The sequence below is a fragment of the Ctenopharyngodon idella genome, chromosome 19 (assembly GCF_019924925.1).
Source record: "Ctenopharyngodon idella isolate HZGC_01 chromosome 19, HZGC01, whole genome shotgun sequence".
Lineage (NCBI taxonomy): Eukaryota > Metazoa > Chordata > Actinopteri > Cypriniformes > Xenocyprididae > Ctenopharyngodon > Ctenopharyngodon idella.
The window spans coordinates 10,529,396-10,673,574 of NC_067238.1; the positions used below are offsets into that span (position 1 = coordinate 10,529,396).

At 37.7% G+C, this 144,179-nt stretch overlaps 5 protein-coding genes, 2 long non-coding RNA genes, 6 other non-coding genes and 1 gene segment (V, D, J or C); 11 read left to right on the forward strand and 3 right to left on the reverse strand.

The window, feature by feature from the left end:
- The first annotated feature begins 1,182 nt into the window (after positions 1-1,182).
- Positions 1,183-3,242, forward strand: LOC127500492 (Ig kappa-b4 chain C region-like). The segment is given in 3 exon segments: positions 1,183-1,198; positions 1,624-1,719; positions 2,725-3,242. Coding segments are annotated over 3 exon segments (420 nt in total).
- Positions 3,243-5,524: 2,282 nt separating this feature from the next.
- trnap-agg (transfer RNA proline (anticodon AGG)) lies at positions 5,525-5,596 on the forward strand. The gene has a single exon. It is a non-coding gene; the product is annotated as a tRNA-Pro (tRNA).
- Positions 5,597-6,408: 812 nt separating this feature from the next.
- trnap-ugg (transfer RNA proline (anticodon UGG)) lies at positions 6,409-6,480 on the forward strand. The gene has a single exon. It is a non-coding gene; the product is annotated as a tRNA-Pro (tRNA).
- Positions 6,481-9,267: 2,787 nt separating this feature from the next.
- trnap-agg (transfer RNA proline (anticodon AGG)) lies at positions 9,268-9,339 on the reverse strand. The gene has a single exon. It is a non-coding gene; the product is annotated as a tRNA-Pro (tRNA).
- Positions 9,340-13,207: 3,868 nt separating this feature from the next.
- trnap-agg (transfer RNA proline (anticodon AGG)) lies at positions 13,208-13,279 on the forward strand. The gene has a single exon. It is a non-coding gene; the product is annotated as a tRNA-Pro (tRNA).
- Positions 13,280-13,851: 572 nt separating this feature from the next.
- Positions 13,852-13,923, forward strand: trnap-ugg (transfer RNA proline (anticodon UGG)). The gene has a single exon. It is a non-coding gene; the product is annotated as a tRNA-Pro (tRNA).
- A 2,261-nt stretch (positions 13,924-16,184) lies between these two features.
- On the forward strand, positions 16,185-16,256 carry trnap-agg (transfer RNA proline (anticodon AGG)). The gene has a single exon. It is a non-coding gene; the product is annotated as a tRNA-Pro (tRNA).
- A 262-nt stretch (positions 16,257-16,518) lies between these two features.
- On the reverse strand, positions 16,519-79,751 carry grb10a (growth factor receptor-bound protein 10a). Of its 3 annotated transcripts, XM_051872746.1 has the most exons (17): positions 79,507-79,750; positions 72,169-72,279; positions 67,127-67,220; positions 57,665-57,911; positions 54,744-54,879; positions 31,150-31,306; positions 28,821-28,936; positions 27,898-27,972; positions 27,490-27,627; positions 24,729-24,839; positions 24,424-24,522; positions 23,284-23,361; positions 22,695-22,811; positions 22,365-22,431; positions 21,378-21,465; positions 21,198-21,291; positions 16,519-19,811 (listed from the first exon to the last, which is right to left on the reverse strand). In XM_051872746.1, the coding sequence occupies exons 2-17, from the start codon at positions 72,217-72,219 to the stop codon at positions 19,665-19,667; spliced, it is 1,815 nt and encodes a 604-aa protein (XP_051728706.1). In that variant the 5' UTR covers positions 72,220-72,279; positions 79,507-79,750; the 3' UTR covers positions 16,519-19,664. The 3 variants fall into 3 exon arrangements, with proteins under 3 accessions (XP_051728706.1, XP_051728707.1, XP_051728708.1); XM_051872747.1 differs by lacking the exon at positions 67,127-67,220 and having other exon boundaries at positions 79,507-79,751; XM_051872748.1 differs by lacking the exons at positions 54,744-54,879; positions 57,665-57,911; positions 67,127-67,220; positions 72,169-72,279; positions 79,507-79,750 and adding an exon at positions 32,086-32,262.
- A 20,364-nt stretch (positions 79,752-100,115) lies between these two features.
- Positions 100,116-102,406, forward strand: LOC127500621 (interferon-inducible GTPase 5-like). 2 transcript variants are annotated; one of them, XM_051871917.1, is made up of 3 exons: positions 100,116-100,468; positions 100,899-101,467; positions 101,694-102,406. In XM_051871917.1, exons 2-3 carry the CDS (start codon positions 100,900-100,902, stop codon positions 102,320-102,322), a joined length of 1,197 nt encoding a protein of 398 aa, XP_051727877.1. In that variant the 5' UTR covers positions 100,116-100,468; position 100,899; the 3' UTR covers positions 102,323-102,406. The 2 variants fall into 2 exon arrangements, with proteins under 2 accessions (XP_051727877.1, XP_051727876.1); XM_051871916.1 differs by having other exon boundaries at positions 100,119-100,318.
- LOC127500625 (uncharacterized) lies at positions 101,002-135,072 on the reverse strand. The gene is made up of 3 exons (XR_007926372.1): positions 134,945-135,072; positions 121,116-121,175; positions 101,002-101,169 (listed from the first exon to the last, which is right to left on the reverse strand). It is a non-coding gene; the product is annotated as an uncharacterized LOC127500625 (long non-coding RNA).
- On the forward strand, positions 102,896-110,701 carry LOC127500624 (uncharacterized). Of its 4 annotated transcripts, none has more exons than XR_007926370.1 (4): positions 102,896-103,274; positions 103,459-103,544; positions 108,457-109,993; positions 110,094-110,701. It is a non-coding gene; the product is annotated as an uncharacterized LOC127500624 (long non-coding RNA). The 4 variants fall into 4 exon arrangements; XR_007926369.1 differs by having other exon boundaries at positions 102,898-103,544; positions 108,457-109,180; positions 109,864-109,993; XR_007926371.1 differs by having other exon boundaries at positions 103,024-103,038.
- si:dkey-79i2.4 (uncharacterized) lies at positions 118,923-126,452 on the forward strand. Its single transcript, XM_051871911.1, is given in 5 exon segments — positions 118,923-120,154; positions 120,338-120,364; positions 120,846-121,223; positions 121,225-121,414; positions 122,098-126,452. Coding segments are annotated over 5 exon segments (2,421 nt in total). The 5' UTR covers positions 118,923-118,948; the 3' UTR covers positions 122,718-126,452.
- LOC127500620 (interferon-inducible GTPase 5-like) lies at positions 127,940-136,485 on the forward strand. Its single transcript, XM_051871914.1, has 4 exons — positions 127,940-128,064; positions 128,352-128,441; positions 134,615-135,182; positions 135,406-136,485. Exons 3-4 carry the CDS (start codon positions 134,615-134,617, stop codon positions 136,032-136,034), a joined length of 1,197 nt encoding a protein of 398 aa, XP_051727874.1. The 5' UTR covers positions 127,940-128,064; positions 128,352-128,441; the 3' UTR covers positions 136,035-136,485.
- Positions 136,486-138,914: 2,429 nt separating this feature from the next.
- On the forward strand, positions 138,915-141,951 carry LOC127500622 (interferon-inducible GTPase 5-like). 2 transcript variants are annotated; one of them, XM_051871918.1, is made up of 4 exons: positions 138,915-139,071; positions 139,380-139,463; positions 140,361-140,928; positions 141,140-141,951. In XM_051871918.1, exons 3-4 carry the CDS (start codon positions 140,361-140,363, stop codon positions 141,766-141,768), a joined length of 1,197 nt encoding a protein of 398 aa, XP_051727878.1. In that variant the 5' UTR covers positions 138,915-139,071; positions 139,380-139,463; the 3' UTR covers positions 141,769-141,951. The 2 variants fall into 2 exon arrangements, with proteins under 2 accessions (XP_051727878.1, XP_051727879.1); XM_051871919.1 differs by lacking the exon at positions 139,380-139,463 and having other exon boundaries at positions 138,922-139,071.
- Positions 141,952-144,179: the final 2,228 nt, after the last annotated feature.

The following is a 144,179-nucleotide window of genomic DNA, read 5'->3' on the forward strand; positions in this document are numbered from 1 at the left end:
GTGAGAATCTCTGAATGTAATTGTAGAGTTAGACAACTACATTAAAAGACTTTTTTTCATAACTAATGAATAAGTATTTCTGCTTCTCTACTTTGTGTAAAACAATTTTATCTTTGCATACTGAACAACTCACACATTACATATTAACCTAGATGTATCGATTATATGCTTTTTCTATATGAATGTGAAGCACTGTACTGTATGAAAAATATCATAGAACAACTGATTTGGTTGACAAAAATTAGATATGTAACAGGAACAGCAAGAAATTAAATTATTATTTCTACTGATAGGGAACACTGAAATAAATAAGAATACAAATAAAGTAACCCCTGTTTTTGTTCTTATTTCAGACCTGTAGGTCTCGGATGCATCAGAGGATTCTCTGAGGTTTAACCAAGGGAGGTTTTTGTGCAGCATTTTTTCACTGTGTGAACACCCAATTGTCACTTATCTTATGTCGACTCTGACAATAAAAATCTCCTGCATCTTCAAGCTGGGCATCACTGATGGTCAGAGTGAAATCAAGACCATTTCCTCCAGAGTGAAAACTGCCTCCACCGCTCATTCTAGATGGAGCACTCGAGGGCTTCATTGTTGTGTAATATATAAGGAGTTTAGGGGGTTCCTCTGGCCTCTGAATGTACCAGAAGATGTAGTAATCTTTGGATGTTGAGCCAGTTGGAAGTCCTATAAACTACAGTGTTGACCTTACAATCAATAGAGACTGTTTGACCAAGCTGAACTGATTTAACCTCAGGTTGAGTCACAACGACCTGTCCCAAAGAGCCTGTGAGAGAAAGAGAACAATTATTAGAGCATGAGGAAAAAAAGAAAAAAGAAAAAATAGATTTCAGTTTGATTACCTTGGATGCAGATAAATGCCCAGATGAAGAGAATCATATTGGCTTCTGTTTTCGAGTGGACAGATCTTGTGTGTTAAAATCATTCACAGGACTATAAACACTCCCAGAGCACTGAGGCATGAGCTGCCAATGCAAAATATCATTACACTGGAAAAACCCTTGAACTGAAATATCTTTGCTCTCAATGATGGCATTGTAATATATGAATATTTTGATTATCATCTTGGTTTAATTCAAACTTGTCTGTCACTCAGAATATTCTGAAGGTTTTTGCAGTAAATGAGAATGAATTATTGTGGAGGATTTTTGATGAAGAAATCAGACTATTGAAAGTAAGTGCAGAATAAAATAAAAAAATGTATAAACACTAATGAAATGTGTCTGAATAGTCAGCATATTTAGAGATTACTATGTTGTTTTTATTACTGCATTGATACTGCTTTAAGTAAAACAGAACTGTAAATTAGACTATAAACAACATACAGAATATAAATATAAAAAGCTGTGTAAAAATGTAAAATATTATATAAGTGAACTAAATGCTTAAGAGAATCAAAATATGAATTAACTTGAAAGCGAATGATGTACATATTTAGTTCTTAATTAGCAGTTCAGGAGTGTTTGTATTAGTAATAATGCTTATTTTTCTTAGTAGACTTGGGAAATTATAAATTAATCTGGTTTAAATATGCAGCTTTACCTGGTTTATTTATTTATTTTGCTATTAGTTCCAAAAGAGCAAACTGGTTATTGTCAGTGTCAGTTTTAGTGCAGGAGGTTTTTGTACAGCCGCTGATTGGGTTTGTATCACTGTGGTTGACTTTCGGTGGAGGAACTCGACTCTCAGTTGGAAGTAAGTACATCTCTTTTTATTTAAAAAATGAAACACTAAATGAAAAGGACAACAGAGTATTAAAAAAAAAAATTATACTAAATACTAATATAAGAATAAATAATTAGAAAGTTTTATTCTGGTGTGACATTACCAAATACACACTTTCCTTAGTTCTCCTCCAGACCACAGTGTAAAAAAGAATTGTTGGTTTAACTTAAAAAAGTAAGTTACGGTTGCCTTAAAATTTTGAGTTCATTAAAATTAAAAATTTGTGTTAATACAATGAAGGCGACTGGTTTAATCAACAGAAACTCAAAATATTATGTTATCTGAACCACGTTAATTATCTAAGTTGATTTGACAAAAGAAAAAATGTTGTGATAACAAATCATGACAATAATAATTTTTTACAGTGCAGTTTAAAATACTTTACTTTATTACTGGGCATTTTATCCAGAATGGTAAATTGAATTTGACAAAGAATAAATCTTTGTGTGTTTTATTAATGTGGCATGAAATAGAAAGCTAATGTTGGTATATGTATGCAGTCAAATAAAAGCTTTTTGAATTATTAATTGTGTATTTCTTGTTATATATGCTTGAAATGTGTCAGTATAGAAAGTAGGACAGCTTAGGAATTATGGAAAGCTCAAAATATCTTATTATTATTACCAGTTTTTAATAATTATTAAACATATTTTAATAATTCTTGATTAATGACAACTATTTTTAGTAAAGTTTTATAATGAATGTCACATGAGACAGAAATGTGTCTTAATCTGCTGTTGCTTTCAATGTACAAACAGCTAGAACAGTTTAGCAAGAAATAATTTAATAATTATAAGAAATAAAAAATAGAAACCTAAAAAGTTAATAATTATATGAATAATTAATGTGTCTTTACAGGCTGTTGCATTTCAGATCTGCTTGATTAACTCTGAAGCTCTTAAAGGGAAGTGAAAGACTGATAGAGCTGTTTTTAAGAAGAACGAAACTCTCATCTCTCTCTCTCTCTCTCTTTAGCTGCCACCCGTCCCACTCTCACGGTCCTGCCGCCCTCCAGAGACGAGCTGCAGCAGGGTAAGGCTACAGTGGTGTGTGTGGGCAGTAAGGGATTCCCCTCTGACTGGAAGCTGAGCTGGAAGGTGGATGGCAGCAGCAGGAGCTCTGCTGTGAATCTGAGTCCCAGTGTGCTGCAGAAGGATGGACTGTACAGCTGGAGCAGCAGCCTGAGCCTCACTGAGAGTGAGTGGAGGAGAGCAACAACCATCAGCTGTGACGCCACGCACCCATCCCAGAATGCAGTGACCGAGAGCCTGAACACACAGCAGTGTGATGACCAGTGAAACACACACAGATCACACAAAAACGTAGATAGCATGCAAAATGTTTCATTCACACTCACACATACAATTAAAACAAGTCTTAATTAAAGACAAACACCACTGTATACCAATTTGCTCTGTATGTTAATGTTTCTTTAAGCCTATTTTGTATTAAACAATACTTTTCTGCCAAATAAAAGCTTTTTGAATCATTAATTGTGTATTTCTTGTTTATAAGCATTAATATACCTTCAGTAAATTTTGCTGCCTTTTATCCACTTTATTTGTCCAACTAACAGAGTAAATGAGTTCGTTTTGATTTTATTAATTTACTTGTGAATGGACTTAAACATTAATGTTACAGGTAAATGAACTGCTAAAGAATTTGATGTTTAATAATAGGAGAAAATTCAGATTTTTTTTCCGGAGGCATAGAAACAACAACAACAGGCTTAGACTGAACTAAATTTCTAAGTTGAACTAAGTTGAAGCATGTATATGCATTAATCCACCCCCCCCCCCCCCCCCCAACACCCCCCCATCCAACAAAGTCAAACTGCAGAGAGCTTATTAATTAGTCTTCCAAACAAGTCTGTAAAATGATTCTGAATTGTACAATAATGAGGTAAAATATACATAAGATATTCTGATGTTTATTATTCATAAAATTTGTAGAATGCGTTTATGAGTGTGTGTCAACATCAACAGTTCACTATAAAGAATCTCTGTGTATCTGTGTGTTTGTGTGTAAAGTCAGTGAGGTGAATAATGATCTTCAACATCAACATCTGCAGAAGCTCAAAGCTGCAGCGCTCAACCAAAGGGGTTTTTGTATGATGATTTTACACTGTGTGAACACCCAGTCCACTGTGACAAAGACTCGCTTGTCATGTTTACTCTGACAGTAATAAACTCCTGAATCTTCAGGCTGGACTCCACTGATGGTCAGAGTGAAATCCATGTGGTTTCCACTTTCACTGCCACTAAATCTAGAAGAAACACCTGAAGCTCTTTCTGATGTGAAATAGATCAGGAGTTTAGGAACTTCTCCAGGAATCTGATGGTACCAGGCTATACAATCCTGAGAGGTTTTTGGTTTAACACAGTATACTGCTGGTTTATGATTACAGTGAATAGTGACAGTCTGATCAGGCTGAACTGTTTGAGCTTCAGATTGAGTCAGAATCTGCCCCACAGAACCTGAAAAGAGAGACAGAAAACACTGGAGGAGAATAATATAAAACTGATGAGCATATTGAAAATCTAACAGTTATAAGGCATCTGTCAGATTGAGCACACAATATTTCTTACTGTTGCACTACAAAGACTAAGTTATCTTTTTTGTACGCAATATGCTACCTAGCTATACTTACTCCAGAAGCAGGTTGTGAGTGTCCAAATAATGATGGCTATTAAAGTCATGTTTGCTTTTGGATCTGTTATCATGAAGGAGAGCTGTCTGTCATAAAACAATAAATTCACAGGTCTATAAAGACCTCCAGAGCACTGAAGCATGCAGCTCCAATGCAAAGCGTCTTCAGGGGTGGAGCTAGGGGGTGGCCAAATGGGTGTCTGTGGCCACCATTGACCAAAGCTTGGCCACCCCGCTCAAAATGGCCAATTCTGTCTTTTTATCGCTGAACAGTTGGGTAAATGCAACATGATTAAATGTGGAGACTATCAAAACTTTAATAAAAAAAAAAAAGTATGTATTTTTTTATAGGCCAACTGTATATGCGTCACATTTATGAACACTGCCTTCAGTGTATATATAGCCTACTGCTACTGTATGTGAGCTCACAATATAAGGCACAAATTAAATTAAATTTTTATCTGTAATGTAATGCACAAATAAATGTGAGTCATGTTCATTTGTACTCAAAAACATTACTTGGTCTATTCCAGCACTACCTGAATTACAATTGCACATTAATTGTTTTAGTGCCTACAACCAGTCCAGTACTTTATAGTTGAACCCATTTTTTTATGTTTGCCATAGCTGGCTCCTGCCTGGCCACCGCTATGAAAATATCCTGCTTCGTCACTGGTCTTCACAATGTAAAAACAAGAACCTCTCTTACTGTCAAGGAATATTTCAGGTGGTAATGTGGATCAGCCAGATCTTTTTCTTTTTCTTTTCTTTTCTTTCTTGAACATCTTAAAAATTCTAATGATCTCAGATGCTGATCAATAAAAGTTATTAATCAATAAATTGTTCTGACTCATTATATCTAACTTTCACAACATTTGTCCAGAGACTTCTGTCACCAGGGATATTTTAGAAAGATGTATTTTTAAAGTCAGGCCTACCGCATCCATTTTGAATAAAAGATATGTTCGCTGCAGAGCTCCACATCTGCTTGTCAACCACTAGATGTCGCCATTAGACACGTGATTTCACCAGAAATCGAAGAGAACAAGCATCCCACATCCACGTTGACAGTGGGCCTGGATCTCTTGTGTGAAATGTGGCACATCATACCTCCAAACATGTGCAAGGCTCGTTGGTCTAGGGGTATGATTCTCGCTTAGGGTGCGAGAGGTCCCGGGTTCAAATCCCGGACGAGCCCAACTTTTTTAAAAAGACTTTAGAATCTTGGAACTGACAAAACTTTACATTAACTTTTTACATGCAAATGTTAGTCTACTCAGTTCTACATGCTGTAGCTTACGAGTCTACAGTAGGTCTAGTGTTTTCCAACAGAAAAAATTATCTGACAGTTATCTTACAATAATGATATTGTTTTTTGTTTTGTTTTTCTGAGAACATGAACCTCTCTTTAAAGTCAACATGAAATCAAAATCGACAATTCTTAGTAACATACTTTCTGCCTGATAGAAAAATAGTAAGTTTTACCACTTTTTAAGGTACAGTAGGTATTCACAATTGATTCATGCTGAGAAAAGTTTTATTGAGAGATTTTCAAATCACACCTATTAGCCAATCAAGCACAAAGGCCTCTACCACGCTGGTAGGCCTACTGTGAAAATCATATTTTATTAAGCAACACTGTTTAGTCTGTGTCTTAATTTCTTTGTAAATGGTAAGTGTATTGCAGACCGGTTGGAAATCAGCTGACCAAAGCTGGGGTTTTTAAGCACATTCATATTCTTATTTTGAGATCTTTCTGTTTTCAGAACACATGGACATTAATCTTTTTCATTATTTGCAGGCTTTCAAACGTTGCTATAATCCAGCCTCAGAGTCGCAAACTTTATTCTAATTTGTTCTAAAGGCCACTGAACGACCGCTGTAACTGCAGGTTGATGCCACCAGATGGCGCCATTCATCAAACACCAAAATAAACATCCTCGAACGTCCTATGGTCCTGTACTCCCTATGCAACGTGGCAAATAATAGGCTACTACCAGAATTTCACAAGGCTCGTTGGTCTAGGGGTATGATTCTCGCTTTGGGTGCGAGAGGTCCCGGGTTCAAATCCCGGACGAGCCCAAGTATTTTAAAAGCTTTAGAATTTTGGAACCGACAAAACTTTACAGTGACTATTTATAGGCTATTTATATTCTACATGCTGTAGCTTATAGGGTAATTATCTGACAATTCTCTTTCCATAATGATAATGTTTTTTTTCTGAGAACATGAACCTCTCTTAAAGTCAATATGAAATCAAAATTCAGTATTTATTAGAAATTATTTGATAATTTTATTATTTATTCATTTTAAATAGTGTTCATTTTTTGTGTTTAAGTTTAATCAAATAGTGTTAATAGTGACATTTAGTCACTATTAAATAGTGTTAATTGTGATAAAATAAGTAGCCCATGTCCGAATTTACAGACACAGGCCTCTACCACGCTGGTCATGTGAATACAGGGCTCTACGCTTACATTTCTTTTTAGGAGCACTTTTGCTTCTAATTTTAAAAATTTAGGAGCACAGTCAAAAATTTAGGAGCACCTTCTGATCAATGACAGAAATTAACCTTCCCATTGTAACCGGTCTGTTTTCTGCATTGCTTTTTGAAAAACTGGACAGCAAGCTGCATCTTTTATTCCTGATATAAAACAAATAAAAGCAGCCTCTATAAGTGACTCACCATTATCATGCTCTCTTCCATGCATTTCCAAATGCAAAAGCAAAAAAATCACATTAAACAAGAAAATAACATAACGGAAAACATACCTGATGTATAAAACAAACAAATAAACAGCCTTTATGAGTGACTCGCCCTTATCGTGCTCTGTAAAACATATGTTGTCACCATGAGATCACCATGTGCTCATTTCCATGTATTAGACAAAAATATAAATCAAAAAGTGTAAAAAAACAAAAATAATCACTAGGCATGTGACGGTATCAAATTTTCATGTTGCGATTAATTGCTGAAGCTTTTATCACGGTATACGGTATTTTCACGATATTGAAAGAAGTTGCAAAAAAAGAGTTGTCATGGTACAACAGGTTTAAAAACTCTTTTTGTAATAACAAAAAGAACTCTGAATGTTTAAATACAATAATACAATACACAAAAAATATATAAAGTAAAATTTTCAAACAGATTAAAGTGCAAAAGAATTAGGCTATAAAGAATAACACTTTACAATAAGGTCTCATTATTTAATACATTAACTAAGATTGAGCAATAGCTACATTTGTTACAGAAAGTATTATTTTTTGTTAATGTTAGTTAAGAAATGATCATTGTTAGTTTTATCTCAGGTCCATTAAATAAGTTATTTTGATTTTAGTAATGTTATTAAACAGTAACTAAGAAATGAACATTAACTAAGAATAATTAATGCTTTATAAGTATTTTTCATTGTCAGTTTGGTAATAATGAATTAACACGTTAACTAATTAAGCCTTATGTCTCAAAGTTTTACTGAACAATAACAAATAATCAGAACATTTCTAATCATTAGGGCATGTTGTAGTCCAGATTAAAACATAAAAATGTTTAAGTTTGAAAATAAATAGCCTATTAAGTCTTTAAGAATTAAGTATTTGGTGCTGTGATGAACAACATTGAGATTACAATGGCTGTTTGAAGCATTTTAAAAACTTCACTAGCGCAGTCGCTTTGCGGGGTTTCCGGGGTAACCGCTGCATTCTGCTGTTCCATCAGCGCCCTCTGCTGTCAGAGAGTGAACGTGCACTTTCATTCAGCGCGTCTCCTTCACTCGTTCCGCCATGTGCTGCTCAAGCACGTTGGGCTTGTTTACATCTGAGCGCATGTCCCTTTGACGCAGAATACAGCGGTGTTGTGCATTTTATACGTTTGATGGGGAAAGTATTCTTAAATGCATTATACAAATTTTAATAATTGGTAATAAATTATTATTTACGGTATTTTGAAGTGCCCACGATAACAATATTGTGCATATTCATTATCGTGATATATTGCATTACCGAATATCGGCAAGTCTAATTATCACACAGATAAGTAAAATAACATTATGCACATAAATTAGAGTGAAAATATAGACATAAGAGCAATAATTAAAATAAAGATTAATTAAGATTATAAGGAGTCAGATTACACAATTTCCAAATGCAAGAGGAAGAGGAGGGGACAGAACACGAAATTATGTTGACTCATGACGACATCACCACAATTAAAGGGGAAAACACTGACATTTCAATTAGGCAGTCATATCAGGTGTATGTAAAATAAAAAAAATTGTGTGAATTCTAATAATAATATAACAGTAAACTTTCTGTACCTGTTACACCATTATAAGGTGATATTTGACTCCTTAAAATGACTTCCCAGGGATTTTTTTTTTTCTTCTTTTTTTTATCTTTGTAAGGACATTTTTTTCCAACCTTATTAAATATCATCTTTTATATCAGATTCTTAAATTTAAATTTATAAATTGAGTTAGAATAATAAGACACAATATAATATAGCAACGTTTGAAAGACTGCAAATAATGAAAAAGATTAATGTCCATGTGTTCTGAAAACAGAATGATCTCAAAATAAGAATATGAACAGAGCTGATTTCCAATCGGCTAATAGGTGTGATTTGAAAATCTCTCAAACTTTTCTCAGTGTGACTCAATTGTGAATACCTACTGTACCTTAAAAAGTAAGGTAAAACTGAAATTTTTTAAGATGAACAGTTTTTTATCAGGCAGAAAGTAGTACTGCCTGATAAAAAAATACTGCAATGTTCCATAAAAAATAAGAATTGTCGATTTTGATTTCATGTTGACTTTAAGAGAGGTTCATGTTCTCAGAAAAAGATTCCAAGATTCTAAAGCTTTTAAAATATTTGGGCTCGTCCGGGATTTGAACCCGGGACCTCTCGCACCCTAAGCGAGAATCATGCCCCTAGACCAACGAGCCTTGTAATTTTTAGATACTATGGTTTGCCACGTTGCATAGGAAAGTACAGGATTATAGGACATTCGATGGACTGATTTTAGGATGTTTATTTTGGAGTTTGCCCAATGGCGCCGTCTGGTGGCATCAACCTGCAGTTACACAGGTCGTTCAGTGGCCTTTACAGTTTTTTCAAAATGCTTACACACAGTTTTTGAAACTATGGCTCTGTTTCTCAAAACTCTACACACAAACACACACACACACAACATGCAAAACGTCACATATCTTTCAAAAGCAAACACTAAATTCAAAACTATTTTAGTAGTAACACACAAACATAAAACGATTAGCCACATACATGCCAAACACAGATGTGAAAAATGTTAAACACTACTATCTTGTGTCTTTTGCTTGTTCAGTGTGCAGTGGAGTGTACAGCAGTTTGTTACCACTTACACATGCATATGCACAAATACACTGTATATATGTATGCACAAGTTATTGATGAATTTTACACAGCTATGGAAATGATTTGAATCAATACTGAAATGACTTGAGCTGTATGATGACACTATTGGCTTGTTAGAGCTGCTTTACAGCAGAATTTGAATTTGTTACTATTATGAAGCTGCTGTGAAACAATCTATATTGTATATCTATATTGTGAAATATAGCCTATATCTATATTGTGAAACTATCTTTCTGACTTGGCTTGTATGCACAGTGTGTGAATTATATATTATTATATTATGTTTTAACACATGATCGTTGGATGTAGGTACTTGGGAAATGATTTTGTTTTGTGTTCCAAATGAAACACAATTGAGCTGTTAGTTTTAAGTGATGTGTCTAATGTAGAGAACTGTGTTTAGAGTTTTGCAAAAAGTTTGTTTTACAATAGCAAACTGAGTGTAAAGCACGTAATGTGCTTGTAGTTTTGCAGACTTGGTCTGAAGATTCGGTGCATGAGTGAATGGTTTCACTGATTGGGCCTCAAGTACCACACTTTTAGTGTGTAAGCAATTTGAAAAAAAAAAAAAAAAACCTGTATATATATATATATATATATATATATATATATATATATATAATTGTGTGAATTCTAATAATAATATAACAGTAAACTTTCTGTACCTGTTACACCATTATAAGGTGATATTTGACTCCTTAAAATGACTTCCCGGGGATTTTTTTTTCTTCTTCTTTTTTTTATCTTTGTAAGGACATCTTTTTCCAACCTTATTAAATATCATCTTTTATATCAGATTCTTAAATTTAAATTTATAAATTGAGTTAGAATAATAAGACACAATTAGGAAGAATTAGTTACCAATCAAATGATGTATTAACAAAATTCATCTTTGCACTACAGAGGTGGCCAGAAGAACAAAAAGGTGGCATTTAGGTATATTTACAGACTGCTTAATGAGGCTCAGAAGTGTCATGAATGCATTAAAATTCATGATAACTATATTATGAGAATAATGTTTTAAAAATGAAGTTTTGAATTTAGAATTATTAAATGATTTAAATAACTAAAATGCTACCTTTAAAATGAAACTAAAACCGCCAGTAGAGGGCGGCAAGTCACTGTCTTTGTCACTGAATCATTCATTCAATCGATTCGTTCAAACGGCTGATTCATTCAGGAACAAAGCAAGCGACTGTGGCCCTGTCCCAAATGACACACTTCTATGCACTTTCGGTCATGTGGACTTACAATGGCTGCCGCGTGCGCGTGTCCGTTAAGTCCACGAGACCGTAGGGTGTCCCATTTGTCAATTTTAGGCTTCAAAAGGGTGCTCGCGAGCGCCCCCTTTGCGGCCGATATGCGCCCTCGATGCGCACTTTTGCTGAGCCCGCACTGGTGCGAGCTCCGCGGCAGACTTCTTCCCGACAGTAAAAGCGAAGGTTACGTCAAGAAAGTGCGGACTCGTAGGAAGGCAGTTAGTGTTTAGGGTGCCATTTGGGACAGGGCCTGTCTATATATGACTGGGTCATTGAATCATTGACTCGCTAGATTCGTTTGAAAACGTAGAATCATTCATAAACGAAACAACTGTGTTTGCTCGGAGATTATTTTCTATTTATCGTTGACGAAATAGAGCAAAATCTGACAACACTGCTTCTAAAATATAAGTGTCTAAATATTAACTAATGTTTATTGAATTGTTGTATAAAAGCAATATTATATTCGCAAACTCCATTTATAATAATTAAAAAAGCTGTCACTCGTCTCAGTTTATCCCCACATAGAAGGCGACGTTCTCAGGACCTTGCGCAACGTTCCCTGAAAGTTCTCTAAAGGTGACGAAAATTCCGAACCTTTACAGAACATTCGGGACGTTCCTAAAACGTCCTCTTTTGGTAATGAAAGTGCTGCAGTTCAAGGTTCCTTATATGACTTTAGGGGGGACGTTCCATTTTGGTTATTTTATGGTCAAAAAAGAACGTTACAAAGAGGACATTTGGGACATTAACAGAATGTTCCCACGCGGTCCTCATGTTGGTCATTTAATAACGTTCCCGATATGAGTTTAGGGGGACGTTCTATTTTGGTTATTTTATGGTCGCGCGAGAAAGTCACAAAGAGGAGATTTGGGAAGTTAACAGAATGTCCTATAGTAATAGTCCCCTAAACATTCCCAGAACGTCCTGAATGTCCCCCAACCCTTAAAAGAATTCCACATCGTGACCGTCTCTGAACGTTCTGGGAACGTTACCTGACAGGTTACCCCGCTAGAAATGTTACGTTCCCAGAACATTCTCAAAACTTCCCCACTGGTGTTAAGGACGTTGTTTAGTAACCCAACTAAAGCAAGCGATTACCTCTGTAACTCTGTAACTAGGCCTTTTTAACTTTATTCTAATTTTTTTTACAGTTTTTTTTTTGTTTGTTTTTTTCAAATTGCTTACACACTAAAAGTGTGGTACTTGAGGCCCAATCAGTGAAACCATTCACTCATGCACCGAATCTTCAGACCAAGTCTGCAAAACTACAAGCACATTACGTGCTTTACACTCAGTTTGCTATTGTAAAACAAACTTTTTGCAAAACTCTAAACACAGTTCTCCACATTAGACACATCACTTAAAACTAACAGCTCAATTGTGTTTCATTTGGAACACAAAACAAAATCATTTCCCAAGTACCTACATCCAACGATCATGTGTTAAAACATAATATAATAATATATAATTCACACACTGTGCATACAAGCCAAGTCAGAAAGATAGTTTCACAATATAGATATAGGCTATATTTCACAATATAGATATACAATATAGATTGTTTCACAGCAGCTTCATAATAGTAACAAATTCAAATTCTGCTGTAAAGCAGCTCTAACAAGCCAATAGTGTCATCATACAGCTCAAGTCATTTCAGTATTGATTCAATTCATTTCCATAGCTGTGTAAAATTCATCAATAACTTGTGCATACATATATACAGTGTATTTGTGCATATGCATGTGTAAGTGGTAACAAACTGCTGTACACTCCACTGCACACTGAACAAGCAAAAGACACAAGATAGTAGTGTTTAACATTTTTCACATCTGTGTTTGGCATGTATGTGGCTAATCGTTTTATGTTTGTGTGTTACTACTGAAATGCTTTTGAAAGATATGTGACGTTTTGCATGTTGTGTGTGTGTGTTTGTGTGTAGAGTTTTGAGAAACAGAGCCATAGTTTCAAAAACTGTGTGTAAGCATTTTGAAAAAACTGTAAAGGCCACTGAACGACCTGTGTAACTGCAGGTTGATGCCACCAGATGGCGCCATTGGGCAAACTCCAAAATAAACATCCTAAAATCAGTCCATCGAATGTCCTATAATCCTGTACTTTCCTATGCAACGTGGCAAACTATAGTACCTAAAAATTACGAGGCTCGTTGGTCTAGGGGTATGATTCTCGCTTAGGGTGCGAGAGGTCCCGGGTTCAAATCCCGGACGAGCCCAAGTATTTTAAAAGCTTTAGAATCTTGGAATCTTTTTCTGAGAACATGAACCTCTCTTAAAGTCAACATGAAATAAAAATCGACAATTCTTATTTTTTATGGAACATTGCAGTATTTTTTTATCAGGCAGTACTACTTTCTGCCTGATAAAAAACTGTTCATCTTAAAAATGTTCAGTTTTACCTCACTTTTTAAGGTACAGTAGGTATTCACAATTGAGTCGCACTGAGAAAAGTTTGAGAGATTTTCAAATCACACCTATTAGCCGATTGGAAATCAGCTCTATTCATATTCTTATTTTGAGATCATTCTGTTTTCAGAACACATGGACATTAATCTTTTTCATTATTTGCAGTCTTTCAAACGTTGCTATAATCCAGCCTCAGTGTAGCAAACTTCATTCTAATTTGCTCTAAAGGCCACTGAATGACCTCTGTAACTGCAGGTTGATGCCACCAGATGGCGCCATTCATCAAACACCAAAATAAACATCCTAAACTCAATCCTTTGAATGTCCTATGGTCCTGTACTCCCTATGCAACGTGGCAAACCTTAGTATTTAAAATCTACAAGGCTCGTTGGTCTAGGGGTATGATTCTCGCTTTGGGTGCGAGAGGTCCCGGGTTCAAATCCCGGACGAGCCCAAATATTTTAGAATCTTGGAATGACAAAACTTTACAGTAACTATTTATAGGCAAAGGTTAGTCTACTGAGTTCTACATGCTGTAGCTTACAGGTCTACAGTAGGTTATTTCCAAGAGCAAAATAATTATCTGTCAATTCTCTTACCATAATGATGTTTTTTAATATGTTTAATGTTTTGTGAACATGACCCTCTCTTAAAGTCAACATGAAATCAAATTCTTATTTTTATGGAACATTGCAGAATTTATTAGAAATGATTTATTTTTTTAATATCATTATTTAGTTTTTTATTTTTTTAAAATGTTTAATCAAGTAGTGTTAGTTTTTTCACATTGCTTACACACTGAAAGTGGTAGCTACTTGAGGCCCACTCAGTGAAACCATTCACTCGTACCGAATCTTCAGACCAAGTCTGCAAAAGTATGTGTGTGTGTGTGTGTACATGTACATATATATATATATATATATATATATATATACTTATATATGTGTGTGTGTATATATATATATATATACACACACACACACTGAATGTGCATACAAGCCAAGTCAGAAAGTCAACTTTATTTCTAAAGTGCTTTATACAATATAGATTGTCACAGCACCTTCACAATAGTAAAAGATTCAAATGCTGCTGTTACATAAGCATCTCTAACAAGCCAATAGTGTCATCATGCAGCTCAAGTCAGTTCAGTATTGATTTAGTTCAGTTTAAAGGTGCAATATGTAAGAATTTTGCAGTAAAATATCCAAAAACCACTAGACCAGTGTTATATATTTTGTTCACTTGAGTACTTACAATATCCCAAATGTTTGCAACTATTTGTAAATGGTGAGAAAATTGCAATTTTAACCAAGGCTCCGGGATGTGTGAGGAGTCGCCTGTTAATTGCGTCATACCCGCGTTACCCTCGGTTTCCGGTTTTATTTTGTAGAAACCATGGAAACACCAAAGACGCTTTAATATTTACATGTTTTAATAAACAAGGGAACAACTGTTTTAATATTTATAGACAGAAAACAAATTATTGTTATATAGCTCAACACGTTTAGTTTTGTTTAAATCAAATTTTCTTGATTTTCCAAGAGTACCATGCTTTACCATGCCTCAGAGAAAAACACTATTTTGTGAAGTGACTAACATAGCATAATCAGATGCAGCTTTATTTTTAATAAAAAATACAGCATTTTCTCCATCATACAATACGTTTTAAAATTAATTGCATGCCATTTATCAACACAAGCCATCCGGCGTTTAATATGATATTCTAAAATCGATCTAGCTTACTGCAGTGTGCAACAAAGTGTCTCATAGCAGCCACTGAGTGAACGCACAGAGTAACGTTATAACATCATTTTCAACACACTCATGTATCTAATATGATAAACAGAGCTGTGTTACCTCATACTCATGACGGAAAAGCGGAAACATGTGGCATAATAAAAGTTCCGCTGCTCGCGGCGTGTGTTGCGCAATCGCTCCAGCGGCCTCGTTCAGCTCCCACAACACTCGGTCCTGCTCTGCTTCATACTACAGTAACGTTAATAATCGCAGCCATGAACATGATTTCTTCCCGAGTCCTATCCCAATTCTTTTCCACCGGCCGTTGAGGTGAAGACCACATGTCCCAAGATTCCACCCTCAAACCTGGCGTCATCAAGCTACACCTTTGTTTTGAATAGGCCTCTAGCGACCTCTAGCGGACAGAAAATGTTACATATTGCACCTTTAATACCTGTGTAAAATTAATCAGTTGTGCATACATACTGTATATTCAGTGTATTTGTGCAAATGTACATGCGTGTGCCATGACAAACTCCTGTACTCCACTGCACACTGAACAAGCAAAAGACACAAAATACATTTTTCACATCTGTGTGTTGTTTGGCATGTATGTGGCTAATCATTTTATGTTTGTGTGTTACTACACAAAAAATACAATTTTTAGAGTAGTTAAAATAGTTCTGAATTTAGTGTTTGCTTTTGAAAGATATGTGACGTTCTGCATGTTGTGTGTGTGTTTTGTGGTTTTGTGTGTAGAGTTTTGAGAAACAGAGCCATAGTTTCAAAAACTGTATAAGCAATTTAAAAAAAACTGTAAAGGCCACTGAACAACCTATGTAAATGCAGGTTGATGACACCAGATGGCGCCATTGGGCAAACTTCCAAAATAAACATCCTAAAATCAGTCCATCGAATGTCATATAGTCCTGTACTTTCCTATGCAACGTGGCAAACTATAGTACCTAAAATCCACAAGGCTCGTTGGTCTAGGGGTATGATTCTCGCTTAGGGTGCGAGAGGTCCCGGGTTCAAATCCCGGACGAGCCCACTTTTGTGTATGTATGAGATATATACAGTATATATATATATATATATATATATATATATATATATATATATATATTATTCTGTTTCAATCTTTATAAAGTACATATCTATGTCTATTTGATGTAGCATACTTGCACGAATGTGCAAATCACTGAATGTAATCTTAGAGCTATTTGTATGTGCAGTCTGGACAACTTTGTTTATTAGAAGAGAATATCCAGAATTGTCCATTCTCAATAGTGAAAAATGACAGAAGACAATCTTAATTTAATACTGTAATATATACTCTTTATAAAAAGACATTTGTGACATAAAAATGAAAACACGATACAAGCTAAAAATATTTCACACTGGTACATGTCGAGAGGGAATATGCATAATTTGCACTTTATGCAAAACATCTTCATTCTGTTTTGAAGCGCACCACATTTATATAGTAATAGATGGTGTTTAATACAGTGTTAGATCTACTACCTCTCTTTAGGCTTCACATACTTAGAAGAGTGTGACTGCTGCATATGAGCCAAACATACAGGTGAAACAAACTCAGTCACCTGTGTTTAAAAAAAAAAAAAAAAAATCAACACCAAAAAACGGCATAATCAAGGTAGGGGAAGTTCATATTTCACATGCATGTTTGGCATTTCATAGTTGTGAGCCACACAACAGCACAGGTCTGACGAAAATAAGCATTGTCCAAACACTTTGAGCATGAGTTGGACGAAACGAATCAGCGTTCACACTTGCCTATTCCAGTTAGAATATACGTTTTCAGGCGTCCTTGTAAGTATAACTCATGCAGGCTGGAACTGTGACTAAAATTAGGCTACTAAATTGAAACAACATGATGATAGTCAACCACAATCCCAGACACTGAATGCGTAATGCGTGTACTTTCCACATTTCGTAACAATTTACAAATTCGAATTAGGTATGAAGCGGCAAGGAAGCGATAACATAAGATAAGGCAGATCAGAATCGTAGCTAACATCTGAGATGAAAAACGTCCTCAAAAGCATTTCACATAAGTTAAACAGCGTGAATCGTATGTGAAAATTAAAAAAGGTGCTTATGTGGTATCATAAAGTGTTTCACAATCGCAGTGTGCATCATACACACTCTCGTCCTAGGCGCGTGTGGTTCTAGCTCAGCAGTATAACAGTCAGCTGTCAGCATATAAAAAAAACCATAGCTTAGTCTTGCTGGGCCAGTGTTGAAGGGTAACAAGGCGGACGTCGGGGACAGACAGGAGACTGCTGAAGTAGCGCCGCAGGTAACCGTACACCAGCTTTTGCCGCTAACCTCCTTGTAGCAAAGCTGGCACGCGAGATAATCTCCTCACCGCATTATGTCACACTCAGCCCCGGAGGATTACAGACACACCCGTGAGACGTGACTTAGCAAAGTCCTCAACCGTGTGCGCGACCGATCCCTGCAGGCGCTCAGTCCGGGCCTGGCCTGTCACTTTTAGGGTTTTAACATGGCTCAAGAACAGCACAGTGATTTGAAAAGGCAGTTGTTAAGCTTCGGGCTTACACTAACTAGGTACGTTCGCAAAGTAACATGACCTGGAGTCAGTGAATTGAACGAATAATAACCCTCTTGAATTGTGCTCAGGATGGGATACGAGGCCTAGGTCAAGTTTCAGTTGCATTCTAAGGCCCGAATCAAGTTTTTAATGACTCCAAATATAAACTACGCACAATCGATATATAGGGCATTTTTTAATGCCGGGAGCGAAACGGTTTAAATAGGGCTTTGTCTTCCTAAACAGAAAAAAGTGATCTGGATTAACATGATGTGGATAGTTTTCAAAAGATATTAACGAACACATCGTGGTTACTGATCGTTAACCCTTGAGCACTAAACACTATTCCTACTTTCTGAGTTAAATACATTTTAAAGGGACAGTTTACTAAAACAAATTCTATAATTTTCTCACCTTCAAGTTATTCCAAAGACTTTTCTTCTGTGAAACACAAAAGAAAATATTAGAATATTCAAATATTCAAATATTAATATAAATACAATACATTTATAATATATACATTAATATATTACTATAAATTTCAAATATTTAAAATAAATTTAAATCAAATATATATATTTTTTTCTCTCCGTAGAATAAAAGTCAGTGGGTTCCAAAAATGTTTTGACACTACTGACTTTCATTTTGAGGACAAAAACATTCTTCAAAATATCTTCTTTTGTGTTCCACTGAAGAAAGACTGTCATACACCTTTGGAATGACATGATGATGACAATTTTGACATTACAATTTTCAATATTTTGGGTGAACTGTCCCTTTAAGCTGCGGTGTGCATATGTGGTCAATTATGACGAATACTTGTTTGACATTTTGGAAACAAATTGAAAAACAAATATGTTGATTGAAATCCACTTACAAAGCAAGTCCATTGAGAAAAAGGGTTTGTAACCCCATAGAGTTGCATTATAAGCAGGTGACTGCCGACACGCTTTTTGTACATTTTCTGTTGTAATCAACAGCTTGTGACAGATAGTGTCGATGGAGCTTAAGTTATATTTAACCCCGAGCATTCCTTTAAGGCAAAGCTTGATTAGAACTCCAAACTTAACTAATTCTTATGCTTGTAAAGCATAGCAATCAAGTATAATTTATTGAAGTGCAAGTCTGCCACCCCTTGCGGCTAGTCCCTCCTCGCTGACATAGATATAGCGATGTATGAAAGACTGAGTTACGTTATTTGGCTGTCACTGAGGATGTCACACCTCACATGGTCACTACTGTCATTGCCTTTGCACTAATCCCATCATTACACAGGGAATTCCCAGGAAGAGTTTAAAAGAGGACAAACAACAGAAAGGGTGAACGGTAGGAGGAAGGCAAATGGGTAACAGTTGTTGCGGTAAGCTCAGGATGAAGTGGATCACACCTGTTTTCAGCTTGAGAGTGCAAAATGTTCAGGTAGGAAATAACATAATACATATCAATTGTCATCAAGTAACTTTTTGCAATGCAAGTCCCTGCAGACACACCACACAAAATGACCGTCCCGATCCAATCAGTTTATGGGGGGGGTGTGTCTACTGTCATGTCCTGAATGATGAAAAAGTCTTGAATTCAGTGAAAGTTCATGAATATCACCACAGAGACTGTTTAAAAAATAAAAAAAAATCAGGCACCCATGTCAAAAACAAAGGACAGGGTGTGTGGGAAGTTGATCTTGTCCCATAATTATTCCCAAACGTTTTATGCTAATCCCAGGGCAGTGAGAAAAATGGAGATCATTTTCATGCCCGTGGGTTGCGTCAGCTTATTGTGAAAATGACTGGAAATTATTATTAAAAAAAAACAACAACAAAAAAAAAACATCCAGTTTCTCAGTTACACGTGTGTGTGTGTTGTTTATAAGGATCAAGAGGGGGTCATAAGGCCACCATGGTGCAGGGGTGTTTGAGTTTGCAGGGCAGGACACCCCTGTTGAGCTGGTAGAACTCTACCAGGTGGATCAGGTCTGTGAACTTGGTAGAGCCGTCATCAAGGCTAAAAAAGACCTGGCCGTCCTCCTCAAACTGCCAGAGAGAAATGAAATGCAAGATGAAACAGAGGTGAAGATAAGACTGATTTTTAAATCACTTAACTCCTGTCAAACAATAAGAGCCCTAAATGAGCCAATCTCTCAATAAAAAATGAAATGCTATTGCATAATATAAAGGAGATTAGGGTAAAATGTACCCATTACTAAAACACAATAATTCAAATATAAATAATAATAGAAAAAATATACAAAATTAAATAAAATATTCACTATTTAATTTAGAGCTGCATGATTCTGGATAAATTGAGAATCACTTTTTTTCTTTTTTTTTTACTAGATTTACTAAAGGGTTCTAACAAAATGTTAACCGCTGCAGTCTATTTAAAATGTGTAATTAATCTGAATGAAAATGATTCACTGACTCACTCATAAATACTTCACTTGTTTCATTTCTGGATGAATCAGCGTTTTTGAACTAAACTCTTGAATGAATGATTCAATGACTAATAAATTTGTTAACAGTCACTTGTTGCCACCTTGTGGCATAATGTAATCAATACAATCATTATTTGAAGCACCAAGTTACTTTCAAAAGGTGATTTACTCTATTTTAATCCCTTCTGTAGACATCAGTGTTTATATCCAAACTATACTAGTACTTCTGTGATAATAGGAATATTTGTAACAGAAATAACGATACTGTGTGGTTGAAAAGACTTGTGAAACTGTTTCATACTTATACATGACAACTTTTACACTGTGGTCATACTTGTCAACGGTTTTACAGGCGAATCGTTGTCATTTGGAAATGAGATCACGTGGGTGTTTGAATCAAGATCGCAATCTTTTAACGATTAATCGTGCAGCTCTAATTTAAGTACAAATAATAATATAATACAATAATATAATCAATAATGAATTTAATTATTGTTAATAATTAATATAAATATTTCAATAGTGAACATTTTTTTGAATAGTGTTGTTTCCTTTAATAAATAATGGCTTATTTTCAGCTACAAAAATGTTTTTATAAAGTGGTAATTCACTGACATGCACAAAATATAATACTAGACCTGGATATATATATATATATATTTTTGGACATAAAACAACATAAAAAAACATTTTACCTGCCATACAAAAAGCAAAATAGGTTTTTAGCATTTTAATGCGCAACTCTAAATCACTGACAGCTGTAAATTAAGCACTTTTTTACTTATTATTATTTGCACTTATTAATGTGAAAATCATTTAATATAATCTTAGAGCTATTTGTGTGTGCAGTCTGGACAATTTATTAATTAACTCACATTTTTATAAGATAAGATTAAGAATTTGCACTTTGCCCCGCTTTCCCCAATTATACTTAATATTAATACACATAAAAGGAAATTTGTGTTCAATGTTTATTAGGACTCACAGGTAAAATCTGGAAGTGTTTAATCTTCTGATGATGGCACAACGTAAGAACGAATGCTTTTGGATTGCTCTGGCTGTCTCTCAATAGGAATAATCTGCAAGACAAAACACTGTGATTAATTTCACTGCCCTCTTTCAAAACAGCAATTAATATTGTCTATCAATGTGGAAAATGTCATACCCATCAACTTGGCCCTGCTGCATAATCATCCTGTGGGATTCTTCTCTCATAATGCGGCCGTGAAACCATAACTGCGTCCTGTGAATCACTGGGGACATGAACGCAATGAAATACTGTTATTTCTATTAAAGCACCAAGTAAAGAAGAGCTATTATGCTTTTCTACCTTTTCAACTTTTAATGTGTAAGGCTGCTGTTTGAGCATGAAAAAGGTCTGCAAAGTTACAGAGCACAAAGTCCACTCCAAAGGGCGTTGTTCTCTATATCAGTAAACACTGTTTCTGAACTCCCTAAAATGCTTCGATTGTAGTCTTGAGTTTTCTTCCAGTAACATACGTGAAAATATTCCTCATTTAAATAATTCCCACCCAAGGCAAACGCAAAAAAAGGGATGAGGCCTGGTTGAGTTAGTAGTGTGTTGAAACACGCTATTATGTTAAGACATTTCTGAAATAAGCTCAAAGTGGTTTTACACTGGTACAGCCGACCAATCAGACCACATTGTGCTTTTCGGAAGAAGGGGGTTCATTGAAACAGGAACTAAACAGGGGTGCGTTCACTACTGTGGAGATAATGAGTCACATCACTGTGGCCGAAAATACAGAAAACACTAGTTTATCAATTTATTAAAATGCTAAAGCAGTCTCCTTGCGGTCTTTCCCTGACCCATTCATAATAATTACTTCTGCCGGTGTACTGCTGCAAGCTTTATGCATGCGCTTGTGCGCTGATTAGGCTATGTAGGCATTAAATGCTCATTATTATGATTTATATGGTTTATTAATAAATGTACGATTAGTCGACTAATCGCTTAAAATGTACGACTACTAGTCGACCAGAAAAATCTTTAGTCGAGGACTGCCCTACATTCAAGCATGACAACCTTGTCTAGTAGAGCTCAAAAACCAAATCAAGGCCATAATAGGTCTTCTTTAAATGAACTGATATTGTAGTCGCTAAACATTGGAGTAAATACTGCAGTACTCACCTGAACTTAACGGTGAGGGATGTAGAGGACTGGGGCTTCCCAAAACATTCATTCTCTGACTTCGCTTCTGTACAGAGATTTTAAAAATTATTATAAATGACCTCGGCCCTGTAGGGCCACTGTCCTGCAGTGTGTTTAGCTCCAACTTGCCTCAACACACCTGTCTGGAAGTTTCTAGTAAGACCTTGATTAGCTGGTACAGGTGTGTTTAACTGCTAAACTTAGCATGACAGTGGCCCTCCAGGAGCAGGATTGGACACCCCTGCCCTAATTCATTACTGACAACTGACAGATGATTTAACTTGAGTATACTTGTATCTAACTACTCACTCTCCAAGTGTGTCCCTCTTCCATGGCAGCGCTTTGAGCCTCCACAGGGTTGTCAATCACACGACCCGTCCTTCCTGAGAAATCCATGGCAACCAGCGAATTCTCGGACACACTCCGCTATAGTAAAAACAATATTACACTTGATCAGTTGTCTATCACATAACAAGCTTTCATTTGCAAGTAGAAATAACTAAAGGCATAATACTCGAAGTCTATGACCAAAACCTACAGGTTGTTCTCAAAAATAAACCTATTATGGTCAGCATTATACCCCTCTGATTAAACCACTAAAGCCTTATTAAATACCTTCTAAATAAATCCGTACAGCAAGCACTGTGTTCGTACATTTCCCCTGCATGAAAGTTCCCAATGCAAATCGGCGTAAAGGAATCTATAGCCGCACGCTTCATTAGCACGCTGTTCATACTGTTATGAGCAGATTAAGTGAACTCTCAGCAAGAGCGTTCCTCATGAGTACACGGGGTGCATATAATACCAGGTGAATTCACAGAAGCGTGAAAGCAGCACATTTAACCCATCATCTGCACTAGAGAGTCAGCACTAAGTAACATGTTAACATGTTTCTTACCACAGGTGTGGTGAAGTTTGATATGGCAGTCTTTCTCTGGTGTGGGGTCTTGTAGTTCTGATATAGCAGAATTCCAAACTGGAAAGAAAAGATTGCGTTTGAATGAGTTAACAAGAATGGACAAGAGTGTGTGGGGGAGTAAAAAGCTTGTTCTGAGTAAAAGCCTGTTCACACCAAGTCTGTTGTGACTGAACAATATGAAAGTTTAAAAATGTAAAATGTTCCCAAATTATTTATCATTACTGTTGTTATTTTTATGATTTTTATAAATTGTATACATTTTTATAAGATTTGCCTAGCCTCTATAAATAAAAAAGTAAAATAAATGAAATCTTATGAATGTTAAAGCTGCAGTCCATAAATGTTGCCTCTTTGTCGCCATCTCTGTTTGAAACCTGCAATTGCAGTTATTTGCGGAATTATCATCTTTACGCAGGTTGTGCATCGGCATGGCTCCTCAGCGCGGATGAATCTAATGTTTGCTGTCAGTTGGTGTGGATACTGTACTTCAGAATCACAGATTCTACGACTTGAAGTATGACCAAAAAAAAATCATTTTCACCGGAAAATGTCATCTGAACAAGTAACATGTCTGCCACTTTTGTTCTGACCAACTGAGAAAAAAAGCATAAACAATAAATCTCGCTGCCAATGGTGATTAAATCTAACGATCGCTTAGCTCATATCACGTCAAACTGTGTAAATTATTATTGTTATACTTTGTTCTCAAATTGTTAATGTTAACAACAACAGCATTGCGTGACTATGTGCATTTAGTGTATTAGCGTTACCAGTAGATTTCAATTTCTGTAGCCACTCTGCAGTCTGAAGTCTTTTGATTTTGACTCCAGTTGTCACTGATGATTGTCATTTAGACCCTTCTAGATTACAATCCGCCATCAAAATGATGTTTAATTATTGCAGCTGCTGTAAGAAAAGGCTATAAATGATCTGCCACCTGCAGCATCCTCACATGCCATATAGCCTACTAGCTGGAACTCCTTTATGTAAACAGACGTGATGTAATGACGCATCCCAAACTTTTAAACAGCAGTGTATTTTAATATAGAAAAACATTACACACTTTTGAATGTATGCAGTTTTAAGAGTATGTATATGAGCAGTGATATGCGTGTATACCTTGAGCAGTCTGAAAGCAGTCATCCAGCACGTTCGGCTCTGCTCGTCCTCAGCACACAGCATCTTCAACTCCTTCTGTTCTGTCCTGCCCTTACTGGGCTGTCAATCAAGCAAGATATCTACTGTCAAATCAAGGCACTCAAGTTAATAAGGACTAGCATGCACTGTACCAGGTGAGGCATGGGTAGTTATTTAAAGGGGAAAATCATTGATTTTGAAATTATGCCAGCCATGCCTCCTCTATTCTCAATGTCACTGATTTTGTTCATTTTAGGCATGGCAACACTGACCATCGTCCTACTTACCTTAATGCAGAATTGGTAGTCTGTGGGCGCATTGTGCATCTTTCTGCCTGTTGTCACAGTGAAAATATTGCTCTCCTCCAAGTCCGACAGTAACTGCAGGTGTCTTGGCTCCTAAACAACCCAGTTAAAACTTTGTCATATTACAACTCCCAAAGACAGTCCTACATAATGACTGCTATGAACAGTGAAACAGTTATCCTGAAATCCTTTATTAAAATAAAATACAATATGGTCCAAAAGTCTGAGATGTATGGAAGCCCGTTTCCGCCACAGTTGAGTAAAAAAAAAAAAAAAAATTCTTTAAGTCATAATAAGGAGAGACACTCTCGTAATAATGACTTAGTTTCTCATATTGAGAAACCTTCTCGTAATTATGACTTAGTATCTCATAATAATGAGAAACTTTCTTGTAAAAAAGACTTAAAGACATTCTAAAACTCTTAATGTGGCTTAATGCGTTGAGACAGTGTTTTTAAGAGGCCAAACTCAGTACACACATTATTAATAAAGCATACAATGTACAGACAAGCAGATGAGCCCATAATATGAACACAACAACAACTCTTCCTCTTCTCTAAAGAAGCCCAACATGGCCTCACCCCCTTTGTTCCATGTTCTCGGGGGCAGGGTGTATGTAAATTTTGGGCTTCGTGATGTCACCAACCCGGGAAGAAACTTGTTGTAGTTCTTAAAAAGCGATTTCTTTAAAAGAAAATATCTCCCTTTGCATTGATCTTTGAGCGTCATAACTTTGCAGATGTTGTTTATGCTCAAACAGCAACATTACACACCAACTAAAGTTAAAAAAGTGAAATCATAATCAAGGACCCCTTTAATATTAACACTTATTTCACAGATGCGTCTAGGCCATTTCATGCGCAGGTTAGCCTAGACATACAGAAAACACATTTTAAGATTTTTATGACTTATTAGAATGTATGCAAAACTGCTTGAAAATATGTTTAGCAGATGTTTGAGGACCGCTTTCCAGATGAAGCGTTACATAACAGACTTGGATATGTAGGTGTGCTGTCTTATCATTCTTATCATATCTGTTTGAAATCCATGGATCACCATTCTGTTTCTGCTTGTTCAAAAAATACAAATGAATAAAAGACTATATCCCATCTCATATACTGATAATTTATCATTAAAGGGGTCATGAATTGAGAATTCTACTTTTCCTTGAGCTTTTGATATATAAGAGGTCATCATACTATAAGAATATCCTGTAAGTTTCAGACAAAAGGTGTCGGACAAAAACTCCTGTTTTATTCAACGAATCTCTAGTTATATCACATTTGCACTGTTAGTTACGACGAAAGCATTTGTTAGTGTGCAGAAATTGAGTTGCAATGACGAGATCACTGCTTTCATTCACTCAACGTGTCTGTCATCGGCTGTTCATCACTGCAGCCTTTCATGCCACAATCTAAATATACAGCCATAGATCTAAATGTAAAGCAGCACTTTTCGCGATTAGTTAACCTTGAGAGTAAAAACGTGCTAAAAAGAGAGAGTAATACTTGGCTATTTCAAATGCAAAGATGTTAGCCAATCACAGCAGTGGGTGTTTACGCTGAAGTCTCACAGCAGACACGCCCCTTAAAACAGAGCGTTCAAATAAGAGGGCTAAAATCAGAGTAGCCACCAAAATGCCTTTTATTTCTAAATTATGACAATTTTTGATGTAAAAAGCATAGTAACATTATAAGTGCATCCCATGAAACATTATAAAACAATAAAACAACGCAGTTCATGACCCCTTTAATGTTATTTAATGATATTATTAGATTACACTTTAGCAGAACGTGCCATGTTTGCGGTGTTCTCGCATTTAGGCTTTGACCAGCAGATGTCGCTATTGTGCCCTGCCCTTCTGCTCCGCTGCTTTACGCATGCGTAGAAGTTTCTTATTATTACGAGAAAATAAGTCATTATTAGGAGAAAGTTTCTCATTATTATGAGAAACGAAGTCATTATTACAAGAAAGTTTCTCATTATATGTTAAGTCATTATTATGAGAACATTTCTCATTATTATGAGATACTAAGTAGTCATAATTATGAGAAAACTTCTCATTATTATGAATTACAAAATTATATATTTTTTTAATTAATTGTGGCTGAAACAGGCTTCCTTGTGTTTAGCATTTCACCTCTAGTAAAAAAAAAATACTATTCTATTAGGATTATTCTAAAGTACTTTGATGTTACCAATTTTATTATAATTTATATTATTTGTATTATAAGCATACACATATTTATTTACAGATTAACAAATATGTTTTTATGGTATATCTATTTTTATTTTTTCATGATGATACTAGTAATAATAATAACTTACAATTAAGCTCCTTACAACATTACAATAATTACATTAATTATTCATTAGAAATTCTAATTTCTAAAATCTATTTTGGGGGAAAACCTTTTTAAAAAACATCTTTTAATCATCTCTGAATAAAACAGCTGATATTAATATAATGTTCATTTTATATTTCCAATTCATTTTAAGTCAAAACTTTCTTTATTTTTCCAAAATCATAACATTTTATTTCCAGGTGTTAGTTAGTTTATGAATCCCAGACTTTCAATGTGGACTTTTGTAGCTCACTGTATTTATTTGCAGGAAAATTTATGAATAATAGACATATAACAGCTGTCAAAAGTTGTAAAAACATTGATATGCTCATAAACGTGAAATTTAGAGACTTGAATTCATAATATTTTATTAAAAAAAAGTTTAAAGAGAAACTTGCCTTAGACATTCCTTTAGTAGAGCAGTACAGCCCAGAACGGCGCAAGAACATGTAGAGCTTTTTCCAGGACTTTCGGCCTGTCTCTTTCAAATAAAGGAAGCCCTGGATCTCTGGACAGCTGCTGGAATTCAAGAAATTCTGTGCAGGAGGGAAAAAAAAAAAAAAAAAAATCAGAGGACCATCTGGAAAATGAGTTCTTCAAACCTGGATGCCTTCCATGCTTCAATAACGCGGCCTCTCTGCTATCACAAGACGTGAGTATGCAGTTCAAAAGCCATTTGAATGCACTAAAATGCTCATTCGGCTGCACTGGCAATCACACAGTCATGTAAGTGTGACGCACAGGTTCATAATGTAGGCTAATCCAGATTTTGCTGTGTCACAGATCCATTTGTGCGTCTTCCTCACCTGTAAGAGCTGGGACTGTGGGATAGAGCCATTAGATTCCTGACACCACGCGACCATCTGCTCCGGAAAGAAGTTCTATGAAAGGAAGATAAAGGAAGAGAGGTAAGAAAAGACCGTCTGCACTGAACATATGCCAGCAGCTCAGAGGAAACATGATAACAAACAACTCATTCTATTGTTGTCTAAATGAAAAAAAGGACGAGTAAAAGGTACCAGTTTACCAGTTGAGCTACAGGAATATGGTAAGAAGCATGCACAAATTCACACACGCATGAGCTGAAACTCATCTAAAGCTAATTTGGGTGAGTTGCACTAAGCATTTGCCAAAGCCAGGGATTACCAAGAGCAGGTTAAGTGCTCTGTCAAATAGACTCGGACTAACCGGCCCAAAGACGCCTCAAGCACTGACACACACTGTACATACCGTACTAAAGCACAGGCTCAAATAAGATTAAGCATTTGCGTGAACATTTTTTCCAAGCGTACAAGAAGTCCATGGCTTATAAAGAAGGATAAAATGGTTCACAGCGTTCACACTGTAAGGCACTTACGCGACAGGTTCAAATGTACTTGCCAAAATGCCATCAAAAGGTGTCGAGTACTGGCTTATATGAAAAAGCAGGTTACTTGCTTAGTGAGGTGGAACATGTACAAGCTGTACTTGAATGGCTGGAAATGGATTAACAAGGAGGTTCTTCTCGCATATGGAAAACTGGAATGTGGGAACTTGTTGGTTTGTTTGACATATTTACATATTTAAGGGATTTATAGCTTGCAGGTCATGTATCAAGTGTTCTTAGCGTGATTTTCGAGGATAATCAGACTTTAATTTCAAGGGATTTAAGTTTGAAGTGGTGGTCTTGAGAGGTAAGGAAACACATGGGTGGGCTGAATGGGAACGGTTGTTCTCTGCGACAACTCACCAGTGGGTTTCTGAAAAACTCGTACTTGGCATAGTTCTTCCTGAAGAGAAACTTGCTCTCTGGAGACATGCAGGCCTGTACTGGAACCACCAGTTCATGATCTTCCAGGCACCTCTCTGTATTCAAACAAACACAGATGACATCAAAACAGTGTTAGTTACTGGTATGGTGGCCATTAATGCTGTATTGGATTTTCACATGACCACTTTATAATCACTAAACATTTTGTATGAGAGCATATGGGATATTTAATTGTCTGTCAATTAAGCCACAGCTCTAAGAGGGGGGGAAATTATATATGTATACATACAGTCAAACCAAAAATTTAGACATATTTTTACTAGTGGTTGCAGGACACTATAGTTAATTAATTTATGTAAGTGAGGATAGCAAAATAAACTGACATATTATACCCAAAAATTCTTCATATAGTGGACTACCAGTAAAATTGATAACAATTTGGAACCAAAAATTATTCAGACACTTTGACCTAACCATGTTTTGCTGTGTTATCTGACATATTTAAGATTAATTTTTTAAACACATTTCAACTGAGATCTTGTCATATTTTATCACCGTTTTTAATGAATGAAATGTTCAAGGTGTCTGAATAAATTTTGGTTTGACTGTATGTACTATATATTATATATATATATATACATACACATACATACATACATACATACATACACACACACATATATAAAGAGAGAGAGAGAGAATAAATGATTTGCATTACATATATATAAAAAAAATATTAAAGTGTGAATCATTCATGCTGTAATACTTGATTCAATATTTCATTTGAATTAAATATGTTAAATATATTTTAATATACATTTTTGTTGTATGAATTTATAATATTAAAAATACATATAATAAATTATTCACATAATACATATAGAAATAAAAGTTAATTTAATATACGATTTATATATTCATGCTCTAATACTTGTATTTAATAATCCAAATATTTTAGAAATATGCCGTAATCTCCTGTTAAACATTTAAATGTTACATTTAAATTCATGCATTTGGCAGAAGCTTTTATCTAAAGTGTCTTATAATGAATTCACGCTATAATTTTTTTTTAGTATGCGACATGTTCCCTGGGAATCAAACCCATGACCTTGGCATTGCTAACGGCATGCTCTACCAGTTAAACAACAAAAACAAACAAACAAAACCTTACAAATATTTCACATCCAGCACTATGTGATGTCATATAATGAGAAAATGATCCAAATTAACGGTATATTGTAATGTCTATGCTTTTTAAGTATAGCATTACTCATATGTCAAAGACAATAAAGCACTGGCTCAAATCCCTTCTAATGTATCTGTTGTGTATCTGATCCCTCATCCGCTAATTCACTCCTCCGAGAAGAGCACAAGAGAAGGAGAGAGAGCATGACTGCATATGAAAGAGAAAGCGAGGGAAAGTGAGAGGCATTGCAGAGGGATGAGGTCATGTATTTAGCTTGATTGCACTGAGGGTTGATGGCAGCAAAGTCAGCAGAGTCTCTCTGCTAATGGCTTACGTAAGAGCAACGTTTCTAGAAGGTTTCCGTAACGTTGGCACGCTGATGTCTCCAGAAGTGATGAGGGAAACACATCCAACTACACCACATAATGCTCAGCCTCTTTAGAGAAGTCAGCTGACCAAAACAGACCACACCCTGTCACATTTTGACATCATACCATGTGACCGGCAAAATCAGCGCCTATGCATAACAACTTTCCTTGATTGCTTTAAAGTGGACGAATTAAAATAAAGAGCTGATTGTGTCAGTCCGAATTATTTCAGAAGCTCAATAAAGGGATTTTTAACACCCTACAAGAGCAATGACTGCATCGCTAAAGGTCAGGCAGAGTTAAATCTGTTTAGTATGATTTGGGAAAGGGTTAATCCGTAATCTGCCTGAGAAATAGGCAGCCACACGTGTCCTCTTTGATCGCAGGCGAGATTAAACACTAGTTCTTCCTAACCTCATCTTCTTTTTCTCAAACGCATCTGCATTGCAAACGCTTTTTCTTTCCTTCAAGTTAGACGCTCTATGAGCTGTTGCGCATGCAAAACGTGCAGCCGTGCATGATGTATAATGTCGTATTTGAGAGCTTAAGTGTTAATAGGAGAACAAGTATGTGTGTATATAAGACTCTGAGTCTGGGCTTGCTGAAAGGTGATTTCCTGTTACACAAAGTGCAGCGCACTGGGAGCCCAGTGTCCTGGGACAGAACAGCGTGTCCTCCTAGACTGGGTGTGTGCCGCACGCACAAGTCATACAGATGCAGAAAAAGAATTTACACATATGATGGCTTGGCTTACCCAGACCAAGCAGAGAATGATGCTCCACTAGCGACCAGCAGTTGTCATCCAGGCAGTGGTTCTTGTAGACAAGGAACTGACACACATCTCTGGCAGTCATGTCGGCAGGGACCTCCACAACTTTTCCCACACCATCCTCGCTGAAAACTTTGATGATCTGTTTAAAACACATACACATAATGTCAATTGCAGATGCGTACATTGCTTAATATGACCTCAAGGCGATGTTCTTGAGTCTAATTTGTCGAACAATTACAGACACACTTTTGCGCAATGCTCCAGACGGGATAATTATATAGCTCGTGTTTCGACAACTTATTCTTAATAAACCTATGTGCGTAATTATGTGCTTCAAATACAAACGTTTCAGTTACCTAAGAGTAAAATTGATGCTTGATGGAGGAAAAAAAAGTTTATTTATACTTGTTTATGTTTTTGTTCTTGCAAACCGTGCATATCGCAATGTTTATGTGGCCCTTAGCTCAATCCGCATGGACTCTTAGTGTTTAGATTGAGCCCGGCGCTCATAAGCGTGACTGACTTCAACACGCACACACAAGAGGATATACTCCATTAAGAGGCAGAATTCACATGAATGCCAAAGCCAACGGCCCAGATAAAGGAGAAAAAAAAAAGAAAAAAAAAAAAAAATGCTTTCCATTCTTCCAATGAACGTGCACACAACACAGAAATGACTAGTAACTTAAATGTATGTTAATGCGCAACTACACAAACACATGCATCCACAAAAGCAAACATTTGCAATTATAATTATTATAGACAGACTTTTTTAACAGTCTAAAAGCATGAAAGAAGCCTACAGAGTAGTGTGCAGTTTATGCACAAACATGATCTGCATGACTAAATTTGAAATTTTTTGCAGACTGGCATCTGAGGACGGTTTTCTTCAGAAAAAGTAGTTACTGTCAACCTTACCTCTACTGCCTGATACAAGCAACAGTCCGGCGAACACGATGGCATTTTCACTCTGAGACAACCTCTGCTCACTCACGCGGCGAGAGAGAGTGAGTGAGTGAGTGAGTGAGAGAAAAAGAAAGAGAAAGAGGGAGGGCAAGAGAGGAGAGGAGGGGAGGAGGGAAGGAAAGCGAGAGGATGAGAGGAGTTGAGAATGGGCAGAGGGTTGAGATGAGACCAAGAGAGCTGCTGAAACAAGAGCGAGAGAGAGAGAGAAGAGCAGGGAGAGACAGACTCAGCTGACAAGCAGCTTGTGTCTTACAATACTCTCTAGTGGATTAAGCTGCGAGAAAGAAACTCTAGGTGAGGGAGAGATGGAGAGAGGTGGCTAGTGCTTCAATTTGTTAATAAAACTCATATACTGGGTTTTCCTATATTACATAGATCATTCACACAGTAATGAAAATTGTATCATCACTTACATCATTTAGTTTTTCAAAATGTGTATAACTTATTCTTCCATGGAGAGAAAAAAAGAAAGAAAAAAAGATTATATGGGGAAAGAGCAAAATCAAGAAGGAAAATGAATGGGGACTGAGGCAGTCTTTCTGTCTTGCCTGTGGTGCAAATCAAGTTTTTAATGTTGTTTATATGTCTATGTGGTGTTTTTAATATGCTTTAAGACAAACTATGTACAAATTCCTAAATCAACCCCATTGCCGAGTATTTTCTTCTTAAAGGGTTAGTTCACCCAAAAATGAAAATTCTGTCTTTAATTACTCACCCTCATGTTATTCCACACCCGTAAGACCTTCGTTCATCTTCGGAACACAATTTAAGATATTTTTGATAAAATCCGATGGCTTGTGAGGCCTGCATTGAGAGCAAGTTAACTTAGACTTTCAAACGCCCAGAAAGCTACTAAAAACATATTTAAAACAGTTCATGTAACTACAATGGTTCAACCTTAATGTTATGAAGCGACGAGAATACTTTTTGTGTGCCAAAAAAACAAAATAACTTTATTTAACAATATCTAGCACTCGTCACTGAACTAAACACTGCTTCACGAAGCTTCGAAGCTTTACGAATCTTTTGTTTTGAATCAGTGGTTCGGAGTGTGTATCAAACGATCTTAAACTGCCAAAGTCACGTGATTTCAGTAAACGAGGCTTCGTTGCGTCATAAGTGTTTCGAAATTTCAATGGTTCACATGACTTTGGCAGTGCTCCAAACCACTGATTCAAAACAAAAGATTCGTAAAGCTTTGAAGCTTCATGGAGCAGTGTTTAGTTCAGTGACGAGTACTCAATATTGTTGAATAAAGTCGTTATTTTGTTTTAAATAGTATTCTCGTCGCTTCATAACATTAAGGTTGAACCATTGTAGTCACATGAACTGTTTTAAATATATTTTTAGTACTTTCTGGGCGTTTGAAAGTCTAAGTTAACTTGCTCTCAATGCAGGCCTCACGACCCTGGATTTTATCAAAAATATCTTAATTTGTGTTCTGAAGATGAACGAAGGTCTTATGGGTGTGGAACGACATGAGGATGAGTAATTAAAGACAGAATTTTCATTTTTGGGCTGCACTAACCCTTTAAAACTGCAGTGAACCAAAGACAGTCTCAAAAACGTGGTTTGGAATCGCTCTTGTTCTCTACATCACAAATATGTCATAACCAATCCAGTCAACGTGCAGGGCGGGCTTTAGCATATCTTTAACTATGCAGCATGATAACTATCATTAACTATGTACGGGATAACCTGGCTTCACACCTCTGAGTCCACACCTTAAATTCATTGAAAGTCTTTGGGATGTGCTGGAGTAGACTTTACAGAGTGTTTGACTCTTGCATTGTCAATACAAGATCTTGACCAAAAATCGATGCACCTCTTGATGGAAATAACATCACAACATTTATTTCCATCAAGGGGTGTATAATTTTTTGGTCAAGATCTTGTATCAGAGGTGCCAATTGATATGTGAAAATTATTCTTCATGCTCCCTCCCAACCATTATTTCACAATTTGAGCCTGATGAATCTTGGCTTTGTCATCCTGGAATACGGCCATGATACGTTTTCATGCATGGTTACATGCATACGTTTTCAAGCTACACACTCCATCAAGTAGGGTTAGAAGAACTATTGACAAACACACAACATCCTAGAAACCATAATAATCACTGCAATAATGATCCAGTCATAGACTCTTAAGCATTTTAAATCCAAACAGTGACTTTTTTTTTTGGCCGGGCAGTTTGTGTACACAAGCATCAGGCTTTGGGAAATGCACATTAGCCAACCTTTAATAACAACAATTCTTTCCCCCCTTCCATTTTTGTCTCTCTCTTTTCCTTTACCTTCCATCATCCCTTCATTTGTCTCTCTCTCACTTTTCCTCAACCTTACTCTCTCTTTCTCCCCCACATCAAACTTTGCCTTGGCTTCTGTCAAAGTTTCAAATTCTCTCTGGTTCTCAGAAAGCCTTGAGACAGAGCCCCACATCCAGCTCTCACGACACACACACAGAGTGAGATTTTGTTCTCATTCTTTTTTTTCACTCCCATTTCCCCCCTGAAGTTTGGCTTTGAACTCCACAGCCAAAGAAAACCTTTCCCTCTCTTTTTCTCAAAACTCAGCGTATCACAACTGGAGAGTGTTTCTTAAACACACACAACAGAGGCCAAATCCCAGCAAAATCCCTCCTCCCACAACACTTCACTAAAATGAGTGATTTTCTTTCTCACACTGAACACAATCAATACCTTGCAATTTCTCACTATGCGAAATATGTTCATGTTCATTTTAAGGGTGTTAAAGGATAAAAACAAATTCTAAAAGACACCATTCTGTCGTCTCAGACGGAAGACAACTGTATCATGTAATCTGACTCGACACCATGAAGAAAAGGATGTTGGGGGTTGAACTATTGGCAAGACCATTATAGCAGTGGAAACTGTTTGCAGAGCATTGTTTCATTGCTCATGCTGAGTTATACATGTACCATTCTACTGCCGCAAATGCTATTTTCTACAATCTTTACGATTTAAGAGCGTTTACCCAATGTTGTTTAAACGCATCCTTATAGTCATGTGGCTACAAGCAAACGTTTGCTCTGCAGTCTGCACTGCTCTGTCCTGCCTCCGCCGGTCACATGGGAGGATCTTTAAATGTTAAATAAAGGTTTTGCAAACATTCTGAGGGTCACATGGCAACAAAGTGTTTGTTGGGAGTTAATAGAGGGTTGTTCAAGCATTGTTCGCAGTTTGTATAAAGGGAAAGAGGTAATCCAATAATAGAACAGAGGTCACAGTATATGGCCAATACTTTTGATACATTAGGTTCTGTGATTATATATACACATATATAGAAGTAGTTAGACAGCTATACGGTTAGATATTTATACAGATTGTTAGATATTTAGACAGACAGAGAAAGAGACAGACAGATAGATAGATAGCCAGCAACATAAATCCAAAATTCTTGATTGTCACGATTCGCATAGAAAGTTAGACAGATAGACAGGTATGAAGTTAAATCGATTGAGGGTTATGAAGTTGGATAGACGGGTATAGGGTTAGACAGTTAGGCAGGCATGACATTGAATAGTTAGACAAGTTTATATAGTTAGTTTGTTAGGTAGGTATAAAGTTATACAGACAGTTAGATAGATAGATATTTAGTTAGACAAAGTAAGACAGGCAGGGGTGACTGGGTTGATAAAGTCATTTCAAGTGTTGTGATTGTCTTTACTCAGCATTTCTGTGAGTGAGCGAGTGCAATGCAATGCAATGCAGCGTCATAATCAAACTCATGTGCATCTAAAAACTGCCCTGGGTTTGACCATGATTGTGTGTGTGTGACAAGAAATGTGAGCTATCAGAACTGAATAAGAGACTGGTTAACCGCAAATGGTCCACCTAACTTAACCAGTCACCTGTTTCCATTATGATATATGTACCCGTTTCCATTATGACAGTGGTTCCCAAACTTGGGTACGTGACAGAGGGGGTATGCAAACAAAATGCTGAGATTTGCCATTCATTTAAAGGGTTAGTTCACCCAAAAATGAAATTTCTGTCATTAAATACTCACCCTCATGTTGTTCCACACCCGTAAGACCTTCGTTCATCTTTGGAACACAAATTAAGATATTTTTGATTAAATCCGAGTATCTGATTCACACATAGGCAGCAAAGTCATTGCACCTTTTGACATCCAGAATGGTAGTTAAAAACATGGTTAAAATAGTCAGTGTGACTACAGTGGTTCAACCTTAATGTTATGAAGCGACGAGAATACTTTTTGTGCACAAAAACAAAACAAAAATAACGACTTTATTCAACAATATGAACCGTTGTCATACATAGTGAACTCAGTGCAGGCTTCCTTGTTTATGTCCAAATGCCGGCTCATTATTGTAACGACATGAGGGTGAGTACCTAATGACAGAAATTTCATTTTTGGGTGAACTAACCCTTTAATTCTACCCCACCTTAAAAGCAGGGTAGGCGATTTGTTCCAGAATTTTTTTTTTTTGTCATGCTAGTTGAAAGTTTCACATCCTGATAGCAGTCACTAAGTGGTCTAAATTCATTTATATGTATGTATATCATCTGTGGAAGGTGTAGGACCATAAAATGTTTGTCTAATCATTGCATTCGGTCCTATCTGCCTGTCAGAATATGCATTTCCATACCTCCGAGCACCCTGCTCGCGCAGGCATCACACTTCATCAGCGCGTTTCATGCTATGCAGAGTTAGACAGACGTCAGTCGCCGAACACCACAAACAAAACAGCAGCCATGTTTTACAGTTCCTCCTGAACCAAAACAATGAACTTATGCTGCGTTCATGCCATAACTACCGTAGTTTGGAAGAGAAAACCGGGCCGTGACATTATACTCAGAGCGGTTTGTGACTCAAATTTATGCGTTTCAATGATAACACTATCAACACCGAAACTAATCTGCAGCAGTCGGGTGGTACAGGTCAGTGCTCTTTAAGTTGTTTATGTTCATTATTATTGTAATGTTATGTGCTGAGACATAAGGTAGTTTAATGCCATCTTTTGTGAAGCTTTTGTTTGCTCATTGCTGTATGCATTCATGTGTTTTGGAGGAGGCGTGGCTTTGTAGAGCACTCTGAAGGGAGGGTGGGATCTTATGCTTTCAAAGCTAGCTTGCTATTGCTGGCCTCTCCAAAAAATACCTACCCTACCTTTAAAATAACTTTAAAACTGAGCATGTATTACGGTAGTGCCATAAAAGGTTAAATACATGACATCCAATCAAATTACCTTTTCTTTTGCAGTGTAAACTGACTGCATTCAGATTATGCTGCATTAGCAAATTGCTCTACATTACTGCCGTTCTTGACAATGTACTTTTGTAAAAGTGGGGTTTCAGCACTTACTAGCAAGAACAAATATAGATACAGACTGTGCATAGAGATCGATTTAAAACTCAAAAACACCCTGTGTGAGTTCTTGTTTTTAATGTTGATGATTATATTCCAGCAAGAATGCAACTTTTCCCATATAGCCACACAATTGCAAATGTGATATGATTTTATAGAGTTCAACAACAGTACTATATTTTAAACACAGTATTGTCAATTTTGTTTGCTCTACTTTGCATCAAAATTATAGTTTCAATGAAAGCCACAGCAGAACTGTTGTGCGTCTCCAAGCAACACACAGAGGTGTTTCATTAGTGAATGAATCAGGAGAGTCAATGATTCAATGACCCATTCATAAATACAGCCACTTGCTTTGTTATAGAGGTCTGGGGAACCAGTTTTGAATTGCTGAGTGTGAATGCGGGAGGGAAGATACTGATATGTGCATGGGAAGCGGGAGACTCGTAGGCTTCCGCAAAATATAATTAATAATAATAGCATGCAGAAGTCTGAAACTGGCGATCTGAAATATCGTGTGTGTGGAAACCAGAGCGAGACCAAACGTAACCGGACCGGGTCTGAAAAATCAGCGTAGACCTCTTCCTTCAGGCTTTTGCAGACAGGAACAGGACAAAATGTGAACGTTTGATGCACCGATATGAAAATTTGGCCAATACTATAACCGATAATTATTTGAAAGCCGATAACCGATATATCGGCCGATAAATCTACATTTTTTAAAGCCTGATTACAAAGACAAAAGTTTCACCATTAAAAATCCATGTCCCAAGCACACAATTATAATGTTCTCATTGTAATTTTATGTAGCCTATATGACAGACTTGCGTTTTTGAAGTGACTCCAATCATACTTCAAGCAATTCAAAACCAATATGGTGAACAGTGTGCAGGAAATAATCTGAAGGAAATAATCTATTATTTTTTGGCTTTAATATATCAGCCAAATTTTCTTATTGGGCCGATAATGATAACATTAAAAATGAACATATATAGGCTGATACCAATATGGTGGCCGACGTATCATGCATATCGTATTGTGCATATCGAGCGGGATTGAAAAATCCATCCTGCGCAGACCACTACTTTGTTACTAAATGAATGACTCAATGACTGACTTAAGACAGTAGTGACTTGCCACCACCTACTGATGACATATCACTTTGTTTTTACTGTCTTTTCATATTTCTCTATTGACCACTTATTTAAAACATTATTTGTTCCATTGTAATTGCATTCATGCCACCTCTGAGTAGGATTAAACAGTATGTATATACATCTAGATGCAGCTTGTACCACTGCAGTACAAAGATGGCTTTTGTTGATAATGATTTAATTTGATTGAAATGATTGATTTAGTTTAAATTTGTTGCTTTATTAATAATTATATGAATGGAATTTTAAGAATTTGACATACAAAATGACAAACATTTAATTGGGTTAGAAAAACTTTATAAAGGTAAAATCAATTTAAGGGGGTAAATATTGTCCCTTAATGGAAAAGGTGTGACTGCAGTCTAAGTGAAAGAGAGAGGGTACGCAGAAGGATGTTAAATGCCCCAGGGGGTACGACACTCTAAAAAGTTTGGGAACCACTGCACCATGACATATGTACTTAGCTTAGGCAAGAAGGCATTTGAAAATTGTACTTTTTACAACCAACTGAAATCTTTCCCAAAAGGAAATATTGTTCTAAGCATTATACAATTCACCATGATAAAACCCTGTCTAAGCTAGAGTAAATTAAAAAAGTAAAACAGCCTAAATGTGTTTATTTCTGAACAGACCTGTGTGCTGCAATCATTCACTTCACTCTTATTACCTAACTAGACAGCAAATTTAATTTTTACCCCATGCAGGCCTGACGCACATGCACACATTATTACCACCCGCAGTTTACTGAACTCTATGTGACCCTGCCTTTCAATGACATCACAAACATACTGTAAAAATTCACACACACACACACACAGGCATAAAATATAACCTGACCTGACATTCATACATACACACACACCTTTGTTTAGAGATCTCAGGGGATAAACTTTAGTGACAGCTTTGGAAGTTTCAGGTTTCATGGAGAGGAGAGAAGCCAGTCAGTGTGTGTAATATATATATATATATATATATATATATATATATATATATATATATATATATATATATATAGAGAGAGAGAGAGAGAGACAGACATGTTTGTGCAACCCGACGTGTTTGACAGTTTATCAGCAAGTGAAAACCGAATGAATAAAGGATAAAAACAGATGAACAGGATACATTTTCCGCAAGATGCATTTTCTGTTCAACATTTGCATATCAAACCGTAGAGTGCAACCACCCTCAACTGGAGAGGTGAACATTTATACCACATTTTTATAACCAAATACAAACACTAGGACTCATGGAACATATATACACCATATATGAGAAATATAGTCATATATTTATATACAACTACTGATGTAAGGGAATTAAAAAAATATAATATCATTAGTGAAAATGTGCTTTACATTAGTTTCTAATGTAATATAAAGATTTTTATTACAAATTAAAATAATCTAATATTATAATAGAGTTTGGGTTTGGTGGTATATTATAATAGTATAATATTAGATAGATTAAACTTATTATGGTTTCAGACTTTTGAATTTAACTGCACATTATAATGCTGTATATAATATAACAATTATCTATTATAAGTTTCAATCTACATTTGTTCCACACGATTTGTCATTTTAAGCATATTTAACAAAAAGACTACAGAATTAAAAAAATGTATATATATTCCGAATTTGCATAAACTCAGCATATGTGGCTGAAGTCTGGCACACGGACAAGGACAAGTGTCCACATCACTCCAGCAATCATCATGAGTCAGTACATTGTTTCTCCTAAAATATAATTTTCCAATTAACTGACGACAAAAGACCAGACATAAAGATAGCATAAAGAAGAATCAAGAGGGACAAGGGTAGTTTGAGGAGAGGATTATTTTCTCATGCTGATGTTTTTAGTAATGTCGGGTCATGTCATCTCTCGAGGGTTTGTGTTGCAGTCAGCTGACTGGGCAGTGTGTGTGTGACTGTGTGTGTGACACTGTGTGTGTTTTGTAGAGTGTCCTAAGGCTCTGGCACACAAATCGAAGCAAACTGGTGTTGAGTGTACACTAGGGTGGAGACAGGATCCACACGCAGAGACACATTCAACTCTACTGCGACGGTGTCTCATTTCACAGCACAAACATTTAGTGGGTCACCTGGGAGGAGACTTTTGGCAAAGCTTCTGCTAAATGGGGCATTTGAGTTTGTTTGACTGTGTGAACTAAGAATACAAAGTGGTTCTCACAAACAGCGTGACTCAGGAGACAGGTAAACAAATATGTGGATTGTCAGTGGTGTGAGGGGTCTAAACAGTGTTTAAATTCAGCATGTGCATCATTCTACTCAAATCAACTACACAAAACGAGACCGGGAACGTGATGTCCTGCTCACTGTTTTTACAAGAGAGATTCAAAGTTTCTTTCTCCTCACAAATCAAACTCATCAATATGATTCAGATGGTAGGTTAGTAGGGTATAACAGAATATTTTTACCAGTGGCATTCTCAAATGAGGAGTCTTCACTGTGTTTTACACAGTATATTTCTCAAGTTAGTACTTTTAAAGCATTTTTACATTTATTCCAAAATAATAACTAAGAACACAGTAAAATTTCCATTTTATTTTATTACATTCAGCTGATCAAAACCTATGGAAGCTTGTTTCCGCCACTAAATAAAAAAATAAAAAAATAAAGGTAACTGCGACTTTTTATCTCACAGTTCTGACTTTTTTTCTCAGAATTGCAAGATATAAACTCTCAATTGCGTCTTGTAAAGTCAGAATTGCGAGATACAAACTTTTTGTCTCAGAATTGAGTTTATATCTCGCAATTTTGACTTTATAACATGCAATTGTGTGTTATAAAGTCAGAATTGTGAGATATAAACTCGCAATTTTTAGGAAAAACGTCAGTCTTTTTTTCCCCTCACAACTGGACATTATAACACGCAATTGCAAGTTTATATCACGCAATTCTGAAAAAAAAGTCACAATTATCTTTATTTCATGGCAGAAACAAGGTTCCATAAAAACCTACCCTTACACCTAGACATGCAGACTGCTTCTACAAACATTTGTGAAAGAATGGGTCACTCTCAGGAGCTCAGTGAATTCAAGCGTGGTACAGTGATAGGTTGCCACCTGTGCAATAAGTCCATTCCTGAAATTTCCTCACTACTAAATATTCCACGGTCAACTGTTAGTGGTATCATAAAGTGGAAGCAATTGAGAACAACAGCAACTCAGCCACGAAGTGGTAGGCCACGTAAAATCAGAGTGGGGTCAGCGCATGCTGAGGCGCACAGTGCGCAGGAGTGGCCAAGTTTCTGCAGAGTCAATAGCTACAGACCTCCAAACTTTGTGTGGCCTTCAGATTAGCTAAGTGTGTAGAGAGTTTCATGGAATGGGTTTCCATGGCCGAGCAGCTGCATCCAAGCCTTACATCACCAAGTGCAATGTAAAGCGCCGAATGCAGTGGTGTAAAGCACACCGCCACTGGACTCTAGAGCAGTGGAGACGTGTTCTCTGGAGTGATGAATCACGCTTCTCTGTCTGGCAATCCAATGGACGAGTCTGGGTTTGGCAGTTCCCAGGAGAACGGTACTTGCCTGACTGCATTGTGCCAAGGGTAAAGTTTGGTGGAGGAGGGATTATGGTGTGGGGTTGTTTTTCAGAGGTTGGGCTTGGCCCCTTAGTTCCAGTGAAAGGAACTCTTAATGCTTCAGCATACCAAGACATTTTGGACAATTTCATGCTCCCAACTTTGTGGGAACAGTTTGGGGATGGCCTCTTCCTGTTCCAACATGACTGCGCACCAGTGCACAAAGCAAGGTCCATAAAGACATGGATGAGCGAGTTTTGTGTGGAGGACCTTGACTGGCCTGCACAGAGTCCTGACCTCAACCCAACATAACACCTTTGGGATGAATTAGAGCGGAGACTGCGAGCCAGGCCTTCTCGCCAACATCACTGCCTGACCTCACAAATCCGCTTCTAGAAGAATGGTCAAAAATTCCCATAAACACACTCCTAAACCTTGTGGAAAGCCCTCCCAGAAGAGTTGAAGCTGTTATAGCTGCAAAGGGTGGGCCAACTCCATATTAAACCCTACGGATTAAGAATGGGATGTCATTAAAGTTCATGTGCACGTACAGGCAGGCGTCCCAAAACTTTTGGCAATATAGTGTATGTATATATATATATTCACACACTTATTCATATACAAAATACATGTACTCAACTATATAAACAAACATCTGCCTAATGAAATAAAAGGATGGATTAAAATTTAAGTTCTCATGGCCTGACAATGCCACGTTCATAAACCGTCAATTTCACAAATGTTTCTGAGCCAGTTACTTTGTGCTGACTCACTGGGATTTTATGCAACACACCCAGAAAAGCTCATTTGCGACATTCACCATTGTTACAAATGCTACATAAATACATGTGAATTGAACTCCGTGATCTTTGCCACTTACAGTCTTACCTCAAACACATAAGCATGACTGACCATGCCTCAAATACTAAATGACTGTATCAGGTAAAGAAGAATATAGAAACTATAACACACACCCATGTATTCACATATGAAAAGTCACATGAATTCTGTGTAACAAGCTTCTTAGAAATCCTTCTCATCTTGGGTGAGTTTTGGATGGATGTGAAATGGAACAGCGCAAACAAGCTGAACGCAAGACAAATGTTTTACTCAAACACGCAAGGAAACCAGACTCCTAAAATACAACCGAAACAATCATCCAATTGTAAATGCACACAGTGCATGTTAGTTAATATGACAATGATAACTTGTGGATTGTACAGTATTGTACTCTCTTTACACACAATGAGAGAGCCATTCGAAGAGAAAGAAAGATGACACAGAGAAATTCGATTTTTTCCAATCAGGCAAAGCATGCATGCAAAGTCTCGTCAGCTGACTGCAACATCCCGAGGACAAGATAGACTAAAAAAAGTTTTGTCCCATGCTGCCAGAAGCAGTTGAGTTCAGTTATAAGTTAACAAATGTCAGCCTATCATCAAAGCAAAGCTAGTTTGAGGACGTCTAAGCTTGTCTGAACTGCAGTTTAAAGACTAAGTGAGGACACAGTAGACAAAGGTTTCTTTTACAACTTAGATGTGGCCTTATTCAGAAGCAAAGAGGCAAAGAACAAAACTCAATGTAATATTCTAATATATAATGTATGCTACTGTTATTCTAAAAGAATAAAAAAAGAGAGAGAGAGAGAGAGAGAGAGAGAGAGAAATCAGAAAATTCTCAGACAGTGTCAAGATTTGCTGGGTAAATACTTTGCAAGTTAATATGCTGTAGTAGATTGACAAATGTGATTTTGAAGCTTAAAAAAAAAAAAAAAAAAAAAAAAAAAACCGTTTAAGGAACAGAAGAAAAGCAAAAGTAATTTTCTCCCATCTTCTGGTATTAAAGCGCTGTTACAACACCTTGAAGGGTTTGAACCTACAACTTCTGGATAACCAGCCCAAATATTTCACAACTAAACTAAACTAGTACCAGATTTAAACAAATTAATATTACAGTTAACTAAAACCATAAAAAAAATCTTGTTACATGAAATAAAATAAACACAAACTTGTATAAAAGAATAAAATATTAAATAAATAAAAAATAAAGTAAACAAAATAAAATATAAAAAAGTAAACTTATTTTAATATTTTATTTGTCAAGTCAACATTCCTCATTTTTATTTAGTACTACAACACTGAAATAAAGAACGAAACTATACAGACAAGTTTTTTTCTAATAAAATATTTAAAAAATAAAAACAACGAAACTTTTAAAAATTAAAATAAAAAAAACAATAAAACAATTTATAAAAACTATAATATCATATAAAATATTATATAAACCTCATAAATATTTCCTGCCAATTTCTCCATCCTTGTTTTAAGTTGATATTGATGATGTCGCTCGTCTCTGATAATAAACAGGCACTGGAAAAAGAGATGTGAGAGTACAGACGGGCATGTGATATAATCATTCACAAATAAAAACCCAAGCCAACAGCCTGAACATTCTGTTCTCTCTCAACATGCGCATGTATACCTACATGTAAATATAAGACCTGATATACAGCATGAAGTGCAGCTGCATTGTTTTGATTTGTTGCTAAGTGTATGTTCCAAAAATCCAGACAGACTGAAAACAAAGACGACTAGTACAACAAACACGTTAGGTGTCACTGTCGCTCACACAATAACACACAGATGCGTCTGTGTTGGTTTTGTGTATGTTGCTAGCACTCAATCACTTGTCACTTTGTGGTCTGACGTTTACGAGCGTCTTCAGGGCCTGGTGTCGTTTCGCACTGTACACAAACTCACAGACACGCACCCCCTGCGGCTCCACGCTCTGGCTCACCGCCATTAATCACTCGCTCGCAGAATCCAGCTGAGTTCACGGCAGGTTCAGTGCTTGAAACTCGAGTTACTACATCAGAGATGGATCACACATGCACAGAATGCCGTATTAGTATTTGTATGTGCATGACGGGAACGCTGACACATAAATAAAGAAAAAAGTAGAAAAATAAGAAAATCTAGCGAATCCTAATTAATCCCACTGCGTCAGACCTGTGCGCTCTTGCCGTTTTAAACAAACACACACACCCCACTCGGAGAAGTTACACACGTGCAAAGTCGACATGCAATCAGAACTGACCCCATTTATTTTCTTAATGCATGTTTCTGGTCTTACTGTGGGCGATTCATCAATGCACGTCATTCTGAAAAACATTTATATTTATGCATTTGGGAGATGCTTCTATCCAAAATAACCTACAGGGCATTTAAAGTTGAGGTGTTCAAAGCCTAAATGAAATCAGTTCATCACATAAAGTGATCATGTCTCTTCAGAAAATTTGGACTAAACCACTCAATTCATATGGATTAGTTTTACGATCTCATTATGAACTTTTCGAAGCATCAAAGTGGTAGTTGCGTAGCTGTCAATGGAAGGACAGAAGTCACTCAGATTTTATTAAAAATATCTTCATTTGTTTTCCCGAAGATGAATTAAAGTCTTACAAGTTTGGAACAACATAAGAGTGAGTAAATGATGCCAGAATTTTCATTTTTTGGTGAACTAAACAACGTAGCTAACATAAACACTAAGCCCAAAGTATACTTCGGCCGTCCGATTTCGTGCACCATCCGCATTACGTAATTTTCGTCATCCGGAGGGCTCGTGGATGTCCACATAACCCGTCCGCGTGCAGCCGAAATTGAGAGACCGCGCAGATGGTGCGCGTGCAGCATGCGCAAGCAGGACAGAAGAGTCCACTAGGTGGCAATAAGCACAGTACTGAGCGCGGTGTGCAGTCATTGAAGAAGAGTGTGGAAAGAGTGATTCAAAAACAAGACGAGTAAACTTAGAAGCATATCCTTCTCCATTGTTTTTGATTCTTGTTCTATTGGTGTGTCTTCTGAACTATGTTGCAATGGTGGATGCACTACTTTTCTTCTACGATCCTGCCCAGCGAATGTCCCGTTGATGACATGATGTCTGGTAGAGTATAGAAAAAAAAATTGTACCGCGCACGTGTCGAACTCGGTCATCCACACGCATCTGCAGTTGAGTATACTTTGAAAGATGCGCGGACACGACAAAGTGAAGTATACCCGGGCCTTTAGGAAGAAGGATCAAAGAATGAATCTACAAAAAAGGAGATGGTAAAATAAGAAGATGGTCATTCTTATACCTGCCATGGTGTTTGTTATTTGTCATCTCTGATACTGGTCGCTGTTTGAAAAAGTCAGGTTTTTCCTTTTTAAAAAATTAATTTATTCATTTTGGATTCGAGTAACAAGTGATTTGGGTCATGTACAGACATTAGGGCCCGAAAAGACCTGTCACGTTATGTCAGTGTTTTGGTTTAATTCTCAAGGACTTTTAGTTTGTTACCAGTATTTCCTGTGTTTTCTTCCTGTTTTGTTTGGTTGTCACTATAATTCATTGATTGATTATTGCACACCTGTTTTGTATTGAGTTCATTATCTTTTGTATTTAAGGCCTTCAGTTTACTCTGTTCATTGTCTTGTGTTGATTGTGGTTTACACATGGTTTCGTTTACCTTTGTTTTCTTTCTAGTTTGTATTTTGTTTCTTTCGTGTGATTTAATAAATGTATGCTGCAGTTCGATCCACTATGCCTCTTGCATCATCTTCTTCAGCATTATCGTCATAACATGACAGAACACAAGACCACAAAATGGATCTAGCAGCAGTTAAAATCCTCCTCCTTTCCCAGTGGAATCATTCCCTCGAGGACCATACAATGGACTTTTTAAATCTGGTCCATTTTGTCCATTATGACATATTTTGTTTCTTTTGTTTGAATTAATAAATGTGCGCTGCAATTCGATCCGCTACGCCCTGCACAGTGTTGGGTGTAACGCGTTACTTAGTAAGCGTTACTGTAATTAAATTACTTATCCACTGAAAAAGTAAAGTAAGGGATTACTGTTCATTTTTAGGTAATTTAATTACAGTTACTTATAATGTACTTGTGTTACATACTGTAAATTAGTTCAACAGTTCTGTTTTAAATCAATATTGAATTTAAAATCTAAATTTGTCGTCTAAAGGTAAAAGTATACAGATAATAATCAAATACTACTAATACTAATAATACAGTTATGACTATGCAGAGTTATTTTATATTTGATTATTCAATTTCTGTGGTATTTTTACTTACTACTATTAGACCTACCGGGAAAAAAAATATAGCATTGTTTTAGTTGGATTTTTATATATTTTTACTGTGGTATCGGTACCGACTACTAGATTTTTGGTATAGTGACATCCCTATTTGTTACTAAAAAAAAAAAGTAAGTATTTTAAAGTAAATAAAAGTATTATAGTATATGTTTTAATAAAGTTAAAATGTTTTAAAAAGCTATAAAAGGCTAAACTATTCCATGTTTGACTAAATTATTAAAAGAGTTTCCTTTCTATTGTCTATCCGGTCAAGGTTTATAGGGATTTTAAGAAGTAATTAGTAAGTTACTTATTGAGTAATTAAGTTACTTTTCAGACAGAGTGATTAGAAAAGTATTTTAAATACAACATTGATGATGTAATTAGTAATTAATTACTTTTTTGAAGTAACTTACCCAACACTGGCCCTGCATCATCATCTTCATCATCATAACGTGAGACCTCTAATGCAAAGATCACTTGTACAGTATAAAAACCATTATGTCTATGGAGAGTCCCCATAAACCACATATACAAGTATGTGTTTGTGTGTGTACGTTCCACCCATTCCACCACATCCCAAAGGTGATGCAATAGATTGAGATCAGGTGACTGTGGAGGCTATTTGAGTTTAGTGAACTCATTGTCATGTTCATGAAACCAGTTTGAGGAGATTTGAGTTGTGACATGGCGCGTTATCCTTGGTACTAAGGAACCCAAAGTGTGCCAAGAAAATATTACCCACACCATTACACCACTACCACCATCCTGAACCGCTGATACAAGGCAGGATGGATCCATGCTTTCATGTCATTTACGCCAAACTCTGACCCTACCATCTGAATGCTGCAGCAAAAAAATCAAGACATGTTAGACTAGGCAACATTCTTCCAATCTTCTATTGTACAAGTTTGGAGAGACCAGACCAGGCATGGTCTTCTGCTTCAAGATTTGACGTGTGGTGCATTCAGAGACGCTCTTCTGCAGACCTCGGTTGTAACGAATGGTTATTTGAGTTACTGTTGCCTTTCTATCAGCTCGAACCAGTTTGGCCATTCTCCTCTGACTTCTGGCATCAACAAGGCATTTTCGCCCACAGAACTGCCGCTCACTGGATATTTTCTATTTTTTGGATCATTCTCTCTAAACCCTAGAGATGATTGTTTGTGAAAATCCCAGTAGATCAGCCCATCTGGCACCAACAAACATGCCACATTCAAAGTCACTTAAAATCATCTTTCTTCCCCATCCTGATGCGGAGTCTGAACTTCAGCAGATCATATTGACCATTTCTACATGCCTAAATGCACTGAGTTGCTGCGATGTGATTGGCTGATTAGATATTTGCATTAACAAGAGATCTCCATAGAGATCTAAACCAATACATCATAGTTTTTACCAGTCAAAAAACTCAGATTCAATCTGCTGTCGATGTATTTGAGCAAGACGGAGTGTATGATTTCAGTTGCAGATGCAGGCAGTAATCTTGTCTAGTCTGAGGGCAGTGCCAATATAAATACAAAGACGCTCAGATAAACACACATACAGAAAGACCTCTGTGGACCATGCACAAGAAATTACAAAATAAAGATTCCATCTTTGTGACGCATATTGACAGAGATCTCAAGCACCTGATTATAATCACACTAACACACTGTCAGTATCACAAACACAGCAGCAGCATTTATTCCATTCCCACGCTCAGCAAGAGACTACTAACTATATTGAGCAATGCATATTGTGCCCACGCCATGCCTGGCCAGTTCTGTCTGATGCCCGCCAGTCACCAAGGGTCAGACAATCCTCATGAGATCATTAAGAAACCTTATGTGTGCATAAACCATCTGTTGCATTCTTCAGTAGTAATATCATATCCAAAATAATACCCAAAGAGCATTGCCAACCATCCGCAGCCATGCTTACTGGAAGTGTAACCTTCAGACACTCTTAAAAACTAAGGAGCCCATAAAGCAGTGGTCTCAAACTCAGTTCCTGAAGGGCCATATCCTTGCAGAGTTTAGCTCCAGCCCATATTAAAAAATCATAATCCAGCTAAGGGATTACTAGAAACTTCCAGGCAGGTGAGTTGGAGCTGGTTGGAGCTAAACTATGCAGGGCTGTGGCCATCTAGGAACTGAGTTTGAGACCAATGCCCTAAAGGGACATGGTGATGGAAAAAAATTATGAGACAGGAGGAAAAAGTATATGTCAATGCTTTTGCATTCTCTCGCACATGTTTTGCATTCAGCGAGAAACTTAAAATACCTTTTATCAGTTTTGTTTCTCAGAATCAGGTAGCAAATAAGTGTAACTGTTCCTTTTGTTTGCAATGGTGTGATTTATTAGTCAAAAAAAAAAATCAAGTAAAGATGAATTTAACTGATAGCATTATATATATTTTATTTTTTCAAGATTTCTATAGATATTGCAATTTATCGTTATTGTGAATTCTTTTGGTCATGATAATAGTGTAGTGAAAAATCTGATATCGTGATGGCTCAATCAGAAACATTAGGCCTTGGTGGTGTGACAATATACCATGTGATGGTACACTGAAAAAATGTTTGTAATTTTTATAGAAAAATACTGTAAAAATGCTACAGTTAAAAGATGTTAATTGGTTAACTAAGTTACCTTAATTGTTTAACATCAATGTACTGTAAAATACTGTCAAATTTATAGTTTTTGCAAGTAAAAACTATGAATTACCATATAATTTACAGTAAAAAAAAAAAAAAAAAAAACAGTGAAAGGACATTCCCAGAAACATATGACACAATTTTTTGTAAATAATTTTGTTTCTTCTTATTTTTAAGTACATTAGTGTGTTTTGTGTTAGAAATTGTATATTATTTAATTATTTATGTTTATGTGACAGCAGGAAGAAATTTTGCTATACACCATGGGATAGCAGTAGCTTACATTATTTAATGTTTTTTTGTTTTGTTTTTTTGTTTTTTTCCCCCCAAGGTATTTCTGAAAATTTAGGAATCAGAGGAAAAAAGAATTTTGTTTCTAGCCCTTACTGTTAAAAAGTTGTTAGCATAAACATAAGTCCAAAGTTGGTAGATACTCCAAATTTGCTATGGTGACAGTTCAGACTGCCCTCCAACTGTGTGCTAAATTGCATAATTTTCCCGCAAGTGGTTCTATGGGCTGCCATAGACTTCCAGATAATAATAATAAGAAAAAGAAGGAAAAAAAAAAAAAGAAGATGATGATGATGATGATAAAGGAGGAGAAGAAAAACAACACCAACGATTACAATAGGTGCCTACCCACCTTCTGTGCTTGGCCACCAAAAAAATAACAGACAAAAACAAGAACACTCAACAACTGGTATCTTGTTCACTTATTAGAATCACTTAATTGTGGGACCAAAACTGCACATTTACTTGTCAACTTGTACTTAAATCAACATGACTGCTCAGGATGTCCCATACGTCTTGACAACGGAACTCATTCCTCAGCAGACTGCCTTTGGTTCAACCTCAAAGCTACAGCACGTCCTGTTTTTAGATTTTTTCAGTTGTTCTAGACTCACTCAAGGGCAAAAGCACAAAAGGAGAGGAAGACCATGTTTGCAAACAATTCCAAGACGTTTAAAACAATCTTCTGACCCCTAGTCTAAATGAGGAATCTGTTCCAGCTGTATGTTCAAAAGAACTAAACTTTGCCAGGCCTTTGTGCCAAGGTCTTGTACTGTATTTGGCATACCTGAAAGGCTGAAATGACTAAACGATCAAATCAAAGAGAGATGCATACTGTTTAACTCGATTACCACTCACACTACAGCCCGAAACATACTCTAACACAAGTACAAGCAGTTACATTCTAAACTGTAAAATTCAGTAAGTAAAGTACTTACTAGTGCATTCTCTGCACTGCCACAAGAGGTGCTATAGTGCATATTAGCATAAATGAACTTTATGGCATGACAATGTGCAAAATTGCACATAAAAGTACATTCAACAGCACTGCATGGTTGCCAAATGCAAAGAACACAATGTTGGTATGTTGTTAAGCTAATGATATACAGAGAACATACAAATATTGGGTAATAATATATACAAAATGCATTTTTAATTTGCTCAGTTTTCTAACAATACACATCAAAACTGAAGTAAACATTCACAATTGACAACATTCAACTTCATCTGCCACAGCAAAGGGAAAGAAAGAAAGAAAGAAAGAAAGAAAGAAAGAAAGAAAGAAAGAAAGAAAGAAAGAAAGAAAGAAAGAAAGAAAGAAAGAAAGAAAGAAAGAAAGAAAGAAAGAAAGAAAGAAAGGAGAAAACAGACAAATGAAAAAGTATGAACGAAAAAAGAACGAATGTAAAAGAAACAACGACAGAATGAACAAAAAAAGGAAAAAAACGCAAGACAAAATGAATGAACGAAAGCACAAAGAAAAGGAAGACAGCACAAAAGAGAGAAATGTAGTAGTCTGTAACAGCTGATGGGGCCGTAGGTGATTGGACTTAAAAGACAGAATAAAGAGAGAAATTGGACAAAGGAGTGATGGATAGACTGTCCTCAGGGTGTTGACAACAACGAAATGATCATATTCACATGAAAAGACAGAAATAGAGTCAGGCAGCACATTAAGGACATCACAAGATGTCACCCCACCCGAGGTGAGGTCACTCCGAGTGAAGAACTGGAAACACAGGGCCATCCCACAATGACACTTAACTTCTCAAAGCTCCAGGATCGCCTTCAGGGAGAGGACGTACAAAACATGATCTCTCTAATGTGCTTGTGCATGCCAATGTATATAAATAAAATAATTTTTTTTCCTTTTCCTTTTAAAGGGGAGCTTAAGGCAGGGCATTGTGGGAAAGGACAGAGAGGATAGGACAGAGGAAGGAAAAGCTTTGACTGCTGGCACAGATCTGGACAAATATACACATCCATGCACACTCGCAAGTGGAAACGCAAGCGGCATGTGAAAGGAAAGCAACTCTCATCTCCAAGAAAAAAGCCTCCGCTCAGAGGATGCTAAGGAAAGATATAATGGGAGTTAAAGGCCAAAAAGGAGACTGACACTTTTCCGTTCAGGATCTCACACTCGTAACAATGCTTGACAAATGCACATTATCTCGTAGGGCACTTGTTACACAACAATACTGCGCACTTGGAAAGTACAAGCTTTAAGAACAATCCCTCTGACTGACCCCGGTGAAGTCCAAAGAGTATACAGGAGATTAAAGAGGAAACGTTCCGTGCAACTGCAACCTGATAAGCTTTGAGTCATTAGTTCTGTACTAAAACTTAGCAAGTTGCCCCACTGTCTATATTGGCTGTTACCTTCTAAGGCGGCATCCTAGTTGAATTGTAACCTCATTAGTGACCGATTTAAAAATAGTGCTCCTCAATTAGTACACACTAAGGCCTAAAACAAACAATTCTAGCTACGTAAAATGTTAGATGGCTGCATTACAGAACATCTTAGCAAGGCCGTCATCATGTCTTGAACATTAGGGATGGGGACAAAAAAAAATTGCTAGATTTTTTTTTTTTTTTTTTGGATCGGGGAAATGCTGACACATGGAAAGGAATTAAAGAAATAAATGCTTATTATAAAGTAATGCATTTGAACTATTTGCAAAAAATAACTATTTCAAAATAAGCACATTTGTTCTTAATCATATACCTAAGATACCTAATATGACACAGCAACAGAAAATCTGAAAAACCTCTGTGTTTGTAGTCAACAGAGTGTTTTAGGCCAAATGCAGGGGAAAAACTGAAAAGAACTGTGTTTCTGTGCCCGACCCCCAAAGCAAAATGCCATCGTGTACAGGTAAGAAAGCTATTGCCATAGTGTTCCATGCCATAGCGTTGTAAACACAATGCTGCGCTTCTGGGTTCTATGTCAGAACGCCGACTCAGTATTGGCCGACGCTGTTCACGTGAGCAGCACGACACATGCATGTGCTGCTCACGCAGGAGCTGGCCAATAACGAGCCAGCATTCTGATGTAGAACCCGGAGGTGCTGCACTGTGTTTACAACATAAACAGCGTAGGAGACTGACATGGAAGAGAAGAAATTGTTGAATAAAGACGTGGGTTTTTTTTGTTTTCTTTTTTGCGCACAAAAAGTATTTTCGTCGCTTCATAACATTAAGGTTGAACCACTGTAGTCACATGGACTATTTTAATGATGTCTTTACTACCTTTCTGGGCCTTGAAATTGGTAATGACTTTGCTGCCTATAGAGAGGTCAGAAATCTCTCAAATTTCATCAAAAATATCTTAAATTGTGTTCCGAAGATGAACGAAGGTCTTACAGGTGTGGAACGACATGAGGGTGAGTAATTAATGACAGAAATTTCATTTTTGGGTGAACTAACCTTTTAATATCACCCTCTGTCAATTCAATTGTCCATATGCAGGGATACAAAAATGCGGAAGTATAATCTGTAGTTTTCACGAAAGCCATGGAGCAGTATAAAGTAAAACGCGTCATCCTGCGGACTTTTCCTGACAAATAAACATTAATTTCTTGGTCCAGATAACACAGAGAATTAATAAATGACACTATAACAATACAAAGCGAGATGGAAATCAGTAAAGATACACTTTAAGTGTTTGTGTAACTCACTCAGAGGCTGACATTAGTATGGTAGTAAGCTAATGACTGGATAGACTACTCTAAGGGCATCTACATGACAACGATGTGCAAAAAAAACGGAAAAGAAAGATTTTCCTTTGCATTTTTCGCAAAAGACAATGTTGTCAAAATGATCCCCGTTCATACGGATCCACGAAAATGACTTAAAAGTTTGCGTTAAATGCTGTTGTCGTGTAAACAGCCCCTAAGTGAAAAAATACCACACAGAAATACTAAGTGAAATAATGAGACATAAAATGGAAGTTGTGATAGTCTTTTCTTCCCTATTGTGGTGTATATCTGAGTAGAACAGCTTCTCAAACAAGAAAAAAAAAAAATGTAGGACAGAAATTGATTTTCCCTCATTTTCATGACTTGAGAAAACGAAATATCTTATATTGGTACCATAACTTTGCTCCCAATTATAAGAGTACAGTCTTTGTTTGCTTATGTGCCTCTGATGCCTAAAATACTGCATACATGGTCATGGGCTCACTAGATTTTGAAACAACCAATGTGGCATTTCTATAATGCAAGGTAGGGCAGAACTAGTTTTCCAGGAAATACAACAAAACCTGCCAAGACCTAATTAACTTCTAATCATGTGAGTTTCTCTGAACCTTCCAGAACCCCTTTAGGTTTTTTGTATGAATATAAGTGAAAACATAAGAGGATGCCAGATGCAGTGAAACCAGGAAGTGAGGTTCAGCTCACATACCTGCAATAAATCACTCATGTAACATCTCATGTGTATCTGATAGATAATAGCTACAGGGCTCAGAGGCGCAGTGTCTGTTTTCAACTCTTACATGTGACTCCGACGGCTGTGGCAGAGATCCAGGACTCAGCACAGGAGATCCCGAGGGACTGCAGAGCTCAGGGAAAGGGTTCGGAATAGCTGGCAAAGACGCCGGACGAACTTGCAACTCTTCTTCTTGAAGTCGCCTACAAAAGGTGACAGAGAATAAAAAAAAAGTTGTACTTTTATACTGAACTCACCTTTATTGAAAAATACATACTGTTCCTGAAGCTAAAACACCCAGGACTAAAACGTCTAACCGAACCACCTCATTAGTTTCATTTCTTCTCATTAAGGTCTCATTGCTTCATTAACCATGCAGTATTCCCGATATCATCTGTATTTTAATCAATATGAAGCCAAGCAGGGAATTAAAGCCCTAAAGTTCCCTGAAAACTTCAATGCTGTAAAGTGATAGGCTAATAAAAAATAAATCAGAAGAATCCACATGAAATTCTCACCGCTGCATTATGGATTCTACTACAGAATATATGAATGAAACCGAGAGATTTGAAACCCACTTAGCCAACGGAGAATCAGTTCATGAACTCTCGTAGTGTGCAGCAGAGTTCAGCAGACAGACACATAGACTGCAGATTCTAAACTCATCTTCGGGTCTTTGATCTACATCAATAAGACCAGGAATAATACATGACTGCCTGAGCGCAGTTGGAGCGACCATAATAACTGAGGGAATAACTGAGGGAATTTTTAAAATCCGAACCGTAGCAGGGGGTGGGCCGTTCAGGGTTCATGGCCGAGTCAGAACGAAAGAAGACTGTGTGTCTGTGTGAGTGTGTAGAGACAGGAACCTCTGAGTGAACCCATCTCGATGTGTGTATGTGTGTGAAACTACACCCTGCTGTCATGGAGATCAGAGAAGAGCGGATGAAAGACAGCGAACGACACAGAAGCCCTGCAGAAAGGTGAGGTGTAAAAGAGCTGATTAGAACAAGCACTCTGAGAGGATTTCGTAAAGAGTAAAGATTATGACTATGAGAAGATGACTTGAAAAGTAACACATACTTAACATGCAATCACATACAGTTTCTTAGATCCAAAATGACAAAGTGCAAATTAAGTGCAATGTTTATTATATATATATATATATATATATTCAATTTCAATTTTCACTTTATTGTGTATATATATTGTATATACACAATAAAGTGAAAATTGAAATTGAATATTATATATTTATATATATATATATATACACACACACACACACACTTAACCATCAACTGGTAATATTTTAGAACTATTTTTAATTATTAAATTGCACAATTACATTCATTTTACTAGTTAAAAATCAATGGCTGGATAGGGATTCAATTATTATTTCATGATTACCCTATGTGATACGAGCAGGGTTCCAACACCTTTTGACCAAATAATTTAAATAGAAATAATTTTATAAGGACTGCACTCACAAAAATCAAGATTAAAATGAAGAAATATTAGAGCATAATTGAGCACAGTTTTAGGTAAGACATTAAAGGTATAGTTCACCCAAAAATGAAAATTATCCCATGATTTACTCACTCTCAAGCCATCCTAGGTGTATATGACTATCTTCTTTCAGACAAATACAATCAGAGATATATTTAAAAATATCCTGGCTCTTCCAAGCTTTATAATGGTGGTGAATGAGAGGCAAGATTTTGAAGCCCAAAAAAATGCATCCATCCATCATAAATATAATCCATATGGCACCAGGGGGGGTAATAAAGGCCTTCTGAAGCAAAGTGATGGGTTTTTGTTAGAGAAATATCCATATTTAAAATTTTAAGAGTTAAAATAACTAGCTTCCATTGATTTGCGGCAGAAGAGCCCCTGACCACTGACCAAACGCACGATGCAATGATGAACGCAGAAGCGCAGAGGACAGAGCAAAAAAAAAAAAAACAGTCACGAATTAGAAGTCTAAAATGAGAAATTAAGGAGAAATGTCAGAGGATTTGGATATAAGAGAATTTGTTGCCCAGCTCTATTTGTTTGAACCACGAGAGGCGTCTAAGCTTACGATACTCCTACATCCTGTGTCATACATAGCGTCAGAGGATTACTCATTTGGCGCAAGTTGACTTGTGCAGTATACGTACGGTTGTCTGGCGGAAGCTGGTTATTTTACTTTATAAAGTTTTAAATATGGATATTTTTATTACAAAAACCCATTACTTTGCTTCAGACGGCCTTTATTAACCCCCTGGAGCCGTATGGATTATATTTATGATGGATGGATGCATTTATTTTGAGCTTCATAACACACCCTCCGTTCACTACCAGTATAAAGCTTGGAAGAGCCAGGATTTTTTTAAATATATCTCCGGTTGTGTTCATCTGAAAAAAAGATCATATACCCCTAGGATGGCTTGAGGGTAAATCATGTGATAATTTTCATTTTTGGTTGAACTATCCCTTTAATACTTTTATTCAGCAAGGATTCAATTGCTTTAAATTAATCAAATGACAGTAAACATTTTTACATTTATAAAAAAATATATATATTTCAAATAAATGCTGTTTTTTGGAAGAAAATCAAAGAATGCTGAAATTTGTAGCAGCACAATTGTTTTCAACACTGATAGTAATAAGAAATGTTTCATGAGCAGCAAATCAGCTTATTAGAATGATTTCTGAAGGATCACGTGACACTGGAGTAATGATGCTGAAAATTCAGCTTTGACCACAGGAATAAATTACATTTTAAAATAAATAAAAAATAAAAAAAAGTTCACTGGAGGTGTAATGTTTTTGTAATAATTCAGTATTACAGTTTTTACAGTATTTATGATATTGCATTTTTTCAAGTGTAGAAAAAATGACTTTCAAATTTCAAAATTTACATGATTTTGCAGGACTAGAAATCATAACTTCACTGCTATTCTCAAGTCCCTATTACCATTTCTGTGTGTGCATATGCATTACCTGACTGCCTGTATGTGCATTGGCTGAGATCGCCGGAGCTTTTGAGCTGGAGAGTGGGGGGCGGTGACTTTATTACTAGGGGCCCGTAGCTGCGGGGCCACTCTGTTGCCATGGAGCCCACTGCCATCGGTACGGTGCAAGAGGGGGGCGGAGTCTGAATGCTGGGTCCCACAGGTTGCATAGACACTCTCATAGGATGAAAGAGAGGCCATGTCATTCACCAGGGCCTCCAGATCTACATCATCCTCTGCAAAACAAAACATGCATGGAGAGAGAGAGATTGAGCCTTACACCATTCACAAGCCACAAAAGTGTATCAGCAGCAGCCACGATACGGAGAGCAGCCTATATACATTGAATACATTCAATTCACATACAATAGGACACTGTAATTAATAATCGATTATTATGCATATTACTTAAGAGACTGTAATATTTGTACTTGTATTTGTCATGCTGCAGAAGCATTTTATTAAACATAAAAAGGCAAAAAAAAGATATTTAAAAAAATATAACAAAATAATACTTTTATTCAGCTTGGATACATTAAGTGAAAAGTAAAAACATTAATAATAATAATAATACAAAACATTGTGTATTTCCAATAAAATAATTTTTTTTTTTTTTTTTTTTTTTTTTTTTTTTGGAATTTCTATGCAAAGAAAAATACATCACAGCAGAACAATCGTGTTTAACACTGAGGATAACAATAAGAAATGTTATTTGAGCTCCAAAAAACACATTAGAATCACATAACACTGAAAACTGGAAATTCAGCTTTGCCATGACAGGAATAACAGTCATTTTAAATACTGATATTTCAGAATACTATTTTTTCCCCTTATATTTTTGCATAAGAGACTTCTTTCAAAAACATAAAAAAAAAAATGGTCCCACTTTATATTAGGTGTCTTTAACTACTATGTACTAACATTTAAATTAATCATTTGATACAATGCAATTATTTTGTACATACATGTTTTTACATTGTACTTATTTAAAAAAAAAATACCTGCATGTAATTACATCTGTAATTACATTTATAATTACACTGTTAACACTTCCCTTACAACTTAACCCACCCTTAAACCATAACACCAAACCTGTCCCTAACCTGACCCGTATCCCACCTCAATAGCAGCAAAAGTGTTCTGCAATACACTGTAAACCCTAACACTCAAAATACTTAATTGTTTTGAGTAGGACAAACTTAAATTTAACAAATTAGTTCAGTTAAATTAACTGTTATGAGTATTTAGAACTTTATTTTTCTTTTGAGTTCACAACACTGACATATTTTAAGTAAACTGAACTGTTTTATTGTTTTGAGTTGTATGAACTCATTTCTTTTAATTTAGACGAACTTAAGTTTAACTGAAACTGGGCTGGGATTTCTATTTCCCAGAATGCTTTGCCCATGGCACTCAAAAGGGAGAGTTAATGCTAAAATTAAGTGTTATACAATGTTTTTTTGTGCAAAATTGATGGATAAAGGAGATTTAGTAGTGATTAATGTTTTGTTATGCTAATTTAGAAGAGTTTCTGTTAATGTGGGTTTTTGGAGAATTACCATCATGGTGACAAGTGGTGCATGCGGCTTGGTTTGAGAGCAGGTAAGTTACATATTTTAACTTGCTGTACTCTTTCAGTAAGTGTTATACCATGTTATTGTTAACATGTTAGCAAATTAGCAAGATGGCATTTTCTGAATTGTCTTATTAGGGTTTACAATGAAGTAAATAACTCATTTGATTTGGAAGACCTCAAAATAAAGTTTAACTAAATATTTTATGTTAATTGCTATCAAAATGTATGAGTTCACTAACTCAGTACTTCAAGTTAGGAGCAATTAACACACGAGTACTACAAACTCAAAACTTGATAGTTCTGCTTACTTAAAATTGGGAACATCATAACTCAAAATTTGATGTAACGGATTACCTCAAATTTTTTGAGCTAGCCCAACTTATTCAGGTTTACAGTGTACAATATGAACACAATAAGTACACTGTACTTATTTTTTGATGCAAGTGCATAGTAGTTAAGGCCACCAATTATAAAGTGGGACCAAAAAAAAAAAGTACCAACCCCAAACTTCTGAATTGTAGTGTGTGTATTTATTTATTTATTTATTTGTGTGAATTAATAAAACATTTAATAAAAGTATTTTTTAAAAATCCGGGCCCGTTCTATTAAACTTCTCAAAAATGCTCTTAAGAATAGTCTTAAGCTTTGACTTAAGTGTCAGAATTCTTAGTAAAAAGTAGGACTTGTATACGAGTAAGAGACTTTTATAAAGAAGCTAGAAGCAACTTTCAGTAAAGTCTAAGACTGATTCTTAAGTGCTGACTGCGGTGGCACTTAAGTGTTGCAAATTAAGGACTACAATGATGTCAACCCAAAATGGCCACCCTCAATCTCTGAATCTGCCAATAGTGAGCCTGCAAAGGTGAAGTTACTGCAGCATGACACCAATCATTTAATGTAATTATAAAAAAAATCATTAATTAAGACACTGAAACTTTAATATTTAAATTTATTTTAAAAAAATTGCTTTTTATTGTGCAAAATTATCACCAAGTAGTATTGATGTTGTGGAATCTTTTTCTATTGATTTTTGTCTCCTCATTTACAGTTGGAGCGATGATGTGAACATCAACGGGTCCAACAACTCCAGGGAAGCCCGAAATACTCATAAAAAGTGGCTTGCTTTTGACGGTCAGTGGGAAAGTCAGCGGCCAAAAGTGACGTCCAGCATAGGAAAATTGACATTCACCCTTTATTTAAATATTATTAAAAATGTCAAAGATTCTGTAAGCATATTGCGTAGTTGTGCTTGGAGTCAATTGATTTATTTGTGATGACTCAATGAAACATGCCAAATTGTGTGTTGACATAATTTTTGGCCAGGCTGTCATACAAAGAAATTATGAACACATTCAAAAATGAAAGAGGACCAATGAAATATTAATAACTGATCATGTTGCAGTCAATGTATGCTTTTTTTCCTGTGAGCTTTTTGTTTTTCTAAAACCTGTAGATGTTTTTTTCCTTTTTTTCAAAATAATTTTGTCAGATACATACCTTGATTAAGTTTAGTGTTTTGTTCTTCCCTCATATTTTAAAATGTATAAAAATATAAATAAAAAATATTAGGCATTGCGATGTTGATCACGGCGCCGTATACAGTATTATCTAGTACATCCATAAAAAAAATGTACTTTGAATTTGATGTTAGTAGATTAAAACAATGGTCGGTATCATGCATACTGTATGCCTATGTGAGTGTGGTATAACCATACTTACTAGCGAATAATCAGTAATGAAAATTGCATGTAAACTGGAGTGAAGAGTTCTGCTCGTGTCATGTAAACATCTTACTGCAATAAGACCTTACTCTGATTATGAGAAATAATCGCATTATTGGTGCACATGTAAACGTAGTGAATATTAAATTTCTTACTGGTCACAAAAAAAATAACTTGACAATCAAGCTTTTATCGTTTTAACTCCCTGTCATTATTTAACTCCAATACATTATATTTTCGTTGGAAAGTGCACAGCCTCCTCCTCTCTGCTGCCATCTTGTTACTCCTAACTAGGTTAGGATACCTCTCCAGCACTCTTAAATGATTTAGGAGCTGAGACCTAGTCCTGACACTTAGGATTCACACTTATTATTATGTCTAGGAATTAGAGTAAAATTACATCATTCTTAGAATTTTGACACACTTAAGATTAAAATTTTACTCTGAGCGACTTTATACATACGGACCCAGATACAGTATCTCACAGAAGTGAGTACACCCCACACATTTTTGTAAATATTTTATTATATCTTTTCATGTGACAACACTGAAGAAATGAAACTTTGCTACAATGTAAAGCAGTGAGTGTACAGCTTGTATAACAGTGTAAATTTGCTGTCCCCTCAAAATAAGTCCCCCGTGCACTCAACTTCTTTGGTCGACCATGGAGAGGCCTGTTCTGAGTGGAACCTGTCCTGTTAAACCACTCTATGGTCTTGGCCACCGTGCTGCAGCTCAGTTTCAGGGTCTTGGCCATCTTCTTATAGCCTACGCCATCTTTATGTAGAGCAACAATTCTTTTTTTCAGATCCTCAGAGAGTTCTTTGCCATGAGGTGCCATGTTGAACTTCCAGTGACCAGTATGAGAAAGTGAGAGCGGTAACACCAAATTTAACACACCTGCTCCCCATTCACACCTGAGACCTTGTAACACTAACGAGTCACATGACACTGGGGAGAGAAAATGGCTAATTGGGCCCAATTTGGACATTTTCACTTAGGGGTGTACTTACTTTTGTGGCCAGCGGTTTAGACATTAATGGCTGTGTGTTGAGTTATTTTGAGGGGACAGCTAATTTACACTGTTATAAAAGCTGTACACTCACTACTTTACATTGTAGCAAAGTGTAATTTCTTCAGTGCTGTCACATGAAAAAATATAATAAAATATTTACAAAAATGTGAGGGGTGTACTCACTTCTGTGAGATACTGTAAATTAAAGTCATGTTACACTGAACCAATGCATCACCACATAATTATTATATCAGGGTTTTTGTTTATTTATTTGTTTTGATAAAGCACAACTTCATTTAACTATCAATTTAATCATAGCGAGTTCTGAAGCAGCAATCTCACACTGGCACCACCATGTTTGACTGCTGGTAAGATGCTCTTAGATTCTGGAATGCTGTTTTCACTTCACGCCAGACATAATGGGACACATGTCATCCAAAATGTTCCATTTTTGACTCACAGAACATTCTTCCAAATGTCTTGGGGATCAGCCAGGTGCTCTTTGGCAGATGAGAGATGAGAGTTTATGTTCTTGGTTAGCAGTGGTTTCCACATTGCTCCTCTCCCAGCCCACATTACTTTGGAAGAGTTTTTTAAGATCCTCTGTGGCTTCCTGAATGATTTTAGGCTGAGCCTTTGGACACACTTTGACAGATTAGCCACAGAACATTCACTACCATGTCCACTTGTTCTCTATATGCATTATGGTTCAGTGGTGTCCCAGAATTTCAGAAATGGCCTCAGCAAAAAATGATATCAAAAACTTTAGTTGCTAGTTTTCCCTTGTGCTTCTAGTTATTTTCTTTTGAGTATGGATTGTTTACTCAAAAATATTTGTTTGCATCTTGAGATGCCGTGGTGTAGTGGCTAAAGATGTGAGATGTGAACAGTATTAGCATTAATCATGAAAATTATGCACTATATGTACCGTGCAACTAGCAATAAATTGCCACAAGATGGCAGTATTAGGTTAAATGAGTAAATACCCAAGTGGTCAGCCCTTTGGTCACATTTCCTAGTGTTCCCTGACTTGATCGAACCCCTCACATTCACATTCATTCACTGAGACAGTGATTCCTCAACACTGACATTTCCAAAACCAAATATTCACTCCCTCACAGAAAACAGGTCATCACCATGTATTCTGTGCTGTGGGAGGAACAGCAGGTGGTTCGTGGAATAACTCTGTAATAACGGCCGCATGTGACGCTACATGCCTGTTAAATGAAGCAAGCAAGACAGGTTCAATACTCAGCATTTGTATTTTCACTAACTTGATGAATGCTTTACCTAGTGATTCTCAACTTAGGGTCACCACTTGAGATCCTGAAGAAAAACCACAGTATTACATTTTATAATTAGCATTTAGCATTGTTTGTCCTCTGCCATCTGCAACCTTATCAAAACAGCCCTGAGACACATTTTTGGGTCACGACCTGTCAGTTGAGAAGCACTCTGTGCAATTAAGAACCATAAAAACCAAGCTTTTAAGGCCCTAAAGTGATTTCTTCGAACAACTGGTGTGTTTAAAAGGTTAGCAAATCATGCTAGAATGTAATGCTACTGCAATGTGTGCCACCAAAGTGCTTTTCTCTCATCAGGTCAAACTGTTATCATTGATGAAACGTGACATCCAGTATCGATCCAGGCTAGTAAAGCAAAGAAGGCAGCGAGATGACCATGCTATCAGACAAACGCATCAAAAGGTAAAAATTTGTAGACTAAGGACATTTAGCTAAGCTAGCTCACTGTTTAACAGGAACACTTTTTCATATATTGACTTAAGTCTCGTTCACACGAAGGACAACAACTATGATGATAACTATAAATATGAAGTTTCAATAATCATTCTATGAGAATAGGAAAGTCCACACCAATAATGGCACAGAAACAATATAATCAGAATCACTTTCAAAGCGATTTTTTTTCCAGCTGATGAACGCAGTGTAGTGACGTAGGACTGCACGACTTTCCAGTTCCCGCTGGATTTCGTCCTCCGCATATAAGCTTAATAAAGCCTGAAACTCATCGTCAGTCAATCGTATTTTTTAAACTCCATTGTTGATTCGAATAGCAAACAAGTCTTACTGTTCACACTTTTAAAAACTATGGTTAAAAATACGTAAAATGCTGCATGGAGTCAACCAATCAAAATGCTGTGTGAACTCAACCAATCAGCATGTTCAGCGCCACAAGTCCCACCCCCGAAAGTTCCAGAACTTTGAAAAAGTACTACCTACCGAGCAGGTACTTTCTGAGGGGGATTTTTTTTTTTAACTTGGAACTTCATTTAGACCCTGGTTCCTGTAGTCGAAACACACCGAGTACCACCCCAAAGTTCATAGTTCCTGGGGAAAGTTCCTGCGGTGGAAACGCAGCTTATGTGTGCTTTAGAAACCTTCAGATTTCATCAAAAATATCTTAATTTGTGGTCTGAAGATGAACAAAGGTCTTGAGGGTTTGGGACGACATGAGGTTGAGTATTTAATGACAGAAATTTCATTTTTGGGCAAACTAACCCTTTAAGCTAACTAGCTAATATTAACTAGGCCATCTCCCTAACGCACGAGTTACCTTGGCAACTGACCAATCAGAAAGGCTGATTCAAAAACAGGTCTAAATCAAAGCTCTGCTTCAGACTTCCACTAGAATACTAGCAGCGTCCGAACGGTGCATTCCGTACATACCCCAGACCCACACACTTCCGCATGTGTCCGAGTGTTAGTGTTTGTGTACGTAACAAGAACTCGGCAACTGTCCTGTGCGCGAGAGGGGTCTTCTCAAAATCAAGCGCACACACACAAACAAGCACATACGATGAATAGGACTGTTAAAACAATGAAGTACAACAAGTACAAGATCATTAAGAGGTATAACAAGTACAAGTGAGTGTCGAAGAGCATCTCCCCTTCACTACTCTCAATGCTAAGTGGTCCAAATATGCCTTTTCAAACACTCCCTTCCTCTCTTCTCATTCATTTCAAATTTCTTTAAACTACATAATGCCACAACTCTAACAAACACTAACATTCCCATAAAGTACCGTGGTTTTTAAAGAAGGCACCAAGGAAATACCATGTTTTTATTATGTTTACTTCAAAAACAATGGAATTACCATGCTACATGTAAAAGAACATGCTATAGTATAAGGTGATATGTTCTTTTTGTATGTTACCATGGTAATTCCATGTTTTTTGTAAATGGTACCAATGTAAAACCATGTTTTTTAAATATTTGCTTCAAAAACGAAGGCATTATCTTGCTGCATTTATCAGAACATGCTACCATGGCGACATTTTTGACATGGCACAGTGGTGATACTGTTTTTGGACATGTTTCCATGATATTGCCGAGTGTTTTAGAACAAGTACCATAGTAAAACCATGTTTCTGTACATAGTACCATGGAAAAATCCTGTTCCAAATCACTCTTGATGTGTAATAGGGGCCGATTTGAATCCTTGATGCATCATTTTCAAGTTAAACTCTTGACTGCACACCGAATTGTTTGTAGGGTTGGGTTTCAAGGAGGAGTGTGTCTAATTCATTGGCTAAGTCTCACAAACTTTCCTGAATCAGTCAGGTTTATGCTTGTATTGTATGATGAACACAATACCTTGATTATGAACTTCAGACTTTGCCAAACAACCAACAACAAACAATAGTTGAAATAAATGGCCAGATAGTTAAAGAACAAATGTAACATATATATCAGAAATCTATAAAGAAGATTACCGGCCAACAGTAAATTTATAAAGGAGAATAGCGATCTCTTCAGAGCGTAATACAGACACACTGTCTCTTTCCTGTTGTTTTTCTTTCAGCTCTCTTTCCTCACTGTGGAACTGTGTCAGAAGACGGTCCAACCTCATGTGCCCAACTCTTTCCATCTCACTCTCTCTCTCTTCGTGTGTGTGTACTGAATATAGGTCACCTCATATAACTCCAGCCTCAATGTATAATGCGCAAACAGGCATGTAAGTGCAAGCATGCGGCACATGCACACACACCCAATGGCTGGCCACAGATGACCAGAAAGAAACACAACACGAAAGATTTATGAGTGTTCATGCTGTGCGTGTGTGTCTATCCTCAAATGTGTGTGTCTATGTATGGGATACTGCCCTCTACAGTCCCCACAAGGAAAACGGCTTAATACACAGACTAAATAATGTCTTATAAAAATGCAGAAAAGTTTGTGTGAGGATTTAGAGTAGAGGAAAGAAAACATCATTATCAGAGAATATAAACAGTAGAAGTTAATGAGAAGTCCCCATCATGACAGTGTTTATTTAGCTCTACAAATCTATCCCCAGAAGTTAGCTAAATATGACAAACCCTCCCTTTGATCTAAATTAGGAATATTATATATATATATATATATATATATATATATATATATATAGTTTGATTTTGAAACCGTATTTTACATAGTAATACTATCCAATTCACACAGTAACTTTGACAGCCCTAATACTAAATCTAACATTTTCCCCCCCAGCACATTTCTCCCTTATGGGGGTCTGTAAATCTAGTTCTGAAAACCCTTGATTTAATGGTAGGGTTAGTTTATAATTACCTTAAATTCAAAACTATAGAACTTTATGATATGTCCTCATTTAGACAGCCAAGCACATGTATATGCATGCATCAATGTCAGTATTTCTTACAACCCTGACCAATGTGCCAAGCCTGCAATGTATACATGTCCGCACACAAAAGCCTGCTGTGGCTTTCTGAAAAATCTATATGCTTCAGGGTAGTGACACGTTAAAGCAAGGCAGCATCTGGAGAGCAGAGCAGGACACACACACACAACGTCTACACACTCATGCACACAACAAGATCTGTGGCCAACAGCCTTGCTCACAGCTATAAAACGGTTAGAGATTCAGGGAAGGCCCTGGCTTGCACAGCTCATGGAGGATATACAACCTAACCGCTGCAGCTACAGGAGGGGTCGCCAGTAACCTCTATGACCTTACAGAACTCGGTGACCTGCACAATGCCACTGAGGACAATGCTGCTTGTGCATTGCAATTAAATGTTGCCATTCATATGCAATATTCCTGAAGTAAATGAATGTACAGGAATAAAAGAAGGAAAATTTAATGTACTGAAGGACCCTTCAATAACCCACCTGGGTGATTAGGAGAGTTCAGATTGGACGACTGCTGGAAGCTTGAACCAATGAGATTGGACGGTCTGTGAGAAGGAGTCCGGTCAACATTGTCCTGAAACAAAGGGATGAGGTCATAAAGTTCAAGCAGGAATATATAGGAGGATATGCATGCGAGACATGAACATAGCTGTCATTTATGATGACATTGCCTTTAATACTTTATGAAACAAGAACTTCATACTCCAGGTGTGCTACAGAAATTGTACTTAAATTATTTTCTTGGTACTTTTAATTAGAGATGCACCGATGTATCGGCCAATAATCGGTAGCAAATTTTCACACTATCAGCCGATAGTTTAAAAACAGCCGATAGTCAGGGCCGATATATCCTGTCAATCAAAAGACGGCAGGAAAATGCACTGCATTTGAGCTTTGTGTAAAGAAAATGCTAAGAAACCAGTTTGATGTTCAATATTAATAGTAATTATATGAATTAATAACATTCAGAAAGTTAAAAAAAATATTAATTTAATCTTCAGAATTTAGTTAATGTGTGTTAATATTAATTTGAGTAATGTGTTTATGTTTAGAACTGATACCAATTACTCTGAAACAAGTTGATGAAATGGAGAGAATAAAGTTTTTATTTGCATTTCTTTCAAAATATAATGATTAAAAATATGATTACTTATTAATTATAATGAGATTATCATTAATTTAAGGCAGAACCCCCAAACTATCGGTATCGGAATCAGCAGATATCACTCTGAATAATCGGCTATCGTATCGGTGGAGAAATTTAGTATCGGCGCATCTCTACTTTTAATGTTTAAGAATCATTCACCTCTTTTGTCATCATTTGCTTACTCTTAGGATGTTCTTGTATGATTTATTTTCCTTCACCAAGTAAAAAAAAAAGATACATTTTATTAAGAAAATACTGGTCACTCTTTTCAATATAATTAAAGTAAATGAAGACTGAAAGAAACTGGTATGGCTGCTCGATAAGGACAAAAATTATAAACTGTCATTTTGGCCGATACACACATATAAAGATAGATGATCTACTGGGTGATCTATTCCTTTAATGAATGTTCTGGTTTACATCCCAGTTATAACTTTGCAAATGTTCTAATGTAGGCCTGATCTCTGAAATACATCAAATAGGATATGTACTGGAAAAAGTAAAATAACATGTTAATTTATATGTGCATAACTTAAAACAAACTGATGGCAATGGACAAAAACTGTATATAGTATACTGCATGAGGAGATGGGTACCGAATGCCAGAAACAATGCAAAAAAATAACTATATAACATGTCTTTGGCAGTAGTAATTACAAGCACATATGTGTGTATGAATACAGTCCCATCAATCATTCCCAATGCATCAACATAGAACTAAGAACAAAAAAGGCAAACTATGCACACAGCAATGGCTCGAGTGCTCTCAAACCGCACACACAATCTCACACCATATAATTCAAAGCAGAATGCATAAAGCTAGAAGTAGTAGTCCAAGAAAAAATAATAAAAATAAAGCCACATTTTCAATTTCCAGTTTTCTAGGAAACCTAAGAACATGGAAGCCGAGTTTCCAGGAACTAGCCTCTGCCAGAGGTCCCCATGCTCTCTTCTCTCCCTGCCTTCTTTCTATTTCTCTCTTCTGCTCTCTCTTCACGCTGCACCAAGCCAGCCGGCTCTCAGAAAAGAGAAAAACATCTATAAAAACAGGAAGGAAAATTTACAGCTCTGAGAAAGCTTCTCTAATGCTTTAGCCAGTGTACTGTTAATCTTGCACAGTGTTAAAAGACCAAAAAAAGTCAATAAATGCTGCTCACCGACACCAACAGAAAGTGTTCAGTTTATATTCTCTCATTTAAGTGGGTTTAATCTTGGCCGCATTACTTCAAATTCAAACTTTAAATGCTTTTTACATACTTTTTACTCTCTTCAAGGAAGTATAAAAGTGGAACGCACCAGGATCTGTAGCAGGGGATGACAGAGGAATGCGAGGGTGTGTGTGTGTGTCTGTGTGTGTGTCTGTGTCTGTGTCTGTGTGTGTGTGTGTGTGTGTGTGTGTGTGTTGTACTTGGACAGGCTCCAGGCCTTGTGTCCGTTATGTAAACCTTAACCCCCCAGCTGATTCCACGGGGCAACAAAGGCAGCGAGTTTCCTAGAAAGCAGGTCATGTGACTCATGCAGAGCCTTGGCTATTAACAACGAGTGGTTAGAAAACCAAAGCATTTAGGAGCTGACCTCTGACCTCGAAAGCTACAACAAGGCCATTCTAGGTGCTGCTGTGATACATAAATGCATTGACAAACATAAACAACTACTCAACTTTCCCATTTGGCTCTTGGTGAGCAGACACCCTGCTATGAACCTGAAACACAATTCCAAGTCTCCATTTGACCTATGACCTATGACCTCTGACCCTAATCTTCATCCTCATTAACTACAAGCAACTTAAGACTTGCAACTCTCAAGAGTCATTTTAAATGCTACAAGTGAATTTAAGCATCACAACATTATAACCTACAGTTTGAAAAATGGATATTTGTTTTAATAGTTTTTAATAATTACATTTAACAGTATTATATTATTAGTGTTTTTAAAGATTACCTTTGAATAGTAAAAATATATAGGAAATAAGCATGCACAATTTTACCATACCACACAATTATCAATGACAATCTTTAACAATCTTTAAATTAATTATGAAATTACCATACACATTAACACATTTTCATTGTATTTCATGTTAGCATTAGTTTGCATTAATTTTTTTATCATTATCTTTGGTTTAACTTAAAGGGTTAGTTCACCCAAAAATGAAAATTATGTCATTAATTACTCACCCTCATGTCGTTATCTTTGAAAGGTAAATGAAGATCTTTTTGATGAAATCTGAGAGCTTTCTGTCCCTCCATTGACAGCAATTGAAACTTTCACACTTCAAAAAGTTCATAAAGAGATCGTAAAACTGGATGGATCGTATGGATTGAGCGATTTAGTCCAAATTTTCTGAAGAGACTCAATCGCTTTATATGATGAACAGATTGAATTTAGGCTTTTATTCACATATAAAGGGGCTTTCGCACCAAATAGTTCTAGAAACTCAGTTATAGGAACTAGCCACTAGGATAGTTCTGAGAACTAATTTCTCCTCCAGGCCATGATCCTGGTTGCATTCGCACCGAAAATAGAAACTGTGAAGCGACCGACAGCGGCGTCTTTAAGCACGACATTTACAAACACTAAAAACCGGTGGATGGAAGACACCGTGATCGGAGCTGTGTTTGTTGTGTGTCGTGGGTTTCGTGATAACGGAAACACATAATTTACGCGACTGAAAGAGCAAAAATTGGGCCTAAGAGATGAAATCTCCTATGACAACTTTCAGTATCGAGGCGGAGAAAAGAACACAACCCTGCAGAAAACAGGTAAATGCCGTTATCGTTGTTTTTCATGTTTGTGAAGTAAATATGTTTACACGGATTTTTAAAAAATGCCGGGTGCCGGTGTTTGACATGCATTTGACCAATCAACGTACACTTATGTCATTGATAGTGCTGGTTTAGACCCTACTCTGAAGTAGGAGCTAATTTAGTTCCCCCAAAAGGAGCTCCTAGAAATAAAATCGTTCCTAGTTCCTGCGGTGTGAACACGGCAAAAACCAGGTACTTCAGTCAATAGTTCTAGGAACGATGAAAAGGTTCCTCCGGTGCGAAAGCCCCTATAAACATTGATCAGTGAACATAAACAGAAACTCAACCGAACCTAAATGATGCGCGAGAACAAACCTCTTGCGGAAGCTCAAACGTGCTCCATAACCTCATTGGTTCTCGCACATCAAGAGAACATGTGAGTTGATAAATGTTTGTGTGTGAATATAAGCCTAAAGTCAATCTGTTCATCATATAAAGCGATCGTGTCTCTTCAGAAAATTTGGACTAAACAGCTCAATATATATGGATTCGTTTTACGAACTCTTTTTGAACTTTTTGAAGCGTCAAAGTTTCAATTGCATAGCTATGTATGGAGGGACAGAAAGCTCTCAGATTTCATCAAATGATCTTCATTTTCCTTCCGAAGATGAACGAAAGTCTTATGGGCATGGAACGACATGTAATTAATGACAGAATTTTTTTTTTGGGGCGAACTAACCCTTTAAACTCAAAGATATTGGATTTTTTTATGTTTTCTTATGAATTTAATAATGTCTTTAAAGATTTATTTAATTTTTTGTAATTTGGTCCTCCATAGATATATAGCGAGTGAGTGAGTGAGTGAATGAATGAATAAATAAATGCTAAAACAGAATGCTTTAATGCTTCAAGAGAAAAAGAGCAAAAGCACAGTGCAAGCCAGGGTGCCTGGGTTGTGTATGCTTAAAGTGAATATTTGGGCTGTGTTGCCCCCCTGCTTGGGAAGATTCGGGCCAGGTGCCTGTGGCTCTGAGAAACCCCCTGCAGAGTTATATACGGCCACAGACAGAGGGCAGCCCGCACCCCTGCCTTCACTGTATACACTGAAGCTCTGCCAGGTTCACAAGCACCAGCCACTTGTATAGGCGATCCCGGTGGGGGCAGGGGCAGGGAAAAGGGGGGAGGGTCTGAGAAAGGAATAGTTTGTGGAAGGGACTGGTAGTTTATAAGGCTAAACGAAAGGAATGATATTAGAAAGAGCGAGAAGACAAGGAGAGTCAAATATAGAGAGAGGGCTGACTGTGCAGCCCGGGTATAAATAGCAACAGCCGCCACTTTGCATGTCAGCATGTCAGCTGTGCGCCACCATGGCAACGCCATGGCGACGAAAGGCATGCGGACATGCCACAGAACCCTTGGGAATCGTTGCGCTGAAGAGATGAGTCCCCTTATGCTGGTTCAGGAAGATTTGTTCATGTGCATGTGAGCATTCGGGTTTTACATGCATATTCCGCTTGAAGAGATATTACAGCACGGTCAGGAAACACTGACACAGTGCCCTGCTGAACTTGAAAGCTCTGAAGAATCCATTGCTTCAGAGAGAACACTACAACTACACTAGAGTTTACCTGGTAGTTTGGATGGTGGAGGAAGTAGTCTGGGCATCCAGCTAAGGCCATATTCAGAATCACTTCAGTTGATGAGCAGTCACATGCACCTCCAAAACCCTGTGCAACAGCCTGAGAGAAAGACAGAGAGAGAATTGGTTCATATGGAAAATATCTTGAATCTCAGCACTAAAAATAAGAACAATGTCAATCACTGCAACATTTATATTAAAAAGTAGTGTTGTGTTCATTAACAAATCAGTGTTTTGTTAATATTTTTCATATTTTTCATTTCTCTTTCTTTAGAGGGTGTGATAACTTTCCTGCCTTCAAGACTGACTATAGCATCCGCTAAGAACATTCAAGTTCAAGTTGTAAAGGAAAATTTCATTCACTGGAAACTGAATCAGTGAGCCATTATTGAACGACTCAGTTAAGTGAATGATTCAGTAAGTCACTCATAACACAAAAGACTCATTTGTCACCACCTACTGGTCTAACGAATGCAACCTGCAGAAAGTGTCACTAGTAACCAATTCAGTGAACTAAGCTGAACAAATCTTGATGAAGACATTCAAAAGAGTAAAATCAATGAGATAAATCAAAATTGGCATTTAGGCAGACTAAGGGTGCGTTCACACTTGTAGTTCAGTTCGTTTGGTTCACTTGGTCCGGACCAAAAAAGAAAAAAAAACATTTAGTCCTGGTCAGATTAGCATTCAGATTGGCAATTTTATCACCGAACCAAAAGATACCGAACCTAAAAGGCATAGGGATACATTCACAACCTGATTGGTTGGATTTTATGACGTATTGCCTATTTTGAGACAGAACATCCAAAACAATGCTGTGTGCTGAGGTAAATGCGCTCGTTCTATGTGTGTAGCCTGCATATGATGGTATTTTGGCCAGCTGGAAACTCGTGAAGAGCTTATAAAATGTGTAAAGGAGTCAACGGCGGGAATCCATCCGTCACACATACAAACGATCTGCTGCGTGGAGACGCGCATCTGATGCCTGTGATGGGAAAACTTGCGACTATGACGAGAAAAAAAAACAATATGCGTGAGGATTCTGTCATTTTTAGGGTCTCATCTTCCTGTTTTTGGTTTGTTTACATGTCTTTGGTCCATGTTGTGTTCATATATCATTCGAACCGCACCAGAGTTCGTTTGGAAGCGGACCGAGACCCATGTTTTCAGCGGTCTCGTTCTGTTCGTTTGGTGCGCACCAGGGTTCGGATTGCAGCGTTCACGCGTTCAAATGGACCGCACTAACAGAGCAATCGCACCAGGGTTCGTTTTAATTGAACCAAACATGCCAAGTGTGAACGCACCCTTAATTACTGAAGAAATCTGGCATGCTGCCAGTCTGTTGTTTTACCAGAAGTTTTTATTAAGAATTACAATGTCAAATCAAAAATGTAGAAATTAATTTCAATCCGACTTAGCCATTAACGCTTTCTCCAATGGTAGAGCCACGGACCCTCGTATCTCCCAATAATAAGACCATCTCTGGCTAAACCCTCTTGTCCGAATTTAATTCGCATTCAAGTACACGCGTTCATGCAGGTTACAAATACACACTTCACAAGATCTCACAGCTGTTAAACAGAGACAGCAAACTAATGAAGACATGGAATGGGAGTGCTGTATGATCAAGTATAAAAATGCTGATAATTAAAAAAAAAATTAAAAAAAAAGCCAAATATCGGCCAGTATATTGGCCTTGGCGATATAACGGTTGACCACTATATATTAGATATACTAATCAGGGCATATGGTAAAACTTAATCTTCTGCTGCTGATAAGGATGGGCAGTTTGTGACTGTAATACTTTGTCCACTGTAGTACTTTGACGGTCAGCTTGTCTGACATAGTATGCTACATGACAGAATCTACTACTTAAAATAGCACTTCACCATTTCGTTCTTATCTTGAGAGAGCTGGGAGAAGGGGACTATGCTGGAGTAGAGCTTAAAAAGTGAGCAGGAACAAAATGGATTGGGAAAGAATGAAAGAAAGAAAGATCTGGAGAAAAAGAAACGAGGAGAGTGAAATGGTGTTTTGATTTCAATCCCAGAACATTTTGATCCAACATGCTTGGAAGCACTCTTTGACAGGGTACTTTAGCATTGAATGAAAGTCCAAACTAAGGAGTAGTAAGCCCAAATGTGTGGTGCTAAAAGCTGGACTCAAGGCTCAACTCTGGAGCAACTGAACGGCATGAGCACGGCAGCAAAACCTCAAATTAACATCCAGCATTGAAAGGCCGTTCAGGCCCGCTACGCATCAATGGCCAAGCTCATTATACTGACAGAGAAGAAAAGCGACACACATTCACGCACATACACACAGAGACACTGGCTGATGATTGAGACCACACTCTTAGGTTGTCTCTATTAGGCCAGCAAAGTTCAATCAGGTACATGAAAATCAAGTACTTTTTTTTTTTTTTAAATGATTAGTGGGTGAGTTCCCTGAAAGACTAGTTGACTAATCTTGAGGAAGCCCATAAAATTGGGCTTATTAGGCAAATTACGCTTGTGTTCAAAAACAGACTATAAAACATTTTTAAAATGTAATACTCATGGTGGGATGCAAAAAACAGTGGTAGACACTTCAAAGATGATGTGAATATGTTTGGCTGTAGTGGTGGGGCTTTATAGGGGATAAATTTAAAGAGCACACTGCCAATCATTGCTATACTTGAAAAGAAGCCTTGCTTGTGTTTAAAGAGTATGGTATTGTCTAAAACTTCTGGACACACTAAACACTACACACTAAACCCTGTGTCATAATCTGAAAACCACAACAACAATGAACTCATTTTTAACAGCAAATACTAATGAAACTTGTGAAATTGCCATGGTTGAGGTTTTAAAGCCTGTGTGAAATCCAGATGCATGACAAACCGACTTTCTGTAACTGCCTCAGTGCTTTTTAAGTTCACAAAGGTTCATTCTCTGCATCATCTGGTGATTCGAAGAATGAAAAGAGACAGAGGCCTAAACTTTATGTTGAAATCCATTGCAAAAAAACTTTCCAAGTTCAAATTGCTCCAGTTCATTTATCTTCATTTTCATTCATTTTTCAGTTCATTTTGAGTGCTGATTGACAGAGGCTCTATTGTTTCGGTTACGTAACCCAACCTGTTATTGTCAAGATATCAGACACTATATAAAGCTGCCACATACCGATATGGTCCACCAGTGTTTTGGGTAACGCTCTGCACAAGAACCGACAAGAACCGATGTGTATAAAGCCAAGCACAACCAGACTCGATAATGAGAAACATACACAAAGCTGGTATGGGGGAATTTCATTGTTTAGAGATGGGTGAAAAGCTTGATGTGCCATGGTCTTATCAGAGAGGCAAATTAAGAGGGTGAATGGATCCCACCGCTGCCTCTCATGTCTTCTGAGGAATTTCAAGGCCTAGATGATCGTTCCAAGAATGTTCTGTCCTTGGCCTCCCTTGAGTGTGCACATAAACACAGGTCAAGTGCCCGTCTTTCCTTTATAATAGAGGAGAGTTGCACCATTTTTACTGGACTGCTCAATTAGGAGAACAAGACAAGCAGTCAGTCTGAAACCTACTTTCTTTTCTTACATCAAGAATCACCCACCACCATCTTTGGTTGGGAATTCCTGTAGAGAAAGAATAGGCATTATGGTTTGCCCTTCGCAAGGTCAACCACGTCAATTGGATCCAAAAAAAGACACCTTGAGCTTCATGTCTACAGCAACTTTGTCTATACTAAATGCAAACAAGTACAGTAATGTATGCTGGGGAATGCCAGGATGCCTCATCCATCTCTTTACATCGGAGTCATACAGGGTTACAGCTGGCTAATCAATAGGATGGCGTGAAAAGTGGTACACATGTGTAGAATTCGGTGACTTCAATATCCATGTGGATGATAATGCCTCAGAAAGAAACATGCACGTCTTTTAGCTCTACTCATAGTAGTGTATTTGTCTGTTATGTAAAGTCCAATGAGTGATAGATCAGGTGGACTCTATTAGCCAATAACCAATAAATGACCAATATTTTGTAGAAATAAATAAAAAATAAAAAATTTAGACTAAAATAAATAGTTTTAAATGCTACAGGTGAATTTCACAGCATAATGATATAAGTACTAAAACAAAATGGATAACAGGGTGATTCGGGTCAAAGGTCAACATGAATTGATTCAAAAGATATAAGTTAAACAAAATAAGGTTAAGCTTTTGCTGTGAATGGGAAAAAGTTAGAACAGTGCATTGTGTCATATTGGATTGCGTTGAAGATCTTTAGGCTTTGGAAGCCAGCAGTGGTGGTATGGTGGGGAGATCAAAAGAGCTACTGCCCTGTGACGGACTGACGGTCCATCGGAGGCAGCTGGGTATGTGTGTGTTCCAAGACTCCAAAATCAGGTCAGAATCTTTCTAACATGGACCACCCGTGTGACCACACACAAACAAAAGAGCTAGCGAGAAAAAGAAAAATCAGACTGGAGACAGACTGAAGCACAACGCAAACCGACGTGAGTTCCCACTAACTGTCCATGTGAGCCAGCGGAGTTTGATGGCTTGGATGGGTTTGACGGGTTGGATGACAGTCCATGTGTAGTTTTAGTGCACTTTTGCTCTAAATAGACCAGCTTTGGATTGACCGAAACCACTTTTGTATAGACTTCAGCAGCTCTGACCAAAACAAACACATTGGGTCTGGATCAGTCACCAACGGTTAAATTAAGAGCACATGTAACACTACTCTCCCTTTCAAAACCTTTGCACTTTTCCTTATTCTCTCTTTCCCCCCCCAAGACTCTATGTGGCCAAAGCTAATAATAGTGCATAAACTATTCTTCCACATTTTTCACTTTCTCTATTTCTCATTTTTAGCAAGCTAACTGCTGTTTCACAGGACTGCAGAGTACATGGTGATTTGTTTATTTTTAGGATGAAATTGAACACTTACATCTGAAGTTAAAGATTGAGAGATGTAGCCAAATAAAGTAGGATGGTGGGAAACAACATCAGAGAGACTAGAGGATAATGAAAGATAAAGAAGAAAAAGAAGGAAAATGATATCCCTTTATCAACTAAAATTTTCAATAAAAATGATAACTTATGGTCGTTTTGTTGCCACAAACTACTGTTAGTATAAATAACCTTCCCATTAAGATACTATAGAACATATCAAACACCTAACTATATGACTAATTTTATGACTATAGGCTACATATACTATACTAACATGTCACCTTGGCTTAAAGATAAAACTAGTGCCAAGTCAAGTAAGGTACAATCTGTGCCATCTGAACAAGAATATGTTGACGTGCTTGATGTTATCAAGATTCTCCTTACTCTTACCTCCCTTAGCAAGCACTATGTATATGAATTTGTGAACTAAAATGACATTAAATTAAACTCTCTAGCCCTGGAGGCGGCAATTTGGAGTTGTCGTCTTGCTTCATTTCTTTCTGCAGAATCTCTGCCAAATAAAACCCACACATTTCTAGTTGAGGTGTGTGAGAGAGGGAGAATGACAAACTCATATATGTGTGCCTGAACATGCCTTTTAAAATCCAACCCCTGCACTCGGCCAGTCTATTGTTAGAGAACCACCGAACAACTTCCCTTCCTTCCTTGACAAAAGAAAAAAAGATACACCTCCTTTGTGTTAGCGTGTGAGAGAGAAAGAGAGAGTTCTCGCACAAGATTATTACATAACTTCTCTGGACAATTTCTTTGGGCAATTGTTTGAAATGAAAAACTGCTCATTTGCATTTGTGACATGCAAATCAAACATTTGCACAATCCCATAATGTAAGACTACGTTGAATCTAATAGCACACTGTAGAACAATATCAAGCATGAGACTCCTCTCATATGAGATTATTATCTTAAAACCAAAAACTAAAAGAGCAAATGTGCAATTTCTGCATCAAAATTCAGAATGGGAATCATAGGACTCACCCATGTCAGATTTCAACATAAATCAAATCCAAAATAAAAGTAGCCTAATACAATTCATTCAAAAGGTGTGCCAAATAGACTTTTTAGAGATGGCATAAATACAATCCAATAATTGTCCCTATACATGAAATATGAAAACAAAATACTAAATAAACGTGGTAACATTTCATTCAGTCATTCATTCATGATAAACTACTGATTAGCCAACAATAACAATGTATAGCCTACCTTTAACTCAGTCAGTAGACTAACTAACACTCTCACACGTGCCCGCCATAACAGTAACTTTTCTTGCTTCTTTTCGAACACGACAAAAGTAACAGCTGTTCAGTAAGTATTTCAAAAACCACTCAGATTATTCATAAGTACTTTTGAATCACTACAAAAACCGGCTCATAAGAGTCATTCGCTCTGAAAACGGACTACACAAGTGTGATGCTGATTCGCTAAAAAGAACTGGCTCATGGGAGTCATTCGTTCGTGAATATGAGGGATGGGAAACTTCGGTTCTGGAGGGCCACTCTTCTGCAGATTTTAGCTCCAACTCTAATCAAACACACCGGAACAAGCTAGTCAATGTTTTCATGATTACTAGAAAGCTATAGGCAGGTGAGTTTTTATCAGAGTTGAAGCTAAACTCTGGAGGACAGTGTCCCTCCAAGTTGTTCATCCCTGGACTACACAAGTCGTGCTGATTGGTTTTGATTCACTAAAAACAGCCGGCTCACGGGGGTCATCCATCTGGCGAACTGGACTACATTGGTCGCACTGTATGTTTTTATCCCACTAAAAATAAAGTTATACGCGGGGACTACTCTAATCCAATGTTTCGCGATGTTTACCCAGTAGCGGTGCTTTGCTGAGTAGTAGTGCGTTAAAAAACTGTCAATAGTTCAATACGGTATCCGCATCGACGGAAGAATGCACGTCCGATTACTATTAACAAAATATGGAAATCACATCATGACAATCATTCGGTTTCAATATTTTAAAATTAATCCGGTTACCAACACTAAAGAAAATATAACTTCACAGTAAGACACAGAAGAGAATCTATACGATCTAGAAATACATCGACTCTTTAAGTTGTTTGTAAACACGCCTGCGCTAAGTTTACCGGTATATTGGCAGCAGACCTGACTTTATTCGAGACCGTTTCACTCATAAAACCTATATGTGTGCAAGTTTACTTTAAGTCGACCCTATTGTAAACTATAGGCTAAGCTACTCCTTTGTTGACTGGTGTGTTTTAATGTAAATTACATACAAAACACGTTATAAATGCATGTTCCTAAATTATATCCCCCATATCTCTAGAAAAAGCATGAGCACGAAACCATATGTTCTCAAAACAGCCCCCCCATCCATCCAAACAGTCTGGCATACTCACCTTCAAATTGATAATCTTCACTTGAAAAGAACGGAGAAGTTGAATTAAAAGGTAGGGTGTTTAACTGGATTGTTTTCTTTACACGGTGGAATGACAAACTGCACAGGGTTAAACGTTTTCCATGTGATCCTGCATGTTGTACGAGGTTAGAGCCGCGTCCGCACAAGTTGTGCTCAGCTGACTGCTTCAAACACACGAGGGTGAGGAACTCTTCCAGCCCCGCCCCCTTTAGGCACAAGACACACCTCCTATGTTACAACCCGCCTACTTTAACCCGTTGTTCTTAAATTCAGGGGTAGCCTTTAGGATGATCTATGACTGGTTGTTTAATCTGTGCTAGGATGAGCAGCACATCAACAAGGTAAAAACAGCACATCTTATGGAAGACCTAAAGTCACCATGAAATCAAAATTCACAATTCTTATTTTTTTATGGAATATTGCTATATGTACTATACATTTATGATCTTTAATTTTTTATTTTTTTAAATTCATGTACCATCATAATTTTTCTCCCTCTTGCAAGGACACCTCTTCTCTGGTGATGTGTTTAGCAGCACAAGGGCGGGACAACCTGTCACTCACATGAGATCACAGCAATACCAGATGACAAGGATCCAATTAGTTCCAGATAGACAAAATCATGTCCCTACATTTTTTTCTTGTAGAAAAGCCGTTTCACTCGAATAGGTTAACTAGGTAACTTTTTGACATTGAGATGACTGGGGAGAAAAAGTGTCCCAATTGACCTGAATACACCCTATATATCACAATAGGGAAGGAAAGACTGCAACTTCCATTTCATTCTGACTTTAAAGGCATAGTTCACCCAAAAATGAAAATGATCCCATAATTTACTCACCCTCAAGCCAAATGTGTATATGACTATCTTCTTTCAGACAAACACAATCAGATATATATATTTAAAAATATCCTGGCTCTTCCAAACTTTATAACGGTAGTGAATGGGGGGTGAGATTTTGAAGCCCAAAAAATATATCCATCCATCATAAAAGTAGTCCATACAGCTCCAGGCCTTAATAAAGGCCTTCTGAAGCGAAGCGATGGGTTTTTGTAAGAAAAATATCCATATTTAAAACTTTATAAACTATAATAACTAGCTTCCGGCAGACGACCGTACGCATACTGAGCAAGTTGACTTGCGCCACAGGAGTAACCCCTGACGCGATGTATGACATAGGATGTAGAAGTATCGTAAGATTAGATGCCTCTCGCGGTTTAAACAAATATGGATTGTGCATTAAACTCAAGCTCCTCTTATATCGAAATCCTCCTGTTTTGAAATCGGATGTTGCTTTACCATGAAAACAGTACTTTAATTTCTTTTAGTGAGCTCCTCCCCTAGTGGGTGGTGTCAGGTTTCATATTACAATATTTATTTTAGCTACTTTATAGTCAAAAAAAGAGTCTCATGGTTCCATATTTGCCAACTGTTTTGTGATAGAAGCGATATTTGGATAGAAATGTATCAATTTGTAACAGGAGAATGCATAAAAAAAATGCAATAGAATGTCGGTGACACCCGGTGGCTATTTTTGGTACAGTGCCTAAACAAAATCTCATAGGAACTTAAATTTTTGTGATATCAACTTAAAATTTGAAGCACAACTTGGTTAGACATATGGCTTTCATTTGATAGCAATTTTAGAGTACAATATATTTGATAAAATATCCATTTTACATCAAATAAAAAAATGTTTAGTACAGTACATTTGATTTACAGTAAATTTAAACACTTTTTTTCATACTTTAATTTTTTCAAGTGCATTTCTTCAGCAATTATCTGCTTAAGTGTCTTCTTTAAAACAAGACCAAACTTAGTCTGTACTCCAAAACATTCTTGAATTATCATGTCTATTTTCATGTCTGTTAATTTTTCATTCCATGTGAATTCTAGAATTTCATTCTAGAATTTCATTCTATGTGTATTTTCATGTCTATTCTCAAAATAGGGGCGACACTTTCCGGAGCCGTATGCATTTGGGGCTTCAAAATTATAAAGCCAGTTGTTTTGTTTGATTGTTTGTTTTTTAAATATATATTGTGTTTGTCTGAAAGAAGATAGTCATATACACCTAGGATGGCTTGAGGGTGAGTAAATCATGGGATAATTTTCATTTTTGGTTGAACTATCCTTTTAAGATTCACACTAAGAACGGTATACTATAAACCAATAACAATAACATTATGTTTATTCTAAGAGTGCAATGCATGTTGTCTTCTGCTTTAAATGCTCTTTACAGTCAGATGGATTCTAATTGGCTGTCAATGTTCCTATCGTTGATCAACATCATGGATTATTGCTGCATCCGGCATCGCATACTGAGTATGTACTACAGTAAATTTGAATTTGAATTTACGTTGCAACCATTAAAAAAAGTATGCTCTATATAGTATAAATATGGGTAGTATTAATGAAAGTCAGTCGTACTACATCAGCCATGTTGTTATTGTCACATGACCTACCAGCATCAGTTCCTTTGCTTCATTTCCATCAAATGCGTAGAATCTTGGCGGAAGTAGTAGGTCACCTGGGGACATTTTGTCTACTGTTTTTCGAATACAGCTTCTGAATTAGAAACCGCATACTAGCATACTACTCTTACTACTTTTGCCATATCTTTCTATGGCAGAAATACTAAAAGTAGTATGCTAGTATGCGGTTCCGAATTCAGCGTATGTATTCAGGCTGTGGTGTGGACATCCCTATAGAATTAGAACGATTATTAAAACCTTATAGCTATAGTTATAGTCCTTGGTGGGTACAGGCTTTTACTCATAAATGTTTATATGGAGTTCAGTTCCATTAACGTTTTCTTCTTTTTTTTCGCACATACATTCTTCAGCATACTAGAATACTTTGACAGACTGTGGCATTTTGACACAGTGGTGGTGCACTACCGCTACTAAATTTACTGCATAACTAATCCAGTCCAATTCTCAAACTCTTATGAGTCATTTTTTCTAACAAATCAAAAACGTACAATGTGACCAGTCAGATTCTCATACAAATAGATGACTCTTACATAAATAAATGAGTGAAATATGTTACCACATATTCTGTTTGCTTACATTTATTTAGGACAACCTTCTTCCTAGCCAATAATCATGTGGGTGAACCACAACGCTGTACACAAAACACATGCAGTGTGTAAGTGATATGGCCTCATATTCTCCTGTCTTTGAACTGAAATTCTCATCACATTGCCATCACCACCACCAGTACCTTCTGTCTATGTATTACAGCACATGAGACATACACTACATCTGATGATTTATGAAATTGCTTGGTAATCAGGTTACAGCTTCTAAGCATCTGCCATCTTTCTGAATTTACAATACAGAATCCATCTGAGGTGTTCATCTCTTCCAGAAGCTGAAGTGTCACACATTGGAGACTGGGAAAGCAGTTCCAGGAGCGGTGGATGCTGGGTGTTGACAGGATCAGGGCGGGAGGGTTTGCTTGGATTACACAGCCATCTCATGAAATGTGGCCCTCGGCCAAACCTGGTGGGACACGCCTCTGGAATTCCTGGAGAAGCGGTTATAAGATGCTCCTATGGGACTGATACTCAACACTGGGATTACACAATTCAGATGGAGACAGCATCTCATCTGCCTGGTGAAGCCTCATATATAGGCAAGGTATTTAAAGATGTTTTCTAAAGAGTTTTTTTTTTTTTTTAAGTGACATCAGTCTAACAGTCTTCTAGAGTGACAGTCTCAAGATGGGCAGCTCGATATTGGAATATAGTTACGTCAGATACTGATGTTGCATTGACACTAAGTGTTTTTAACACATTGGAGGACAAAAGAGAAAAGCAAAATGATTTCTTTATTAAACAACAGTGTAGACTTTTTTACTTAACTAAATAAGATAAATGTGACATTCATTATTGGCTAAAGCTTTTTGTGGTGTTTGAAATAACATGAAAATATAGATGTTGTTAAATGACTCACTGTAATTGTTATAAAGCCTACATTCATTTCTAAGGCCTCTAAATGATCATCATGATCAATACTTTGCCTGAAAACCCTGTTGTACCTGTTTTTCAGAAAATAAAAGGCCCTTTAATATAATTCTAAAATCCACCATTGTATTGCATTATATGTTTGCCCCCCACAATAAAATCTACAGAGCTTTGATATAAAACTAAGCATTTAAATATCATTTTAATAAGAGATACAGAGTGACAACTGATATTTACTGTATATACATTTTATGTAAATAGTTTGTTATACTTAAAAATTTATATTATAAAAATATTATAATCTATATTATAAAAAATCTCAAAAAACTTTGATCAGAATTTCATATTATTTCAGACACATAAATAACAGCAACCGCACCAAATTGCATATGGCCTCTGAATAAAAATGTGTTTTTTTTTCCTTCATCGACCATGTGCTCCATATTCTCACTACATGGGCCATAAAATCCTGAAGTAAACACTGATCAGCCACAACATTAAAACCACCTGTCTAATATTGTGTAGGTCCCCATGGTGCTATTGTGCCAAAATAGCTCTTATGTGTCGAGGCACGTACTCCACAAGACCTCTGAAGTCGTCCTGTGGTATCTGGCACCAAGACATTAGCAGCAGATCCTTTAGGTCCTGCAAGCTGCGAGGTGGGGCCTCCATGCATTGGATTTGTTGGTCCTGCACATCCAATAGATGCTTAATCAGATTGAGATGTGGTGAAATTAAGAGGCCAAGGCAACTCCTTGAACTCTTTGTGATGTTCCTCAAACCATTCTGATCAATTTTGCAGTGTGGAAGGGTGCATTATCCTGCTGAAAGAAGCCACTGCCATCAGGGAACATCATTGCCATAAAGGGGTGTACGTGGTCTGCAACAATCTTTAGGTACACAGCAAAATCACCAGAATCAACTCTGCACGGAGTACATATGGTCCCTCTCTAAAAAGTGTTAAAGCAACACTGAAGCAGAGTTAAAGTTAATGAGATAATTAAGCGATTAATTAAGTGATGAATGATCATTAATGATGAACCCCTGCTATTAACAAGCAGAATCACTGAAGAAAAGATAATCATCCTCTACTGAGATCTTGAGAGATAAAATGTATTATATCTTAAGTTGATTACATCTAAGACTGTGACTGAAGTCAGTTATAGTTCTTGTGTTTCTCTTTTCTTCAGTGATTCTGCTTGTTAACAGCAGGTGTTCATCACTAACGCTCAATCATCACTTAATTATCTCATTAACTTTAACTCTGGTTAAGTTTTACTTTAACGCTATTTAGAGAGGGACCATATGTATTCCAAGCATAGTTGATTTAAGTCTGTTGATTTTGCTGAGTAGGTGGTGCATGTCTAACATCCACATGAATGCCAGGACCCAGGGTTTCCCAGCAGAACTTTGCCCAGAGCATCACACTGCCTCCTCCTGCCTGCCTTTCTTCCCATAGTGCATCCTTTCTTCCCCAGGAAAAGAAAACACACCTGATCTAAAAAACAAACTCATCAAACATTCATCAAAGGTAAACTTCTTTCACTTCTGGGTGGAATGAGTTCTGGTCCAGTTGGTCCAGTTCTGATTGCAGGCACATTTAAAGGGTTGACAGGGAACATTATGGGCACTCTGACCTGTCTGCAGCTACGCAGCCCCATATGATGCACTGTGTGTTCTCACACCTTTCTATCATTTGCCAGCAGCCATATTACCCTCTAGTCCAAGACTGGTTGCCCGCTGAAGCTAAGCAGGGCTGAGCTTGGTTAGTACCTGGATGGGAGACCTCCTGGGAAAACTAGGTTGCTGCTGGAAGAGGTGTTAGTGAGGCCAGCAGGGGGTGCTCACCCTATGGTCTGTGTGGGTCCTAACGCCCCAGTATAGTGATGGGGACACTATACTGTCAAAAAGAACCGTCCTTCAGATGAGACATTAAACCGAGGTCCTGACTCTCTGTGGTCATTAAAAATCCCAGGATGTCCTTCGAATAAAGAGCAGGGGTGTAACCCCGACATCCTGGCCAAATTTGCCTGTTGGCCTTCGTCCATCATGGCCTCCTAATCATCCCCATATACTGATTGGCTTCAGCACTCTGTCTGCTCTCCACCAATAAGCTGGCGTGTGGTGGGCGTTCTGGTGCAATATGGCTGCCGTCGCATCATCCAGGTGGATGCTGCACATTAGTGGTAGTTGAAGAGATTCCTCCTTCCATATGTAAAAGCACTTTGAGTACCCAGAAAAGCGCTATATTAATGTAAGGAATTATTATTATTTTTTATGGGCAGCATTAAGTTTTTTTTTTCAGCCTTTTGAGCTACAGTAGCTCTTCTGTGTGATCGGACCAGACAGTCTAGCATTCGCTCCCTACGTGCATCAATGAGTCTTGGGCGCCCATGACCCTGATGCTGGTTAACCGGTTGATTCACTTTTGTTAGGTGCTAACCGCTGCATACCGGGAACACCCCACAAGACTTGCTATTTTGTAGATGCTCTGACCCCTGTCGTCAAGCCATCACTATTTGGCCCTTGTCAAAATCACTTTTTTTGCGTGCCCATTTTTCCAGCTTCCAACACATCAAATTCAAGAATGTAGCCCACGCCTTGACAAGTGTCATTGTAACGATAAAATGTTATTCACTTCACCTGTCAGTGGTTTTAATGTTGTGACTGATCAGGGTATATACAAAACATGCAAACTTTTTTTAGATTGTTTTTTATATTTTGTCTAAGACAGGGGTGTCAAACTTACACAGGGAAGGAGACAAGAGGGCATTTTTTTAATGGAGGAGAGGCTTCACTACACTGAATAAACCACTTTTTTGAGAAAATAGCTTATCATTTAATGAATCGACAGCCCATCGGCTAATCTTCAACACGTTTGCTCTTAAACATTCATTTTGGATTGATCTATTTTTAGAGTTTACACCAAAAAAAAAATGCTGTTTTATAAGAGAAATCACAGACAATTGCATGATTGCAAGTGATTGACTGTCGCACAACTCTGAACAAAATTCAGTGACGTCAAGACTGTAATGTGATTGGTTACACATGATCCAAGTTAGCCGTTATGCTTTCTCCAATGGTAGAGCCATGGACCCACATATCGCCCAATAATAAGACCATCTCTGGTATGCCTAGTAAGACCTTGATTACCTGCTTCAGGTGTGTTTAATTGGGGTTAGAGCTAAACTCTGCAGGACAGTGGTCTTCCAAAAGCAGGATTGGACACCTTTGGTCTAAAGGTTCAATAAACTGTTCAATTTAAAAAAGAAAAATTGACATTCCTGACTATCATTTCAGGCTTTACAGGGTTAAACAAATGGAACACAAAAATCAGTCTGATGTTAGGCTTATGTTAAAAATGGATTTTAAATGCTATAATCATGGCTATATCCATTTTATCCTTGGAAATCAAAGAAAAAAATAATTTAATAGAGGTATCAATATAAAAAATAACTGGCCTTGGTATTGGGTTGAAAATAAAATGTGGTTTCACTCATCCCTAACATAAAGAGTCATTGAAGGAATTGAAATTTCCCACTGAAAATCTCCAATGAAAATAGTTTAACCACATAAACACACTCATTTCCTACATTGGGAAGCCATGTTATGTAAAAATTCCACTGGTTACTTTGACAAATGGTTGGAGGATACAGATGTTTTGTGGACCCTGTTTCTCTTTTTCCCCTCGACGGGAATCAGAGAAAATCTTAAGTGAGTGACTTTCAGTATTACCACAGAGGAGAGCCACAGTCTTAACCTCCCCTGTAAACACAAATTACACATTAGCCATGCTTAAGGGGCTGACAAGAGAACATTTCATGTCTACTTCTACTCTTGTTCTAGTTCTTTCTCAAGTACGCTGATGGGTAAGCCACAAAGGGCAGTGCAGTACCAGAGCTATTCAAGTTATATGGGGTGGTCGGTGGCCCACAGGGATATGTGTCAGCATCTACAAAACGTTGAGGTATGAATGCACATTTTATGGAATGAAACATACCGAAAGTTGTTGCTATGTGTTACTTGTAACAGCTGTTACTAAGGCTAGCCTTCAGCCAAATATTGGTGTGCTGGTGAAGTGCGCTTCTATGGATTTTTTGGTTGACATCTAAAGTTTTTCAAACAATCATTTCAAAAAAGGTCCTCAAAATAATCACAAGACAAGTAAACAGTCAGCAATACAGTAAGAACAAAGTAACTTCTTACAAACCAAATGGACAAATGAAAATACAAATTAAATAAACAGTGTTTTCAGTTTTTCAGGAAAATGTACTAACAGTGGTATTCAGATAAGTAATAGTCTACAACAAAGAAAATTGAATAATCAAATGTAAAATAACACTGCATATAACACTGTGTAGTCTTACTGTATACACCAAATGTAGATTCATCCTTATTAAAGCTACTTAAGTTATTCAGTCAAGATCAGTGAGTGATTTTCCTTTGTCATTTGTTGTTACTTGATTGACAGATGCGTTCAAGTCTCTTTGGTTGGCGCAAGATGGCGATTCTAAAGAAAACTTTAAATTTTCAGCAAGATTTTTAACTCTACTTCTACAAAATGTGCACATCAGGTGTGTTCTTGTTTTTTATGTTTTTATTCAGTTTATAAGGGTGATGTTAATTTAATCGTTATATGTTTACGATTTTATCATTATATTTAATTGTTATATATCATTCTATATCATAATTGTAGAATACTATCATATTTGAATAAGCGACTTTTTTTGTACATGATTTTTTTTTTGTTTTTGTTTTTTTGCCATCAATACACACTGCATCTGTTGTGTCCACCATAATTTCTCACTGACACGCCCCCAACTCAGAAACTCTGGACTTAAGGGTTAGTTCACCCAAAAATGAAAATTCTGTCATTAATTACTCACCCTCATGTCGTTCCACACCCGTAAGACCTTCGTTCATTTTCGGAACACAAATTAAGATATATTTGATAAAATCCGATGGCTCAGTGCATCCGATGGCTCAGCATTGCCAGCAAGATCATTTCCTTTTTCAATGCTCAGAAAGGTACTAAAAACATATTTAAAACAGTTCATGTGACTACAGTGGTTCAACCTTAATATTATAAAGCGACGAGAATACTTTTGTACACCAAAAAAACAAAATAACAACTTTATTCAACAATATCTAGTGATGGGTGATTTCAAAACGCTGCTTCATGAAGCTTTGAAGCTTTACGAATCTTTTGTTTCAAATCAGTGGTTCGGAGCACCAAAATTATGTGATTTCAGTAAACGAGGCTTTGTTACGTCATAAGTGTTGCGAAATTTCAATAGTTCACGTTACTTTGGCGTGCTCCGAACTACTGATTCGAAACAAAAGATTCGTAAAGCTTCGAAGCTTCATGAAGCAGTGTTTTGAAATCTCCCATCAGTAGATATTGTTGAATAAAGTCACTATATTGTTTTTTTTGTTGTTGTTTTGTGGCACACATGAAGTATTCTTGTCGCTTTATAATATTAAGGTTGAACCACTGTACTCACACAAACTGTTTTAAATGTCTTTTTGGGCACTGAAAAAGGAAATGATCTTGCTGGCGATGCAGGCCTCACTGAGCCATCGGATTTCATCAAAAATATCTTAATTTGTGTTCTGAAGATGAAAGAAGGTCTTACGGGTGTGGAACGACATGAGAGTGAGTAATTAATGACAGAAATTTCATTTTTGGGTGAACTAACCCTTTAATGAAAGTTTCACTTTACATTATTTTAAATTTGTGTATTTTAAATTGTGTCTTTCCGACATGCCTTGAATGCACCATTTCTTTTAGCTCTGAGTTTCCAAATTGAAGGCATGTCAGTGACAAAATATGATGGATGTGATGAATGAAGCATCTGTAGTCATGGTAAATTTGTTGAAATGAATGAAATGATTCATTTTTATTTACAATAAAACTAGCTACTTTGCATGTACAAGATAGTATTGTATTATATAACAATTCAGTTTACAGCACCTTTAGAAATTGAATAAAAACATTAAACAAAAACACACCTGAAGCAGAGTTTAAAATGTATTTTGTATTTTTTTTTTTTTTTGTAGAAAAAGTACTTCACCATCTTGCTCTGACCAAAGTGATTTGAATGCACAATTTGATTATCCACCACTAAACTCAAGCATAAAGTTGATTAGCTGTAAAGATTCGAGGGTGCCTACAATCAAAAGGTAATGCAAATATGCACCACTGCCTTTAATCAAGAAAATAATCCTTAAGGGCCTAATATAATCTCTTTGTTCAAGTTTTAATTAGACATTTATAGTCAGGAGGACTTGGACACAAGTTAGTGAGCAACGCTAACTGTGCTGCATCATAAAATCCCATATCAGTGTGTGCTGACACACAAAGAGGTTTCTATCTGCTTATGGCCACCCAGCTCCAGACTGATCGCTCTCCAAAATTCTTCCCCCTCCACTAAAGTTTATGGGCTTAAAAATGTGCAGCATACGGTGTTTCCTCCAAGATACAAGACTACTTGGAGTCTGTTAGGAGATCAAAGTATTTTTAGCCATTCGGCTAATCCACAGAACATGATCTTTCTCTCTCTAATAACTTGGAATTCTTCTCATTCCTGTTGGTGTCTGGCAGAGGAAAACTCAGGAGGCTTCAAACCCACATTGTTCTCGTGCTCGGGGCGCAAGGCCCGCAGAAATGGAGACCTATACGGCCGAGGCCCATGTTTGACTTGGCTCATGAAAGGGAGACACTGCACCACCCTGCCTGCCATCTGGCTAAACCGGGCCTTTAAGAATAGAGTACTGAGAAACACAAGAACACCATCACTGTTTTTCTGACAGGACTGTAAAATAACACAACGCTCTTTCTCTTGCACCTGCAAGTCATTTCACAACATGGCTGAAAAAGATGCCATAAAAAAAGGCTTGTGTAATAATCAGCTCAGGAATTTAATTTTCACCCGAAAGGAAATTCCTCCATGTATTACGGTCTCCAAGACTAATTTTTTTTTTTTTTTTTTTTTTTGCTGGTGACATATTATCCATCTTTGAAGTTTCACAATAAAGATTTATGGCAGGCATTGTTGGAGTTCTGGCTGTTATTTTAGACATCTAATCCAAGCCAAGTAATGTATCATAGGACATAAATAACTTCTCATGAACTATATAAGCATATTTAAGTTTTGGATCATCAAGACACTCCTCCACAGTATGTTTTTTTCATTATATGGAAATTATATTTATATAATTATATTTCATTTTTAATGTTGTTTCTCTTGTGCTTGATCCTAGAAATGTCATGATGAATATTTTTTTTTTATTTACAAATCATGCATAAATAACTTGTGTAAAATAATAATGATAACAATTATTATTTTTATTATTGATGCTGAAGCCTATATCAGAGTCTCAGGCCAATAATAATAATAATAAGAATAATTACTATTTTCGGCCTGAGACTCTGAGATAGGCTCCAGCATCGCTGCAACCCTATGTAGGACAAGTGCTTTGAAAAATAGATGGATGGATTATTATTTTTAATATTATTTTTAAGAAAATTGAAACATTCATTAATTCAGCAAAATTATTACATGACAAAAAGTATGCACATTTAGTATTTTTTTCTAACCAATATATGATAATGCTATTTATATTAAATAAATTAAACAGTTAAAGCTACAATATGTCGATTTTCAGATAGAGGTCAAAACGAAGGCGTAACTTGATGACGCCGAGTTTGAGGAAATGTCGTCTTCACCTCATAGCCAGTGGAAAAGAATCAGGACGGGACTCAAGCAGAAATCATGTTCATGGATGAGATTATTAACGTTACTTTGGCATGAGGCAGCGCAGGGCCGAGTGATGTTGGAGCTGAACGAGGCCGCTGGAGGGATTGCTAATGAGAGACGAATGCGACACGCGCCTTGCAAGCAGACTTGTTGCACACTGCAGTAAGCTAGATCGATTTTAGAATATCATATTGCTGGGTGGTGTTCATAAATGGCATGCAATTAATTTTAAAATGTATTGTATGATGGAGAAAATGCTATATTGCTTAGCTACTTGACAAAATAGTGTTTTTCTCTGAGGTATGGTAAAAGCATGGTACTCTCAGAAAATTAAGAAAACTATGTTTAAACAATAAGACTAAACATGTTGAGCTATTTAACAATAATTTGTTTTCGGTCTATAAATGTAACAAACAGTTGTTCCCTTGTCTAATAAAACGTAATATATTAAAGCGTCTTTGGTGTTTCCAAGGTGTTTGGTGTTTCTACAAAATAAAACCGGAAACTGAGGGAGCGTGGATATGACGCCATTGATAGGCGACTCCCGGACATGTACCGTATCCTTGGTTAAAATCACGATTTTCTCACGATTTACAAATAGATGGAAACATTTGGGATATTGTAAATACTCAACTGAACAAAATATATTACACTGGCCTAGTGGTTTTTGGATATTTTACTGCAAAAATCTTACATATTGTGCCTTTAAAGGTGGGGTATCCATTTTTTCAAATACACTGTTTGGAAGTTAGTCAGGCTGATACCAACAACAAACGTCTAACCAATCAGCATTAGGGGGCGTATGAAGGTCGAGGAGAGAAAACGAGCTAGAGGGAGATTTGAAAAAAAAAAATGCAAAAAGAGAAATGATGAGACACTATAGATCAAAAGAATATCACTGGAATGAAGGTTTATGACTGGGCAAGTGCTTTAGGACCCGTTTATGTTAGAAAAGCTTTCCCGCGCTGGAGAGAGCTAAGAGGGAAGGCCTAAACACAGATGCGTAGGCTGCTTTGAACCCGCTTTTTCATGTGAGACTGTGAATAAAACTAGGTTTGAGTGTCATTGATTGTCTGGAGCTGCTGTGCTGTTGGCGATTAACAACAAACTCTTGTTTGTATTCTGTACGTTCATTTTTTGTGCTTGTCGTTCATTCATCAACTGCACTTTATTTTTCGTGAAGCATTTTGTTGCACGTCAGTTGTGATACACAGACATCCACTGTCGCGTTGCGTAAAGCCTTGTTTACACTGCACACATCTGCGGCGCGTTACGGCTGCAATGCGGATACCGGAGCTGATCCGCAGCCACTCTAGTCAATGCTTGTGTTTATACCAGCCGCGCCGTGGCACGTTTCAGAAGCGTCCCAGAAGCGGCTCACCGTGCCGCTTCGGTAAAGATAGGTGCCTCACCTATTTTTGATGGATGCCGCATCGAAGCTGCTCAGTAATACAAAATAAAAGATCAAAAACCTGTCAATTTCAAAATAAACACCCAGTGCAGACTCGAGAAAAATTAGAGAAAAACAACGTAGGACAGGCAAATCACGTGGTCTCGCGAATCCTGTCGCTTTGCTCCTAAAATGCTCCTGGTGTAAATTGGCACCGCCTAGAGGATGGAACAAAACCTCGCCGTTTGTTTGGGCTGATTTCAAATATCAAAAATGTCCAACAGTGTTGTTGAAAAAATGGATACCCCACCTTTAATGCAATGTGCTAAAGAGCAACAATCCACTTTCTCTAAATCCATCAAAAAAATTAACTGTTTTTAACAAACAGATGAAGCCCAATATCAAATTGTGCCCAGTCATCGAATGAATGCCTAATTAGGCAGAAAGTTTGTTTATAGATTGTATTACTTAGTATCGGATTTGTGGATATCTGCGACAAACAGACGTCATATGCTTTTCCAAAAACTCTTCAGCTGGCGAGTTCACACTGGAGGTTTCCCGTCTTTCCCTCAGAGGTTATCGGCAAGACTTTGTATGAACTCTCTCACGTCATTCACATAAGGACAGGATAGAAGGTTATCGCCTGTTATTTCCTTGTTCTCCACCGGCTGTTGCTGTGCCTGTCTGATCCTTTGGCCTGGTGTGCTGACCAACTCACACACATCCTGTATGCTATTTCATTCATTGAGCATATATCAACAACACAAACTTATATACAGATACTTTTTGTATCTGACTTTCAAGAATTTTATTATTATTAATAATAATAAATGCTTCAAACCTATTTGTTATAGACTATAGCAGAGATTTTTACAACAGACCTTTCAGTATGGACCACAATAGCACCTCTCTAGGGTCAAATGCAAAAACTTTTTTTAGGGTTATTTAAATTACAATAAATTAATTTTCTAAAAACCATCTTGCTCACTCTCATGAGAATGAGAACTCTTATTAATGATACTTTGAGTCGATAGGGTTCTGTTTTAGCCTTTCAACCCCCCAAATACCATTTCATTCAGCGATATTTGTGTATTCTATCTAATAAAGTATCTGTTACATGAATGATCTGTAAATGAACTGTCCAAATGAATTCATATACAGTATATGAATGTGTATGTGTGTGTGTGTGTACAGGTTTGGCTATACTTGTGAGGGCCAAATGTCCTTATATAGTGAAATATTATAACAACTGACTAGTGAGGACATTTGATCCTCACTAATTAAAAGGGCTTATCAGCAAATATATATTTGTTTAAATCTAGTGTTTTGCACATGTTTCTGTGATGGGTAGAGGTTGGGTTAGGTGATAGAATATATCATTAACCTGATATAAAATAAATGGAAATCGATTCAATGTCCTTACTAATATAATGAAACAAATATGTGTGTGGTTCAGGTATTCCCTACATTGTGGGTACATTTTTTGGACATTAAAACAGCTTATCATTTTTTATTTTTTAATGTAAAAATGCAGGTTTACTGTGAGGGATGTGTTTAGGGTTAGGGTTAGAATATATAGTTAGTACAGTAGCCTTAAAGTCATTATGTCTATGGAAAGTCCCCATAAAAGATGGAAACCCAACATGTGTTTGTGTTATATCTATTATTATCCACCTGCAAATACATTGTGTATTTGTATTGGTGTGTACATTGCAGCAGCTGCAGCATATGTAACTGATCTTTGTGAGATGTATAAGATTTCATGTTACGTGTGTCACGCAGCATGGGGAGTTGGTAAATAGTGCTGAGGCAGGACAGAACATTCTAAAGAGCTGGACGTGTCTTGGAACACAGTGTACAAACCTGTGAGTTTGTGTGTGTGTGGTTGTGTGTGAGAGAGCAATAGGCTTTCAAAGTTGTTTTAGTGAGATATCTAAACCCAACTGTCCCTTAACACTCCCTAAACAAAAACTACAGCTTTCAAAATAAAACATAACAGTCTACACGATGAATCGGGCACACAAACATACAAATCTCAACTGTGGGGAAAATAATGGGTGGGCAGAAGGTTCAGTAAACAGAAACGCCAGATAAGGACAATGCTGACGAAGCTACATTGATTATAATTTCCTCATTTCTCTTCTCGTTGTTTTCATCAGAGCATTACACCAATAGCAGGACAGAGGGTTGGAATTCAGTAACCATTAAGAAAAACATCCTCCCTGAGAGTTAAAGAGACAGAAATAAAGATATGTTTGTCTGTATTAATTAATCAAACATAAATATCTGAAATATCTTTCAGGAAACTACGTAGATGTTATAAGCAAAATGAACTGGCTGTCCAAGTGTTACCTTCTGGGGATTTATGTTAACAACAGCAAGCTTTTTAGAGTTTTATGTTAAAGGGTTAGTTCACCCAAAAATGAAAATTCGGTCATTTACTCACCCTTATGTCATTCCAAACACGCAAGACTTTTGTTCACCTTCTGAACACAAATGAAAATCTTTTTAATGAAATCTGAGAGCATACTCCATTGACAACATACGCAACTACTACTTTCAAGCTCCAGAAAGGTAGTAAAGACATCATTAAAGTAATCCATGTGACTCCAGTAGTTTACCTCAATTTTATGAAGAGACGTGAGTGCTTCGTTTGCACAAAAAAACATAATTTACCACTTTATTTACAAAACATTAATCTCCAATGCACATTATAGATTAATATTTTGTGAAGTGGTAGTTGCCTAGGCTGTCAATGGAGGGACAGAAAACTGTCAGGTTTCATTAAAAAGATCTTCATTTGTGTCCCAAAGATTAATGAATGTCTTACGGGTTTACGAGTGAGTAGGCCTAATTAAAGGGTTCACCCAAAAATGAAAATTCTGTTATTTATTACTCACCCTCGTGTCGTTCCACATCCGTAAGACCTTCGTTCATCTCCGGAACACAAATTAAGATCTTTTTGATGAAGTCTGAGAGGTTTCTGTCCCTCCATAGAGATCCAACGCAACTACCACTCCAAGGTCCAGAAAGGTAGGAAAAATACAAAGCACTCCATGTGACTCCAGTGGCTTAAACTCAATTTTATGAAGGGACATGAGTGCTTTGGTTGTGCAAAAAAAACATAAGTGACCATTTTATTTACAAAATAATTGTGACGAGGAGGCCGGGTGAGAGCCGTGAGGGAACGGCGCGAGGCCGGTGACGCGAGTGATAATGAGTGTCAGCTGCGCGTTGCACCGGTCTCGAGTCTCTCACGGAGGAGCTCCGGAAGCATAAAAGGGGAGTGACGACAGTGAAGGACGAGAGAGGACCAGGCCTGGACTTTATTTTATGTTTTATTATGTTTGTGTGGCCGGCAGACGTCTGTGAGGGTCTGCCGGCATTACTTTCGTTTTGTTATTTGTTTACTTAATATTAAAGTTATGTTGGAAGGTTCGCCGGTTCCCGCCTCCTTCTTCCCGTATCTATGAACTGCGTTACATTGGTGCCGAAGCCCGGGAGGAAGGAGGGATATGCTGTCGGAGAGCCCTCGCTGCTGAGGGGGATCGCGGTGCTGCGGAGTTCGGGCAGCGCGGGAGTGTGAAGACCGCGAGTGGCTGCCCGAGGCAGTGGTGCTGGATCGTTTATCAACAGGTAGGACGGAGAGCTCGCTGCCGTGCTTCTGGGACGAGGTGGGGTGGCTGCCGTCCAAGAGGGAGCGGAGGAGTCGCCGCCGTTCGCCGTGGGCCGGAGCCTGCTGCCGTCCGCCATGAAGGGGTGGAGCAGGGAACGGGGGACTCGCTGCCTGCTGCCCTCAGCCAGAGGAGCCATCGCCGGCCGCCAGGGGGCGGAGGAGGATCGAGCCATCCACCGAGCATCCAGTACCATCGCATGGCACCGCAAGGAAGAGCCTCTCGGCTGGCTGAGGACCGAGCGGCAGTGTGTCAGGGAACCGGACCAAGAATTTTTTTTCTTCTTTCTTTTCCTTTTTCCTCTCTTCCCTCTCTCGTCTGTCGCTCCCTGTGCTTCCGTCTCCTTTTCTCTCGTCTCGTCTGTCCTTACCCCCAGGTGCTGCGGCCGCCGAGACTGGCCCCCGGGGGGAGTAGAGCGCAGTCTCGGGAGTACCCCCCGGCCTGCGAGGGGCGATGGGGGTATGTGGCGAGCAGGGCGGGCGAGGGCCGTGAGGGAACGGCGCGAGGCCGGTGTGCGTTGCACCGGTCTCGAGTCTCTCACAGAGGAGCTCCGGAAGCATAAAAGGGGAGCGACGACAGTGAAGGACGAGAGAGGACCAGGCCTGGACTTTATTTTATGTTTTATTATGTTTGTGTGGCCGGCAGACGTCCGTGAGGGTCTGCTGGCATTACTTTCGTTTTGTTATTTGTTTATTTAATATTAAAGTTATGTTGGAAGGTTCGCCGGTTCCCGCCTCCTTCTTCCCGTATCTACGAACTGCGTTACATTTGTGCCGAAGCCCGGGAGGAAGGAGGGACATGCTGTCGGAGAGCCCTCGCTGCTGAGGGGGATCGCGGTGCTGCGGAGTTCAGGCAGTGCGGGAGTGTGAAGACCGCGAGCGGCTGCCCGAGGCAGTGGTGCTAGATCGTTTATCAACAGGTAGGACGGAGAGCTCGCTGCCGTGCTTCTGGGACAAGGTGGGGTGGCTGCCGTCCAAGAGGGAGCGGAGGAGTCGCCGCCGTTCGCCGTGGGCCGGAGCCTGCTGCCATCCGCCATGAAGGGGTGGAGCAGGGAACGGGGGACTCGCTGCCAGCTGCCCTCAGCCGGAGGAGCCATCGCCGGCCGCCAGGGGGCGGAGGAGGATCGAGCCATCCACCAAGCATCCAGTACCATCGCATGGCACCGCAAGGAAGAGCCTCTCGGCTGGCTGAGGACCGAGCGGCAGTGTGTCAGGGAACCGGACCAAGAATTTTTTTTCTTCTTTCTTTTCCTTTTTCCTCTCTTCCCTCTCTCGTCTGTCGCTCCCTGTGCTTCCGTCTCCTTTTCTCTCGTCTCGTCTGTCCTTACCCCCAGGTGCTGCGGCCGCCGAGACTGGCCCCCGGGGGGAGTAGAGCGCAGTCTCGGGAGTACCCCCCGGCCTGCGAGGGGCGATGGGGGTATGTGACGAGCAGGGCGGGCGAGAGCCGTGAGGGAACGGCGCGAGGCAAAGGAGTCTCTCACAAAGGAGCTCCGGAAGCATAAAAGGGGAGCGACGACAGTGAAGGACGAGAGAGGACCAGGCCTGGACTTTATTTTATGTTTTATTATGTTTGTGTGGCCGGCAGACGTCCGTGAGGGTCTGCTGGCATTACTTTCGTTTTGTTATTTGTTTATTTAATATTACAGTTATGTTGGAACGTTCGCCGGTTCCCGCCTCCTTCTTCCCGCCTCCTTCTTCCCGTATCTACGAACTGCGTTACAATAATATTTTCCAAAGCATGTTCGCGCAACAGTGCCAGCTCTCGCGTGAACAAAATGTATGCGTCGAGAACAAACGGCAACCTCCCCAGTTTCTCTTGAAGCCAATATGGAAGTGACTTAAACTTAAATTCATCGACTGGCCGCTAGGGACAGGCTCCAAAAGAGAGCAGAATCTCATTGAGCCCCATGTTAAAATGCCCAACTTTACAGCAGAAAAAAACATGTTTACAGCCTGGTACAAATTGTGGTTTTGGTCTTTACAGCTAATTTTGCCTTTTTACTGTGAGGGGGGTGAATTTTTTTATAACTCATCCATTTAAATTATATTAAGCCTTAAAGGTCCGCATAATTAAGGGCGTGGCCACTTGAGTGACAGGTGGATTGCTGCTGATGTCTGTCACCTCAGCTAATTTCCTGCCACGGAACTTGGCATCTTTGCTGTGTTTGTGCTTTTTTCGGGATTATTTCATACAATTATCAAATAATATGGCTTGTTGTGCGGTTAATGGTCGAGACAGATGTACGCCTTTGTACATGTGCACACATGCGGAAGATAAACAGAACCCACGTTGTTGGATCGTCTTGGCATTGGCTAAAAGTTTTGTTTGTCAGATTTACTACAATGACAACGGCTGGAGAATATGCCTCTCAAGACACCACAAAATCCTACAGCACTGCTTGTATATTATAACTAAAACTGCACTGTTTTGAAAAATTATACTTTGGACGTGGGCTCATTTGTTTGTGAGAGTCCAATGTATACGATCGTATACACTTTTACAACATAAACAGATTGCTCTGTTTATGTTGGTGATCAGATTGCATAATTTCTTGACGAACAATGATGAAGAAATGAGATGCAAACAATGGACAATATATCAATATTTCATGGATTTAACGCTTTTGTGGCCAAAAAGTGCTGTTGGATATTTTTCAATGGACACTCATGGACATTTTACCCAAGTACGACGGATTGGATTCATCTCGTGATCGCTATTTCATTACAAAGGTATGAAGTCCGGTTTTGATTTTGTGTGTTGTCAATTGCTCACCTGACACAAATTACAATATTACTGTTGCTGGAGCATCTATATCGTAAAACAGGCACTGTAGATTGACAGTAAACCCTAGAACTTTTAAATGATATAACCTGTTATCTTTATTAATATTTTAGATACTATCTAAAATAGATAGATAGCTCCTTAGCCTGAGCTAACTTGGTCATGTCACGCTAGGCGGGCATCGTTTCAGCAACCAGGCACCTCAGTTCCAACCACGTCCCGCACTCTTTGCCCATTTTCAGTTATCCAGGAGTGACGCGCTGCCAATATGGCGACGGCCCACTTTAGGCTTAAAAAAATGCTCTTCAGAAACAATTTGTTTCATGTAACCTGGTTTCTTTAGTTTCTACGTTATCTGAGGGCAGTGCATAAAGCAAGCAGCAAATACAGCCTATATGTCATGCGAATAGATCCAGATCTCACAATGATCTTTATCTTCAATAAAACGGTCACATCTGTTCCACAATTATCTTTCAACGAGGTAGTCACAGGCTATGACCCCATTTCTCCTCCCTCACACTAATTTACTAACAGACTCTCCATTTAACAGAAGCTTTTCAGTAAAGGTCATTGTGTCATCTTTGCTGTAAATGCATAGAATACCACCTGAGCCTGCTAATACTCCAGTGCTGCGCGCGCACTTTCTCAGACATCTCTGAGGGGGAAAAAAGCAAATAAGACATCAAAAGTGTTCTGACGTGACGTTCATCATTTAAAACCAGTGATGCGACAGAGACCTCTGGTGGAAAGTTATGGCATTTTCAAGACGCCTAGACGCATTATTGACAGTGAAAGTTGAGAAGCATTGATATTATATGACAAATCCCCCAAGTTCCACAAGTAATAGCCTACCATAATAAGGATGCAATCTGGACAAGCGTCGCAAAAATCGTGAATGTGCAAGTTATGTGTTTTTTGTTATACGCACTTAAAATCTGTGCATCGTGTTGCGAGTGAGACAACTGAACACATTTCTGATTGGTTAGCTGTGATTTGTGACGAATTGTGTCGCGTTGCGTCGCTCGTGGACGTGGTGTTTATGCGCGGATATGAACCAATGGAATCTGGCCATATATAGCCTAGTCCTATAGCTCTGACAAGTATTTACAAGCCTCTGCCTTTCTCAGTGGCGGTGAAAGTGAAATTACTGTGGAAAAGTCGCTTTGCGCAAACAAAGGGTTCAAGCCTTGCTCTGTGAATTGCACGGAAAAATTTGGTAAGAAACATACAGTCGCCATTGCAATGATCGTCAGCCTAAGTTAACAGCAATCACTTTCATGTTGTGAACTGAAATGGTCAGAATTTCTGGTCTGTCGTCATCATATACATGACTAGTGTGAGGCAGCAAAATACAAACATTTATCAAGTATGTATAAATTTATTTATATCAAGTGTCTAGCAATATTGTCATATGAAATATATGTGCTAGAATGCAAGTTTCTTTTAGCAATCAAATGTAATATTTAAAATGCCAGATGAATCAGTTAGGCTTTACATTATTAGTAATTCAGGTGTATTGAATGAATTCTCACATCGGTAAATTTCATATTTGTGAAGGAAACAACAGCACTTCTTGCATCTTGTGCTCTGAAATATAAAGGTTAGATTAAGGAACGGATCCATGTCTGGATTTTCTTTGTAGGACAAAATATGAAATGCAAAGTAAATGACTGTTGAGTTTCAGCTAAATTGTTCCAGTTCAGAAAGGTACTGGAGACATTTAATTAGGGCATAAACTGTTTTTACATATTTCCTAAAGTTTTTTTTAGTCAACACTTTTGACAAATCTTTTTTAGGATGGATATGTTTGAAGATTACTGTATAATAACTCAGGAGGACCTGGAAGATCTTAAAGAATCCATATCTACTCAGGATCTCCCATCAGCGATAAACACGATCAAAGAATACCTCAAACAGCAAGATCTTGTAGAACTTAACATTGGTGTGACGGGAGAGTCAGGTTCTGGAAAGTCCACGTTTGTCAATGCATTCAGGGGTTTAGGGGATGAAGACGAAGGCTCTGCTAAAACTGGCCCAGTAGAAACCACTATGGAGGCTGAAGTTTACCTTCACCCTAAGTACAAAAATGTGAAAGTGTGGGATCTTCCTGGCATCGGAACACCAAACTTCAAAGCCAATGAGTATCTTGAACTGGTTCAGTTTGAACGCTATGATTTTTTCATCATCATTGCTTCGGATCGGTTCAGAGAATGCCACACTCAGCTGGCCAAAGAGATAAAGAACATGGGGAAAAAGTTTTATTTTGTTCGTTCTAAGATTGACTCAACCATTACTGCTGAGAAGAGGAAGAAGAACTTTGACCTGAGAAAGACACTGGATACCATCCGAGAGGATTGTGAAAATGGTTAGTTATCCAATTAATGACATGACAATATTTTGGCTAGAAAACAGATCACATTGTCTTTAATATTATGCTGCACACTAAGTAAAAATATTTTCTAAATTTGTATATAAAAATATGCTGTAAATAATACACTATAAATAGCCTATATAATGACATAAAAATAATTTGACAAAACACATAATTATGTAATCTGTAATACTGCTTTATGCCTTTTTAATTCTGCTAGGTCTGAAAAAGATTGGTATAGAGGATCCTGTTGTCTTCCTGATCTCTGGTTGGGAGCTCGGCAAGTATGATTTAAATCAGCTGCAGGAGAGGATGGAGAAAGAGCTTCCACAGCATAAGAGACGTGTGCTGATGTTGGCTTTGCCAAATATTACACACAAGATTAATGAGAAAAAGAAGAAAGTGTTTGAGGACAACATTGCAAAAGTAGCCTTCCTGTCTGCTTGTGTGGCTACAGTTCCTCTTCCTGGTCTTTCATTTGCTGTGGATTTAGCTATTGTTAAACAACAGACAGAAATGTACTACAGTGCGTTTGGTCTGGATGATACATCCCTACAGATGCTCTGTGAGAAATCTGGTCAGAGCATAGAAGAACTGAAGAGTCAGATGAAGTCTCCTCTGCGTTTTGGGATAAACCCAGCTTCAATATTAACTTTACTGGGTGCTGCATCCCTGACTGTGGCTGAAGATGTAGTTGAGTATGTTATAAGTGTCATACCTATTATCGGCTCTGTGGTGGCAGGAGGAATGTCCTATATGACAGTCTCAATAATGCTGAAGAGAGCTCTGAATGACATAGCAGAAGATGCCAGAAATCTGCTAATGGCTTCACTGGAGACTGAAGTGTAAATGTAAAATGTGACAGGTTTAATGGTCTATTCAACAGAATTTATACTATTAGGATGTTTACAAATAAAAAAAGAAATCAACTGACATGACATGGTGCAAAACTTCTAATGATCTGTTTCATTTTTTTCCATCACAAAAAACAAACAAACAGCTGTTTTAACAGGGGTTTGTAGACTTTTTATATCCACTGGCCTATATAGCCTACTCATGATACACAAATCTACATACATTCTCCACTGCAAACTGGTCCCTCTACACATTTTACTATTTTACCATCATTTTCATTTGGAAAGATACATTGAGTTGCGTACCCTTTCCACAACCATGAAAGACCGCTTATTAAACTGAATTCTCATTGGAAATCCTCATATATTAATCATCAAATGTACGCTGACTGAACATTGATTTTGACAAATCCCTTAAGTCCCACAAGGAATACCTTAATAAGAATGTCGTATAGAGAAGCGTCGCACAAATCGTGAAAATACAATTCTTACGCTCACGAAGCTTTGCTATTTGTTAATGTATGTGGTTACGTTTCTACCACAATTCTGCGCGTGCATGATCATATTTTGAGCGCGCAAAAGGGCATTTCGCACGCGCGTGAACTGGGTTTTGCAGAGAAATGTTCGTCTCGCAAATAAAAAAAATAAGAGAGAGAGCGCACGCAAACAGAGACAAGTCGTACTCAAGCCTTTCTGATTAGTTGCGTTTTGGTTAGTAAATGTTGATCATGCGCAGATGTCAGCAAATGGAATAGCAAATTCGGAATAAATAGGACTACGTGTCTCGTCACTGTGGTTATTTATAGCTGTAAAAGTGAAAGTGTTTTTGTATGGATCTCGCTCCGCTGTTGTTCAGTTTTCCTTGTTCCTGGAAACGTTTATTTTTGCGCAAGTAGTTTTTCATTTCAATATTCTTGCTGTGTGGACTGACTGCTAAGAAGAATTTGGTTAGAATGATGCAGCCTACTTGTCTCTATTGCAATGTATATTTACAGTTGACAGCAATCTCATTTAGTTAGGCCTGTACACAGAAGTGTGAGCCGACAGAAACGATTATCGAATGTAAATTGTATTTAAAACCTATTTAAACGCTGTGAAAGGCATTTGTGAGAATTTTTTTTCTTCTTTTAGCAAACAAATCTAACACTAAAACTACGGCGCTTCTATTCTTGCGTCTCGTCCTCGGAGTCGGAAACTCAAAAGTGAGACTGAAAAAGGTAAGGTCTTTCTATGGTATTCATTTTTAGTCAGATTAAATGTAATGTAACTCCAGAAGCGCTATTACATCCCAATATTTTGAATAGGGTAAAAGTACAATGGGCCAGATAACGCTGAAGTGTAAAATGTTAAGATTTAATATCAGCTATTAACAATCAGCTGTTTATTGTCACAGTAATAACTGCCATAAATCAACTGATATTGTCGTTTGTTAAAGTGGGCAGGGCAAATCATTTTACAAAACTTAAAATTAATGCAAAAAAGTAAGGTTTTATGCACATCTTGGTCACAAAATTATCTGTTATTATCGGGAGTTTCTGCTGAAATGCGCATGTAAAACCGTTCAGATATTAGAATTTAAACCATAACATAATTTAGCCTATACATGAGGTGCATACTTGTATTTGGGAGAAGATGCATATGAACCTAGAAATGATAATAAAAAGATAAATGAACAACAAACCAAACAAAAAATACTCTGATGACCAAACATTATGACCACCTGCCTAAAAAGCTGTTGGTCCTTCGCACGCTGTCAAAACAGCGCCGACCTGCCAAGGCGTGGACTCTACAAGACCCCTGAAGGTGTCCTGCAGTATCTGGCACCAAGACATTAGCAGCAGATCCTCCAAGTCCTGTAGATTACGAGGTGGAGCTGCCGAGGATCAAACTTATTGGTCCAGCACATCCCACCGATGCTCAATTGGATTGAGATCTGGTGAATCTGAACTCTTTGTCATGTTCCTCAAACCATTCCTGAACATTGTGTGCAGTGTGGCAGGCTTCATTATCCTGCTAAAAGAGGCCACTTCCACCAGGGAACACTATTGTTATGAACCTGGTCTGCAACAATGTTTGTAATTATTTACTTTCCTCTGCCACTTATTACAGATGGGATTTTAAAATAGCAAAAGGGAAAGTGTCTTGTCTTTTTAATGAGTGTTGTTCTTCTTGTGTCTTCTGTACAAAATTTAAAAAACTGAACCAAATTAGTTTCATCTTATACAGACGCCCTAGAATATGTGATTCTTGGTCTATTGTGCCATGCACACAAAACATAGTCACAAATAATTTAGAACAATTTACAAGCATTGTATACTGATTATTAAGAGAAGTTTTACACAGGATTTCTGTTTTGGGGATGATAGCAAAGGTCATACATAAATTCAGAATCAAATTAATGTATGGGGTGCAGGGAAAGTCTCCTATGTGGCCTTTTTGGAACACCTTAGCTGCGTCCCAATTCAGAGGCTGCATCCTTCGAAGGCCGATTGCGCCACAGCGGCACGACAAAGGCTGTCTCAATTCGAAGGCTCCTTCAAATGCATCCTCCATGCGTCCTTTGTTTCCCGTGAAATGAAGGATACAATAGTTGGATCCTTCGCAGCCTTGCCTATCCTAGAATTAATTGCGCACCAGTGACAACTGGATCTTTTTGAGAGAAATTGCTGAATTTCACATTGGTTCAACCGTTAAAGCGGTTCAAAAATTTGACATATCTCACTATGATGCGATTATATATAGTTTATACTCTTTATTATATACAGAAATGGACATGGTGAACATATTTAGACAGTTTGTGAACCCTGTTTTGTTTTGTTTTCAGTTTAATATAACATTCAAAAAAGTCCAGTACAAAAGTTAGTCATTCAACGGCAGCTGTCACAGTTGCTATGTGACAAGAACAGTCCTCAGTAGGCTGGACCATCCCATTTAAAGGGGTAGTTCACACAAAAATGAAAATTCTGTCATTAATTACTCACCCTCATGTCGTTCCACACCCGTAAGACCTTCGTTCATCTTCGGAACACAAATTAAGATATTTTTGATGAAATCCGAGAGGTATATGACTTGTCCATAGATAGCAATGTAATCAACACTTTCAAGGTCCAGAAAGGTACTAAAGACATCGACATGACTGCAGTGGTTCAACCTTAATGTTATGAAGCGACGAGAATACTTTTTGTGCGCAAAAACAAAACAAAAATAACAAATTTATTCAACAGTCTCTTCTCTTCCCTGTCATTATCCTTACGCAGGTGATGCAGTAAGCACAGTGAAGGCTTCCGTGTTTACATCCGAATGCTCAGTATTGGCCAAAGCTGATCACGTGAGCAGCACGACGCTTGCGTGTGATGCTGACGCAAGAGCCGGCCAATAATGAGTCAGCGTTCTGATGTAGCAGAGGTGTAAAGTATATGAGTAAATGTAATTAGTTACTGTACTTAAGTATCTTTTTGGCTACTTTGTAATTGTACTGAGTATCAAAGATATTAGCAAGTTTTACTCTCTACTTGACTGCATTTTTGAGCAAGTAAATGTACTTTTTACTCCAGTACATTTGTGATGAGTAATGCAATTACACATTACACATTTTGCATGGCACCTAACTTTTTCTGCAGCGTTTTGTTTCTGATATAAAGAAGCGATACTGCCATCTAAGGACATTGAAGGTACTTGTGCGTTTTGCCTTAACTCACCCAAACTTGTCAGCAAGGCTACTTTACGTGAATGCAAGTGTATTAGCAGGTAGTTGCTGAATCGCAGGTGTTTGATTTAGGAGATGAGGTTATGACTGCAGCTGGTGATGAGGATGAAACCAGCACATCAAGTGCAAGTAGACTTAGACTATTTAATTTTACTTAACACTATTTTATTTATCCGCTATATTGACGAGACCTTTTTGACGGATATTGGTTTACTTTTGGCCTTTTTGTGCACTTGAGCTGAACTGAGACTTGAGAGTTTGTAGACATTTAAAAGGTTGTTGTGTCGACCTTGATTTATTGCAATATTGAGGTGTTCAAAATAAACATGATTTCTCATCTTACAAATTAATTGCTTCTTATTTTCACCGGCATGCCTCTCAGGTGTTCAGGACTAGTGCATCTTTGAGCCTACATTCAGCATGAGTAAAATACTTAAGTACTGTTAAAATCAGATACTTTAAGACTTTTACTCAAGTCATATTTGAATTGGTGACTTGTAACGTGTAATGGAGTCATTTTCGATGTAAGGTATCTGTACTTTTACTCAAGTATGGTTTTCAGGTACTCTTTACACCTATAATATTGTTGAATAAAGATATTGTTGAATAAAGTCCTTATTTAAAAAAGTATTCTCGTCACTTTATAAAATTAAGGTTGAACCACTTTAGTCACATGGACTGTTTTAATGATGTGTTTAGTACCTTTCTGGATCTTGAAAGTGTTGATTACATTGCTGTCTATGGCGATTCATATACCTCTCGGATTTCCTCAAAAATATCTTAATTTGTGTTCCGAAGATGAACGAAGGTCTTACAGGTGTGGAACAACAATGAGTAATTAATGACAGAATTTTCATTTTTGGGCGAACTAACCCTTTAACAACGCTCAGTCCGACCTTCATGGCCTTCGAAGCCGTGGTCTTTGAAGTCAGAGTCCTTAGAAGGATGCAGCCTTTGAATTGGGACATAGCCTATAGCCAACATAGCCAACCTTACCCGTTTGCCACTGGAGGGTGCTCCAGGCTGTATTCTTGTGGTGTGCATGTTCCTGAAAAGAAATAGGCCCTGTCCCAAATGGTACACTTCATGTGCACTTACAATAGCCACTGTGTGTGAGTGTCCGTTAAGTCCACAAGACCGTAGGGTGTCCCATTTGTCATTTTAGCTTTCAGAAGGGTGCTTGCGAGGGCCCCCTTTACTTCTACCTGGCAGTCAAAGCGGCATTACGCCACGAAAGTGTGGACTCGGAGGAAGACCGTGAGGGTTAAGGGTGCCATTTGGGAGGCAAGGCTGCGAAGGATCCATCTGTTGTATCCTTCATTTCATGGGAAGCTAAGGACGCATTTGGAGGCCGCATTTGAAAGAGCCTTTGATTTGGGACAGCCTTCATTGCGCCGCTGTAACGCAATTGGCCTTCGAATGTGGCCTCTGAATTGGGATAGAGCTATAATCAGTGGTACTGTATACTAGCATACTGATGCAAACATAATACAAATTCTCCAGTCCTAGTAAAGCCACTCCATCCGTGCCTCTGACTCTTGTTACTATGGTGATTAATGGCAGTGAAAGTGTTCCTTAGGTGGATCTTGCTCCTTTCAGCTTATTTATTTATTTTTTTATATTTTACATATTGAATCTGAAGACTAAGCAAAGTTAAATTAATCTTCTGTTTCAACAAAGAACAGCAAAGACATTAAATTGTCTATAAAAATTATATGGTTTACTGTTTCTTGCTGTAAAGGTGTTCTCAAATATGGAATAAAATACAAATATAAATACATTATAGCTGTAATAAACAATTATGGGTTGACTGAGCATATTAATGATGTCATGTACACTGCACAAAGCATGATTCAAATAGACAAATTTATTTATTTATTTTTTAAATTAATTTCTAATTATTTAAAATGTTATGCACAGATTTCATCTTTGAAAGGTGGAACTGTCATCATAATATAATGACTTTAGACTGGAGTCACTGGACTCTATACACCATAGAATATAAGGACACCAAGCTTGACTTTATGCTAATATGTAAAATGTTGTCATTGTTATCATGACAACATGTTTTTACATTAGTTTAACTCATCAAAATAAGTTCAGCAATTTCAACTTTTTTATATAAGTTATACAATTTTTTTTTTTTTTTTTTAAGTCAGTTTAATATAATTTAAGTTGAAATGGCTTATACAGCCAAGTTGACTGTACTTAAAATTTTAAGGCAGCAACTGAACTTTTTTTAACAGTATAGGTGGTATTGTAACCAAGGCATTAATTTGTGGCAATGATGCATATATGGAACTCTATACATTAAAAGAAATATGATGTTATGAGTGCTACCGTTATACAGTTCTTTTACCTCTGATGTTTTGACATGATTTGATAACTGGTCATATTCTCTCGTTCTTTTGCTTTGTCTTCAGAATGGATTCAGTAGGAGTGAATGTAATTGAAACTGCTGCTTTGGGGAGACCCTTCCAACTGGGTATGCTGTATGACTGCAGAAAAGATGCACTAATACCAGGTACCAAAACACACACACACATTCACACACATTGTGTTTTCATGTTTTATGGGGACTTTACATACACATAATGATTTTATGAAATTATTATTTTTTTTATCCCCAACCCTAAAGCTACCCCTAAACCTACCCATCACAGAAAACTTTCTGCATTTTTACATTTTCCAAAAACATAATTTAGTAGGGCTGGGTAAAAAATATCGATTTCTCGATTTTAATCGATTCTCATTTTTACGAACCGATATCGATTCTTAAATCCGCGTTAAGAATCGATATCGAAAAGCAGTAGGCGAGAGAATGAGTATGTCAGAATCCTTAGTATTCAAAAAAGAGTAGGCGAGAATTACCTGGGTGATGTCTGATTCTCGCGAGATTCAGACATGCATCTACTTAAAGTGCGTCCGAAACCGCCTACTTCTCTACTATATAGTAGGGGAAAAGCAGTAGGAGAGCGAATAAGTATGTCCGAAACCTCAGTAGGCGAGAAGTTCCCGGATGTCCTACTGCTTCCGCCCAGATTCTGAAGTGTTCCTCGATGGATACTTTTCTGTCCCAGGAGGCCACGGGAGAGGATACGTCATAATCGAAAAAGGAGGAGAAAAGCGACGCGGATGCTTTCAAATGTGAGTAAACACGGTTCCTTGTGTTAAAATCGCATTTGTAGAGTAAACTGTTGAAGTGTTGAAGGTGTAAAGACGCTAGACAGTATAGTATAGTTGTGATTTTGCTGTAAAAACACGTTTTATTATGTACAGATAACGGGAGCTTCAGTAAACATACGTTCGTCTCCAAAGTGGATTTACATGAATTCTAAACCATATACATGCTTACTAAATGTTTATTTAACATCTGACAGGAAAATCCAAGTTTGTTTTGCTGGTTTCTGTTCATACTATGGAGCCCAACTTTCATAAGCTTCAAAAGCATCATAAAATAATGTCATGAAGCTTCTGGAAGTCAGGTTCCATTGACTGATATTGTATGAACAGCATGAACCAGCAGGACAAACTCACCTTTTGTGTTCTGAAAAAAAAAAAAAAAAAAAAAAAAATGAACACAGCATGAAGGTGAGTAAATAATGACTGAATTTACATGTTTGTGTGAACTAAACCTTTATGCCCCCAAATAGAAATTGTATGAAATGTATGTATGCATTTATATTATAGTAGTACCTTGAAAAAGTAAGAAATAAGCAGCTTTATTGAGTGTTTGTGACCAAGACACTAACAAAAAAGGATTTACAAAAATCAAATTTACATTTGGCAGATGCTGTTATCCAAAGTGACTTACAGTGCTCTTATTACAGGGAAGATCCCCATGGACCAACCTGGAGTGAAGTGTCTTGATCAAGGACACACTGGTGGTGACGACTGTGGAGATCGAACCAGCAACCTTCTGCTTACCAGCTCAGTGATTTAGCCCACTACACCACAAAAGTGATGAAGCTATAACAAAAATATGAAATGAAATATGGCAAGAAATAATGCTGACATGAATGAATTGTAAAACATTTTAATCAGTTTAAATGTTTTACAGGTAGTCTTGCTCATGGAGAGCACACAAATGTTTGGAGCAGACACAGCAGCAGTCAGATTGTCCCGCACATCTTCTCCCATTCTTGCTTCAAGGTTGTGGGGTTCAGGGGTCCATCATCATCATCTTCCTCATCCTCTGGATCAACGATGTCCCCATTGAGAAGAGCAGCAGTGAGGGACATGATGGATGGCAAAGACAGGTGAAGGTGTTCACGGTGGTCAGCTGCTTCATCAAAATAAAGCTGCAGAATGGGCACAGCTGTAATGAGATGGCAGTAGGATGTGGGGATCACCGCCTGCAAATACATGATTGTTAGAACAATAAGTTTGAATAAAGCTTTGTTTCATGTGTTATTTACTTGTATACGCATTTATTTATTGTCATTGTTACTTTTATTAATTCTTTTACTTTTTTTTTATTAATTATGCTATTATTATCAGTAAATTTATATATATATATTTTATTACTTCATGCATTAATTCATTGCTTGACTGTAAATTGAGATGTATTCACATCAGCTGTATTTGTCTAGTGTGTATTCATGCACAGCTATGTCATATGATAAAACATTACATTTAGCTTGTTTTACTAAAGAAGTAAAATGAAAAGTTTTGGTCAGCATTTATCATTATTATTGTGTGTAAGTGTTGGGGTGTGCTAGCAAAGCAATTCATTCTGGGGTAATCTTAATTTTTAAGTAGTTTATACTTACATTTTTTTGAGTATAAAATCAGTCTTCAAAGGCGAGATCTTTGAGCAGCTGTCTGACGTCTTTGTGCAGACATTGCTAACACTGAGGAAATCTGTACTAGGTAGGGTTGTCGAGTTACTGGTGCTGTGAGGTGTTAGTGCACCTGTTGCTCATATCTTTATTTTTATTGCAGGACCTATAATTACATACAAGATCAGGGAAAATACCATGGTTGTATCTTTAACAATGAACAATAATAATGACAAAAAAAAAAAAAAACATAAATATGGGTTTGTATACATCATAGTTTGAGATTATATACACAGACAAAAAGCATGATGATGAGGTTAAATATTTTTGAATACATCATCATAATGCATAAAAAGTATTCTTTGTTTGTTTGTTTATTTATAAGCCTGAGGGATTAAATTAGAGCTAATTCAACAAGAAAAAGAGGAGAACATAAAGGAGATTTATGCCACTTTTGAGTGTGGATGAACATTTTTGCATATAAAATAAAGAAATTAACAACATATTCACGCGAATTTGGGTTTTCGTAACAAAAAATAAACCCAAAATATATTAGTTGTACTACAATCACAAAATTAATGGGCAGCTGTTTCTTCAACAAGACCACAAAATGAGAAAGTTTAATCAATATCAAGATATTTACAGATAGATGAATTAAACCTGTCACTCATATCTTTTATATGAGTGACAGGTATAAGAGCTAGTGTCAAGGCCCAGCACACTTCTTGAATGGTGCCAGTTTTCACAATTCATTTCACAATGGTAAGTGTCACTTTGTAATGGTTTGTGGCATTTTCTCTCATGCTAATTTAAAATTATATAAAATACCTGACAGTTATTGGTATAGTGGTATAATGTCAATTTGTGGTTGGTACCACTTTAATTAGAAAGATTATTATAAAAAAAAAAAAAATACATATTTATAATATGTAGTTAAATACAATGTCAAAACTAAAAAAGTAAATATAAATACATATAACAGGCCACAGTTTTAAACATAAGCCGTAACCTAATGGTTGATGTAAAAATTAATGGATATAAAAAAAATCCCATGTATGAAAGCAACGTATTAATTAAATGTCATTATGCCATTAAGTGCATATGTCACAACATCTACATAATGGACAGCCAGCAGCATGTGTCACTATAGGCTACTGGAGGTGGCACAGAATACCGTACAATATGCCAGTGGATAGTGGCACGTGCCAGTAAAACTTGTGACATGTTCCAGTGGTTTTACCATAGTAAAACCATAGTTAATTTTCGTAAGGTTTATCTTGTGCTGACCAATATACACTTAGCCTACTTATACTGGCACCTACCGGCGTGCTTGTAGCATCATTCAAAAACGCGGCTGTTAATGCGGTATACGTAGTGACCCATGATTTATTCCTTGTGTTTTCAATTACGGGCATTTTTTGTGCTCAAAAAAATACAGCAGTATCAAAATATAGTGAACTGATAAACTGTAATAAATACTGTAGTATACTTTAGTTTTTACTAGTGTATTTTAGTATAATATACCCTATAGTTGCAGAAAACTTAGTACAGTATTGGGTAATTTGTTTACATTACTATAGTTGTTATTTTACCACAGCAACTATAGAATTACCACAACAAATTAATTCAAGTACTTTACTATATTTATTTACTATAGTATTTTTTCCACAAACCTGACATGTTTGAAAAAATATGACCGACTTTAATACGTTTAATTGGATTTAAAAAAAAAAAACATATGTCTCTAAGTTATACTATTTATTTAGGATTTTGAGCAATTACGTCAGTATAGCTGCTCAATCTGTCAGTCACTCCTGCAGGCGTCACAACATACGGCGACATGGTCCGCGAGACCGCGACACAGTAGTTGTGTCGCATTTCATTTAATTTCGAAGGCTGCACAACTAGGATGCAGCCTTCGAAATTAAATGAAATGAGACACAGCTATTGTCAGTGGCACATGCCACTATCCACTGGCATGTGTCACATCTTTTATGTGACACATGCTAATGAAGACCAGAAGTGCCACCGGATGTGCCATTGCGTCAGATCAGAGATTGTATATTATAGGGAGATGAGAGGGTCTGTATCTCTTACCATTGGAGAAAGCGCAACGGCTAACTTAATCACGTGCGGCACCTCTCAGCCTATCCTGTAATGGCAGTAACATCAGTCGCAACATTCCCTAGTATGCCTTCTCTTAAAAAAATACATTTTTATCAAGCTAAAATCTATATATAGTTCCCAACGAAAGTATTGTTTAGTGTAAAACATGCTGAAGATTAGCAAACAGGCTGTCGATTAATTAATTGATTAGCTATTTCCCCACAAAAGCTGTTTAATCAGCATAGTGAAGCCTCTCATCCACTGACATCCATTCAAAAAACAGCCTCTTGTCTCCTTCCCTGCGTATCGCCAGAGGCAGAGCGTTAGCATTAGCCGTTACACTTTTTTGGCTAAAGGTTGCAGGCTTGCCTTCCAGTGGCTTTGGTTAGATGCCATGTCACATGATGTTAATGGGCTATATGCACGGAGCGTTCTTTAGAACTTCCGCAATAATATAAGATAGCTCGAAAACTTCTGGTGATATGTAATTTGCTGGTGTGTTGAGCATCAGTAGTGTAATACTTATTTTATAATCAGAATATAGTCACTTAAATAGTCAGGCATAGCATTAATTTAGTTCAACGTAAAACTAAAAATTTTGTCAAACGTAAAACAGCATAGAAAATAAATAAATAAAAAAGTACCTCAGTGTTCCTCCTCGGCTAAATTCAATTCGACCATCAGTTTTCACACTTTCGTGTGGAAAAAAACCCATCAAAAATTAAATATTTATAGTGCACTTTAGAATAAATTTAATAAAATGTGTGTTTTTACAAGTGTGTCGACATCATGATCTTGCGCTGCACTGACTGACAGCTGCCGTGATTACAAAGGGAAAGCACGGTACTCGCTTTCTGTGTAATTCAACAAACTTTAATATGTAAAATAAACAAATACCAAAACGAAAGTAATGCCGGCAGACCCTCACGGACGTTTGCTGGCCACACAAACATAAAACATAACATAAAATCCAGGCCTGGTCCTCTCTTGTCCTTCACTGTCGTCGCTTATGCTTCCGGAGCTCCTCCGTGAGAGACTCAAGGCCGGTGCACCTTGCAGCTGAAGCTCGTTATCACTCGCGTCACCGGCCTCGAGCCGTTCCCTCACGGCTCCCACCCGTCCTACTCGTCACATATGATTTCAAAGCATACTGTTTTATTTTGTAAACTATATCAAAAGATACAATACTCAAATGTAGCCTATATCTCACACCTAACTGTCAAAGTGCAAAACTGCTACAAATGTCACACCAATGCAGGCCCGGTTCTACGCACCTAAGCACCCTCAAACGCAAGCAAAAGCAAGAGCACCCTCAGTTGATACTGTAATAATATCATATTGGCGAAACAGATTTGACAAACGCTCCAGTGCGTATTTGTGTTTGCGCTCTGGAGAACTTCAAATGTTTCTATTTACAACATGATTTTGCAGCGGTGAGCAACGTAGCCAATCACAGACACAACTGTTGATCTCTTGAATGCAATGGCCAATCAGGGGTGTTTAACTTAGTTAGAATCACCGGAAGACACGCCGGAGTTTTTGTTCAGCAATGAGTTTGCATGCTCGTGAAGCCTCTCATTAACAAAGTGTAGACACGATGTAAGAGACTCATTGTGCAGTGTAGACAGCTATAATTGAGATGAGTTGTGACTTTTTAGTGATTATAAAGGAAGCGCTCTTTGCACGCTTTATATAATACAATCAGAATTTTAATGTAAGTTTTGTTTTTCATGCTATGAGAGGACCGACGACCAATTGTACTCTGCAGTTTCAGAAGTGATATCTACATATAAATGCAGGATTCACGCTCAAAATTGCTACCATAACCATAACATGGGACAAAAATATGCAATAATAATAAGCAATGTGCAGACTAGAAAAATATTGGGGGGGTGTATTGTAATTGTATCATTACAATAATAAATGCACCAAATTTATCGACATAGACCTCATGTTTTATATGATAGTTTCGTCCTTACATCTATTGTTAGTCCCGAGAGCATTTACATTAGTCAATAGATCCGCGACTAATATCAAATTGATCTGACGGACGAGGGGTAGAATTTATGTTCAGCATGCCAGAGGTACTGGGTTCTAATCCGCCCTTGTGTCCCTTTTTTTTTTTTTCCTCATTAAAACCAAAGATGTTCATCAGTGATTGTATATCAAGAGCAGGGACACGTTTATGTGTATTTTGTTTTGTGATTTCACTGGAAAGAATAGAATCTCTGAATCTCTGAGCACACTGCCCTCGTCCGTGTGAAGACTGCGCAGTGTGCACGAGCGCCAAGAGCACACTGTTGCGCCACTGATAACAGCGATAACGAGCACTCAACATGATTTCAAAAACAACACATCCCAGCGACAGATCGCCTATTATTTAACACAAACGAATGAATAATCATCTAGAAATGTTTCTTTTGTATTAGTAGCCTATACATCCGTGCCGCGAGATGTTTCAAAAAGTGGTGGGGACAATATCGAACCTGGCAAAAAGTGGTGGTGACATGTCCCACCCGCAAATTACGCCAATGTCTATTCCAATTATTTGTAAAATGAATGACTTAAAAAATCTTAAATGTCTCACTGTACATTTCTATTCTTGTTATGGTGGAGCTGTTGCTTACACATTACATCTGCACTTTGCTATAGCATCCTCACTGATTTCAGAAGCGCTCTCAGTGATTTGATTCTGGTACTGGGCCTGCACCAATGCAAAAACAAAATATATGCAATTTAAATTGGATACACATAAAAATGCATGTTAAACTCACAGCACATGCAGTGATGAAGCTTTGAGACGCGAATCATGCGTTTCTTGCGTGAACATTCTGAAACCCGCGCAACCTATTTTATTAGATCAGCCTTTGCCATGTGATAAGCGCACTAAGCTATATCGCGATGTTGTTTTCTGTTCAATTGACGGATGCTTTGCCAATGCAATGACGCAAAACACCGCGTCAGTGAATTAGGTTTGTTGGGTTGCCACACACCTCTATAGCATATTTATTTCCCTGTTAGCCCTAAACTCCACCTAACCAATCTCAGGCCAATTAGGGCTCCCTCAGGCTTTATTAGCTGCACCTGTGCCCACAGCTTTCCCATTCTGTTGCATGTGGCTGTGCTGTGCAGAGGACTGATTCTTACTCCTTTGATTTCCTGCGTGTGCGTAATTGACTATGTAAGTGCTGTTGTTTGATATTTGGAGATTTGGTTTGACTTAAGTTTGGCCTAAGTGTGTTTGTTTCAGGCTTGTTATTTTTCCTCCTGTCTTGTTTATATGACTTGTGAATTCAGTGGAAGATTTGTACTTGCTTTGTAATTTACCTTTGTTAATCTAGAACTCTGTGTTCATTTTGTAGAAACCACACGCTCACACGCGTGCATGCAGACACATGCACATATACACACAATACCTTTGGATAAGCAATAAAGACTCCTATACCTGAGTGACTAGACTGGACCTGTTTTTACCGACAGCCCCACTGGCTTCAAGCTAGCTACCTGAGCATTCCTCCTTACTCCTTTTCAAGGTTCATTATAAAACTATGGCGGGACAGATTAGACTATGGCGGGTCACCACTGTAATAAAAGTTTTCATACATTTGATATAGACTGCAATAAAGCAGGACAATTAGTTTAAAAAGGCTATTATTCACCTGTATGTGCTTGAAGCCTTCGACATAGACAGCGTTTTAATCATTTGTTTATAAAGTAATCGTAACCTTTACTAATCGATTCATGTGAAGCGTAAACCCGCTCCTGTCCTTTACATAATCATGAGACGATCTCTTCTCGATGAACTGTGAAGTCGCAAGATGCGTGATATAACAATAGATGGCAGTAATGCACGATTTTAGTTCGTGATCTAGTAAGACGCTGTGCTGCTTCAATGCATCAGTCAGAACGCAAAAAGGAATGTAGCTTGTAGCTTTTGGTCGCGCTACACCGATACTTGCTGGAAAAAGTAGTTAACTACTGGAAAAGCTACACTGTTTTAAAAGTAGCTGAACTACTGACAAGCTACTGAAAAATGTAGTTAAACTAGTAGCGTCGCTACGTGTAGTTAACTACTCCCCAACACTGTACTTCACATTGACAAAATGTAAATCTAGTTATTTTATAAAGTTTAATTTTTAGTCAAAAACGAAACTAGTTGAAAAACGATTAGATGAAATGGCTGATATATGCGAAAATAAATGCTACTCTGCCACCACCTGCTGGTTATAGTGGTAACTATTGTCTTTTTTTATTTTTAAATAAGAGTTTTCTATCAAATGTTGAATTTCCTACATTTTAAAACGTTCGGTTTTACAATGGGGACAATCTCAGAAGGATGAACAAATAATGTTTGTGGTCATCACATTAAAAATAACATTTGAAGTGCTGGAGGGAAAAAATGCGTGTGTGTTTTCTAAGACACTGCATTTTTTTTAAATGGTCCCAATAGTTTCGTCTTTATTGCAATCAGTAAAACTGGTTTATTGGCAAATTAGGTAAATGTGATAACTGCATTAAAATATGAATACAACATTAAAAAGTCAACCACTGATGGTTTTGTGTCGATGTACAGCGAGTACAGAATGAACAGCTAACAGTTCACCGGAAATGCCCGAGCAGCCTTAACGACAACCAGGAAGTAACTGTGCATATAGCCCATACTGCCTCTCGGGAAAAGCCCTATTTATGGGATTTAATCACTTTGCGTCTGGCAACCACAAGCATATCCCAAAGAAAAAACACGTTTTCAGAATAAATAACAAGCGGGTCAATATCGTGACGATTATTTGTAATCAATCGAGAGAAGCAGATATCATTATTGCGATTAAAATACGATTAAGTGCGTGTTTTTAAAAACTTAAAAGAATGCGAATGCACGCGTAGGGTTTCTTTCTTTACAAAGTGTTTTGGATCGCATCTTATGCGTCACGTTTTGATTGGTTCACTGTGTTCATTAGGTTCAGGTGTATCTTGTTATTCATTAGTCTTTGTGTATATTCATATATGTGTATATAGCCTTCATGTCCCCATTGTCTCTTGTCTAGCTTTGTTTGTGTAACCACTGGTGAGTTTAGTTCATGGATAAGTCAAGTTCATGGTTATGATTACGTTTATGGTTATGTTATGTTTATTGCCAAGTTTAGTTCAAGTCATCGTTTTGTTTGCTTGTTATGGTTTGTCAAATAAACTGTTGATCAGACTTGCCTTTAGTGGACTTAGATAAGATGATGAGGTCATTCCCAAAAGCATTTTTATTAAGGAAACTGTGGCAAAATCTGACACAATTATTTAAAAAAGAAAAAAAAAAGGAAACTACAATAAAAACAAATCTTAGACAAAATGGAGACACTAAGGTTCACCAGCATGTGTCTTAACATATTATTGTTTGCTAAAATGCTTCTATATTGTGTTTTAGGCATATAATAAATGGAAAGATGTAGGGAAATGCACTTTCGGAAACCATGTCTCTTTAATATTTTGAGGTTTAAACATACATTGTGTATGTAATTGTTGAAAGTAAGAAAGCTTTCGTTTTTCTTATTACAGGAATCACACTTTGGGATAAAGAGCAGCTGCAGCAGAGCATACGCACTCGTCCCCAAATCAATACAGGCTTCAAAGTCACAGCTTCAGACTCCATTGAAGACAAATCTAACATACTAAACATTGACAGCTGTCTGAAATTGAGTCTTTTAGGTGGACTACTTCATGTTAGTGGAGCTGCTAAGTACCTTAATGACACCAAGAAGTCCTTCAAACAGCAAAGACTGACCTTGCATTATCATTCAACCTCTAAGTTTGAAGAACTGACCATGAACCACTTGGCTTCCGGAAATATAACTCACCATGAGGTCTTTGAGAATGACACAGCAACACATGTAGTGACTGCAGTGCTGTATGGGGCAGATGCTTTGTGTTTGATAGAGAAGTGTCATCAGATGAGAATGAAAAGACAGTAGCAGGAGAAGTGCAAGTTGCCTTGGATAAACTGAAAGGCATTTCAGTAGGTGCAAATATCAATCTGAACATGAATGACAATCAGAAAACGGCAGTTAAAAAATTCAGTTGTACATTTTATGGTGACTTCCAGTTACTATCTAATCCAGCCTCTTTTGAAGATGCTTTGAAAATTTATGCTGAACTTCCAAAATTGTTGGGAGAGAACAAAGAACTGGTCGTTCCATTGAGAGTGTGGCTTTTTCCCTTGGACAAACTACACACGAGAGCTGCAAAACTTCAAAGAAACATCAGCATAGATCTAATGAAAAACTTCGAATCAGTCATTGAGAGTTTAAGCGCAATTGAGATGAAATGCAGTGACATTCTAAAAGACACACCTGCTTTGACTTTTGCTGCGTTTAATGACAAAATACAAAACATGAAGCAAAATTGTTGCAACTACAAGTTGAGTCTCATGAAGAAACTTGGGATTGTTTTGCCAAAAATCCGTGGGGACATGGAAAAGGATACAGCTCTTACTGATCTTCTGCATGAGCATGAGGAGTCTCCATTCAGAGGAAGTGATCTAGAACAATGGCTGAAAGAGAAAGAAAATGAATCAGATGTGTTTAAAACTTTGCTCAGACAACTAGATGATTTTGGAGCAAAGGTAGAAATCAACGTAGATAAAAGTTTGATGGATCTGGAAGTTGAAAATTTGGTCTGCTACACTTTTACATCCTTTGAGAGGTCAGATGTGCTCCTTTCTAAACAAAAGGATTACCTGAGTCCTTCATCAAGGAGAAGCAACAATGAGAGCCCCACTGAATCCAAGCTGAATAAATGTCTGACTCCTGAAATCAAAAATACAATGAGGAACAACTTGAAGTTGTTTAAAAGCTTGATCAGTTCAAAAGACCGAAAACCAGCCAAGTTTATCATTACATCAAAAGAAATGGGGAATAATTTAGGTTCCTGCATTCTCCTGTATGAAAATGGATGTGATGAAGCTGTTTGCTTTACTCCTCCATCAAAACCAGACAGTCCCATTGTTGAACAGGTTAGAGATGGCAGTGTGGTTTTAAAGGTACCTTCACCATGTCCAGCTACAGTGGAGCTCAGGTTGCTGTACAAAATGAAAGAAGGGACAGGCTGGAACTATCAGCCTGTGTTGCCGAGTCAAGATACAGTTACTCTGACTGATCTCAGTCCAGACACTGAGTATGAGATTAAATGTGCAGCAGTGGGGAAACTGAACTACAATGTATACAGTGATGCCATAGTTATCAGTGAGGTATGATGATGATCAATCATAAAATATCATATGAAGGGAAATGATTAGAATAAATTATCACAATAAATTTATGTCATTTTGTAACCGCAGATTAATTTGTAATACAATATGTAACTGGTAATATGCAACTCAACTAATTATTGTTAATTTGGAGCATGATGTTAATTGTTATATTTATTTCAGAGAACTACAAGGATCAAAGGAGAGCAGGTAAGATATCTGATTTAACATTAAAGGAGCTGTCTGGAAATGCAAAGACATTTAATGCTGCTTTAGATGATTTATGCAAAAGTGGTCCTTTTTACCTGAATTCACTTTAGGACTTCTACAATACAAAGGTGACCAAAATATCTTGTGAAACAAAGATATTACATATAATAGATATTACAAAATATATTGTAAATTACAACATGTTTTAAATGTTGAAAATGCATAATTAAAGCTACATGAGCTGCAGTTTTGTTACAGAATTAGTTATAGGAATCTGGCTGAGTGATGCAAATTTAAACATTTCAATAAAAAGATATTTGAATATTGTTTGAAAAATATTGTTTGTCTGCTTCATAGAACATGTAGTTACAAAACAAATGTGCACTTTTTGTGTCCCTCATCATGTTGAGCCCCTATATGCCTATATTTGTAAAAGTTTACAATGTTTTTTTATAACACAATTGACATGATTCTTTTTTAGCAAACTGGATTTGAAGATTATTGTACAATATCACAGGAGGACCTGGACGATTTCAAAAAATCCATATCTACTCAGGATCTCCCATCAGCAATAAACATGATTGAAGAATACCTCAAACAGCAAGATCTTGTAGAACTTAACATTGGTGTGACGGGAGAGTCAGGTTCTGGAAAGTCCACGTTTGTCAATGCATTCAGGGGTTTAGGGGATGAAGACGAAGGCTCTGCTAAAACTGGCCCTGTAGAAACCACTATGGAGCCTAAAGTTTACCTTCACCCTAAATACAAAAATGTGAAAGTGTGGGATCTTCCTGGCATCGGAACACCAAACCTAAATGTCGATGAGTATCTTAAACTGGTTCAGTTTGAACGCTATGATTTTTTTCATCATCATTGCTTTGGATCGGTTCAGAGAATGCCACACTCAGCTGGCCAAAGAGATCAAGAACATGGGGAAAAAGTTTTATTTTGTTTGTTCTAAGATTGACTCAACTATTACTGCTGAGAAGAGGAAGAAGAACTTTGACCAGAAAAAGACACTGGATACCATCCGAGAGGATTGTGAAAATGGTAAGTTCATTTAGTTAATGACATGAAAATATTTTAGCAGAGCGCACATTCTAATATTGTCTTTATTTTTTTTTTTAATATAATTTTTATTTTTTTATTGATTTGACAGGGACAGTGCTCATAAATCAACAGAAACTGTAAATGAGCCAGTTAGCCAAAATAGCCAATTTTCTTCTGTTGTCCCTGGCCAGTTCTTTAAAAGATAAGATAAAACATGTCACATCAAATTACTAAAAGACCAATACTCAAACCAGTACCACCACCACCACCACCACCAAAAAAAAAAAAAGTGTTCACACCTTTGATTATTAACAAGCCACGACTTCAACCAATAAAAAATGAACAGTAAGTATTAAAGTGCATCTAATGCACTGGCAATAAGTTCCATTCTTTAGATGTTGTTACAGAAAAATCTTAAAGCAGTTCTGCAAATACAAATTCTGCAATCTTCTCTTATGATACCTCTAGTAACTTTAGTACAATAAAGATGAACATATTTAATTAAATAAAAACTGCTGTACTGAATAAATATCTATTGTCTATCAAAAAATAGTCATTATTATACTATTAATGATTCAGGAATATTATATAGCCTGTTAGCCAAATAATAATTTATTAAGATACATTAATAATTATATAATACACAACAGTCATCTATTTATGCCTTTCCTGTTTCTGTCTAGGGCTGAGAAAGATCGAAATAGAGGATCCTGTCGTGTTCTTGATCTCTTGCTTTGAGCTCGGCAAGTATGATTTAAATCAGCTGCAGGAAAGGATGGAGAAAGAGATTCCACAGCATAAGAGACGTGTGCTGCTGTTGGCTTTGCTGAATATTACACTGGAGATTAATGAGAAAAAGAAGAAAGCTTTAGAGGCAAATATTGAAAATGTAGCCCTTCTGTCTGCTTGTGTGGCTTCAGTTCCTCGTCTTTCAGTTGCTGTGGATTTAGCCATTATCAAAAAAGAGGCTGAAACATACTACAATACCTTTGGTCTGGATGATACATCCCTACAGAAGCTCTGTGAGAAATCTGGGAAGAGCATAGAAGAGCTGAAGAGTCTGATGAAGTGTCCTCTGCGTGATGGGATAAACCCAGCTTCAATATCAGCCTTACTGGGTGCTACATCCCTGTCTGTGGCTGAAAATGTAGTTGAGTATGTTGTGAGCACCCTACCCTTTATTAGCTCTGTGGTGGCAGGAGGAATGTCCTATATGACAGTCTCAACAATGCTGAAGAGAGCTCTGAATGACATAGCAGAAGATGCCAGAACAGTGCTGATTGCTTTACTGGAAACTATGTAGACTTAAAATGTGACAGTTATATTCAGCAGCATTTATAATTAATAGACATTTTCAATATAGATTTTCTCAGTGATGCTTAAGAGAGCTCTGAATAACATAGCAAAAGATGCCAGAAGTGTGCTAATGGATTCAGTGGCTCGAATGTTTGTCCATTTGTGTGCACTGATGCCGTGTTGAAATAATTGCATGTGTTTAACAGCCGCCGCTTTCTCATTTCGGCTTGAGTAAAACTTCATGTTCTGTTAAGTTTGGAATATTCTTTACATAGTAATCATCAGAATATCTCTTCTCCTGTCTCTGAAAATGTCCAGATTTCTAAATGTTCTTGCGGACAATCATTTTAGTCAACTTGGTGACTACGGCACATTGAAAATACTACAGGAAATAAATTAGTTGTACTATTTCAAAACGGAAGTGCATCACAAAGCTCAGTGCAAGTAGTCCATTACCTGAATATGTAAGTTTAAGATATCTTATAACTCTTCGACAAGCATCATAAAGTCTTATTGATTCAAATGATAGCAATATTGATCATTTATCACGTATAGCAGACTAGCGCGCTAATCGCGACACACCTATGCTTAGACACGCTAAACTGATGACACTAATAAAGTAAAATGGTAACACTTTACATTAAGGTTTCCTTTGTAAAGGGTTTATAAAGGTATTTGTTAATGAGTAATAAGTCACAAATACATTATAAATTATTAATAAGCAGTTATAACTGCATAAATAAAAAAGGGCGACTTTAATGCAATACCTGCCAAATAGTGAGCTTTTTTTTTAACTCAGATGTTATAAATGCTTAATAAATGTATTTATTCACACTTATTTAACTCAAAACCAGATTCCTGGTTTATTTCATTATGCAGCAAAAATTGACTATCCTAATTAGACTGAAGGGTGTTGTATTTGTGGTTTTCTTATTAATATCTCATGACTGCCACTTTTCTTACTATGTTGCTTACCAGAAGTGTCTGTCTTACCCATGATACGCTCCAAAAAGGTCATGATGCCTATCCAGAGCAGTGTATAAAAACTGATTTCTGTTTTTTTTTAAAGATGAAATTCCAACTTTATTTTGAAAATAAAACATAAGATAATAACCATCAGTGGTGTATAAAGTACACAAAAACCATACTTGAGTAAAAGTATAGATATCTTACCAGAAAATGACTTTGGTAGAAGTCAAAGTCACTGTTAAGAATATTGCTTGAGTAAAAGTTTTAAAGTATGTGATATTTTTTGTACTTAAGTACGATTTTTTTTTTTTTTTTGATATTAAACATACTTAAGTATTGAAAGTAAAAGTACAAGTAAATGTAAAATACTAAAGGAGCAAAAAATATTATTAAAAATTGTTCTATACACAGTTTGAGCAGCAAGATTGTGTTCAGTTTTAACTCTTTCTTACATTTTGTTTCTTTGAGTTAAAAAATGGCTAAATGTTTATTGTAATTTTTAAATATAAAAAATACTAATATATTAATTATACATTGATCGTTCATGTTAATTCATAGTGTATTATAACTAATGTAAGAGACAACTTTAAAATGTAAATGTTGAAATTAACAATGAACAATACTTTTATTAACCTTATTTAATGTTACAAATGGACTCTTATTGTAAAGTGTTACCATTTCATATAAATCCAAACAGTCATGCTTAAAAATAACCATCTTTACACACAAAGGCATAGCATGGTTCTATTATACGTATACTTTCACATTATTTGCCTCTATTTTAGAAAACTTGAAGATTATCTAGTCAAAATGTGTTACAGTGACGATAAAAAAAAATAAAAAAAAAACTGAAATCGAATACATTTCTGATTTTATATGTTTCTGTCGCTGCATGATGAGGACACAGTTTAAATATGCAACTTCGCTGGATAACGAATGCATAACAGCGAACAAATGGATATAAACTAATGCAAATGAATGGTAACAATCGTGACATTAAACAGTTGGTGTTTTTGTCACATTGTTTTAACCGCTTGAGGTACTAATGTTAGCATCCTCTCAGCCTCGACGGCAAAATGTTCTTCACTAATGCAGCATCTAGTCAACAAACTAATTACTTTATAATGATTTGAAAACATGTACTGTAGTGTACACTGTGTAACATACTGTTTTGTTGTCCGTTTTAAATCCGTTTTTGAAGTGTCGCGCTATGTGCAGCGCGGAGCCTCACGTCACATGTCAAAACAAACTCTACGAGGCATCAGTGATAGTTTTTATGTCGCCTCTAGAGGCCGCTCTCGTACTGTATAATGACAGCGCACTCTTCTCTGCCGCTCCAGCAACGGACGCAACCCGGAAAATGAAATCAACCGCGGTTGTGCGAGCACTTGTTTGCGCATGGCTTTCTTGCAGTCTGTGTTCTTCCGACTTTATTTTGTAGTAAGTAACGAAAATGCTTTGGGAAAATGTATCGGAGTAAAAGTATAAATTTTATTTAGGAAATGTAGTGGAGTAAAAGTAAAAGTTGACAGAAATATAAAAACTCAAGTAAAGTACAGATTCTCCCCAAAAATATTTAAGTATTGTAACGAAGTATTATTACTTCGTTACATTACACCACTGATAACCGTAACTTGATGCGATATTAATAATGAAAAATTTAATTCCAGTATTAGTTACCTGTGAACCTTAATGTAGGGTGGACACTTGTGAACCATTTATTCATAAGTTATAAACATTAATAAGTTGTGAAAGTGAACATTAATGTAAAGTGGAAACCTGTGAACCACTTATTAATGAGTTATAAATGTTGATAACCTGTGAAAGTGAACCCTGATGTAAATTGGAAACCTGTGAACCATTTATTAATGAATTATAAACATTAATAATCTGTGAAAGTGAACCTTAATGTAAAGTGGAAACCTGTGAACCATTTATTCATGAGTTATAAACATTAATAATCTGTGAAAGTGAACCTTAATGTAAAGTGGAAACCTGTGAACCATTTATTCATGAGTTATAAACATTAATAACCTGTGAAAATGAACCTTAATGTAAAGTGAACACATGTGAATCATGTATTTATTAATTATTAATGTACACACAGAAGATAGTATTTTTACTAGCCTATATTTTATTTTTTGATGCATGTATCAATAAACACAACTTTAAACTTGAAACAAAATTTTACAGCACAAAACTGAGCATGACTTCTCATGAAAAGTGGCTTATGCAAGTAAACTCACATTAAAAAATTCAGAGAAACAATCAAGTATTCCAAAAAAGATAAGCATCACACCTATAAGCCAAACATATTTGATACAAGCTGAATAAAGGCACCTAAATATGTATTATTTTATTTAACAGTTGTGTAAATCATTAAATCAATGACCGAATGCACCATTACAGAACATTAGCATATTAATATGCAATCAAAAATTATTTTTGATGTAGCCCTCTCACCAATAAATATGGCTCAAATGTAAAAAATTATGTCCAGGGGAACTTCCAAATTTACAATGACCCGGTGAAAGGCACATTTCTAAATTTACTTAATTTCTATTAATAAAAACACCCCCAGATCTTCAGATACCACTATTAGGGTCAATTTAGTGTTTTGTAGATAGAAAGTGGAAGTAACTACAGACTAAAATTTCAGTTACTGTGGTCCAACATTCCCAAATGTATAACCATGACCATACATTTCTCCTTTCTCCACAGAAAAACACCAGAATGTGAACTGAACAATAAACATGCATTTATTAAACTGGAACTCTTTTGATACGTTGTTTTTTTTTTTCTTTCTCTTCAAATGAAATTCAATCAATGAAATTACATTTCACACCAACACAAGTCCAGAAAATCACATTAAACCACAATAAACCTAAAGTAATGAATTCTACCCAGCTGGGATTTTAGTTTATTCGTTGGCGTGCGTTGGAGCTCTTTGTAATTTGACACCACACTGAGTACTCACAGATCCAGAGAAAACGCGATTCCAGGAAATCGATACCGATCCCAAATCAGGAAGCACAAAGGAGAGAACAGCAACAAACTTGATCAGCGATGATGACGAACTTGTCCAGACTCCAAACTCCTCCATCCACAAACGAATCCCAATTTGCCACAGCAACACACAGCAGCTTTGATCTCTCCTTCCGATCACTCAGTCATCAGTGCTCACTTTTCAATCACTTTCGATCACTTTTTTTTTTTTTTTAGTTCAGTCAGCTTCTCAAACGGAAAGTTAGATCCCTTTCCGAACTCAATCTTCCGGATACGCAGTTCTTACAGTCTTTTAACTGTTAAAATCGTTAAAGGGTTAGTTCACCCAAAAATGATTTATTAGGCTACTCACCCTCATGTCATTCTACACCCGTAAGGCCTTCAATCAACTTCGGAACACAAATTTAGATATTTTGATAAAATTAAATTTGATGGCTCAGTGAGGCCTGCATTCAAAGCAATGAAACTTCTCGGGTGCCCATTTCCTTTTGGTGCCCTGAGGGGACCGTTCTGCCAACCCTGCCACCTCTTGTGCTTCGGGGCACAGCGGTCTCCAGCGAGTTCTAGTTTTGGTTGTTCCCTGCCGGTCATCCGCTTCAGGGCACCGAACTGGCTACTTGAGTTATGCCAGGGAGTCAGGGACCAGTCTCGAGAGGCTGGTTTTCTTGGTATGATGTAAATTAAAATAAATTGTCTGCTATATGTTTTAGCATTTTCTATTAGATGTGTTGTAGCTGATTACTTTTATGTTTATCCTTCATATATTTTTTTATAAACATTTTAAACATCACATTTTAAAACATAGTTACGCCACTGAGTTTTAATCATTTAAAAAGACCTTTGAAGTTTGGGCAAAAACTAGTGATGTGTTTTCATGTATTTTATTTATTTTTTCACAGCGTTTAGTGTGATATGGTGATTGTGAAAAACGATACAGCTCACATGATTTTATGGTGAAATTTGTTATTTTTCATGTTTTTTAATCAGGGCAATTTTGATAAAGAAAATGCACTGTGGCTTTAATTCAGCGTAAGCGGCGCAGCAAATAGACTCGGCACTGCCGCCTCTGCTCTGCTCCGCTCCTGCGACGTGCTGCCGCACCCGTACACACACCTTTCTGATTTGTTGTGTTAGTAAATGTTGATAATGCGCAGATGTTAGCAAATGAAATGAACTCAGAATAAATATTGCCGTGCCTCTTGTTATTATGGCGATGTAGCCTATAGCAGTGAAAGTGAAAGTATTTTGTGTGTATGTGGATCTCGTTCTGCTGTCGTTCAGTTTTCTTTCCGGTGGAAAAGTTTAGGTTTGCGCAATTAGTTTTTTTTATTTCAGTAAGTGCATTCTTGCTGTGTGGACTGACTGCTGAGAAGAATTTGGTAATAATAATGCAGGCTACTTGTCTCTATTGCAATGTATTTTTACAGTTGACAGCAATCTCATTTAGTTAGGCCTGTACACAGAAGTGTGAGCCGACAGAATTTAAATGATTATCGAATATAAATGTATATAAAAACCTATTTAATTGCTGTGAAATGCATTTGTGAGAAGCTATTTTTCTTCTTAGCAAACAAATCTACCACTAAAAGTACTTTAACGAATCAAGTAAGTTTCACATTAGAGTTATTTGATTTATTGAATGTACTTCAAACTTCTGTTCATACAGCAGTAAATAAAGGAAGCGGCAGTCCTATTCTTGGTCTATTCATTCTTCCAGCGTCTCGTCCTCGGATGCTCAAAAGTGAGATTGAAAAAGGTAAGATCTTTCAATCTTATCATATATATAGCCTACATTCATTTAGTACTTTTTAGTCGGATTATATAACTGAAATAGGGTAAAAGTACAATCAATGGACCAGATTAAGCTAAAGTGTTAAAAGTTGTTAAGATTAAATATCAGCTGTTTCAACAATCAGCTGTTTAAACTAGGCTATTGCCACAGTAACAACTGCCATAAATCAACTGATGTTGCTATTTGTTAGAGTGGGCAAGGCGAATCATTTTACAAAACTTAAAATTAATGCAAAAAGTAAGGTTTCATATATATCTTGATGATCACAAAATAAAAAATCCATAATCTTAATCCCAGTTAATATGGGAGTTTCTGCTGAAATGGGCATGTAATAATAAAACAGTTAAGATTTTACCGAAGAATATACGTTAAACTGACATGAGATGTTGGGAGAAGATGCATATGTATAACATTAGTAATGATAATAAAAATATAAATAAACAATAACAAAAAATACCCTGATGAGCCAAAACATTGTGATATGCTACCTAATATGCTGTTGGTCCTCCATGTGCTGCCAAAACAGCGCCGACCTGTCGAGGCGTGGACTCTAAAAGACCCCTGAAGGTGTCCTGTAGTATCTGGCACCAAGACATTAGCAGCAGATCCTTCAAGTCCTGTAGATTGCAAGGTGGAGTTGCCAATGATCGAACTTGTGGTCCAGCACATCCCACCAATGCTCATTTGGATGGAGATCTGGGGAGTTTGGACTGGAGGCCAGGGCAATACCTTGAATTCTTCATCATGTTCCTCAAATCATTCCTGAACAATGTGTGCAGTGTGGCAGGCCACGCTGAAAGAGACCACTTCCACCAGGGAACACCATTGTCATGAACCTGGTCTGCATCAATGTTTTGGCAGGTGGCACCTGTGACATGTCAAATTTACATCCACATGAATGGCCGGACCCAGGTTCTCCCAGCAGAACATTTCCCAGATCATCACACTCCCTCCATCGCGTTTTTAATCAACCCACAGTGCATCCTGGTGCCATCACTTCCCCAGGTAGTGCCGCACAGGTACACTACTGTCCACGTGATGTAAAACAAAACAAAACTCATTGTACCAGGCGACCTTCTTCCACTGCTCCAAGGCACCAGTTCCTATGCTCATGTGCCCACTGTATGCACTTTCAATGGTGGACAGGGGTCATCATATGCATGTGTTGTGACACATTCCCCCATAACCATCATTAAAATTTTGTGTGACGTGCCCAAGTAGACCTTCTGTTGTCATGGACTAGACAGGAGAGCCTTCATTGCCCTCATGCATCAATGAGCTAGGCACCCAACATCCTGTTGCTGGTTTGTGGTTTGTCCCTCCTCAGACCAATGTTGGTAGATTCTCACCACTGCTGACCAGGAGCATCCCACAAGCCTTGACGTTTCAGATATACTCCGACCCAGACGCCTTGACATAACAATTTGGCCCTTGTCAAAGTCGCTCAGATCTTTATTCCTGCCCATTCCTCTTGCATCTAACATGTTGATTAGGAGAACTGATTGTTTTCTTACCACAGTTTTCTTATTTTTTCTACCCAAGTCCTAGGTTGAGCCTTTTGGGTCATTTTTTGGGGTTATTTTTTCCAATGTTTGGGTAGTTTTTGTGTTACCCAGCTCCTGGGTCAGACGTAACAACCCAGGGGTTGAGTTATTTATCGTGGGCTTTTTGCGACCAGGAAGAGAGCAGTACAGCTCTGTCAAATTGGTGCATGTCTTAGGTAAAATACAGGTTTGTGTACATTTTATTTTATCTAAAATTTGTTATTGTTCTGTATATCCTTTAATTTTATGCAAAGCAACATATGATGTGAGTCATGATGCAAGTCACCTAGACGAGTGTTGCAGCTGTCTTTTCGCGCGATGGAAACGTGAATTTTATGATTTTATTCAAAAATATACAGAATATAAATACTTAGAATGTTAAAATATGTTCTCAGAATTGTACACTGATTATTCATGGACAGGTTATGGAGTCAGTCACAGCATATTTCGGCTACGAGTGAAACACAGGGCGGCGATCAAGTTAGCAGTTCCCCCAGAGTGTGTATGTGAAGTTTTAGCTCAAAATACCCCACAGATAATTTTTATAGCATGTTAAAATTGTCACTTTTTGGGGTTGAGCAAAAACGCGCCATTTCAGTGTGTGCCCTTTAAATGCAAATGAGCGGCTGCGCTCGGCCTAAGAGGGCGGAGCTTCAAGAGCTCGTTTTCTGGTGTCAGGATTCAGTCAGGACGCACTATAATGTCAGAAACTGCAAATAAATGCTGCATGGAGATAGAACAGGTATACTTTAGTTCAATTACAGTTAAAAGTTATATTGTTTTCTTGTTTTTATCCACTATATTACTACAAGCCTGTTGTACCGGACCCCGTTCGACTTTACAGATGAGTTTTATGACGTTTATTGTACTTCACACAAAAGATGAAGCGTCTGTTTTCACTCTAAAAAAATCACTGTAAGAGCTTAATAAAACAGTGCAAGTGTGCATTAAAATATTATCCATAAACTCTCTCTCTCTCCCTTGCATTATCATCAACATACACAGTGAATTACACAGAAACACTCACTACAACTAACAGTAAACAAATATATAAAGACCTTATGCCATATCCAGTATCACTCTGGAGACTGTAAGCTGGATCACGAACAGTTTACTGATCTATCCTTGAGTAACAACTTTTTAGCACAACCTCTGTTTTGTATTGTCCCTTTGTATTGACATTCGTTCACAAAGCAGTCCGGTGTGAAATGATTCGCGCAGACATAAACGCATTTCGGTAGAGTTGAGGGAGCATTTTCTTCGAAAACAAAATTAATCCACCTCGTCTTCAGCGGCTCAGATTTCGGGAGTAAATGGAGAGAGCTATGTGGATGTTATGTGTAGGTGGTGTAGAGACGAGGCGAATACGGAAATCCACAATAATAAGGGTATTTAATCAACAAAGGAGCAAGAAACACAACCATACACATTTAGGATAACGTTAGAACTGACAAAGGAGTGCAGGGAGTGAGTCCAACTTAAAGGGAGTGCTGACGAAGACAACAGGTGCAGGGAATCCAGGGAAATGGCGGGAAGGCTGATGAGGGAAGTGAAAACAGGAGTGGAACAAGGAGGATTCTGGGAAACGGAGTCCGGGAAGGCGTGGATGTGACAATACCTCCCTCTCCCCGGAAGGCGTGTCCTCACGCCTCAAATGAAACAGCGGGGAGGGGGGGTGGGCGCCCTGGAGACCTACAGGCAGGTGCGGGGGGTGCAGGCGAGTGTGGAGGTCTCCAGGGCGGGTCTGAAGCCGTGGGCGGCCACGGTGGGTCCGGAGCCAGGGAAGGCCACGGCGGGTCCGGAGCCAGGGAAGGCCACGGCGGGTCAGGAGCCAGGGAAGGCCACGGAGGGTCAGGAGCCTTGGCAGGCCACGGAGGGTCAGGAGTCTTGGCAGGCCACGGAGGGTCTCCTAGCCCACCCCCATCTTTCCCACCCACAGATACCCTTCCCCCCCCAAAAAAAATATTTTGGGAGACTCAGGGGTTCAAAGGGCTCGTGGGCTACTGGAGTGGGTTCAGCGGCGGTTGGAGTCAGAGCGGGCTCGGCGGCGGCGGCGGCTGGAGCGGCTGGCTCGGCGGCGGCAGGAGCGGCTGGCTCGTGACCGGCTGAAGCGGGCTCTGGGGCTGCTGGAGCGGGCTCTGGGGCTGCTGGAGCGGGCTCTGGAGCACGTGGAGCGGACTCGTTGGCAGCCGGGGCGGACTCGTTGGCAGCCGGGGCGGACTCGTTGGCAGCCGGGGCGGGCCCGGCGAGGGCTGGAGCGGGCTCGTGGGAGGCTGGAGCGCGCTCGTGGGAGGCTGGAGCGTGCTCGTGGGAGGTTGGAGCGTGCTCGTGGGAGGCTGGAGCGGGCTCAGTTCAAAAGTCTATTAGTCAGTCAACCTCCCTTGGCGAGGGCTCAGACTGGGCGACAGGCTTTGTAGGGGGTTCTGGCTGCTCAGCGACAGAATCCACTGGGGACTGGGGCTGTTTTGCGGCCTTCTTGGGCCGTCTGGACTTAGCGGTGGACTTTTTCTCTGCCGGCTTGGGGTTTGGGTCCGGTAGGACACCAGGAGAACACCCACTGGAGGGGTAGACGGAGGAAATCGGCGGTTGGCGAACTGGCCAGGCCGCCTGTTTTTCTGTGGGGACTGGACGAGGAATACATGACTTTTCTTGAACCTCTTCAATTACAAAATCGGAACAATTCAGAAAGAGAATCAGATTAATTGTCTCGACTAGGGGAAAAAAACACGCTGGTTCAATAAAACGAATCATGTTCTCGTCCAGCCCCGCTAGAAAACAAGCGTTTAACGGGGCATCTGGCCAGTTCACCAAATAAGCAAGCTCGGTAAATTCCTCCACATACCTCTCCAGCGGGCGACCATCCTGCCGGCACCCACACAGGCGATCCACCGCTGAAGCTTGCTGGGGAGGCTCGGGAACCAGGAATGATCCCATACTTTTTGTAGATTTCCAAAGGTTTGGTCAGTTCTTCTGTTACGTGTAGGTGGTGTAGAGACGAGGCGAATACGGAAATCCACAATAATAAGGGTATTTAATCAACAAAGGAGTGCAGGGAGTGAGTCCAACTTAAAGGGAGTGCTGACGAAGACAACAGGTGCAGGGAATCCAGGGAAATGGCGGGAAGGCTGATGAGGGAAGTGAAAACAGGAGTGGAACAAGGACGATTCTGGGAAACGGAGTCCGGGAAGGCATGGATGTGACAGTGGATTAATACATCCAGCTACAGAACACCTAAAACGCTTGGGAGACGTTCTCATCAGTGCAGCAATGGCGAACTGTACAACTGGCTGTGAACTCGCTCAGGGCGGTTCTATGTTAAAACGGCAGTGTCTGTCAACATTCGTGGCCGTGGCCTGTGGCTAATGTGACGTCACACTGCCAGGGATCTGGAAACGGCTTGTTCTGAGACACTGCATATGACTTAAGGGGATTAAAAAAAAGGAGTGGTTGGATTTTAATCATTATAGGGTGGTTGTGTACACACACTGCCAACACACATTTATAGCCAAACACCATGCAAAAGTGAATTTTGCATAATAGGTCCCCTTTAAGTTAATCTGTAACATTAATTCATGTATGAACTAAAGAAAAACATAAGATAGTATTTTAGTAAAAATGAATCAACCCATTGTTAAATCAAACCATTATGCTGGGTTAAATAAACAACCTAATTTGCTGGGTAAAATTAACCCAACATGTGTTCTGTCCTATATTTACCTAGCCCTTGGGTTGAAAACAATCCAAATTGGTTTGTTTAAAACCCAGTGTTTTTTAGGCCCCGTCCACACGGAGACGCACAATTACGCACGTGTATACGCACAGATTTTGTATCGGATATGGCGTTTCGTCCACACGGATCTGGCGTTTTCGGAAGGTGAAACCGCTATTTTTTGAATCCGGGTCCCAGAGTGGATAAATCTGAAAACGTCGCCTTTGCGTTTTCGTGTGTACAGCCAATCTATATATTTTGTGAAACGATGATGTCATCACCCCACGTGTCGACCCTAGTCAGACACCGCTAACAGCACAAAACAGCAACAACAACAATAATAGCGTACTAAATGCTTGTGTTCGTGCTGCAGAAGCTACCGAGCCTAAAGCTTGATTAAAATAAAGCTTTATTTCGAAGCTTTACTAAAGTTTGTATACAGCGCGCAAGGTTTATGCGCATGCTCCAAGTCTTATTCTTTGTTTTTAGTGTATCTCAATTGCAGAATTACAGCGCCACATACTGATCTGGCATCGTTTTGAGTCGTTTCAGTGGTTTCGTGTGTATGCAGATATTTCTTGAGACAAGGGGGAAAAAAAAGATTGGATAGGGTAAGCTCTGGCTTCGTGTGGATGTAGCCTTAGAGTGCATCTTTTGTACCCAGACGTAGCCTTGTTAGGAGATAACCAATAATATTCACTTCACCTGGACTGATCACAGTGTTTTGGCTCATCAATGTATTTTCTGTTATTATTGTTTGTTTGTTTTTGTAGGCTTTATGGGATGTACATTTCTAGAAAAAAACATATTGCATCCACCCCCTCCCCCCTTTTTTCCCCATTAGCTTCACTTTTTTTATAACACGTGACATGATTCTTTTTTAGATGGCGACATTTGAAGATTATTGTATAATAACTCAGGAGGACCTGGAGGATATTAAAGAATCCATATCTACTCAGGATCTCCCATCAGCGATAAACACGATCAAAGAATACCTCAAACAGCAAGATCTTGTAGAACTTAACATTGGTGTGACGGGAGAGTCAGGTTCTGGAAAGTCCACGTTTGTCAATGCATTCAGGGGTTTAGGGGATGAAGACGAAGGCTCTGCTAAAACTGGCCCAGTAGAAACCACTATGGAGGCTGAAGTTTACCTTCACCCTAAATACAAAAATGTGAAAGTGTGGGATCTTCCTGGAATTGGAACACCAAACTTCAAAGCCGATGAGTATCTTGAACTGGTTCAGTTCGAACGCTATGATTTTTTCATCATCATTGCTTCGGATCGGTTCAGAGAATGCCACACTCAGCTGGCCAAAGAGATCAAGAACATGGGGAAAAAGTTTTATTTTGTTCGTTCCAAGATTGACTTTTGTATTACTGCTGAGAAGAGGAAGAAGAACTTTGACCAGAAAAAGACGCTGGATACCATCCGAGAGGATTGTAAAAACGGTTGGTTTATTCAGTTCACATTACAATGTTTTTTTAGCAACAAAGAGATTTAGATGTTATCTTTACGATTATTGTATTGAACCAGTAAAAACAATGATGATTTTAATTACACTGATAATTATTTATTAGCCTATATTATTTATACATTTATTATTATAAAATAAATATATAGTAATCCTTTTTTTTGACATATTTCATGATGCCCTTTCCTGTTTCTGTCTAGGGCTGAGAAAGATCGGTATAGAGGATCCTGTCGTGTTCCTGATCTCTGGTTGGGAGCTCGGCAAGTATGATTTAAATCAGCTGCAGGAGAGGATGGAGAAAGAGCTTCCGCAGCATAAGAGACGTGTGCTGATGTTGGCTTTGCCGAATATAACACTGGAGATTAATGAGAAAAAGAAGAAAGCTCTGGAGGAAAACATTGGAAAAGTTGCTTTCCTGTCTGCTTGTGTAGCTGCTATTCCTCTTCCTGGTCTTTCGATCACTGCAGATATAGCCATCATAGCAGATGAGTTGAGAAAGTACTACAGTGTGTTTGGTCTGGATGATCCATCCCTACAGAAGCTCTGTGAAAGATCTGGGAAAACCATAGAGGAACTGAAGAGTCTGATGAAGTCTCCTCTGCATCAAGGGATAAACACAAGTTCAATATTAACCTTGCTGGGTGCTGCGTCTTTTCTTATATCAGAAGATGCTGTTGAGTTACTTATGAGCTTCATTCCCATTATTGGCAGTTTGGTGGCAGGAGGACTGTCTTATCTGACTGTCTCAGGAATGCTGAAGAGAGCTCTGAATGACATCGCTGATGATGCTAGGAACGTGCTGATGGCTTCACTGGAGACTGAAGTGTAGAAAATGAAAGAATATGCAACAGCGTTTAGAACTAATGGGGTATTTATAGACAATTTTTTTTTTGACATTTAATACAAAATATCTAAAAGACATGTATGATATAGATTTCACGTTTACATTATCTGTTGCTTTTATCCAAAGCAGCTTACATTTGAGGTACTGTAAAATACAGACATGTGATTAAATGTATAAGATTTGCTACAATAATAATTGTTACCTTTGGAAAAAATAACTTTTATTTGCAAATGTATATTTGCTCAAAATTCACATTTCTCTACATCATTGATCAGTGTCTTTCTTACCTGATAGATTTCTTTTGGCTCTCTCTTCTTTCTAATTTACTTTTCATAATTCATAGTTATTCAGTCATCCAGTGTCTCTGCACTACAATTATTGTTGTTATTTATCTTATAAAGTGTTGAATAAATACCTCCATCTGGGTTCAAACTTATCCTCGAATCTGGGTTTCCCTTACATTGCTCAGTAGCCACATTATTTTATTTGGCCTTTTTCATTATTTTGTTTGTTGCTGATCCGTCCAAAATAAAGATTTGCATATGTGTATTTGGATGCAAATTTCAAACATTCAAGTCTCTTAGTCTCTGTACTATGGTGAAAACATTTTGCCTTTTGAGATTAACTTCAAACCTGGGTGTGTACAATCACACTCTGGTCCTTTGAGGCAGTCCTGACACTCCTTATTCTCATTGTACTGTTTTTCATTAATAAGTCAGAGAACAGGTTTGAATACTCTGTCATACTCTAATCAGCCAAATACTAACTTTAAATAAAGTTATTTTATTTTAAATTGTTTGTTTGTTTGTAAATATTTATCAAGGACTAAGGAGTTTTTCTGATTGTTCTTGTGTGTTATATGCCACATGACCTTGTGTGTATTTGCAAGTATACTTTCTTCACAATTCATTAATAGTTTCCCTTTAATAAACAAAAAAGAAGGTAAACGTAGCTCTGAATAAACATACCATCCTATTTTAAGCAGGGGCGTCAATTGGGTATGACGTCTGCCATACCTTGCCTGCTTGGTCAAGTCAATGCAACTTATATAATTTTATTCATTGCATGCAGGATACTATGTGTAACATATAATTTGTATTTTTAAATAAAACAGAAAAGTAAGTAGCTAAATGAAAGCGATCTGGTTGTTATATTCGTGTCATGTAAGATCAACAGCGTTGCCAATGTGTCCAGAGCCGACGGCTCTGAATGTGTCTATTCACAACGTGATTTTGCAGCGTTGAATAGGCTATTGTTGCCAATCACAGGGATTTCTGTTGAAAATAATGACCAATCATAGGTGTTTAAGTTACCAGTTGTCCTAACCAGCCTCGACAGGTGACACACAACGATTCTATTTTAGAAACGGTTTCTATTTTTTGCGGAGTCGCGGTTGGAACAACAACACAAAGTATGGCAGTGCTAATCTCAGGTAATGTTTATGTGCTTTATTCAATGTTAAAAGTGTGTAACGTGACTTTGAATATCATTTAGTGCTCCCAGCTTTGTAGCAACAATGAATAATTCACCTCGGATCTTGAAATTAAAGAAATGGAAGCAAGAACTGTGAACAAACAAGTGTATTCTATGACAAAGATTGTTATAGTAGCTCAGTATGTATTTTTAATGATATTTGAATGGTGTAATATTTGTGAATTGATTATGTAGGCTACTTAAAGGAACACTCCACTTTTTTTGAAAATAGGCTCATTTTCCAACTCCCCTAGAGTTAAACAGTTGAGTTTTACCGTTTTCGAATCCATTCAGCCGATCTCCGGGTCTGGCGGTACCACTTTTAGCATAGCTTAGCATAGATAATTGAATCTGATTAGACCGTTAGCATCTCGTTAAAAAATGACCAAAGAGTCATGAGAGTATAGTTCCTAGCCATATCGGCCTAGAAAATCACAACTTTTCATTTTCCGTCGGTCTTAGTACACGATGTAACTACAGAAGAGTCAAGTTTTAAATAGGAAAAATATTGAAACTCTTTGGTCATTTTTTAACGAGATGCTAACGGTCTAATCAGATTCAATGAACTATGCTAAGCTATGCTAAAAGTGGTACCGCCAGACCCGGAGATCGGCTGAATGGATTCGAAAACGGTAAAACTCAACTGTTTAACTCTAGGGGAGTTGGAAAATTAGCCTATTTTCAAAAAAAGTGGAGTGTTCCTTTAATCCATTTCCTTGCGAGCGCCGTCAAGTTTAATCTCTGGTGCTGTGCAAATGCTGCAAGAGCCCCTCCCACACTGTGTTCTGATTGGCTGTGGTTTTTGATTGAATGACTTTAAGTTTTACAAATGAAGACAATAAGTTGTAGGATGAACAAAAATGTTTTTGGTAATCATATTAAAAGTAACACTTAAATTGGATAATATTCAGACATTGGAGCTTTGAAGTACTGGAAAAATTAGTGTGAAGAAAGTGGGACTGTCACGTCAAGGGAGTAAGATTGGATGACGTCATCAGGGTCTGCCTCAATGCCTCAATTAAGCCTCAATGAAAGCAGATATCCACCCCAGTCAGTGTGTCCAAAATAGAAAAGGAAAAAAATAATGTTAAATTAAAAAAAAGATTACAATTGCTTGTCAAGTGGGGTTCAACCAAACATTTCCATAGACCTCGAAACATATCGACATATGTTACTGACAACATCTAAAATGACTATTTACATATGAGCAACCTTAGAGATGTACAAACGTTTATAAATCTTTATTGAATCTATGAATACTTAATTGGGTGGTTGGGCAGTTAAATGGGTCTATCAACGCCCCTGGGTGTTAATGCACAAATTTTAACAAATGAACTCCAGGTAAATATTTACATGACTCTGACTCTTGTTACTATGGTGATTTTGCAGTGAAAGTGAAAGTATTTTTTTGGGCTGATCTCACACTGCTTTTGATTTATGTCCAGAGTAAAAGGTAATAGGTCTGCACAGTTACAGGCTTCATTTCAGATCTTAATTTCAGATTTGCTGTCAGTGTGTTCTTGCTCTGTGGATTATTCAGAAGATTTTGGTAAGAAAGATGTTTATAGAACTTTTCAAAACAATGTATTTCTTGTTGTAAAATGAAATGTTCAGAATTCGTGTGCTATCCTCACACTTTTAGCATGAGGCAGCAAAATAAAAACAAATATCTGGTATAAATTTATTTAAAGTCTCCTTCAATGCTATAATGTAAAATCCATTTTAGAAACTTTATAGCAGTCAAATGTTACATTGAAAATGCCTGATGAATCAAAAAGGCTATACATTATAAGATTAATTCATGTATTCATTCGCACTCCTTGATTGAAATGTACTTCAAACTTTTCTTTACAACAGTAAATTTCACATTGGTGAAGGAAACAACAGCCCCCCTATTCTTGGTCTAAGTTCTTCCTGTGTCTCGTGCTCTGAAACATAACGGTGAGATTAAAAAAAAATGTAAGAGGGTCTGTGTTATGCTTTACAGTTTTCAGTTTCAGTTTTCAAACCGCACCTATTTTTTTTTTTTTTACATTTTTGTTTTTGCATTTAAGATTGACTCTTGTGATGTCCACACATTTACTTTGCATGAGCACAATACCCCTTATTGAAAAGTGTGCGGGGCAAATCTTTTTTTTTTCTGAAACTTAAAATGAGTGTATGATTGGTTTGAAAAGAATGGTTTCATGAATCATGTATTGACTATATGGAGAAATGCTAAGATAGGACCTCCCATCAGATAAAATGGGACTTTCCCCCGGTTTAACAGAAGGTTTAAGCCTAGTCTCATGACTAAAATGCATGTTTGAGGTGTCTTAACTGAAAGCATCTTGCACTTACATATCTTAACATTTTTGTAAGGCACGTTTATAAAAGCTACTTAAATGCCCTAATATTGAACAAAGGCCTAATCCTGGTTTAATCTAAGCCCCGTCTGTGAAACCAGGCCTTTAAGTTTCAGCTAAAATGGGCCAACACACAGAAAGGGACTGTCTGTCACGGTTCAGCAAAGGGGTGTAGGTAAGCAGCATATCCTGTCTGAAACACAGACAGATATAGAGAAAACAAAGATGACTGGATAAACACAGGTGTTACAAAAGAGGGAACTGATAGTAACCATAGTGAGAAACTAGAACGTAATGAGTAACCTAGGATACAAACAAGTGGCAGTAAACTGAGAACAAAGGAGACAGGAGACTGAAGATAAGCAAGCTAAAAGTCCATGAAAATGAAACTGAACATAATTGTGGCACTGACATCTTAAGCTGTTGTTTTATGCAACATATTTTCGACAGTTTCTTTTTTATAACACTGTTGAACTTGACGGTTCTTTTTTAGATGGCTACATTTGAAGATTATTGTATAATAAATCAGGAGGACCTGGAGGATATTAAAGATTCAATATCTACTCAGGATCTCCCATCAGCGATAAACACAATCAAAGAATACCTCAAAAAGCAAGATCTTGTAGAACTTAACATTGGTGTGACGGGAGAGTCAGGTTCTGGAAAGTCCACGTTTGTCAATGCATTCAGGGGTTTAGGGGATGAAGAAGAGGACTCTGCTAAAACTGGCCCAGTAGAAACCACTATGGAGCCTGAAGTTTACTTCCACCCTAAGTACAAAAATGTGAAAGTGTGGGATCTTCCTGGAATTGGAACACCAAACTTCAAAGCTAATGAGTATCTTAAACTGGTTCAGTTTGAACGCTATGATTTTTTCATCATCATTGCTTCGGATCGGTTCAGAGAATGCCACACTCAGCTGGCCAAAGAGATCATAAACATGAGGAAAAAGTTTTATTTTGTTCGTTCTAAGATTGACTCATGCATTACTGCTGAGAAGAGGAAGAAGAACTTTGACCAGAAAAAGACACTGGATGCCATCCGAGAGGATTGTGAAAACGGTCAGTTATTCAGTTTGTTATGACAACAATTTAAACAAGAAAAAGTTTAAGATGTTGTGTTTAAATTTTTCACATTGAACAAATATAGTTTACTAATGTAAAAATAACAATTAAGGATTATATTGAAAATGATACATAGCCTATTTAGATATAATTATTATTATTTTAAAATATGACTTATTTCATGATGCCCATTCTTGTTTCTGTCTAGGGCTGAGAAAGATCGGCATAGAGGATCCTGTCGTGTTCTTGATTTCTAGCTTTGAGCTCGGCAAGTATGATTTAAATCAGCTGCAGGAAAGGATGGAGAAAGAGCTTCCACAGCATAAGAGACGTGTGCTGCTGTTGGCTTTGCCGAATATTACACTGGAGATTAATGAGAAAAAGAAGGAAGCTTTAGAGGCAAATATTGGAAAAGTAGCCCTTCTGTCTGCTTGTGTGGCTACAGTTCCACTTCCTGGTCTATCAGTTGCTGTGGATTTAGTCATTGTCAAAAAAGAGACTGAAATGTACTACAATACCTTTGGTATGGATGATCCATCTCTACAGAGGCTTTGTGAGAAATCTGGGAAGACCATTGAGGAACTGAAGAGTCTGATGAAGTCGCCACTGCGTGGTGGGATAAACCCAGCTTCAATATTATCTTTACTGGGTGCTGCATCCCTGGCTATGGCTGAAAATGCAGTTGAGTATGTTGTGAGCCTCATACCCATTCTTGGTACTGTGGTGGCAGGAGGAATGTCCTATATGACAGTTTCAACAATGCTGAAAAAAGCTCTCAACGACATAGCAGAAGATGCCAAAAATGTATTAATGGCTTCAGTGGAAACTGCTGTGTAAACATGACAGAACGTGTCAGGATAGAAATTTACATGTATTTACTGTTGCTTTTATTCAAACTTGCATTTGAGGGGGAAAAAGTACTGCTTGTTTGGCTAATAAGTAACTGTGTTATTTTTTTTCTTGTTTTAGATGTAGCAAATTTATGCTAGTTCAATAAACGTAATCTTGCATTTCTTTTCATTTTGTTCTTTTTTTTTCAACTGGAATAAGTGTACTAAATGTAATATGTTTGGTTTTGGACCTCTCTTCCTTTTACTTTACTTTCCCCTTGGACAAATAATGCTGCAACATCACCTCTGTTGCCACTGCTACACTTAGGATGCTGTAACAATAGTCCACTGAAGGCGAGTTGAAGAACCCATGTGCAGTTTTTTTAATATAATTTAAAGTGAGCAAATACAAAACAAAGACTTGACTGGAACATGAGCAGACTTGACTCATTAGCAGACTTGACCAAAACACTCACCAATAGCAGGGTTACATAAATCCCATACACGACAAAGTAACAAAAGGCTTTAAATGCATGAACTTGGGGAACACATGACTAAAACAACCAATGACAACATGACACATTCACAAGGGGAGCACATGGCAAGACCACATGTGGGAACGGGGAAATCACATGACAGGACCATGGCGCAGAGGGACATGGTGCAGTGGTGAACCAGGGCCATGGAACAGTGGGTGACCTGAGCACTGGAGGACTCAGGGGTTGAAGCAGGCTCTGAAGCAGACTCATGGGTTAAAGAGGTTTCTGGAGCAGACACTTGGGCTGAAGCAGGCTCTGGAGCAGTCTCGTGAGCTGAAGTGGGTTCTGGAGCAGATTCAAGGGCTCATAAGCAGTATGTGGCCCAAACACACATAATGGCCATCACCATAATGGGGTGTACAATCGGTATCTTCAGAGAGCCCCTGGCTTGAGACTATGGCAGGGATACCAGCAGCTCGCACCAACATAAGCTATATGTCCTCCAGATTTAAAGCCAGTCTCAAACACCTAGGAACAGCCTTAATGACTTCATGTGCAATGTTCATAATGACTCGGAACACTGATGTGACATCCATGATGGCTGAAGACTCTGGTGTAATACCCATATTGGCTGCTAGAGGCATCTTGGCTGATGACCCTGGCGTGGCGGCCATCTTGGCTGTTGAGTCAGGCGTGGCGGCCATTTTGGCTGATGACTCAGGCGTGGCCACGATCTTGGCTGAAGGCTCTGGCATGGCAGCCATGTTGTGAAGAGGCTCTTGAGTGACAGCCATGTTGTAAAGAGCCTCTGGAGTGACGTCCATGTCGTGAAGATGCTCTGGAGTGACGGCCATGTCATGAAGAAGCTCTTGAGTGGCAGCCATGTCGTAAAGAGGCTCTGGGGTGACAGCCATGTCATGTAGAGGCTCTGGAGTGACGGCCATGTCGTGAAAAGGCTATGGGGTGATGGCCATGACATGATGACACTTTGACGTGGCAGACATGATGGATGAGGGCTCTGGCTTGGTGGACATGACATGAACAGGCCCTGGCTTGGTAGACATGACGTGGGGGGGGGGGTTTATAATAAAATGTATATAAAGACTAAGTTTTATATAACATCTGTTTAACTTATAACATGAAAATAAGGTTAATAATATAACTTAAAAAACAAAATTTTCAGTTTTACTCAAATTAGGGTGATGCAAAAATGAGTACAACCCACTGAAAGTCTCTGGAGCAAAGCTAAATTTTAGACTACAAATGTCTAATTCAACCACAGGTGAGTCTAATTATTCATTACACAGGTGTCCAGCAGACAGTTGACTATAAAAGGGTGTTAAAACCCCTTCCCACTTCATACTGTCAGCAATGGCACCACATGGAAGGGAAATGTCACAAGACCTGAGAAAGAAAATAATTTCTTTACACCAGAAAGGTGAAGGCTACAAGAAGATCAGCAAAGCTTTACTTATCAGTCAGAATACTGTAGCAAAAGTGGTACAAAAATTAAAAAAAGATGGAACTGCAACCATCTCACAGAGACGTCCAGGTCGTCCACAGAAGTTAACACCTTGACAGGAACGTCTTCTGATGAGAAAGGTTGAAGAAAATTGGCATGCAAGTTCACTGCAGTTATCTAAAGAAGTAGAAAGACAAACTGGGGTGACTATTTCCTGTGACACAATGCGGCGTACACTGCAGAGGAATGGCATGCGTGGGTGCCGTCCACGAAAGAAGTCTCTCCTAAAGCCCAGGCACAAAAAAGCCCGTCTAGAGTTTGCCAGGGCCCATGCTGACAAAGATGAAGACTACTGGGACTCTATACTCTGGAGTGATGAGACTAAGATAAATGTTTTTGGAACTGATGGCTTCAAAACTGCATGGCGTCGCAAAGGTGAGGAATACAAAGAAAAATGCATGGTGCCTACAGTGAAAC

Bases quoted from the DNA above. Each gene is read 5' to 3' on its own strand.
- LOC127500620 (XM_051871914.1), top strand. From the start codon at position 134,615: ATGGCGACATTTGAAGATTATTGTATAATAACTCAGGAGGACCTGGAG. The intron at 135,183-135,405 runs GTTGGTTTATTC...GTTTCTGTCTAG, and splicing joins CCGAGAGGATTGTAAAAACG to GGCTGAGAAAGATCGGTATA.
- LOC127500621 (XM_051871917.1), top strand. From the start codon at position 100,900: ATGGATATGTTTGAAGATTACTGTATAATAACTCAGGAGGACCTGGAA. The intron at 101,468-101,693 runs GTTAGTTATCCA...TAATTCTGCTAG, and splicing joins CCGAGAGGATTGTGAAAATG to GTCTGAAAAAGATTGGTATA.
- grb10a (XM_051872746.1), bottom strand. From the start codon at position 72,219: ATGGCCTTAGCTGGATGCCCAGACTACTTCCTCCACCATCCAAACTAC. The intron at 54,880-57,664 runs GTAATGCATATG...CACCTTTTGTAG, and splicing joins ATGCACATACAGGCAGTCAG to GCGACTTCAAGAAGAAGAGT. The intron at 24,523-24,728 runs GTAAGTAGGACG...CTTGATTGACAG, and splicing joins ACTACCAATTCTGCATTAAG to CCCAGTAAGGGCAGGACAGA.
- LOC127500622 (XM_051871918.1), top strand. From the start codon at position 140,361: ATGGCTACATTTGAAGATTATTGTATAATAAATCAGGAGGACCTGGAG. The intron at 140,929-141,139 runs GTCAGTTATTCA...GTTTCTGTCTAG, and splicing joins CCGAGAGGATTGTGAAAACG to GGCTGAGAAAGATCGGCATA.